General features: G+C 42.5%; 9 protein-coding genes and 1 pseudogene across 21 annotated transcripts in view; 5 read left to right on the forward strand and 5 right to left on the reverse strand.

The window, feature by feature from the left end:
• Positions 1-268: 268 nt before the first annotated feature.
• Positions 269-3,199, forward strand: LOC146968028 (C-reactive protein-like). The gene is made up of 3 exons (XM_085761484.1): positions 269-377; positions 499-562; positions 1,468-3,199. Exons 1-3 carry the CDS (start codon positions 375-377, stop codon positions 2,076-2,078), a joined length of 678 nt encoding a protein of 225 aa, XP_085617610.1. The 5' UTR covers positions 269-374; the 3' UTR covers positions 2,079-3,199.
• Positions 3,200-25,633: 22,434 nt separating this feature from the next.
• On the forward strand, positions 25,634-31,450 carry prr35 (proline rich 35). The gene is made up of 4 exons (XM_085761706.1): positions 25,634-25,790; positions 26,404-26,449; positions 28,422-29,985; positions 30,133-31,450. Exons 3-4 carry the CDS (start codon positions 28,592-28,594, stop codon positions 30,950-30,952), a joined length of 2,214 nt encoding a protein of 737 aa, XP_085617832.1. The 5' UTR covers positions 25,634-25,790; positions 26,404-26,449; positions 28,422-28,591; the 3' UTR covers positions 30,953-31,450.
• A 3,477-nt stretch (positions 31,451-34,927) lies between these two features.
• On the forward strand, positions 34,928-37,628 carry LOC146968030 (uncharacterized; annotated as a pseudogene). Its single transcript, XR_015034433.1, has 5 exons — positions 34,928-35,759; positions 35,835-35,982; positions 36,106-36,476; positions 37,176-37,269; positions 37,359-37,628. The product of XR_015034433.1 is annotated as an uncharacterized LOC146968030 (transcript).
• A 1,287-nt stretch (positions 37,629-38,915) lies between these two features.
• On the reverse strand, positions 38,916-88,277 carry mpripa (myosin phosphatase Rho interacting protein a). 7 transcript variants are annotated; one of them, XM_085760620.1, is made up of 27 exons: positions 87,344-88,233; positions 84,855-84,932; positions 83,068-83,133; positions 66,398-66,549; positions 64,657-64,741; positions 61,945-61,998; positions 60,694-60,919; positions 59,045-59,621; positions 57,582-57,723; positions 57,317-57,433; positions 55,691-55,747; positions 55,502-55,570; positions 55,318-55,407; positions 53,011-53,120; positions 52,816-52,854; positions 50,398-51,181; positions 50,204-50,320; positions 45,536-49,255; positions 44,296-44,443; positions 44,100-44,205; positions 42,986-43,145; positions 42,795-42,902; positions 42,627-42,713; positions 42,366-42,528; positions 42,168-42,253; positions 41,842-41,921; positions 38,916-40,314 (listed from the first exon to the last, which is right to left on the reverse strand). In XM_085760620.1, exons 1-26 carry the CDS (start codon positions 87,461-87,463, stop codon positions 41,892-41,894), a joined length of 7,491 nt encoding a protein of 2,496 aa, XP_085616746.1. In that variant the 5' UTR covers positions 87,464-88,233; the 3' UTR covers positions 38,916-40,314; positions 41,842-41,891. The 7 variants fall into 7 exon arrangements, with proteins under 7 accessions (XP_085616746.1, XP_085616748.1, XP_085616743.1 ...); XM_085760622.1 differs by lacking the exon at positions 41,842-41,921 and having other exon boundaries at positions 59,441-59,621; XM_085760617.1 differs by lacking the exon at positions 41,842-41,921.
• A 1,642-nt stretch (positions 88,278-89,919) lies between these two features.
• Positions 89,920-106,486, reverse strand: LOC146968032 (actin-binding LIM protein 1-like). Of its 4 annotated transcripts, XM_085761070.1 has the most exons (20): positions 106,085-106,484; positions 101,776-101,919; positions 99,845-100,028; positions 99,627-99,736; positions 98,167-98,293; positions 97,904-97,997; positions 97,664-97,751; positions 97,438-97,496; positions 96,213-96,290; positions 95,199-95,369; positions 94,685-94,714; positions 94,424-94,553; positions 94,174-94,263; positions 93,330-93,377; positions 92,732-92,796; positions 92,569-92,614; positions 92,440-92,447; positions 92,013-92,087; positions 91,434-91,514; positions 89,920-91,263 (listed from the first exon to the last, which is right to left on the reverse strand). In XM_085761070.1, exons 1-20 carry the CDS (start codon positions 106,398-106,400, stop codon positions 91,150-91,152), a joined length of 2,058 nt encoding a protein of 685 aa, XP_085617196.1. In that variant the 5' UTR covers positions 106,401-106,484; the 3' UTR covers positions 89,920-91,149. The 4 variants fall into 4 exon arrangements, with proteins under 4 accessions (XP_085617196.1, XP_085617194.1, XP_085617193.1 ...); XM_085761068.1 differs by lacking the exons at positions 89,920-91,263; positions 91,434-91,514; positions 92,440-92,447 and adding an exon at positions 97,220-97,273 and having other exon boundaries at positions 92,028-92,087; positions 106,085-106,485; XM_085761067.1 differs by lacking the exons at positions 89,920-91,263; positions 91,434-91,514; positions 92,013-92,087 and adding an exon at positions 97,220-97,273 and having other exon boundaries at positions 92,162-92,447; positions 106,085-106,486.
• Positions 106,487-112,265: 5,779 nt separating this feature from the next.
• On the reverse strand, positions 112,266-117,775 carry mfsd1l (major facilitator superfamily domain containing 1-like). Its single transcript, XM_085762381.1, has 13 exons — positions 117,563-117,775; positions 116,869-116,969; positions 116,630-116,739; positions 116,486-116,541; positions 116,253-116,396; positions 115,982-116,140; positions 115,781-115,896; positions 115,564-115,664; positions 115,291-115,402; positions 115,048-115,185; positions 114,689-114,828; positions 112,821-112,932; positions 112,266-112,708 (listed from the first exon to the last, which is right to left on the reverse strand). Exons 1-13 carry the CDS (start codon positions 117,582-117,584, stop codon positions 112,568-112,570), a joined length of 1,452 nt encoding a protein of 483 aa, XP_085618507.1. The 5' UTR covers positions 117,585-117,775; the 3' UTR covers positions 112,266-112,567.
• A 704-nt stretch (positions 117,776-118,479) lies between these two features.
• On the forward strand, positions 118,480-125,209 carry eme2 (essential meiotic structure-specific endonuclease subunit 2). 3 transcript variants are annotated; one of them, XM_085762382.1, is made up of 8 exons: positions 118,480-119,040; positions 119,561-119,682; positions 119,851-119,946; positions 120,036-120,160; positions 120,277-120,340; positions 120,451-120,566; positions 124,472-124,661; positions 124,768-125,209. In XM_085762382.1, the coding sequence occupies exons 1-8, from the start codon at positions 118,584-118,586 to the stop codon at positions 124,921-124,923; spliced, it is 1,326 nt and encodes a 441-aa protein (XP_085618508.1). In that variant the 5' UTR covers positions 118,480-118,583; the 3' UTR covers positions 124,924-125,209. The 3 variants fall into 3 exon arrangements, with proteins under 3 accessions (XP_085618508.1, XP_085618510.1, XP_085618509.1); XM_085762384.1 differs by having other exon boundaries at positions 120,298-120,340; XM_085762383.1 differs by having other exon boundaries at positions 119,854-119,946.
• Positions 125,210-125,339: 130 nt separating this feature from the next.
• Positions 125,340-134,427, reverse strand: spsb3b (splA/ryanodine receptor domain and SOCS box containing 3b). Its single transcript, XM_085762380.1, has 8 exons — positions 134,382-134,427; positions 133,243-133,410; positions 131,114-131,249; positions 129,956-130,136; positions 128,243-128,430; positions 127,960-128,062; positions 127,703-127,828; positions 125,340-126,992 (listed from the first exon to the last, which is right to left on the reverse strand). The coding sequence occupies exons 2-8, from the start codon at positions 133,368-133,370 to the stop codon at positions 126,394-126,396; spliced, it is 1,461 nt and encodes a 486-aa protein (XP_085618506.1). The 5' UTR covers positions 133,371-133,410; positions 134,382-134,427; the 3' UTR covers positions 125,340-126,393.
• Positions 133,992-137,377, forward strand: nubp2 (nucleotide binding protein 2 (MinD homolog, E. coli)). Its single transcript, XM_085762385.1, has 7 exons — positions 133,992-134,061; positions 134,579-134,694; positions 134,874-135,072; positions 135,231-135,385; positions 135,621-135,731; positions 136,401-136,470; positions 137,070-137,377. Exons 1-7 carry the CDS (start codon positions 134,046-134,048, stop codon positions 137,207-137,209), a joined length of 807 nt encoding a protein of 268 aa, XP_085618511.1. The 5' UTR covers positions 133,992-134,045; the 3' UTR covers positions 137,210-137,377.
• A 788-nt stretch (positions 137,378-138,165) lies between these two features.
• Positions 138,166-142,275, reverse strand: part of atp6v0cb (ATPase H+ transporting V0 subunit cb) — a 7,126-nt gene continuing 3,016 nt past the window's right edge. Inside the window, exons 2-3 of the mRNA XM_085760625.1 lie at positions 139,984-140,167; positions 138,166-139,201 (exon numbers count right to left, since the gene is read on the reverse strand). Of these exons, the coding sequence (XP_085616751.1) occupies positions 138,997-139,201; positions 139,984-140,167 (389 nt within the window). The 3' untranslated portion in view covers positions 138,166-138,996. The remainder of the gene's footprint in view (positions 139,202-139,983; positions 140,168-142,275) is intronic.

Consider the following 142,275-nt stretch of genomic DNA (forward strand, 5'->3'; position numbering starts at 1 on the left):
GTTGCTGCTGCTGAGTGTTAACCAAGCTGTAACCTGCAGAAATCAACATCTCCATTTCTACTGGGCTCAGTGGGCTGGGGGGATGTCTCCATTAACAACGTCTGAAATTGTTGCACACTGATCAGATACTTAATATAAACGTCTCACAACTGACACAGTCACACATACTGTAGGTGACACAGTGTGTGTCTGCATCAGTCACATGCACAGCACAGCGTCACTCAGCCCTCACACACCAAGCCTATTGTGAGAGCCTCCAGTGAAGAGCTGAAGTCATGCCCTGTGCAAGGAGGGAAGAGGACCGGGCACGGGCACGGGCTCATTACCAAGTAGGACTGAGTTAGCAACACTGACAACAACAACACAACATCAAAATGGTAAGCAAAGTTTTTTTTTTCACTTAATTTGATCTTTGATGTGACTGAAGTGTTCAATAATTATATCACTTGTTAACACTTGTTGTCAGGTGGTGCCTGATCATATGTTGTGTGTTTGCAGAGGTTTTCAGTGGTTCTGCTCAGCGTGTTTGGATTTTCGTTGGTTCTCACCCAAGGAACACAAGGTAAGAGGACAAAATGTGATGGGAGAAAATGTTAGCCTATATGCAGGTTTTATTTTCATAATTCGTTAAGTGCTGAAAGTTGATGGCAACTGGACTTCTTGGAGGTTCTTGAAGACGTTTTGCTTCTCATCCAAAAGGCTTCTTCAGTTCTACAGCCCAGTGTGTAGGCCTGTTCAACCCTGGGAGGGGGCAGACACTTTTTCTTACCATGTTGATGTTAAATACCTGAGTTCCCACAGTGGTCTTTAGATCTGAAGAAGCCTTTTGGATGAGAGGCAAAACATCCTCAAGAACGGGAGTGTACCTATGTGTATGTCCTATGTTCCCCGATCGGGGAATATAGGACCCTCTTTTTGAAAAAGGGTCCTATGTTCCCCGTTTTCCCCAAAAAGGGTATGTTCCCCGGTCGCAATACATACTGGGGAACATAGGACCCTTTTTCTGAAAAAGGGACCTATGTTCCCCACTGTTACCGGAGAACATATGGTCCCTGCTGTTGCTGGTCGATGGACTTTATCTATCTGGCCTGTATAGCTTCAAATCAGCTCCTTTCTTCGTTGCCTAAACCCAACAATTACACTTCTCACTCAGACAGAAATAGGCATAAATATGCCAAGTCACTCACAACTCCACTTCAACACAAAAATTGCATGTTCCCTGGGTCCTTTTGGGGAAAAGTGGGGAACATAGGACCCTTTTTCTAAAAAAGGGTTCTATGTTCCCTGGTCCGCACACAGCAGGGAACATAGGACCCGGGGAACATAGGGATGATCCCCTCAAGAACCTTCAAGAAGTACAGTTTCCTTCAACTTTCAACACTTATGATGACTGAGAACCTCCACGGACATAGGAAGTGTGTGTGTTTTTTTGTCCACACAATGATCTTTCTCATCTTGTGTCACCAGTGGGTCTCAGTGAGAAGGTCCTGATCTTCCCCTATGAGACAGACTTCAGCTTCGTGGCCCTGGTCCCCCTGAAGGAGATGGGTCTGAAGGCCTTCACCCTGTGCATGCGCGTGGCCACCGAGCTGCCGGAGGACAGACAGATCATCCTGTTCGCCTACCGCACCGCAGACTACGACGAGCTCAACGTGTGGCGCGAGAAGGACGGCCGCATCTCCTTCTACCTGAGCGGCGACGGGGTCTTCTTCCAGCTGCCCCCCCTCACCACCTTCCGCACCAGCCTCTGCCTCACCTGGGAGTCCCGCACCGGCCTGGCCGCTTTCTGGGTGGAGGGCAAGCGCAGCACCTACCAGGTCTACAAACCCGGCCACACCATCCGCCCCAAAGGCAGCGTCATCCTGGGCCAGGACCCCGACAAGCACCTGGGGGGTCTGGAGGCAGCGCAGAGCTTCGTGGGGGAGGTGGCAGACCTCAACATGTGGGACTTTGTGCTGTCCAGGAGCATGATCCAGGCCTGGCACTACGGACACAAGGTCCCCAAGGGAAACATCTTTGACTGGGCCACTATCGAGTATGAGGTGACCGGGAACGTGATGGTGGTGGACGACGACTGACTCGGCGTGGAGCCGTCTGCAGAGAGGGATGGAGCTCTGGAGGTCTGTGTTGGACTGATACTCATATGTGTGTTTGTCCTTTTTAGATTCAGTGTTGTTTTATGTTAGGACCCTACAGCTGTTATTCCTAGAAGGCCAACAGAGTGTTTGTGACATTCATCATCTCCTGTTAACAGTATAGAAACCTATAACTTATGTCATAAATGCACAGAAATCAGCTGTCAATCGTTCAGCATCATAATGCATCCACTCAGATATTTTTGCTGCATCATAACTCTCGGTTATTCCTTTAATTTTTGTATTTTATATTTTTAAAAAGTCCTATCATCTTTGTACCTCAAAGCTTCATCCTGTGTAAATTGTCAGAGAAGGCTGTTAAAGATCAAGCACAAACTGTTGATGTGCCAGAAGTATCCATAGGGTGGCAGTCTGCACTAGTTCACCTTTAAAAAAAGAAAAAAACTCAAACTGAAACAGGGCTTCATCACACATGTATCCACTGATGTGATGTGACAGTTTTACTCTTATTAACTGAGGCTGTGAATAACAGATTAAAATGCTGAAAAACAAGATTTGATTGCTACCATTCAAATTTGCAGAGGTTTAAGATTTTGCAGCAGTCAAATGAAACAGTTGAAAATCTCAAACTAATATCGGCTCACATTACCAGTCACTCTATAGTGCTATAGTTCAAAGACTTGAGATAATACATTTAAAATGTGATACATTTAAAATAATGAAACTATCACTTTAGAAAAAAACAAAATAACAAATAAAAACCACTTACCGGTATTTCAAAAACCTGTTATTACACATTTCTTTTTGCCCAGCAATATTGATGATAAAAAAAACATGAATGAGATATTAAAACAGCAAACTGGGGGGTTGGGGGGGTGCATAATTCCTAGAGTAGACATAATGATTTAACTGCACTGAGAGACAAATAGCAATTATCATGTTTAAAATCCATTGCCATAATGTTTGCCGTCGGTTACCGTAGCCACTCATGAATTTTCCATGTTTCAGCTGATGTAAGAACGCTTTTGGGTCTGAAATATAATCTCCATGCCATGTGCATAACTAATAATGTTTGTAATTAAAGAGAACATTTTATCTTTGAACTCTGCCAGCTTCCTTTTCATAATCATCTTTTTGTGACACATTTTAAAGCAGTAATAACGTGTCTTCAACAGGGAAGCAATTAGATTTATTTTATAGTTTCTTTTATTTTAATTGTTGAATTTTTCTTTTATGAATCTCACTCATCTGGTAGGAAGGAGTGTCTATCCATTTTAAATCACTTTTTTTTTTTTTTACTAAGAAAGCACAAATTAATTTTGATTTATTGAGCTGTTTATTTGAAGCTCGTTGTAATATTCACTGCTCTTATTTGAACTGGAGTGAATGAGAGTCTATCACGTAAAGCCTCTGCACTCCATCCCCATGGGTCTTTGTCATGGGTCTATTATCCCATGTGTCCACAGAAACATAATGAGATGGATATGTTACATGTTACTTGCAGAATCAAGTCATATGGACTTGCTCCTCTAACAAAGGCCCCTCAGAACAAGCCCAAGGTCAGATCTTCTCCATCCAAGTGTAACACAGTAACCCTAAGTTCCTGTGTGCCGTCTCCGTTCGTCTCCATGGCTGCGTGCACTCATCCTGCCTTTGCACCACCACTCTGACCTCCTTGCAGAGACGAGGGAGGAAGTTTCCAGTGCACAGCCCGTGCAGGCTCCCTTGAGGGTGGGAAAGTGCTGCGTTTTCCGAGTGTGTGTGTTTATTCCGACCAAATCACCCGTCGGCTCTCTCGCAGCAGCTAAATAAGGAGAAGGCAGGGCCAATGAGTTCTGACTGCGGGTCAGCAGCCAAATGTTCCACCTTCTTGGATGTTGCAATGCATCAATCGCGGTGCCCACTCACTGTGCGGTAACACCTTTGTGGACCATCTGCCCAAGCCTGGCTTCTCAGCCCTCTGGTACACACACACACACACACACACACACACACACACACATGGTCTGTTATTCCTTCTTTTTGCATCTCTACCCAAAAGGGGTAATTCTTCATGCATACATATACATGAAAAAAAAAATCTACATATAAAGTTTTTACTCTAGTTTGTGTTTTAGTGAAGAATAATGAGTTGTACATTATTTAATCACATAACACCTTGCAGAAAGAGACAGGAAGTAAATAAAATACACTGATAAACATTTCAAGTCAGTTGACTCTTTTGCAGACAGGTTGTATTCTGGGGCCACACTCGTCTGCTTCTGCCCAAAAGAAGGACAGAACATCCTCAACAGAAGGACACAATCAGTGTCCTCTTCACAGAGTGGATAATTATTCCCTCTGTGTCCCTGTATTGCATGTTTTATCCAACTGAGCAAACAACTGGCTCCTCGTCCTGCTCGCGGACAGGGCCGCCAGTGTGGGCCTGTGAGATCTGCATATTGGCCCATGGTGGTTTGAAGCAGTCTGAGGTAGGGGCGCTTGCCACTGACTGTATGTCCATGCGTGTGGAGCTGGTGAAAATGTTTTCCACGCGAGAGGAGATAGACGGCAAGAGGGAGCCCCGCGTGAGCCGGCGAGGGGGAGACAGAAGGAGGGCCGTTCTGGATTCCTTCGAGCAACTCCAAATAGATTTCCAGGCAAAACATATTTGCATACGCAAGACAGTGCTACGAGCTATCTGACTGAGCTGTGGCATGTGTGCATTGAACAGATGGATAATTTTTTTTAGAGCTCTCTTGCAGAAATTTCAGCCCATTAAATTGAGATCTTGGGCATTTTTCAGCCTGCTTTTGTTCACGAGGCTCACAAAGGATCATCAGGATCAAGCTGCTCTTCTTTATGAAATCTAGTAGAAAGGTGGATGATCAGAGATGACGGGAAAAAATGTAGGAAATCTGTGTAATTTTAAAATAGAGCCAGGAGTGAGACAGTTTTGGGAAACTAGGGGAATTGCAAAACATTTTCTATAACAGTTCACTGAACTTCAAATTTGCACTTTCAGAAGGATGTGATTCAGAACATCTTTCGGCCTTCACCTTTTTTCTAGTTTGGTTCAAATAATGTTTTCTTGGCAAATATTCACAGAAATCCTGATGGAGGCTGAAGCTACAACCTGAATGTGAAGTTCCTCTCTCTCACCCTACTGCTCTCTTTATTTCTCTCTCTCTCTCTGAGAGGTTGTAATCAGCCAGTATGGTCACTCGTCCTCCCCTCTGGGCTGTATGAAAAATTCACCAGGCCGTCCCATTACAGTCAGACCGAATCAGGGCACAGGCATTACAACGGCCACACGCCGCACTTTTATCACTCCACACTTAGGAACGCAAATGTTGTGTTTATAAAACACAAAAATCACAGCAGACGTCAAATTTTTTTGCTGCAGGTCAGGTCAAACACACGCTGTAAGTACTGTACACACACACACACACACAAATACATACACATACACATACACATACACATACACATACACACAAGCATCAGCAGTCCTGAACTGTTAAAAACAGATGGACTATACCCTTTTCAGTGCAGGCTTTTCACACTGATGGTGCGAGACCTGACCTTTACTGTGTGTGAGTGTGAGAGCAGTTGGCTGTGTCCGGTGTGATACCTCCAGGCAGGACGGTCTACCCCCAGACACACTGTCCTGCCTGTCCTGTGTCAGGACTGATACTGAAACACTGTGCAGCGACAGAAGAACAAAATAAACAAAACTGCCCTGTGATTAATTTTATCAACTTGTTCAGTTTGTAACTTCTGCTTTTGTTGAATTACATTTAGTGTTAAAATGAAGTTGATGATCTAGCTGATGGGGGATTAAAGGGATCCTACACAAATTTTACATTCTGATTCTGGAGCTTTCTCATGTTTGATAAATTTCTAATATTGAACTTGGCTGCTTCAAAGCCACAGTAAAGTGATAAAAAGGAAGTAAAAAGAAAGAGAGCACACAAAAGTAGGAATAGCAAAAATATTTAGATGAACAAATACAGGCACAAAAAAAGACATCTGCCGCTACTGTGGATTAACTCGCTCTTTTTTCTGAAGCAACTCTTTTTTGTTGCTATTTTTCATGGATCCCTGACATAAAATTTTATCTTAAAGTCTATATTCATATCAAAAGTCTATATTCATATCAATGCAAAAAGTATATTTCTTTATGATTTAACTCACACATTCTATTTGCCAACATCAGGATTAAAGCATGAACAAAACAAAAAAATAAGTGCAGTGGATCATTGTTTTACATTGAAATGAAAAGTAAATACATATATTTAATTAAATAATAATAATAATAATAATAATAATAATAATAATAAATGAATTGCAGCCAAAATTCCCAAATCTTCCATTCCAGCAATAATCAACGTTACTGTTTTCCTGCCTCCTCTCCCCAAAGGAACGCAGGATCAGAGCGTGAACCACAGGAAGAGGCTCTGTGGTTGAATGCATTGTGGCTTTTAGCAGTGAATTCCCTCCATCGCCTCTGGGCTGGCCTCTCCTCTGAACATATGAGCCGTGCCACAGCGTGTGGCGCTGGGAGACGGTCCAGGGCCTCCTGATTAAATATTACAGCCCCCTAAATGGATGGAGATTAGCCTCTGTGGGAATGTTAGTTAATTTACCCCCCGGCCAGATGTGTGTGTGTGTGTGTGTGTGTGTGCATGCCTGTGTAGATATGAAAGGAGAAGCGGGGAGGAGAGGGGAGGAGAGGGGTTGTCGTACATGTGGCCTAGTGTAAATGGATTGCACATTTCCAGCAGTAGGTCAGCGGAGGAGGTGCTGTGGTTTCATGAGAGGAAGACACTTCAGAGGCAGTTAATCTCAGCTCACCTCAGATATTCTCAGTTTTGTTTTTTTAATATTGAACATGACATTGACATGAATTATGAGATCATTTTTCATGTCATGTCACTTTTTATTCAAGTTTAGACGATCAAAGGAGAAGTGGCAGAATCTGATCAGTATCCTTTGCTGTTCAACTATTTCATCAAACAGGAGGAACATGATGTGGGGTTTATTATAAAGAATGAATTAGAGATTTATGAGGCAAGCGTGAACATGTTGTATTTCCACTCTGTGCCCGATATTCTCTCAGCTGAACAAAATGTTCCCTACATTTTTACTTGGTTCTCCACATCTCCACTTGAAAGCAGGACGAACGTCACATGTTTATAAGCCAGAACTGATGAGTCCAGGCTTTTTTAGTCCAGTTGTACCACAGAAGCTGAAACAGTCTGAAAGAAAAAATCACAAAGTTAATAATGAAAAATCTTGTTTAATTAGTTTGTATCATTTAAAATGGATATTACTGAACTATGCCCCATATTTTTGTTTGCACATTAAATACAATTACTACATAATTAAAATATGTAATAAAGACATTCACATAATTAGACCTCGCCTAAAAACAAAGGACAAAGTCATTTTAGATACTATACAAAGTACTCCTATATCATACAACATCACTGTCTTCACCAATTAGAGTGTAGCTGTGCAAAAACAAAACAGTGTGAAAATGATCCATTTAACAAAATGTTATATATTTAAAAAAAAAAAAAAAAAAAGCTAATTTGTTTTTGTTTTGTGGATTCATTTTGATGTGTATAACCATATTGTCTTCAGAACAATGAACCTGAGTGAATGATCTTTTCTGTTGATGGAACAGAACAGACGCACGCTGTATCTAATGTAAATATGTTGATGCATTTTTTTCATAGATCTCATTTAAAGTTGAGATCCGTGCGACTTGGATTCATCAGTTCCCTCCTCAGCACAAAACAACAAACACGACGACTGCTCTGCATCTCCAGCTTGTAGGTGTTGGTCGTAGTAAAGAAATCATTTCTTTCACACATACGACTGTCATTTTAATTGCAGGCTGTTTTCTATGTTCTGTTATGCCAGCTCGATTTTCGCCGTGAATTATTGATCAGTTGGTTTTGTAGTTCACCGCGTTCCAAATGCTTTTAAGAATGTGAGTGCGTGTTTTGAGGTCTTTGCATGAAAACCCTGAACTTTATTATTTATAAACACACATAACCTTTACGGAGAGGGGGATGTATTTAATCATCCACTCTTTTTCTGTGCGTTCAGTGACTTTGGCCTCGGCGTTGCAGTGCAGTCTGATAAACATATGTTTTTCTCAGTCTTCCTCAGCAGACGTGTGCATCAGATGTATCACTGCGAGGCCTTAATTCTCTGTTAATTTTCCTCTCATAATGGACAAACACATCCATCAAACACACACCACATATGTGTACAGCATCCACAGACAATGACTGTTACCATGAACACACACACACACACACACAGAAACGCACAGGGAAACACAATCGCACACATGCACAAACACACACACACGAGCACTCTGTGCCACTGGGCAGGGACTAGCCTGAAAGATTGAAAGCAATTAAAACTATCATCTGCAGTGGCTGTGGGCAGGCCTGTGGCTGTGAGGGGGGAGCTGCCACTGTGCATCAGCCTCTCAGTCTCAGCAACGCGCAGCGACATGAGAGGCAGAGTCGCAGCTCTTCCCCAAAACACACAGGCACTGCCACAGCTCCCGTCGCCATGCACGCACGCACACACGCACACACGCACACACATCCGTATGCTCGCGCAGGGCTTTGTCATACAACTGCCATAACACTCCTGCTGCTGATCTTTCACCTGCTCCTGTGTTTCAGCGTCTTTCTAACGAGGGCCCAGAAGATGAAGCCTTTCTTTCCCAACTCTCATGTGTGGAGAGCTGAGCTGAGCTGAGCTGAGCTGTTTTGTAGGGGTCATCCCTATGTTCCCACAGCCCTATGTTCCCTCAGCCCTATGTTCCCTCATTTCTAACTTTTGTCGTCACTGAAAATTAGGCCCTATGTTCCCTCAGCCCTATGTTCCCTCATTTCTAACTTTTGTTGTCACTGAAAATTAGGCCCTATTACCACAGCCCTTTGGTCCCACCATTGGTTGGGTTTAGGCAATGAAGAAAGGAGTTGGTTAAGTTTAGTATAAAGACCAGGTAGAGGCTAGACAGGCCAGATAGACAGAGTCCAGATAGGTAGAGAGAGTCCAGAGGGAACATAGGGCTGAGGGAACATAGGCACGCTCCCGTTTTGTAACACTAACACCGGTGTATGGCTTCATAATGGCCTGGCCTGAAGCACGAGGAGCCAATGTGTCTCCAGAGGTGAAGTAACACAAACAAATCAAGAGACAAAAAAAAAGTTTAAGTTCCGATGCAATGATACGAGGGGACTGTGAAAGACGCCTTCGGTGCCCGATGTTTTTTTCATGTGCATGTCTTGCCAGGACCGTTATGTAGGATGATAATTCTAGGGGCCCAGCGACCGGTAGGGCCCACAAAAACCCCAGTAGTCTAATCTTTGTATGACTGAATTATTCTGCATAAGACCCTGACTGATACTCATAGTAATGCTGCATTAGCATCAAAACAAAGTAAATAAAAAAAATATAATATATACATAGTCTAAGAAAAAAGTGGAAAAGTCAGGGGACAGGGGCCCACCTTAGTATTCTTTCAGGGGGACCAGAATTCCTAGTCACGGCCCTGTGTCTCGCATACACACACACACACAAAAACAAAAGGCAGCAGAGCCCTGGGTTCATGCTCTGGACAACAGATGATTATCGTTCCCGTAAAGACTTTAGTGGTTTGGGATGCTTCATATATGGAGACACACACCTGCACACCAGTCTGATCTCATTAAGTGGAGCTGCTGTAACTCCAAGCTGTTCAGGCCAAACTTGGAGCAGTTTAGCAGCGTTCAGATCCGTGGGACTGGTGGCTGTCTGGCTCTGTCTGGACTTGCCCTTAACAAGTCTCCTCAGGACAACCACACCACCATTATCAACCACTGTTACTCTTTCTCTCTCTCTCTTCCTCTCTCTCCGTCCGTTCAGCTCTCAACCTGTCACTCTCACTTAGCATCGACATTAGCACCGGTGCTCTCCTCATCCTGGTTCTCTTCACCCCTCCCCGCCACCAGCTCCCCTTGGTGCGTTTGAATACATATCTCCGATATTCAGCCCCTACTTAATTTGACAGGCCCCTGTTTTGTCAGTCTGACAGGCCCATAGCAGGACACTAATAGGCCACAGAGACCACCAGCAAAGGCACCAGCCAGGGAGGCCCCTGCGGTGCCAGTCCCCATCACCCTCCACGTCTCTCCGGGCGATGCAGGCAGGGGAGAGGGGGTCAGGGGTGGGCTGGTCAGGCGGCAGCGCTGTCACACCAGGCCACAGCAGACTGGACCAGGCCTCAGTACTGACACCCATCACAGTTCTTCTGTAACCCTCCCCACCACCACCACTCCACACACACACACACACATACACACACACACACACACAAAAGAGGGTAAAAAGAGCAGCCAGTGGGGGTATCCAGGGATCTAATGACTACGCCTGCCACTCACAGCCATGACTGCAGTCGTCACGGCGATGGCTGCTGAGAGAGAGAATTAACTCCACGCTGTTTGTTTGGTGATGGACCCACGGTGGAGCAGCTGCAGTGGAGTTGTGTGTGTAGCGATATATATGTGTGTTTGTGTGTGTGTGTTTCCCTTTAGGCCACCTGTCTGGCCGATTGCGACCTGCTAAACTCTGATCACAGCTAATTGGTGGCCGCTGGTGGTTAGGAGGAAGAACGAACTCCAAATTTGAGACGGCGGCTATTGTTCTTCTTTTGTTTGCTCCCCAGACAGGTGACAGGAGACCAGACCGTGACATTCAAGTTTTTACTTGCTCATGACCTCAATTTTTTTAATCTGCAGTTTTGAACAGAGTTTCCTGCTCCCTTCAGGGTCACATGTGCTCACATAAACTTGCATAAATGTTTTAGTCACTGTAGCGGTCTGGCTACAGGGGTTTAAAGTCCAGCTCTCAGGTTTTAGTTCATCACTTTCGTCCTAAAATACATCTGCAGCACCGCCATGGAACTTTGTTTGACACCAGTGTTTCCCAGATGAAGCCACTTGACTTTAGCGAACACCTGATTTTTTTTTTTTTTTGCACCACCATGAGGTTGACTTTTTTGTTTCATAGTGTCCACAGGTATTGGATGGATTATCATGAAATCAAGTTAGCTCTCAATAAGTCCAACATTTTGAGCTGTCATCAAATCACTGCAAAACTAATACATGACCTATCAGCCTCAGCTGTGTAACACAGATTAGCACATGTGAACATGCTAGCACAAACAAGAATGGGAAACATGCTAAGTTGGCATTGTCACTGTGAGCATGTTGACATTACTAATTTAGTTAAAGCGCCACTGTACCTCCTTACTACAGCCTGTGTAGCTGCAGACCTTGTTTAGTCATGCATGTGAGTGAGACTCCTTTTCCTTTAGCTCTCGTATCAAAACCTCATCCATTTTGATTGAAATTTAAAGACATTTTTGAGCACATTTGGAGAAAATGTCTGATTAAGCTATTTGAATACAGTGAATGTAAAACATAAAAAATATAACATATTCAAATCCTGGCCAATCACCATCGACTGAAAAATATTTATTTATTCATTTATATATATGTTTTTTTTTGTTTTGTTTTTTTAACTCCAGACCTTACGGCCTCTGCCCTCGAAAAAATCTCACAGAAAATGATTTCCGCTCCAACATCCCATTTTCTGTGAGACTTTTTCGGGTTCACCTTACGGCTGGAGCAGGGACCCACTAGGTACTATACTAGGTATATTTAAAAAATAAAAAAGTGTATTATATTAACCTGGGTCCAGCACAGTATAAACATAGCAGTGCCATGTCATGTGTAAACATACATTGTTTTTGTGCATTCAGTACTAAGGTATTCAAATAATACACAGGTTCATATATTCATGTTTCTTCTAAACGTGTAAAGGTACAGTGAGTAGGGGGGCATCCCTCTGACATTTATAAACAGCCTGTTAACCGGTACCAATGCCAATATCAACAATGTCTGTCAACTGCATGATTATCATGCAGACATTCAAACTGATGTTTTTATTTGAAACATAAAGGTGGAAACTAAAACCTATAAAACATTACCTACTCAATCAAAAATTCCAGGACCCCCCTGTTGAAGACCTCTGCTCTAGACAGCTAGGTGTTTATGGTGAGACTGTTTTCATTGCTAATGTCAGAGCTGATCTAGCCTCAGTTCTCATCGAGAGGCACAGTTCAATACACATCAGACTGATACAATTAATCCAATTTTGAAACATTAATCATTTCAAATGTCCTGTGTTTTCACACAGCTGCAGGGCCAAAAGGTTGAATTAAAAAAAGAAGACCCTTATGACATTGTCAGTCAGTTAAAATCATTGTGTATTCTTCTTGTCTTTGACTTTGACTGTTGACAGGCGCTGTGATACAGAGAGAGAGATCCAAAGGACGTCAGGGTTAGCGTTGGATGACGGATGAGAGCCAGAGACAGGGGGCCGGTTGGGGGACTCCCGGGTCTTTCGTGTGGTGAATTATTAAGGTTTACTAATACTTCATAAATCCCCTCTTTGTCCTGTCCATTACCGGCCTGTCACATCCTCTCGCCAGCGCAAGACTGACTCACTTGCTTCATCTAAATGACAGAAGTTAAACTGTGTTCCAGAGGAGATGGGGGGTGGGGTGGGCGGGTAGAGTTGGGGCTTGTGGGGAGGGGGAAACAGCACTCTGCAAGTAGGCCTCGGGGCTGGATGGCATGGTGAGGGTGCGCATCACTTCAGATTGTGTGCTTGTGCGATTCTGCTTGTGTTTGTGTGTCTCCTGTGTTTCTCTTTAAAATGGTGAAGTGCGTAAGAAAATCTAAGTGTGTGTGAACTTAAAGACTCTTGAGTGAGTGGATGAAAAGAGGAAGTCAGTGTGTATCATTTCTCAGACTCATGCTTCCTCATTAATCCCCCAGCATCTACACCACCAGTCCTCCACTTCCCCTCCACCCCCCTACCCCCCCCCCCCCCCCCTCCTCCCAAAACAGCAAACCTTGCCTCAGTGCGTGCCTGGCGGACTCTCTCCGCGGTCTCGACAGCCGAGCTGGTCGTTGCCCCGAGCGCTGAGGAGCTGTCGCCTCTCGTTAGTGTCGCTGTGGCGACCCAGAGTCCTGCCTGCCTGCTCCTTGATTAGAGAGTGAGGTGGATGGAGTGTGTGTGGATGCATGTACATCAATGTGTGTGTGTGTGTGTGTGTGTGTGTGTGTGTGTGTTTAGTGCTACTCAACCCCCCTCCTGCCCGCAGAGCTGCTTTTAAAGATCAGTGATTTGGTCAATTGGCCTGGCAACTCCAATCCCACGGAAGGTCATTGATGACTCAATGGACCAGTCAGTGTGGCAGGCTGTCATGTCACTATGCATGCATGTTTGTGTGTATGTATGTGTGTGTGTGTGTGTGTGTGTGTGTGTGTGTGTGTATGGGAGTTACCAAGCCCCTGACAAAATCAATGAGGACAAAATCTATAAAGCTGCGATCAGTGTGTCAAAATTCCACAAAATCACCAGGTTTGTTCTGCTCCTAAATTTTTTACTTGATCACTGCGCCATGACTCCAGGTGGACTTGGATTATAAAGTTGACCTATAAAACAGTGCGTGGTGGAGCTATTCCTAGCTTATCAACATCACAGTATAAAACATGTTCTGTTATTGCCTGTGAATATTCTCATTCATCCAGGTCATAGTTATCTCAAGGACATTTCAATCGAACGCAACTGGACTTGGTTATTTGTCTTAGAAGACGTTTCCCCTCTCATCCAAGAGGCTTCATCAGTTCATGCTCACATCTGACCAGGCTGGAACTGGTCCGATGAAGCCTCTTGGATGAGAGGTGAAACGTCTTCTAAGACAAATAACCAAGTCCAGTTGCATTCGATTGAAATGTCCTTGAGATGTTCTGTTATTGGTTGTATCTCTCCCTGTGTTGTTGAACTCTTCTGACTTTTTTCCTTTTACAGTTCATTCTGATGTGATGTTATAACACCCAGTGGAAGACCTGGAGCTACAGTATATTTAAAGGAATGCTGCCATACATTGGAAGTCCAGGTACATGGTTAGATATTGAGCAGGGATCTCTGTTGTATGTCGTCTAAACTCTCCAGTAAAGGCAAAAGTGTTAAAAATGGGATGATGCTAAATAAACTTTATCTATTCAGAGTCAAATGCACTTAGATACAGCCTAGATATTGAAAGTTAACAGGTGCAGCAGCTCTGTCAAACAAAACAATACTTTGCTTGCTAGCTTGTCTTGTAACCCTAAAACTGTGACGCATGGTGGCTGACCTTGTGAAAAACTTTGGACCGCCAACTGTCGGCATGTCTGCTGCAGGATGGCCAGGTCAGTGAGTCCCAAGACCCTGAGGGAGCCATAAATACTGTGTTATTTCACTTCCTATATGCCCTGCCCTGGGCACAGCTGTCCATCTCTGGACAATTTCTCTGCCCAAAGGGAGGACTGACTGACTCGGTGGACCTTGTACATGCGCTTGCCCATCTGTTTGGGACTGTCTTTCATTCACCCCATGGAAGGCATGCAGAACCAGGCAACTTGGTTCATTTTGAATTACAAACAGAGGCTGACCCATTGAGGTTTTGTAGCAACCAAAAACGTAATAACGGCCAATAACGTAGTAACAGCCAATAATGTAATAATTTTGGCCATTTTAAATGTAATAAAGCCAATAATGTAATAACGTGCCAATAATGTAATAAAACTTTTGAGCCAATAACGTAATAACTTTTTGCCAATAATGTAATAAGTTATTACATTATTGGCTGGTAATAACTGGTGTCGATAATGTAATAATACATAAATATGATTGCAGTTCTTGGAAATGAAAGTTTTTTTTTGCAGTTTTTGTGCAGTTTGCTAATCAAAAATAGGTAAGTGGATGACATAGTCGTCATATTTATTTATCCAAGAGATGTACTATCTTTCACCTCTCTCTCTCTCTCTCTCTCTCTCTCTCTCTCTCACACACTTCTACCATGCTTAAAATGTTTGCAAACGGAAGAAGTAAGCATTGTAGGCTATCAACAACCTCCAAAACATAACCAAACTTGTGTATTGAATGGTGTCTGCCAGCCAGTTTATGTTTCAGTCATGTATAACTTCCTGCCTCAGACAAACCATGTGAAATGTGATAATCCCAGCATGGCTCGGAGGAGCAATGGAGTTGATTTGGTTTTACCATTCTCTTTCTATTTGAATTTTTTTTTTCAACACGTTGAGCTTAAAGGTCCCGTGTTGGATAAAGCGACATTTTGATGTTTTTTTTGTTTTTTGCAGTGATAATAAAGCAACATAGGTTCTATATTTATACTGTGAAAGTATAAAGGTAGTTTTTTCATTCACAAATGTAAATAAAAAAAAAACTACCTTTATACTGTATGGAGCAATACAAACATCTATCTTTAGACTTTCACAGTATTAAAGCAGATAACAGCGGCACGGCCGTTTCGGCTAATGCTGTGTTCAAGGCAGGCTTTTGAAACCGTAAGTTACAGCTTCAAGTCACAACTACGACTTGGTAGCGTTCCAGGTAACCCGTAGCTCGTGTTTTTACCGTCCTGTTGTCTGTGAAAGTTCCCTATAACGGCCACTCGTAACTTCCGACCCGTGAACTCGTACCAGATCGAACTGGTATGACTTCACAGGAAGGAAAAACACAAAGTACGAGTTTCCTTGAACGCACCATGAGTTAGCAGCCCCCGCCCTTGTCAGGCATCAATTGGTCCTCGTGCTACGTCACCACATTCACGCGCATCCCTTGGCTGCACACACAGCCCTTCATGCCGTTCTCTCCCCTCATTGGATAACACTTGTATCCCACAAGGAAAATGTTCTCCTCGGGTTACAGCAGAGCAGAGTGACGGAGAGACTCGTGTTTAGGCTGAAATACTTCATGTAAGTGATTGCTGACGGAAAATAGGACTATTTAGGACTTATATTAACAAAAACATTCCACTGATATCTGCTTTAATATAGAACCTAAAGGTGCTTTATCATCACTGTATAAAAAACAAAAAACATTGAAATGTCACTTTATCCAAATGGGACCTTTAAGCTCAACGTTTTGATGTAGTTTTTAATTTTCAAACATGAAAATCAAAGTTAGACGTATGAAACCTGCAGAGATTTCATTTGACATCTCCAACAGCTGGTTTCAGTAGTGATCTATTTGTTGATTGGTGCTGTGAAAGAAAACATTTCTTTGAGAAAGAGATTTCTGAATGTGTACAATTGTGCTGCCACTTCATTTGGAACTTCATTTGGGTGTTCTGGAGATAACGCTAACCATCAAGTTGGACAAATGATGGCTAAATATGTTAATTTAAAAAAAAATCTACTTCATTCATTCAATCAACGCCTTTGCTCCTCCGAGCCATGCTGGGATTATCACATTTAACATGACCTATTCCCAATGGTTTGTCTGAGGCAGGAAGTTATACATGACTGAAACATAAACTGGCTGTCAGACACCATTCAATACACAAGTTTGGTTATGTTTTGGAGGTTGTTGATAGCCTACAATGCTTACTTCTTCCGTTTGCAAACATATCATTAAGCATGGTAGAAGTGAGAGAGAGAGAGGTGAAAGATAGTATATCTTGGATGAATAATGTCATCCACTATACCTATTTTTGATTAGCAAACTGCACAAAACTACCTTTTATTTCCAAGAACTGCAGTCATATCTATGTATTATTACATTATCGGCACCAGTTATTACATTGTCAAAGGTTTTTTTTAATACTAGGCCAATAACGTAATAACCAACCAATAATGTAATAACTTATTACATTATTGGCAACATGTTATTACGTTATTGGCTCAAAAGTTTTATTACATTATTGGCACATTATTACACTATTGGCTTTATTACATTTGAAATGGCCAAAATTATTACGTTATTGGCAGTTATTACGTTTTTGGTTGTAACAAGGTTTGATGTAACACTGAGAGCAATGTGTCCCTGATTACTGTAGCAATAGTTCACCCAAAAAAGCAAAGAATGTTACATTATGACACATCACATTTTAGAAGGTGTGGGCTGCTACAGCTGGGTTTAGCTGAAAATCTTTAGCCATACTAGCAACTTCTAGAGATGGCAATGTTGGTCTGTCGGTCGTTTTTGTTTTTTTGTTTTTGGGCATTTATGCCTTTATGGATAGTACAGTTGAGAGAGACAGGAAACGGGGAGGCAGAGAGAGGGGGGATGACATGCAGTAAATGGCGCCCGACGCGGGACTCGAACCGGGGCCGACTGCAGCGAGGACTGTGCCTCTATACATGGGGCGCCCGCTCTAACCACTACGCCATGCGACGCCACGCGACGCCCCCTGTGGGTCAGTTGATCCACCAGTTTGACCAGCTTAAAGCAGATATCAGTGGAATGTTTTTGTTAATATAAGTCCTAAATAGTCCTATTTTCCGTCAGCAATCACTTACATGAAGTATTTCAGCCTAAACACGAGTCTCTCCGTCACTCTGCTCTGCTGTAACCCGAGGAGAAAATTTTCCTTGTGGGATACAAGTGTTATCCAATGAGGAGAGAGAACAGCATGAAGGGCTGTGTGTGCAGCCAAGGGATGCGCGTGAATGTGGTGACGTAGCACGAGGACCAATTGATGCCTGACAAGGGCGGGGGCTGCTAACTCATGGTGCGTTCAAGGAAACTCGTACTTTGTGTTTTTCCTTCCTGTGAAGTCATACCAGTTCGATCTGGTACGAGTTCACGGGTCGGAAGTTACGAGTGGCCGTTATAGGGAACTTTCACAGACAACAGGACGGTAAAAACACGAGCTACGGGTTACCTGGAACGCTACCAAGTCGTAGTTGTGACTTGAAGCTGTAACTTACGGTTTCAAAAGCCTGCCTTGAACACAGCATTAGCCGAAACGGCCGTGCCGATGATATCTGCTTTAAATTCAATGTCGTGAAATGTGATATATTTGATAAATAGCCACAGTGGCCAGAGAATGAATGCTTACTACTTTGACTGATTCATCTAGCACCAAGAGCATGTTCTCTTTTAGTTTCGTAACCAAAAATGCTGCACTGCACTTTAAGGATGTAGCTATTTATGCTTTTATACTTGTAGTTATTGTATCTCTGTGTGCTCTTTTCTCTTGAACTACTTAGTGTCCTCTTAAATTGCCCGTTGGGCATAAATAAAGTTATTTGAATTGAACTGAATTGAAAAACCCAAACCCACAGCCTCAGCTGTATGTTGTATTTTTGTGCTACAGTAATTATCAAACGTTAGCTTGCTAACATCTTATACTTAGATGGTGATCGTGATAAACAGATTGTTAGCATCATCCCTGCATTAGTTTTTACAATTAGCATTTAGCTCCTGACACCAGATAATACCTGTAATGACTCTGATGCTCTTATTTTCTAACTGATCTCTATAAGTCAGTTATTTGTCCAAAATTATTTGTCAAACACTCAAAAATGTAAGGAAATAGAGACACTTGACAAAACCAGAGGAAGATATCACGCGTTCTCCATCATCCATCTACTGTGTATCACAACTACGAATCATGGGATGTGAGAGGAGAGAGTCTGCAAGCGGCAGTGAGAATACGCGAGAACGACAGCCAGTGAGAGGGAAACAAGACTTCCCTCTAGCTATGGCTTCCTGACTTGTTTATTTGCTAACTGGGTGGGGTGGGGGAGGGCGGGGTGGGGTGGGGGAGAGGGTGAACATATGGTTTGCTAAAACATGGACTTGTAGTTGGGAGGCCGAGGAACCCTAAGGGATGGAGCTGACGGGCTTTGGTCCCTGTCTCCCTCAATTCCTCCCGCTTGGGCAGCCAGAGCCGAACAGCCGTCCTCCAGGAGTTAGCAGCTCAGTGCAGCCTCTCTCTCCCTCTCTCTCTCCCTGCTGTTGCCTACCCCCCCACACCCATTCTGAGTCAAACCCAGAGATGGCGAAGAGGGGGAGGTGAGGGGGCCTCTGGCTTTGGGGTGTACATGAGGAGGAGGGGGGCTCTGGCTGCAGCTGGGGAAGCGATGACTGACACCATCCTCTAGTCCCTGCTCCCCAGAGTGTGGTACTGCTCTGAGCCCTGTTGCTGAGGGAATAAAAGCCCTGGTCCCGGCAAAAGGACATGCTGGTACTGTGCTCCCGACACATATGGACATTTGCTGTGCATTAGCGTTCGGATCTGGACACATTCGATGGGTAACGGATACTTTGCTCTTTGGGAATTGGTCAGAACTTGAAGATAGGAGAGTGCACAAGGTCAGGAGCTCTGGCTTTAGGTGTGGAGGGTCGTCAATGAGCTACCAGCTACTGCAGCTATCTTATACAGATCACTGCACTGAGATAGACAGATTCACAGACACACACTCATACACACACCCTCAAGGTCTATGTGTTTACAGACACACTCACTCACTGGGATCAAGGCGCTAATGTACACACATGGTCTCACACACCCTGCATTGATGAACAAACATATGCACACACTCACATGCACTCCCTGTGGGTCAGTGACTTAATATGCATAGTTATACACACACATACACTGGGTCAGTTGTTGATAGACTTACACATGCACACGCACGCACACACCCTGAAGGTCAGTGCCGTGATGGACAGCAGTCCTGATGTGCTCTGACAGAATCGGCTGCTTCCTTTCATTTCAACTTGCTTTTCTCCCCATCAGGTGACACCCACAGGTGCCCCGGCGAGAGAGACCCCGCCTCCTGCGGGTGTGTCTGGAGGCAGCTGGTGAAAACGGTGGGAGGGGGGGCAGAGACTGACACGATGAGCGAAAAAGCAGGGCGACCCAGGCACCAGCTGCTTCCCAACAGCGAACCCACAACACAGGCTTTGGTGTGAACTCCACCTCGCGTCACACTCGGATATATGAATGATAAGCAGTCAACGTCAGGCATCAGCTGCATGTCATTCCAACTGAATGCCTCTGACAGAGTTAGCAGCAACAAGCCCTTCTCACCTACTGATTCTGCCGCAAAGTTGCATCCACATTTGATGTTAAGACTCAGAGAAGGGCATAGATATCTGCAGAGAAAACCCCAGCGAGTCATACGTCCAGTCATGACTGAACGTTGACATCTGCCCTTTTCAGATATCAACCCAGCTCAATTTGAAGGCTGCATTTTCACCTTGGAGAAAAGCCAGTGTTTGTCTAGCCCGCATCTGTATAATTGTGTGTGTTCATTTAAGTGTGAAGCTGAAAATGTCTCACTGTGTGCTCCCAGCACTGTTCGCTGACATACTATGTGGGCAATTCACCTTCCAAAAAGGACACTTGACTATTTTGTCAGGACTTTTGGATGTAACTTTAAAGGCAATTATTACCATTCATAGGAATAAAGAAGAAATAATTACCAATTTCCAAAATACCAATTTCCTTATAAACCTGCTGAGCTAATCTGGTTCAGTCCAAAGGTGACAGCTTCTGCCTACCAATATCTAAAGAGCCAAGGGAATGAATATGGGTTATACGTGCAACATGCAGTAGTGAGGTCCCTTAGCCGTGTGTATTCCATGATTGTTTGGGATAATTGACATGGGGTTGTGTGAGGTAGTTACTGTATTTTTCACTGCAGTAGATTCAAATCAGTGCATTCTTATTTGGCAAAGCAGCAGGGAGTGATGTGCTGCTATGGAAAGGGCCATCTGCAAAAATGTTGTCACCACAGAATAATCAAATATAAATTGAAGTGTACAATTTTTTGAGCGTTTTCATAATTTTGTCTTGCTGCAGAAGAGCCCCATCCTTTGGACCTGCAGTTTAGTAACTGCTGAACTGCACACGAGTGCAACTGCTGCACATGTGGTATTATTATTATTTTTTAAGTATATTTGTTGGGGCCTTAAATGGATAGTACAGTTGAGAGAGACAGGTCATTAGGAGGCAGAGAGAGGCGGAATGACATGTAGTAAAGGGCCGCCCGATGTGGGATTCGAATACTAATGTATTTTCTATTTAAATGCTAATTGACATTGTGAATTTTAAAACTCAACATGAAGTAACTTGTGAGTAATTTGTGAGGCATGTATATGACTGGTCAAACCAGCTATAGGACCAAACAGAAGCAAGAAAACTACTTTTCACTGCAGCAACTGTACTGGGGTCCTGGAGCAAAGTATTGAAGCTGCTCCCCTTGCTCCAGGACTGTTGGAGTGTCTGGAAAGAAAAGTAAAACAGACTTTAAATTTTCCATATATGGTCCAACACTGTGAAAAAATGTACTGAAACTTAATAATACATGGAGCACCTTCAGTATATTTCTAAAGTATCTTATTGCAACAATGATGTAAGAGGGTTATTAGCATGTTAAAGAGTAAAAGATGGTAAGGATGATTTGAAGTCACAAAACACACTGGGTGCTTAAGAAAACCAAAGGAAGTCACCAAAGGCACGAGGTTGTTTTGTGTCTGTGTGTTGGTGGAGATGGGGATGGCTGTTGGAGTCGTTCTCCTTTGAAATCGAGGGGGAGAGAGGGGAGGGGGGTGGTGAATAATTGATAGTGGCTGAGAGCGATATGAGTTTAGTTAATGTGCCCAGCAGCGCCGGCTAAGAGAGGAGCTGTTAGCTATTCCACCTCAGGCCTCAAACTCAGGCGCTGGAAACAGACTCAGCCTGGCATAGAGGTCGCTATTTAGTCGTCCATCTTCCCATCCGTGCATATACAGTCCATTTTGTGGAATGGTGGGTGTTGAAGATTTCTCTTAATTTGCATAGGTTTGGCTGTGTGGCTTTGTGTGTGTGTGTGTGTGTGTGTCTCTTTGCAGGAATGTGCACAGCTGGATCTCCCTGGTAGCGGTGTTGTTGCAGCCCTCAGGTTCCTTTCTCTGAGTGGTAATAGAGTGCTCCTGTCAGCCTCCACAGATGCCGCTCCATAAGGACCCTCAACTCCATCAACTCGCCAGGAGAGTTTCTGCGCTCACACTGCAAGACTCAGCTCCTTCAAACTCCTTTTCCACTGTGAAGGTTAACGCGTCGCTACGGCTCCACATTAACAGAGGACTCAGAGTTTTGGGGAGAGTGGTGGTATGTCTACTTATCTGATCATTTAGCAACAAGCTGCAGCTAGCCTAGCCTGGTTTAAAACACAAACATAAAAGAAATGATTCATTTCTAATCTAATAATCAAACTTACATAAAATAAGTGATTAAGGCAATTAAGTGATAAATTAAATCTGGGAGATTCCAGGACAGTAAATAGTAACCCAGTCTTTTCAGCTCTACAAATACAGTAAATAGAATAACTAGAATGGAAACACGGGTTTAGGGCAGCAAAGGACTAAAACCTCTGAGGTAAAAGAAACTAACAGTAGACTGAAAAAAAAAATCTGTCAGACTCAAGAATCAATATAAAACATTAATTTGTAAGTGGAAGTGTGGTTCTCAGAAATAAAAGACAGCAGAGTGCATCAGATCCGTGTGCGTGTCGATTGTTTGCTCCACTGGTACAAATTTAGATGATGATATTGTGAGTGAAGTATTTATTTATTTATTTTTTTAGACTCAGAACATTAACAGTGACGGCAGCTTTTGAGATTAATTATACATTACCTCACATCACATCACACTGTGGCCAGCCTGGAATAAAACCTATGAACTATACGCACGCTTTTATCAAGAAAACCTCAGTGTATTCTCTATCTTGATCCCTATAACATTTATTTTTATAGCCTGTGTGCAAAAAGCAAAACGTATCTCTGTGAAAGTTTAATAAATATTGAAAACCAACCTGTCATGTTTCTGGAGATGTTTCACCGTCATCCACAATTAGCTCGGAGCAACTCCTCCGTCTCCTTGGTGCATTGCATTGTTTGCTGACTTTTCAGAGTTCACTTAGCTCTGTCACATTTCCACTGAGAACACACTACACACTCAAACCTGCCCTCGTGTTGACTGTGGCAAGCAATACATTAACAATGCAGCAGTTATTTAATGGCTATATTTGCCATTAAGTAATGACATTTCCTTTTTAGGTTTCACAGTTAATTAATAATTCAGAGGGAAACCTTAGATATCGCCATAGTTACACCTTTAAACACTGTCACATTTAATATATTAGCTCTGTCCCGGTTGCTGCCGTAGTGTCCTTGGGCAAGACACCTTACCCGCCTTGCTCCTGATGGGTCGTGGTTCGCGCCTTGCATGGCAGCTTCCGCCATCAGTGTGTGAATGTGTGTGTGAATGGGTGAATGTGATGTACTGTAAAGCGCTTTGGGTATCGTTCAGGTATAGTAAAGCGCTATATAAATACAAGACTATTTACCATTTTACCATATTTGCTTATTTTGGTGCTTCTGTATAGTAATATGTAAAACTAAAACACACTGCTCAGTCATTCTGAAAACTCCCGTGGTTCAGGACACATTGTATTTGACATTTTATTGATCCATTGTGGCATAACTGATATCTGATGGAAAGCACTAATGTTAGACTTTGAATGACATCTCTAATACAATACAATCTCTCCCCAACCCAGAACAGAAGTGGCAGCAGTGTCCTCACTTAACATACTTACACTCAACAGAGAAACTGACACCGTCTCCCCAGCGTCTCTGTAGTCTCAGAGAAACAGTTTTTTTATTCTCAGGGAAAGAAAAAAACTGACATCATCCCCCATGTGCTTTCAGGAGCAGAGGATCTTTCTGTCTTGCCTCTCCTCCTTCTCTACTTGCTCCTCCATGTCATAGTTCGCTCCTGTCGTTTCTCCTGATTTACCAGACATCCTCTTTCCCCTGCTGTCACATTTGGTACAGATGGTTAGGCTCTATAGAGTGGCCTGTCAGTCTCCATTCGGCCGCCTCGGTGTGACAGGGGGCCTGATGGCTTGTGAAGGGCCCCCGACTTTCCCGGCACATGGACACTGACATTTCTCAAAGGAGCTCGCATGCGCACTTCCCACCCGGCCAGAGGAGAGAAATGAAGAACCTGGAGTTGACCCAAAGCCCCGCCACAGGCTAAGAGAGAGCCAGGGATGGAGGGAAGAGAGGAGGAGGAAGAGGAGGAGAGGAGATGGAGAGGATGAGGATAGATTTAGGAGAAGAAAGAGGAAGAGAAGGAGACGAGGAAGGAGTGGGAGACAAAGGAGGGCCGGTGGAGTGAAAGAGGACAAAGGCAGAGGAAGAGTTAAGGAGAAGTGAGCCTGAACTGTCAGGAGAGACATATGTCAGTCATCGCCTGTGGATGTGATCTTGTAGCTCATGTCAGTAACTCATCCAGTGCCCTGTGCCACTGCACTAATCACTGCCTGGCCAACCCCCTCCCTCCCCACCGCTCCCTTCAGCACAGGACTGACTGCCCCTGTGTGTTGTGGGGGGAGGGGAGGGGAGGAGGGGGTAAGCAGGTGAAGTGAAGCAGAGAACACCCAGCAACCTGAAAACACACTTCCACCTGCAGCAGCTGAAACAAACCCACTCAGTCAGAGAGACCACACTGAGGGCTGCATGAGACTAAATCAACAAACTGGAAACAGAGAAATATTCTAATTAATTCATTTTGAATCAGAGATAATCTCAAGATTGTGTAAGTAAGATCACAAATTTTACCAACTGGACAGTTGATACCTAGCACCACAGACGCAACTCCGGTAGCAAAATTAATTGAATTGAAAATAAAATTAAAATACCACTGATCAGCCGTAGTGTGTATTGTTGTAATTTATTTGCATGATTCTCATATAAATCCATATTCCAATCCTAAAAATAGTATGCTCTATAAATATTTTCTAATTATATATATATATTGTATACAATATATAATATAGTTCTCTGCAAATCCCAAGATAGCTGACAGTCAAAATGATCTATTATTTTCTTTTTTATACAAAGTGTGTCCAAGCAAATTTCCATTTGTAGAATTTCATGATATATTTAACATAGGCTATAAGAATACAAAATATAACTGAATGTCCCCATCACTAAACACATGAATTATGTCAGTGGTAGGCTGAACGGTATGGGAATAAAGGTTGAATTTAATTTATACAAACTGTCACAACATTATTGTCTACTATTTATCATACTGATGGAAATGTGCTTGGACACACTTTATAATGAAACATAGTGAAAGACGTACAGTATCTTTACAAATGAGAGTTGGTTTGAAATAAATAATAAACATTGTTTTATTGATAACAAATTGTCTTTCAGGAGGTTTTTTCCCTCTGTTGTTCTCATTCAGAGTGAAACTGGACTTGAACAGCCATTACAATACAGCCGAGACTGTTTCTGCTCTGGAAATAAGTAGCTGATCTCCAGTCAGTTCACCACCTGGATGCTGCTGATAAACAGAGAGTGTAACAAATTTAACAACAACAACAAAAAATCATCTATTTTACATTATTTATTTATTTGAATAAAACATAGACGGAGCTGCCTCGTGATGAAGTGTCATCCTCGCCTCTCGTTATTACGACAAACAATCACCAACCAAAACCCTTTGCCAGTATTGTGTAAGTTGTTCTATTGCATCCTGGCTGCAAGGTAGAGACCACATTTGACAATCCGGAGAGATGAGGGGGGTGGGGGGGGTGAGAGAGGGAGCGGAGGGGGGGGGTTGGGGGGTTGCTGTATTGTAGCGCCTCCGGGCAATGCTCCCAGTCAATATATATCTGCACAGTCGCTCTGCGCTCCCATTTGAGCGGGACACGCTGCCCTCTCAGTGCCGCTGCAGAGGACTGACAGCCAGCCTCACCGGACGCTCTCTAGGTACGGATGAATACATTTCCCCTCCACTTCTATGTCTGTATCACGGCACGTAAGCAGGTTAGTTTGTTTAGATTAAGTTATATATTTTTTTCTTTAGAGAACTTAAGAGGGCCCTGCGTGGTGCTTTCACTTGCACTTTGGAAATATCAGGATTTTATTCGGTAGATTCTGAAGCATAAAACGCATAAAGTTACAATGTAAGGATTTAAAATGGTTATAAAGTAAATGTTATTGATTGCAGATTCATTTATTTATCACAGTTTTGATTTAAAATTGTCAATGAATGGTCAATTTTTTTTTAAAACTTTTGTTCTTTATGATGTATAGTTTTATGCCTATCACATTTACTTTAACTTAAATAAGGATCTATCTTGTGATAATATTAGAAGAAGCAGCATCGGGTGTTTTGCAGCAAAATTTTAATGCCAGTAAATAACTTTTCTAATTATATAGGCTTAGCAATAAAATTGAAGCTTGTGTTTCTAAAGCAGGTTTTTTATAAATGAAAAGAAGAAAAAATACTGATAATAAAAGATGAAAAGGCATCAAGCAATGAAGTGTGATGACTGACTTTACAATTGTAATTCATAAAATCTTCCTTTTTCTTTTGCAGGATCTTTTTTCAGAAGGAGACATCTATCAAATCATTCTGATCTTAGGTAAAGTATTACATTTAATTCCATGTATGTATTTATTGTTTTATTTTATTTAGGCCTAAACACCTCATGTGCCTTTACTTAACTGTACCAATAGTCTGTCCCATAGGCCGACGGTGGTGTGGTTGCTGTTGCATGTGATTTGTCAAAGCTTTTACTGTGGTAAACCTCCTTAATTGCAACAATAGATGTTCAAGCGGTGAAGCTTGTTTGATCATCAGCCCTAAAAGCTTAAAACAAGACCGCAGGGTTTGGATACGGGGCAGCGGGGGGGCCAAAGTGCACAGTCAGTGCAGAGTGGAGCGGATAGCAGTGGCCAGGAGAGGGAAAAATCTACTGTAAAAATGATTTTTATTGATTGGCTCATAGCTGCAGCTGTTAGGCTCCATTATGAGCTCAAAACCCAGGTCAGAGCCCCGGGGCGGACAAGTGAGCCAATGAAATGGTCGGCCACCAACGGGCCAAGTCTGGGGGTCCAGTTGGAGAGCAGTTGGCAACAGCCTGCCATGCTGTGTTAAGCTCACAGTGTCTTTCATCGTCAGCCTTTATGCTGTGAGTTTTATTGATGAGGTTGTCCACTGTCTCTCAGCATAACAGGCCATCCATCACCTGTGTTTGCTTCACTGGCCTTTATCTCTGTTGGGTTTTTTTCCCTCTTTCCTTTCTTTTTTGTCATGAGCAGTCAGTGTAAGATGGAAAAAGATCAGTTGCTGAAGTTTATTTTTGCCTCAGTTTGGACCCTGAGCGTCACACAGACTTTCATCTTTGAATGACCTGGGGAAAAAGACAAAATAAAAGCCTGAAAGCAGAGTGTTTTAAATTGAGGAGCACACTCTTTCTCACATCTTCATTCACCGCGGGGCTCTCCCACCGGCTTGGCTTGAAGAATAAAAAGATCACAAAGTTTCTGTGATTTAACTGATGAAAAAAAACATTGGGGGGTATTTAAATTCATTTTGAAGGAATAGAAGAGAGTGATATTAATTAAACTACAGGGGAAAAAATTCTAGGACAGAAAGTGTTATGAGTAAATGGAATTGAAAAAGCTCACATTAAAATGCTAAAGTGGAGGTGTTTGCCACTTGTTTCAAAAATGAAAGAAAGACAGAATAATAAAAAATAAATCAATTAAAATGTCCATTATAGAGATTCTTCTTATGAGACACAAGTTCTAAAAAAACCCATCTCAATAACAAAATTCTTTTTGTATACAATATGTTTCAATTATCACTTGGCAGTCCCAAGATTACAATGTCATCGCTCACAATCAGCGTTATTAACGCTTAATAACAAAGTCTGAGCTCTAACTGCAGAGAGTAAGACCAGACAGGAGAGCAGTTGAACTTATGCACCATGTCCTGACCCAGATCCCAGTCCTGGCACTAATCACGCCCCTTGGGCATGATGCCAGGCTCTCATTAAGAAACGGGCCTCAGACCTCCAACTCCTCTTCCTTCCACTCCCGCCTCGATGCGACCCTGAGCCCGGCTGCACACTGCCTGTAGCCGGCCTCCAAGGGTCCGACCCCTGAACTGGAGCAGGCCTGAGAGTGTTTGTTGTGAGGGCCCCCTGCACAGGTGCACAGTCCCCTGTAACGGCCCCCATTTGCCCCCCAGCCCTGGGCCTGGCTAGCGCCTTGTTCTGCACTGGAACTAATGAGTAGTGGCAGGTAGAGTGAGAAGTGAGCAGCGTGGGCCTCCCTGCAGTTAGGTTAGTGGCAACCCTCAGCTAAGGCAGAAAAAAATATGCTCTCATAATACACATATGTGCATAATGATATCTACCACCCTTCACTGCACACACAACTTTATCTGGGATGTTAAGAGCTTTTTTTGTGCAAGCTGTCTCTTTTCCACAGAGTCACAAAGAACAAATAAGCAAAGAATATGTAGGTGAAGGATAAACCATTGTCTGATTTTGATCTGTTGATATTTTGCAGTTTTATTCATGAAAAAATGTGTTATTCTTTTCACAGGTTGATCAAGAAGATGCTCTTTTTCGTCTCTATTCACCTTCAACACTGAGGAAAAACCTTCATCGAATGAAATGTACCCTGGCACAAAAGATAGAAAATCTAAAAATCTATTTTGAATCATCAAAATTTGAATACGATCACAAAGCCGTTAGAGAAACCAAGACTCAACCATGTCCAAGGACGACGCCTGCAAAGTGACGTCTGCCAGCAAACACAAGGAGCGAAAGCCGAAGAAGCCCCACTACATTCCCCGACCATGGGGCAAACCCTACAACTACAAATGTTTCCAGTGTCCCTTCACCTGCATGGAGAAGTCTCACCTGTACAACCACATGAAGTACAGCCTGTGTAAGAACTCCCTCTCTCTGCTCATAGAGTCAGACTGGCCCTACAAAAAGGGCAACATCCTGCACCCAGACCAGCTCCGACCCTTTCAGCAGGCGCACGGCCTCCACGCCTCTGGAAAGGATGAGCTGGAAGGGCTGACGCGGTCTGAGGAGAGGGAGAGGCAGAGGCAGCGGAGGAACACGGAGGACGAAGGAGAGGACAGGGAAAGCCAGGGACCAGAGGATGAAGAGGAGGGAGGACGGGGAGAGGGAGCTGAGATCGTGGGGATGACGAAGGAGAGCTCCAGTAACGCTACAGAGTATGTGGCCAAGAATACCAAACAGCCAGAGTCAGATCTCCTGATGGCCGACATGCTCTCCCTAGAAGACCAGCTTCTACGAGCGCGTTCGGTAGAAGTAGAGGCCCAGCTGAAACACTATAAGCTCTCCAAGACGTGTCTAACAGCTCCTGGGCTGCTGTCGGAGCAGTGGCGGCTGTTAACATCCAACCACACTAAGGCCAAATCAGAGGGGGCTCAGCCCAGAGTGAGTAGCTCCATTCCCTGTTACCCTCCTCCGCCAAACCTGGTGGACTACCAGGATCCCACTGGACTAAATCTGTCAGTGCTCGGGGTGGGCTATCCCATCAGCCCCAGCCTCTTCTCCTACATGAACTCAGCTCTTCCCACTGCTGCTACCGCACAGACTCACGCCCAGCTCGCCCAGCTCCCCTTCCTGGCGTCGGCCGCTCAGCTGATGCACCCGGCCTCCGGAGCGCACACGGACAGAGCTCTCATCCCCCCTCGTCTCTACTACCCCTTCCTGTGTGAGCACGCGTTCGGAGCGGCGGCGTCCGGTCAGGGCGATGTCAGCAAAACGCTCAAGACGTCTACAAACAGTCTAGAGGCAAATTCCCTGTCTGGCTTCCAGCCCAAAGTCAACCTGTGGAAGGTGCCGGCTTTGCGACCGGGGACCACAGCTGTGTCCCCTGTTGGCTGGGTGTCACCTCAGAGAGACTCCCCCGACCGGGGCTACAGGGTGGGGGATAAAGTGCAGCAGGCGACAGCCAAGGAAGGCAAAGCAAGCTGGGGGCTGAAGAGGACGGGGGCTCCACTGGGGAACCAGGAAGCACCAGTGGAGAAGAAGCCAGCCATGGGCTTCACCTGGGACCTCCTGAAGAACATTCAGACCGCATCGACTCTTAACATGGCAGCAGACAAGCTTCTCCTCCAGAACAGGTAAAGATTGTCTTAAATTTTATTTTTCTTATCTTAAAACAATTATTGTGACTTGCACAAAGAGTAATAGTAGAGGTAACACCGCCCTCAGTGTCTCTCAAAAAGAGGATTCCATTGATAACGTTTCTAATTTACTCCTGTTCACAGTTTACAGGATGCTCAGCTTCAGAGCCGGCCCACTGAACTGTGGTACAACGACTCTCTTACCAGTCCCAACAGTGAAACCTCCTCTCTATCAACATGTGGGGGGCCCAACAGCCAAGACTCGACCGCTGCTCGGACAATGGGGGAGGGAGCCTCGGAGTCGGTGGCTGCTCTCCTGAGCGACCTCTCCAAGGCCTTGCAGGAGTACCAAGAAGCCGAGCGCAAGATCTCCCACCTGGAGAAGGAGGACCTCCCCGCCCAGCGCCACCTCTGGGAACACCTCAGCAAAATCCGCAGCGAGCTCTCCCACATCCACCTGGCCCTGGAGCGGACCACTCGGCAGAGCGACGGGCCTCTGGACCTGTCCGTCAAGAGGGGCCCGACGGATCTGACCGGCGACCAGGGCCTGAGAGAGGACGGCAGCGTTAAGGACAACAGCACGGAGACGGAGGAGGAGGACGATGAGCTGGAGGAAAAAAAGGAGGAAGAGGAGGACGAGAGCGAGAGGAAGGCGATGAAGGCTTCGCTGGAGAGTCGTAAGCAGTCGTTGGACATGTTGATCAAGATGAGTCAGGCGTCGGTAGTGAACACAGAGGTTCTATCCCCGGGCGGCGGCGGCATCAGGCCCAGCCCGGCCGAGGCCCTGTGGCCCAGCAGAACCACCAAGTGTGAGGCGGACTCCAGCGTCCTGCTCTGCCCCGACGGCCGATCGGTGGTGTTCACCGACATCCCCGCCTCCGCCAAAACCTCGAAAAGACCCCCGTCCATACAGAGACTAGACGCTCAGTGTCCTCCGAGCCCTTTGACGGCTACTGACAACTGAAGCTCCGGTCCTCTGACTGTAATATAACTGATTCTACACCGTCCTCACGTGCAGTTGTCTTTGTTGTCGCTGGCATGGCTTCAGGTTTCACTGGCTGGAAGAGGTCTGTCACGCTTATTCTCAGTTTACCGTCACGAAAACCTCACACATTTTGCACCTTATGAGAAAAATGAATGATAATAAGTGAAGGATTTCTAATGCACTAAGAATATTGATTGTTACAATCCTCTTCAAATAATTTAAAAATGTAACATCAGCACTTAATATTTTCCATCAGGATAATTTAAACAATAAAGTCCGTTAAAAAAAGAATCATGCTAAGAGACAATCCTTTGAATGGCTCAATTGTAAATATTGTAATTACATTAAATGTAAGTAAAATGTTTAAAGGGCAAAATGGTTTTATATGGATGATGTCATGTTGGGCTGCATCATTTTACTAGATGAAAATGAAATGTATTATACACTCTGTATTTCTTTGAATAAACTTGTGAAAAACAGTGGTGCATTCTTTATGAAATTTGGAGAATTAAAAAGGGAAAATGAAACGAGAAACAGAAAGAGACATGGGAGGTAATAAAATAATAGATTTTGAATTAGAAAAAAACGGTGCTTGACTGTGCAGTAATTTTTTTTTTTTAACATAAAGTCCAAATGCTGTTCAGTCCCTTAAAGTCCCAATGTGAGGCTAAATGCTGTCATCACGGTCATTCAGCATCTAAATAAGGGACGCACAGATCTGCAGTGGCAGCGACACCTCACTTTTCTCTATCTGTCCTGACGTAGTTGGGTGGCGGTGCTAAAGGTGAAGTCGCTCCTTAAGCTAAATCACCTTCAGTTAGGTTACCTGTGCCTCTGCTCCTGAATCCAGGAGCCCCCCCGCAAAGGTCAGGGCCCCTGGAGCCAAACACCACGTTGATTTAAAGGAGGACTACTGTACCTGTCTGCCCCCAGGATGAGCACCCAGCGCTGGGCTGCTCTGTGTCCTCTGGCCCCTCCACTAACCTCACTCTCACTCTCAAGGCAGAGCAACAAAGGTCAGCTGCCACGACCAGAGGAGCCACTGGTGGACGTCCAGTCTAAAGCGGTCCACACGCCCATCTGATGCTTTAAATTTTATTTTTTCACAATTTAAATTTGACATTTGCTGAATATGTAAATATAGATAGTAAAAAGATTTTACTATGTTCCATAAATAAACAAGGTTATTTTTATACTACATGGTATGCACACTCATATACACATTGAATGGAAATATGAGAAATAATATAAGAAAAGCATCAGGTAGAACCATTGGATTTGTCTACCACAGCAAACATTTGTTTATTTAGTGGAACTGTAAAAATGAACTGCCATCATAAATGCAGATCATCTGATGCTTTTAAGAACAAGATTAGAAGTTGAAGTTTTGTGTGACCATCTTAAAAATCACAATCAAACCATATCTTAATCTTAATGTTTGCAAATTAGCACAGTGCTCCTGACCTTTTCTGTAGTGTCAGTGAAACAACGACCTGCTGATGGCTCCCTCATGTGGACAAAAGATGTAAAGCCATGTGAGTTTTTATAAAAGAATAGGGCTTTGTCTTTTACTGGGCACCTAATGTCCACACGGTGATTTATTTATTTATTTTAACATTGTGCACTGAAGATACAAACATATTTACTTGCAGGACTTTAGGAGTTCTGTAGGAACTGTCAACGCCCCCAGCTATATTTTCTCAGTTGTCTGACACAAAGACATTATCTCTAGTACATTATACAAAATATATAGACTTTATGCACAGCTCCACTACTTCCTGAACTGAAACAAGCTCCTTTATTTCCTGTCTAACATTATTGGACAAACTGATTAATTGTGTCGGATTAATCAGCTTGTCCAATAAGACAGGAAATAAAGGAGTTTGTTTAAATTCAGGAAGTAGTGGAGCATAGTAGTAGCCAGGGCCGTTGCTAGGAATTCTGGGCCCCCTGAAAGAATACTGAAGTGGGCCCCTACCCCCTGACATTTCCACTTTTTTTTTTTCTTAGGCTACTGTGAGTATGTGTATTATCATTTTTTATTTAGCCTACTTTGTTTTGATGCTAATGCAGCATTACTGTGAGTATTAGTCAGGGTCTTATGCAGAATAAATCAGTCATACAAAGATTAGACTACTGGGGCTTTTTGTGGGCCCTACTGGGCGCTGGGCCCCTAGAATTATCATCACCTTTCTCCCCTATACAACGGCCTTAAAGCCTATACAGTAAGTCAACATCCTTCCTGAGTGATTAATTTAGGGAACTACAGTACTGCTCTCAGAGAACTGCTGTCTTTAAAAAAGGAAGTGTAATTTAGTAAGCTCAAGCAGCATATGCAATAAAAAGGGTAAGTTTTAATATTTTATCTTTATTTATAGTGCTAAAGTGTTGCTGTTAAAAATACTAAATTAAATTAAATCAAAACACAATTGAAGATCATTTATATTTGGATTGAATATAAGATGTTTCGGAGTCAGCATGAGCAATGTAACAGCATGTGAGCATGTGAGAGGGTAAATCAGTTATTCAAAAAAAGTTGTCACATTAATTTGAATATTATATCTGATATTATGATATATGATGGTTTGAATTTTCCCCATGCATTTAGAGAAGGGGAGATCTCTCCTGTTGTTAGAGTGACAATTCATGGTAAATCTTTCTCCTCACATGACCATGTTACAACTGTATGTGTAAATTGTGTTTATTCCTGAAGAAGTGGGTGTAGTATTGTGTTAAATTGTACATAGTCCAATCAAATTGAGTTTGAAATGGGAAAAAAATTGCCATTGCCAGCACAGGCATGTTTGCTGGGATGTTGCAAGGTATTTGCAATATAGTGAGGAAATGCTTTAATAATCAAGCCATCACTGCCAATATTTTTTTTATAATAGCAATGTATCAAATAACAATGTTAAAGTGACACTTATTTCACTCTTGCTATTAGAGAAATTAAGCTTTAAAGTAAGTTTCAGCTTTTCTTCCCTTACAGTAATATCATTATTGTTGTTCACTATCAGTGTGATATTAAATACACTACTCACAAAAGGTTAGAGATTTTTGGCTTTTGGATTAAATTTCAGAATGCACCTAAAATGCACTAACCTTTACAGGTGAACTTAATTTAACCTTCTCTAAACTTTTGAATGCACCTGTCCAATTTTTCATTTCATCATATCATATTGAATAACATGCTGTTCTCTAACAAGGTGATTAATCACAAAAATCACTAAATGCTCTGGTTCAATGACAATTTGTATACGGTCCTCTTCTCTCTCCCTCTCCTCTCCACAATGTGCAAATTTTGACATCATGAGACCAAGACAACACTTTGATCAAATTGATCAAATTATTGAGACATTGGGATTTTTGTTGTGCTATAGCCACCACTGTTTGAGATAAAGAAATTACCATTGCATCATTCTACTTAAAAGACTTGCTTACATGATAGAATATCACTGTAGCATTAACTTTTTATAGGGATATTCTTGTCAAATATCTCTAACTTTTTGTTAGTGTATGTTTTATACCTGAGTGTTTGTTATGTGTATGGATGTTTGGTCTGTTATGTAAGTTGACAATTTTGATCTTTCTATTGTTCTTACTCACCTGCCCAGGGACTACAGATGGAAAGTAGCTAGTAAGCTAAATCTGGTACAAAGCATCTTTTCTCATCTCAAGACTAATGTTATTTTGTACATTGTCCCTGATACAAATGAACTTATTAAACTAAACTAAAAAACTAAACTCATACTTGGTGGAGATCAAAAACAGAACTAAAAGAGAGTGAATAAGTTGGACCAAAACATGACAATGAGCCAAAGGTGGTATATCCATGTTGTGGTCACCACTGGTCTCTGTCGCCCACAAAAGAAAATAATTTGTTGCAGGTTTAAGTGACTTGCTCATTGAATTTCTATCTGAAATTGCTTTTAGACTTCCTTGGTCTGGCCTCTGTGCACTGAGGGAAAAAGGTGGTGTTGAGTAAAGATGGTGCAAACCATCCTGTTCCTGCTCCTGCTCAACACCTTGCCCTGCTGGGGGTTTGGCTTTCGTGGCTGCACTCAGAACTACCCCGAAACCATGTGGTGCTACAACAAAGACATTGACAACCTCACTGAAGTCATTAGCATGATCCCTGCTAACACAACAGAAATCAACCTGTCCAAGAACAAGATCTCAGTGATCCCACCTGGATCATTCAGTCGGGTACTTGGATTGAAAAACCTGAACCTGAGCCAGAACCAGCTCGTCTCTCTAAAGGGAGGAGGGTTTAGCGGTCTGGGTATCCTGGAAAGTCTCAACCTTACCATGAATAACATCTCCAGCATCCACTCCAATGCTTTTGCAGGTCTCACCAGCCTTCAAACTCTTCTTCTGTCCTATAACATGCTTGCTATAATTTCACCAGGTGTCTCCAGCCTTCACCTTCTAGCAATTCAACTACTCGATTTGTCTTTCAACATACTCACGTCTTTCAACTGTACCGACACCGGAGGCTCCACGACCCTTAAGCATCTCGATCTTTTTGCAAACAACATCCAGAGGGTAAATGTGAGCTGTTTCCCTGCCCTTGAGTACATCAGGCTGTCCAATAACTCAAAGCTGGAGCTGCAGGCAGATGTTTTTGCCTCCAACCCCGGGCTGAAGAATCTACTTCTCCAGAGTGTTAAAGTAGAAGCACTGGTGGGACTTTCAGTAAGCTGCGGAGGTTAAAAAAGCTCAACCTCAGTTTGAACATTATTGACTTCATCGAACAAGGTTCCTTTGAAGGGTTGATAAGCCTCAGGTATTCATGCTTCTCTGGTTGTGTATTCATTGTTCCTCTCTGTCCGTTTAATTAACACAACCTTTAATCCCATAGGTACTTGGACTTAAGTGGAAACCGCATCAAGAGATTGACGCAATCTATTTTGTCTGGACTTGTAAATTTGAAGAACTTAGTTCTGTACAACAACCGCCTCCATTTTAGGTCTAATGAAGTTCCTTTCGCCAACCTTACTTCTCTGAAGGTAAAGCAGAATTCATTTCTTTGAGGCAGTTATATGCTCTTCTTGATCACTGAGGAAGAGGAATGCACCGTGTGAATACATCTGCTTTTCTGTTTCTGTTTATCTTCCGTGTCCATTCTGGAGTATCTGGAGATGAACTACCAGGGGCCTGGTGGTGACGGCATTGGGGAAATTGGGAAACATTTCTTCCAAGGTCAACTTCAACTTAACGCACTTCTAATGGGCCACAGCATCAAGCTCAACATCCATCCGGATGCCTTGGTACCTCTGGTGAACTTGGAGGAACTGTACATAGCTGGAGTGATAACGAAAACGACCACCTTGAGCGTGGTGCTCTCCCCTCTCAAAAAGATGACGAAGCTGACCGTTGTCAGAGCCGACCTCGAGGCCCTTCCTGCTCAACTGCTGCCTCCAGATAATGCACTGGAAGTTCTTTATGTCCAGTCAAACCACCTCCACACTGTGGACAAAATGATGCTGGATGGTCTCCCAAGGTAGATGATGGCTTGATTTGAGCTGTATTTTCATTGGTAGAACATAGTATATTGCTGTCTCACTATGTGGTGAGTTTCCCCCTTTTCAACATCTACTTTATTATTTTTAGAAGATGTCAATTTTCACACTGTAGTCACAGTGTATGGAGCAGTTGATTTAAAACAGGGAAATGGTCCTCGACATTATTCTACAGAATGTAGACACAACTTTTTAAAGAAGCTTCAGAAGTCGGCTACAACAGTAGCATTTCCTCTAATACTTAGGTGAAGAACTACCCTGCTTTTTAAAAAGAAAATAACACCTACAGTATGTTTGACTGAATTTCCTTCCCTATAGATAAAAGGGTGTGAAATTGACCCCATTTCCCTGTGCTGTTTTGACATGCTAAGTGGCTTTAGGATCTCAGAATCAACTGTATAAAATGCAGATAAGCACTATCTAGATATCTACCAACTAAACAGACTTAAAGAATGGCATCATTTCATTGTGCATTGATAATACTGTACCGTACCAAACCTCTATCTACCTAAGGTGATAGCGGGTAGTCAAGAATACGACTACATTTTGAATTTCATATCCTCTTCCTCACATCCACACAACATTAGACATGCTGTGTTATTTGTTGCGCTTGTAGAGACATACTTGCATGGCTTCTAACTGAATCAAACTGCCAACCTTGTATGCATGTGTGTTTCCAGGTTGCAGAGGTTGGATATTACAGATAATCCACTCACCTGTACCTGTGATAACGCCTGGTTCAAAAGCTGGGCCATTCACAACACTCATACGCAGGTACAAAAATTTAAAAATGTTACTGAAACTTCCTTTGGCAGTTCAAATGATTCAGTTTTCTTCTTTTTTTCTCGTTAACTTCCCTCCAGGTAAGATTCCTGTACAACATGCAGTGTGACAACGACCTGAGATCTCCCTACCTTTGGCAGTTCGATGTCAAGGCTTGCTCCTATGAAGAGGTTTCCTTAACCATCTTCATCACCTGCTCGGTGCTGGATGTGGTGTTTGTCTGTTTGTGTCTGGTGTGGCACATGCAGGGCCCTGCCATACGTTTCCTGCTGCTGATCCTCAAGACAAAACTACGCGGACGTCGAGGGGCAGCAGGCCCAAAATTTCAGTTTCATGACTTGATACTGTAGGGAGACTGGGGTAAGTTGAGCATAAGGGCAAATTGAGCCACCCCTTGTTTTTAGGAAACCATGAGAAAAATTGAGCATGTGACCAAATATTTAGGAGGAAGGCATCATTTCATGGAGTCTGTGAAGGTAAGAACCACATGAGTAAAGTGGTTTGACATTTATGTCCAAAAAAACATTTTTCACTCTATAAAGTGAATTCAGTCGATCATAAATTTCATAAGAATTGTGTTTAGACCAATACTTTTTTTTTTGTGGTATCTATGAGTTACAACATGAGGTAGTAAACCTAGCATGAAAGTGCACCATTTTAGCTGTGGGGACTAATAAAGTCAGTATGGCAGCTCTGGGGTAAGTTGAGCCACCTGCCCTATACATTTAAGTGTATTTTGTCTGTATAGCCTACAGTATGTCCAAATTATTAAATCAGGATTATGGATGTTTATGATTACAATAAGTAGCTACGTTCCTGAAAACATGCAAAGCTGTTTATGGTGAGCAAAGCTTTACTTTCAAAGAGAAAGATGAGAAATTCTTCCTAAGATGCGATGTAATCACAGGACTACAGATGGAAATGAGCGTTCTCACTAAATCTGGTGCAGCCATCTTTTTATTTCTTTGAATAATCAATGTCACTGCACGCTGATCCTGACTAACTAAACTAAACTAAACCCCCCATACTTCACTGAGTTAGTGGCTCAGCAGCAGGTCCCAGCTGTTTGTATTCACCTGCAACCTGGACAGGTGAACAGGGAGTAGGGATGCACATTCTGAAAAATTTGAGGATATATTAGTTAGCAACAAAACAATAATTGTCTTTATGTCATGATCCTGAATATTAACAGTGGCTCATCTTTCCCTACTCGCCCCTATGTGTGCATTGTGTCTGTCCGTCGGTCCAGAATGGGAGACTTTTTTTTTTTTTTTTTAAAGGAACTGGGTTGTGTGTTGTTGTGTTTTGGCTAATACCACTGCTGTAAAATAATTTAAAAAAAGAAAAGAAGAAAAAAGTACTTTTTGTAGGTACATCTTCATGGCCTGTAAAGTTAAATGTGTAGTTGTTGTTTTTTTATAATGAGGTGCGCTTGTTAATTGTAGTGTGCTTGTACTAATAAAATGTACACGTGTTCAGATCTGTGCAACATAATTCAGAGATGTGTTGTTAAAGACTTGCATTGAACTTTGTACTTACTGTAAGTACCAAAATTAAGTAAATGTCCCTTACTGGATTTTTGCAATATTTCCATTGTTTCTGCTCCACAGTTTGACTGTGAAAAACACAACTGCAACTTTTCCAAACACTTCATTTATTTGACGTTATACATTCAATTGAAAATAAAAAATATTCATATATATATATTTCATATAGAGCTAGTAAGCAAGGTACAAGTTTAAAACAAAACACAGAAGTCTTCCGTGTGGCATATATATACAAGGCGTAGTTTGAATACTATACAGTGTGTATCCATAGCTGCACAGGTTTCATGGATGTTTATATTCTTCACTCAGTTGAGGCACGACTAGATTTAAGTGAGAGGTCAGGGATTGGGCCAAGTGCTTCAAGACTGCCGCTTACAGTAAAACATATCAATGTCAACACCTAAACAGTAGGACTTGCAAAGCAAAGCTTATTAGTGTTAAGAGTTCCACACTAAAGCAGAAAGTAGGAAAATGAGGCAACGTGATCATTCTGCAAATCAAATTACTAATATACTGTACAGTCATGCAAAGTCCTAAATAGTTTCAGTTTTTATGAGATGATATTCTCACACCAAAGTCAAAACTGAGCAAACACAAGTTCAGGTTTTAAGAAACTTAAAAAAAAAGAAAAAGAAGAAAGAATCCAGTATCACTAATAAGTCACGGCTGTTCACTAAGTTTGACATAAGTCAGGATGTTTGGTTGCACTGCAATAATTGACTCGAAGTCACTACACCAATTTGAGACAAAAAAAAGCTTCCTCAAGTAGTCAAGTGATAAGTGCAATCCCCACCCCCCTTTTCCCCCTTCACACACAGACACTCCATTTTTATAAAACTCTCATACACAAGCAAGTTAAGCATCACATTGTTTTCTACTATCAATCAAACCATAGTTATAGTACAGCAGATGCCCCAACGATCAACAGCAAACCATACTCTTACATATATCCAGTAGTTATGTACAACAGAACTGGTGCAACATTAAAAATTATTAGATATAGAAACTGTAACAATAATAAAATACAGCAGATACTTAATTCATATTGGGAAATATATATTATTCATACTGTGTATTGCTGTCTGTTTTGGCATTTTGGAGGATCAATAAAAATGCTGTCATGTATCCCTCTCACAGCTTATTTGACACATCTCCAACTTGGACAGATTATACATCTATGTGTTTTTAAAGAAATCTAACACAGGATTGATTCAGTAAAACTTTCTACTATTTAAAAAAAAAATCAACAAATATATGACAACTTATCAGAGGCATGGAAGCAGCAGGTCCATGTTAAAATTTATAGAATTTTTTTTCCATTTCCTATGAGAGCCTTTAGCTGACGCAGGCACGACTGTAGCAACCAGACCAAAAACCACGGCCAAGGAAGAGAAAAGAAACTTCAGATTCTTGATATTCAAATCTTTTTGGAATCTTTTGCCTCAAAAAGCTTCATGCGCTCCTGCACAGTAAGTCCCTCTTTCAGGCTCTGTTAAAATCAAAGAAAAGTAAATTATTCTTAACATGAGAAGAGCACATGTGGGCTGAGAAAACAAAACACACACAGACGCCACCAAAACAGTAAGTGTCCATACCAGAGGTTTCTCTGCTCTGGAGGACACACTTAAATTCAGGTCAAAATAAAAAGACACACAGAACAAAGTGGTTATGCTTAATTGCAGTCATGCCACATGAAGGAACCCAGCAGTGCACACAGCACCCAGGTAAATTCAAACACTGATGACTCAAGGACTCACAGACACAAAAAACACACGTTTACACAAAGTGTTTTTTACATTAACGGAGCAAAACAACGTTAGAACATATGAGAAGTGTTGAATACAAAAGGACAGCTCAAATCCCTCCAATAAGATATGAAATAGTTCATTAGTCCGCTGACAAACGCTCACATTCACAGAATACGGCTACTTCTGCCTGTCAGATTACTGAACATTTTTTGTGTGAACAGGTAACTTTGTTAAATATTAAAGCAGAAGTAAGTGGTCCGGTCGTTTTCGCTAATGCTGCGTTCCAGGCAGGCTTTTGAAATCGTAAATTACAGCTTCAAGTCACAACTTACGACTTTGTAGCGTTTCAGGCAACCCACTCGTGTTTTTCCGACCTGTTTTACCGGTGAAAGTCACTATAACGGCCACTCGTAACTTCCGACCGGTGAACTCGTACCAGATCGAACTGGTACCACTTCACGGTCGGAAAAATACGAGTTTCCTTGAACGCACCATAACAGTCCTCGTCCCTACGTCGCCACATTCACGGCGTTCCTTGGCTGCACACACAGCCCTGCATGCCGTTCTCTCTCCTCATTGGATAAAAACTGTAGGATACGATAAATGTTTTCTCTTCGGCTCAGAGCAGAGCAGAGTGACTGACAGACCCGTGTTTCAGACCAAACACTCTATGTAAGTGATTGCTGTCGGAAGATATAACTATTTAAGACTTATATTAACACAAATATATCACTTACTTCTGCTTTAAATATAACTAAGCCGACACCATTTCATCAGAGTGTTAGGGTGCAACTGTTAAACAGTTTGGGAAATTCCCTCGTTTGCTGTCTTGCTGAGTCATTTGCATGCTAAATATGAAGCTACAGTGACAAGTTTAGACTGGAAACAGGAACAGACCTGTGGATTAAACAATCCAGATATGCTGGGTTACATGCTGCAGTAACTGGCTGCAGCTGTTTCCTCCCTTTCCAATCTTTATGCTAAACTAAACTAACTGAATGCAGACTGTAGCGTCATACTATATTTATGAATGGACGTGAGATAGGTATTGAATTTATCATCTAACTCTGCAATAATGTGTATATTTCCCAAAATGCTGAGCTGATATATTGGGTACTGCATGGGAGAGGAATGTGATCTGTTAATGCTCACAGCTGTGTTTCTATCTGAGGGGAGGTGCAGATTGGGGCAAAAAAGGAAGGGTGGGATAGGGGAGATCATGCAAGGGAGGTAAGGGCATGCTTTGCTCTACGTCATGCTATACCTACAGCACATCTTGGGGCAGGGGTTGGGGGGAAATCACCCCACAATGGGAGTGTCAGCTATCCCAGACCTGTTCAGTGACAGACTGATGGACAAAACAGACACATGACAAAACTTATGGGACAAGAGACTTTCAGTGACAATGTCCTGACCAGCCAACTCCGGGTTGCAACAGTCAACACTGATAAAGTCTGCACAACACGACCCTGAAACACCACTTCACACAGCAAACTGTAGCTTTCGAATGTGTGTGTCGGTATGTGTGTGTGTGTGTGTGGATCTGATATTAAATGTTGTTGATTTAAGAAAGAAAGAAAGGACTCACACTCACCTTTGACCTTATGCCTCTCAGTTGCTTAGAGGCTGTTAATCTTTCTTTTTTGATGAAATCTGGATTACTTTTTGATTTCATGATATCTGGAAACACAATGAGGAAATTGCATTATTATTTTAAATTAAGTATATGTCACATTTATTTTATCAAAGCCCATAATAGTAGGAATAGGAATAGTGAACTTGTTCTACGAACCGTATCCAGATGTTACTGTTCCATCGACCGTCCTCTCGCCTAAAGCCTCTGTGGCGATGAGCAGCTTCTCCTTCAGTTTGGTGATGTCACAGTCAGCCTTTGCTTTCACGATGCTCAGCTCTGTGTATATGTCCTTATATTTGTCTGTGGCATATTTCTTATCCTGGTAAAAATTAAAATCAGCCTCAGCTTTTGTTCTCATTTATCACGTCAAGTAGTACAACCTCATACCTCCAATAAATTCCCATTTGTTTTGCTTACCCTTAAAGCAGACTGCAGCTCATCTTTTAAAGAGTGGATTTCCTGTTTAAGGTACTGAATCTCTGACTCTTTAATTCTTAGCAATACCTACAAGAGGGAGACAGAAACTCATAAGTTTAGAGAGAACTGATATACAGTATGTGCGTGCATGTGTGTGTGTGTGTGTACCTCCAGTTCATACACATCTTTGCCCTGGGTAAGTGGTGACAATGCCGTTTCACCGCTGAAACAGGATCGCATCCGAATGATCTCCGCACTCAATCTGTTGTTTAATTCCTGCAGGACAGAATAAAGACGTGCTGTATTTCTGCAGACTGAAATGTATTTGTATGTATATATGCATGTATGCGCATTCAGACCTGGTTGTGAGCGTTTAGCTCCTGGTTTTCTCTCTGACACTGCCTGAGGGCCTGCCTCTCGGCCTCCAGCGCCTGGGCCAGGTGAGCGTTCTCCAGACACTTCTGAGAGTACTGCTCTGACAGCACCTCCAGTTCCCTCTGGATGGACTGCAGCTCCTCTCTAAACAGTCACATCATCATACCATTAACTGGAGCTCTCTTCTGATGATTAAATAAGTTGTGTTTGAGAGAGTGCATCTTTTCATCAGTAAACTCCTTCAGTTGTTTACATTTTTTAAAGAGATACACCACATTTTTTTTTCCGTGTCTTGCCTCACTCCCGAGTCCATGACCAGCAGATAGACACCATCCTTTCGACTGTGCGTGCAGTAACAAGGGAGATAGAGCCGTATCGCCCGTAATTAGCTTAGCTCAAACACTGGAAGTGTATAGGTAGTGTTAGCCTGCCTCCACCTAAAGTCATCAGAGAAACTCTTCAGCAACTCTAAACAGAAACCGGCGGGCCGATCTCCGTCTCAGAGCTGACAAAACTCTCCGGTAAGGCATCTTGAGCGGTCAAATGCCGGTAACGGGACCAGATCGGTCAAAACGGAGGGTTCAAGCAAAGACGGTTTATTTTGGTTCAAGCTAGCTACATCGAGGGTAGGTTAGCTTCCTATTTCAAAGTAAAAGCACAAATTCTATCGTCATGGTTTTCTTAGACAAATTAACGACACACTGCTGATCTAAACGGCTACTTTCTCGCCTAAAAATGTTTGAAATGTCGATAAAGTGATATATTTACAGAGTTTAGAGCTAAAATGAAATCAGTTTCTGACTGCTGATTTCAGCTCGGGTAGGAGGCAGGCTAACACTACCTATACACTTCCAGTGTTTGAGCTAAGCTAATTACGGGCGATACGGCTCTATCTCCCTTGTTACTGCACGCACAGTCGAAAGGATGGTGTCTATCTGCTGGTCATGGACTCAGTTTTTATGAGAAAAAAAATGTTGGCATATCCCTTTAAATAAATCAGAGGATAAATGACTATGCATGCTCTTTCCCAGCATGTGCTGTACTTCTCATTTGTTAAGTTTAAAACGTAGTTTGAATGTTCTTGTCAGAAACACATACTCATATTGTAAGCGAAGCTCATCAATGTCAGAGTTCAGTCCACTCAGTTGTGAGCGCTGGGTCTTCTCCAGGTCCTCCTTGTGCGCATTTTTCATAGCTTCGATAGCTACATTAAAGACAGATCACACACATATAGTATGACAAGTCTTGTTTATAATATAGCAGTTACAGGTGGTAGTAGAATCCACACCCTTACCAGCAATTGTTGCAGCAGTCTCCTCAGCCAAAAGCCTTTCTCGCTCTTCCATAAGTTTGGAAATCTCCCTCTGATGCTGCCTCTGGAGGTCTTCGATCACCTTTTGGTGGGTTTCTTCCATTGCAGCAAAGCCACGTTCACATGTGGCCTACAGAAAAAAAGGGTCAAAATTCTGTCATCACATCATTCATTGTGCGCTCGATTTACCACCTACATTTCAATTTGTGACTGTGGATTCAATGCAATATCTAATACTAGTTGACTACGTGGTCTGTCATGCAAAATCAGTGAGAGAAGCCATGCAAGATTTTTTTTTAAAGATCTCAAGCTCAGCTATGTTAGAAAGAGAGCAAATTAAAGCAGTGAAATTCTACTCCAGCAAGGCTGCATTGTTATTATTAATAAGACGTAATTCCTTGTATTACTGAATGTGGGAAATGGTGTCTATTGATGCCCATAAGAAGACACAATGTTGGAGGCCAATGAGACATTGCATCTGAACGTATTCAAGTGGTGTCAACCTGCAACAAAGTTTGCCTCATTATGTAAAACTGCTAGCGATGTCCCAAACTGTTCCATATGACTAGAGCTTCCTGCCACGACAGATCCACGCTGACAATCATGTCTCCACTGATAATACAGAAACACATTACCAAAAGGAAAAAAATAAATAAACACACTACAAAAAATATCACACAGACCCTACCAACCCTTAAACAGACTTTATATTCCTAATGTGTATTAACTGAATTTAATTGATTTAAATGTATGCTTTGCTTGGATTAAGGTTGCAATTTTCAACTATATACTGCAGAAATGGACAAATATAAAACAGACCTCTTGTCTAACCTTGCTAGCAGCCATATAGGCTTTTTAGTCTGGATCAAAGTGGTGTATAGACTGACTAACACTGTGATTCCTGGAACCAAACTGCTAAATTGGCTAAAAAGCTAGAGCGGCAAAAGGAATCAGATAGCAGGAAATATAACAACAAAATATAAAAAACGGAGTTTGGGACATCCCCAAAAGCATGTTACAATTTGTACACACACTGGTGTAGGTTTCAGTTTTTAAATGTACAACTATTGGCAAATCACACCATTTCCCACTTTCAAATCATCAGTTAAAATTAGTACACTGATAAATAAAAGCAAAAAGTTAGTTTTTTTCACTATTTGTCTACTAATCTGTCACTTATAAACAAATGAATTCACTAAGGTAATATTGAAAGAGCAAAAACCTTAAGACTTTCAAAGTCTCTCTGGTATTTCTCTCTCAGGCTGGCCACATCTCCTTCGAGGTGCTTGTTCTCCAGTTCGTCCCTCATGGTGTTCATCTGAGTCTCCAGCTCCTGGATCCGGTCCTTCAGAACCACCATGGAGTCCACCTCGGACATATTTTGCGCATCCTCCCCCTTCCCCTGCTCCTCCTCTTCCATTGGTACGATGGCTTCATCATACGACGCCATGTGTGAAACCTCCGGGCCTTTTTGGTCCAGCAGTTGCTCTTTGACGCATTTGATGTTTTCCTCGTACTCGGAATGTAACTTTTTAATCTCGTCTATGTGGATGTGCTGCAGCTCACAGATCCTCTGCTCAAACTGATCCTCCAGTTTCCTCACATAACTCTGGTGCCTCTCCTTCATGGCCTCCATGTCCACCAGCAGGACCTCTAACTTTCGTTGGCTGTCAGATATGGTCTCCATGAGGGCCAGCTCTGTGGAAGCGCGGCCTTGCTCTGCTTGGTTCAGCTCCATCTTGAGCCTCTCGTTCAGCTCCTGTGTGTCCTTCTGGTAATGCTCCTCTAAGAAGCTCAGTTGCTGCTGCTGCTGGGAGAGCTGGTTCACACGTTTGCTGATCTCGCTCTTCAACGTTTGGTTCTCAGTCTGGAGAGTGGCCACGGTCTGTGAGAAGCTCAGGCGCTCCTCCTGTAAGGATGCTTCGTATTTCTCTTGGATTGCGCTAACGTTGCGGGCATGCTGCTGTACGAGAGCATCCATGCTCTGACCCGTCTGTTTACACCAGCCCAAGTCTTGTTCATGCATGACCCGTAACCTACACGCCACATAAGCCACTTGGGCCTGGATAAGGGCTTCACGCATACAAAGAGATGTACTTGTGAGATGATGTGAGGTTTGCTGCCCAAACAGAGAATGGACCATTCTAGCCAGTCCAGGGTGGTTTCCACCACTTTCTATCTCTTGAGCATACTTATGGAGGATCTCTGCTTGTCTCTGAAGCTCATTGGCCAGGCTGTCATGTGCATTTTGTAGTGTTTCAACTGAGTCAACACCACAAGAGGGAATTTCTCCTGCCAAGTGTCTGTCTACAATTTCCTCAGCTAAGTCACGAGCCGAATCCATTTCAATCTGCTCCATGTACGGAGCAAGTTCAGGGGGTCGAATGTCGGCCAACTTCTGTGTACTATACCCAAAATTATTTTTTACTTCTTTTATTACATTTTTCAAATCAGGCCTTTTGGAAGCCTCAATAATTGCTTTCAGAGCCATTTCCCTTTGCTGTAGGTTATCATGAGCTTCAGTTAACTCCCTTTTTAGTATTTTGAATTTCTCCTCATAGCAAAGTTTAAGGTTTTGAACAGAGAAGGCAAGTTCTGCTTTAATAAAGGTGTTAAAGATCGTGACATCAACGTCAGCTTCAGCTGGCACACTGCCCTCTTGGCACTTAGAAACATCCGCTTCAGCTTTCTCTAACTCTTTCCAGAATGCACTCTCTAACATCAACTTCCTGGTCAAGACGTCGGCATAAACTATAGCCAAGCAATCTTTGTCGCTCCTTTTTATGTTCTCTATGTCCTCCCATACCTCTGCAAGAGCTTGTAGGATGTCAGATTTTGAGGTTTGTATTAACAAAGCCATCTTGTTCAAAACTACTGCCTCATAAGACAAGGTTTTAGCAAAGAGGTGCAAAGCTTCTTTATCCAGAGTCTCTGGAGTTTGATTCTGATGGACAACTGGTATTTGCTCTTCCAATGTCTTTTGTCCTTGTCGGATGTGCAGTGACGCATTGAACAAATCGCTCTCTATCTCTGACAATGAATGCAGCTGTGAACCAGTGGTATCATGAGTGCCACTGAGAATAGCTCTGACTTTCTCTCGACTATTTTCCACACATACCAGGGCCTTGGCATAATGCTTATTGGCAGCACTACTCTCTGTTCCACTACCACAACTCAACTCTTTCTCTGGGTATTGTTTATTTTCTGTCAAATTTAGATCAATCTTGGATATGTCTTGTGTTTGGGTGGATCGCTGCTCTTCTAGATTCTGTGTTAGGTTTCTTAGTTTATCCTCAGTGGCAAGCAGTTTGGTCTCTAGGGCATGTATGATGGAGATAAACTTCTCTGGGTCACTAGTATGTGGCAATGTGATATCAGGGGAGATATTTCCTTCTGTTGAATGGGTGTCTTCGTTTACATCTTCGTCAGGTTTTTGTCCTGTGACCAGGTTGTCTAAACTGATGTATTTTTGGCATTGAATACTGGAAAAACGTATCCTTGATCTCTTGGCTTGAGACTCCCTATCATCAGGGGAGTTCTCTGTCGTGGGTGTATTGTCAAAGGTAAGTGAAAGGTCTGTGTCTGGTGCTAAAGACATTGATGTTTTAACCCTTGCTTTCTTGCTCTTCTCTGGGATTTGCCGTCTTTCCATTCGTAAGTCTGCATAGCCCAGCTGCAGGGCATTGAGATGCTGCTCTAGTTCTGCAATGCGGTCCTCTGCGACCACAAGCTTGGCTTGCAGATCCTTTTCAGCAGTACAGGGTTCAACCTTATCCAGGAGGCTTTGACTCACTTGACAGAGAAGCTCCTCCTTAGCTTGTAGCTTCTGTTCTGTTTCCTCCAAGCTGTTGCCAAGTGCTGTCATTTTCACAAGTGCCTCTTTTAGATCCTCTTCTTTACGTTCCACCAGCCTCTCATACATCTCTTTAGTTTGCCGGATCTCCTCCTCTTTTTCTCTAAGGAACTGGCTCATTTTCTGAAACTCCTGGGTAGCCCTTTCATACGAGTGTTCCAGGGTGTAGTAATCAGCCTCTTCTGTTTCCAGACGGTTGCGAAGCTTATTCACTTCGCGGTCTGCTTCTGCAATCTGGTTAAGGAGCTCCTGGCAGCGGCAAGTGAGATGGCCTTTCTCTTCTTCTAGCCGACGCACACTCTCCCTCAGTGACTCAACCATGTCAATCTTCTGGGCCAGCTCCTCCTGCAACTTCAACATTTCCTCCCTGCATTCTTTTTCTCCTGAGGTCTGCCTCCCCCGTAGCAGAGCTTCTACCTGCTGCTCGGCCTCCAGCAGCCTGTCCTCCATCTCTTTCTGTGCCACTTCAGCCTCAGCTAGTTTCCTGCACAGAACCTGTCTTTCCCTCTCGTGACTTTCTTGCAGGCTCTGTTGTTCCTTCCTCAGGCGCTCCTCCTTCAGTGCCTGACCCTCTTCCGTAGCGCCTAGTCGAGCCGTCACCTCTTGCAGCCTCTCCTGCAACCTCTGCACCTCTCTCATGTGGTCTCGCTGCAGGGCCTGTTGGCGCTCCAGGTGCCTCAGGGCCTGGTTCCTCTCTAAGAGACTGGCCTCTACTTCACGGAGTCTGTCTTCGCTGTCCTTTAGCTGAGCTCGGAGGGTGGCCTCGCTTTGTCCAAATTCCACTTCTTGCTCCTTTGAACGCTCCTGCTCCAGCTTGAGCTCATTACGCATTCGGGCCACAGCCTGTTCACTAGCCAAGATTTCGGCCATTGCAGAAGCCAGTTTACCCTGCAGAGCCTGGATATCAGTCTCATGGCGGTCTACAGCATCTTGGGCTTCTGTGTAGCTTCTCTTTAGTGTCCGAATCTGCTGCTGAGCAAGGTCCTGCTTGCGCTTCGAGGACTCCAGTTCGCCCTGCAAATCTTGATTAAGCCTGTGTAAGCGCTGCCATGGCACTTTGTGCGGTGAGGTGGAAGGGGGTGTTGTACTCTTGAAAAAGATTGATGAGACAGTTTCATTAATGAAATCATGTTGCTTTCCCTACCATACACGGAGAGCCACATCTCGGGAGGTTACCAGGAAAACAAATTTCCCACTTTTCGTTCTATATCTCTTTTGATCAGTGGTTTTTCCCCCTGTGCTTCCACTGTGCTTTTTCAGAGGTCACTTGGAAATTTAAGGGGTAAAAGAATACCCCTCCAACAAACAAAAAAACTACCAAAAAAACAACAAAAGAACAAAAAAACACCTTCAGTGGGTGACTAATGAAGTGATTAAAAATAATATCCTACTTTTAGAAAGTAAATGGGACACAACAAAACGACGTGTTTATGTGATGATGTCACCGTTTAATTTATCTGTGTAAAATGTAAAAAAACAAAAAAAACAATTTGTTAATGTATGAAGTTCTGAAACACCACAACGCATGCAAATGTCAAGCTTGGAAGAGACACACAGACAAAAGCACATATGGACAGAGAGAAAAAGCACAGCGCAAGGCCCATTGATCAAGTTTCTTACCTTAAGCATATCAGATCAAATCAATTGTTTTCCCAGGAGATGTGAAACTCCATAAAAAACAGTTAGTGAAAACTCATGCCAAGAACACCGCAACCATGCGTAACAGTTTGAGAGAATAAGCACCCACACCTGTTAGTAGGATTTTATAAGTCACAGTTGCCACACATAAATCTTTCATGAGCCAGTAGACTGTGTGAGAATAATACAATCTATCAAGTTCTGTGCTACAGCTGAGAACGTTTACTCCACCACATGTTTCAACTGTACATGTACCCTGCAAGTTTTGCAATGCCATCCAACACATTTTAATGCTCACAATTTCTGTGTCAAAACTTGTGTTAAACTACTATTTGTAGAATTGGTGTCATTTATTTAAAAAAATACCAACTTAAGTGTGATGGATGGTGAGTGTGGTACCTGCAGTACGTAGCCCTCTCTGGCACTGTGTTCTCTCCCTAGTGCATCTTCCAGCTGCTCTTTCAAAAGGTTGTTCTGCTTCTGTAGCCGGTCCAGTTCCTTCTGCTTCTGGCCCAACTGAACAGAGAGAGTAAATACTATAAATAAAATGGCACCATAAACATAATGTATAGGAGCACCTTCAGTAAACACACCTCTTTGTCTAGCAGCGCAGCAAGCTCATCCGCAGGCAATCTGTCAGAGTTGGCAGAGTTTCCTAAAGCTGTAGTGATGGGCACTTGCTTCTCTTCTCTCAGCGGTGTCGTCTCTACTTGATGCCATCGCTGCTCAATCTCCTGATGGACGCCCGAGCTTCTGTTGTCCTTATCTTCACCAGCAGGATGCGTGGCTGCTGTGGCCGGGTGGTCCACCTCCATCTTACCTTGCTCTGGGCTCTCGGGCATCGACGGCTGTACCTGTGGCATAGTGTTTAACGTGGAAGTCATCGTGACAGTAACAGTATTTGGCATGTGGGTTGCACCGGTTGTGCTGTGTGGAGGGACATCTCTCCTGACGTTTTCCTTTTCCGCTTCTTCTGTTAGAGAAGGTGGGTGAGCACCCGATATTGAGGAGGTGAGGAGGGAGGAGGTAGAGACAGGAGACGACGCTAATGAGGAAGGCGAAGAGGAGGGAGAGCAATATGAGGAGGTTGTGGAGAAAGATGAGCTGAGGTCGACGGTGTCGGCTCGTTCCTTCACAGGCCTTTCTGTCTGTTCCATTTTGAACTCAGACCAATCGAAAGTCTTAGAGCGGCCCTCAGGTCTGCGCTCACGAACCCGGCTTTTCCGGTGCTCTGAGGGAGGGACAGAGGCGTTGTTGCCAGCTGGCTGTCTGTGGACGTCAGACCTGGGGGCCTCGGAAACGGGACTTGGCTCAGAGGTGACCTGTGGACACGGCTCCAACATCACTGGGGCTTTGATCTTCTCATCAGGGAGAGATCTGAATGGACAAAAACACGGCAAATAAAAACAATCACATATAGCCTGGTTTAAACACGACTTGATAATTTTATAGTTACATCCATTCAAACTATATAATACTAATACATAAAGCTTTGCTGGACAAAACAACAATGCAGACAGTTCTGGTAGCACAGCATTGATTAACAGTGTTTAACAGGGTTTCTGCAGGTTCAATTTCAGATCATGTTACTTTGAAATGGAATACAATTCATTACCGTCTTCATAAAAATAGTATGGTAACGTAGTGAGTGTAAAAAACCGACATGGATAAAAAGGCCTTTAATTATTTACTATAATACATTTTCACAGCTCAATACTGTACGGAATAATTTGTAATGTTTCTAATGATATAATTACATAAATGTGGACATGGATGAGCAGCATTAATGGATGAATTGATTAGCCAGTGGAAAATCATTTCTAAATGTAAGCCTTTGCTTACAGTAAGTTGACACTCGCCAATTGTGAGACGATGAGCTTCCCCGCTACTGTAAATAGCTCTAGTGGCAGTGTTTGCTGCAGGTCTCATGGTGCTCCGCAAAAAAAAAGGATCGAACAGCCTCCTGCACAAACAGTTCTGTGGCACCAGTCCCACATTCAGACTGCAAGTGAGTAATGTCTCAGAATTCCTGCCCATGGCAAGTTGAAGTGAGAGAGAAAAATGTTGGAAGACTTGTAATAATTTACAATAATTGTTATTTAATATCTTCTCAAGGATCTTTTAAAGAAATCTGACATAAAGATTTTTAAAATACTTTTCAAGACCTGCAGACACCCTGATTTACAAAACAGACAAAAAACTGTGAAATGTATCAAAGTTTTAAAATCAAAACATTTATAAAGGCACACTTTGCACCAGGCTTAAAGCAGCTTTACTGTTTTTACTGTTGCGATTGATGATAAGCTTAATGTCAGACACTGGTCTTATGCTACTATGTTGTTAACATGTATCTAACATATGATGGCTCAATGTGTTTGTAGTGAACTGTACACACACTGACACTTATAATGTAGAGGGCCGGGGCATTTTTAAAAGAGTGACCTGACGGAATGAGCTATTTTTACCTTGTTGTGTGGAGGTGTCAGGAGGTGTGAGTGAGGGGAAAATGAGAAGGGACAGAGCTCAAGAATGAGAAAGAGGTGTCTGTGCAGAAATGCCAAAAATATCACTCATTCTCCCCTTGGAGAGAGCAGCCAGAGAGACGCTGAGTTAAATGTGTGACTCAGTAAATGTGGGTCAGATCATATAGACATTATCAGACGTGATGAGTCGTCCAAAATATTTAAACAAGTGATCAGGAGGTTAGAAAATCCTTAGGTACAGTAAAGTGTTGTTTTGAAACAGTTCCAGGAAAAAAAAAAGTGTATATCCCAGCTCCTCTTTGTATAAACGTTTTCCTTGTCTTTGCTGTTGATCAATGCACGTTGGATTATTCTAGTATGCTGATGTGATTGCGGTGTGTGTCTCTACAGTGGCACAACTGACGAGGAGACGTTACTCAACAATCACATGACATAGGGCAGGACGACAGACACGCTGGGGCTGACATTGCTGAGCAATTACATCACTGTTTGAGGAGGGGGAGATATTCAACACATAAGCACTCCAACCTGGGCTTCAGAACGGATAGTTTCAGAGAGATGTTTTTCCTGGAAGCAGGTTGAAAATACCGGTTGAGGGAGGAAGAGAAAAAAAGGAGGAGATAGAGGGTGAAGAGGAGAGAGGGATTAAGATAAAAAAAAAATGAGAAAAGGAGGTTGTTTTATCTGCCAGTGGTTGATGTGTTAATCCTCTTTGGGTATTACCGGGTGACATCGGGGGCAATAGTGGGTCGCACATTCTTCATGATGGCCTGAATCCAGTTGCGACGGATTCCGGAGGTCATGGCAGACAGGGTGCATGCTCCCTCTTTACACTGAAAGCAGAAAGGCATGACGTTAACGCGCTGATTAAAATACCTTTTTGACACTTAGGGGAAGAAAAGTAAGCACATGTACGAGCTTCAGATAAAATTCAGCTATGTAGCTGTGGAATTGCAAACTTGTCTTTCACTATCTGTAGACAGAGGCGAGTAGAAAATACACATTTACTGATCTTCTTGTAACCTCTTTAAAGTAACTGTGTATTCTCTAAATGGAGTGAACGTAGTTCACTCTCCATTACCAGGTCGCAATATTAGCAGTCAGGCTGCTGTATTAGCAACATTTTATTAATGGGTGGAGAAAGCTGTGAAATGAGGAAACCAAATCTTGACTGCACTTTACTTTGCACTCACTCTCCTGTGACTTTAAACTAAACTGAGGACGACAAAGGACATGTCTGCATCATTTGCAATACATTCAAATTACAGTACCATCATATAATATACAATCAAATCTAAATGACAGCCCCAGAACCTCACTGGGCACAATGTGATGTGAGTTTTGAAAGTACAAGACGCAGAACATTTTATGCCATTTTAGGTGTGTGAAATGTGTTTCAATGGATCCAGAAAAGGCTATGTTAAGATGAATAATGAGTGTGATGCTGTTATTTGGTTTTTGGTAAAAAATAAATAAATAAAACAAAATGTGTAAAATTTGTAGCAGCAGCATCACTATTGATACAGTTTTCAGCTTTGAGATTGTTACTAATAACATTTAATGTGAATATGAATTTATTAATTGTAGCAGTTTCATGTATGTATACAAATATACAATTTACGGTAACACTTTATTTTAAGGGGTCCTTGTTCCTGTGTATCTACCTAATTAATTACAGTGTAATTACCTATGTAACCGTATGTAATAACATGTACTTAAATTGTAAATACATAGTGTATTTTGGTGTACTTACAGGTCCTTGTTACACTTGTAATAAGCAAGCAGTTTGCACAAGCATTTCTTATTACAAGTGTAACAAGGACCTGTAAGTACACCAAAATACACTATGTATTTACAATGTAAGTACATGTTATTACATACGGTTACATAGGTAATTACACTGTAATTAATTAGGTAGATACACAGGAACAAGGACCCCTTAAAATAAAGTGTTACCCAATTGACAATGCCTTTCTTTACAAGGAGGTATCCTACACTCACTTGTCTTATAACCAACTACACTGTGTGTGTAATAAATTTTACTTGATATACAGCGACCTCTAGTGGCACTCAAGTGATTTCTTAAGACCACAGTTACACACTGAAGCCTCTGAGGACACGGTAATGAGGTTTAGGAGACCAGGTACTTCCCTCCAGACATCAAGGTTCAACTCTACATGAGAAAACTCTAATGAGAAAACAAAAGCACCGTACAGCCTGAGAGCGTCGCAGTGAGAGCAGATATAAATACTGCAGTTATTAATTTCTGGACATCAAATCCATGTTGTTCTCAGCCAAAGGGTCAGCGATCCCCTCAACTAATCTATTTCTGACTTCCTTCACAAAATAGCCACGGAAGCTGCTTCAAGCAAATGTAAACAAAACAAATGACCTTGTAGCTACCATTCTCCTCAAGTAGGATTATTATGGGAAGTTTACATCTATAAGTGGCAGGAACAAAACCCCCACTGACAAGGAATTTATAATGACTGAACAGCAAGCCATTAGATAAGTCGGGGAATATTTTCAGCAACAAGTGCTAAAAATGTTTAGTGGCTAAAAGATTATATGAAGAGAGGTTCACAGCAAGAGAGATACTACTGCAGAGCTGTTGTGCCATTAGGGATCAGGGGTAACACTATCCTGTAGAAATGTTTTTTAAAACCTAAAAGCAACTGTGGGCTGGACCTTTGAATGCGAGAGGTTAGGTAAACATATTGTGAAGGATGAGGGGCACATGAGTTCAGAGAGACAAGCGGGGATGGCAACGGCTCAGGCAGATTTAGACCACCATGATGTCAGCCTTTCACAGAGAGATGACAAGTCAAGTGACATCCGTCATGACAGACAAAGAGTAGTTTCAAAAAGAGAAATGGTCAAACCTGATACCTAAACATGCGCCACATGGTCCCTATGGCTTTTTATAGAGTGTCAGGAGACAGCAGCACTAAACTGTACAGACAATGAGTTTCGTCTTTGCTGGAGATTAATGACGTAGGATGTCCGATGACATGAAGAATCAACACTCACTAGGATTTGGAAGCCGTAATTCCTCTGGACGGGGAACTCTTTGACATCATAACATGTGGAAAGGTCGATCTCACCATCCAGCTCTGAAGCCTAGGACAACAAAAGACAAGACACAACGTTAATGGCACATTGATTCATATGGATGATAAAAACATTATTCAGTCACTGTGAAGACTAGTCCTACCTCCTCAGCTATTGAGTCCTTATAGTACCTCAGACTCTGGTCTGTCAAGACAAACCAGTGTTTCTTCCACTATGGGGAAAGAGAACAGCATGAAGAAGATTTCATTACTACTTTATGTATATTGCAACATTACTTCAGTAGGACTGAGAAGCAGAGGACCATTTAATCCTGTTAATGATGATAAATTACCATTCCATCTTCATAGAGCTTGGTCATCCATCCTTTTTTGAAGTTCAGCAGATCTGGCTGCAGTGGACACAAACCAGAGGGATGTGATTAAAATTAACAATCAATAATGGGAAATCAGGAGAGTGTCTTTTAATTAAACATTAAGTGCATAAACACAGAGAAACCCAGGGTAGAAAAGCAGGGTTACATTTCTTTGAAACATTTTGTACAATTGGTCCCTATATTAGAAGTCATCATGAAGCGAGTATTCATCGTGATGTGATCAGAATGAATAAAAGACATCTCCCCTCCCTCATCACCGACGCATTTATATGTATTTGTTTACATTTAGGTCACCACCTCAGCTGAACTACATGTACTGATACATGGCTCAAGCTAAAGAGACCCACCGGTGGAGCGGGACTTGCCCTGTGAAACACAAACTGCTGCACGTTGAAACCAAGCTCAAGTCTGTTTTTAGACTCTAAATCATTATGTTAAAATCCAGCCCTCTGCTCACTTAACAATACCTTGTTTCTGTTGAGCTTCATCAGGTGTGGTGTGACCGTCTGGCAGAGTGTCATTCTGATGGCTAACTGCCTTCACTTCATATGTTAACAATCTGTTTCGTTCCTTCTGTCCCAGGGACATACACACGACTGCGGTCGCTTCTGTGCCGGCTATTTATAATCGTCAGTGGCAGCGGCGGCAGTGGTGTGTGTACATGAATGTGAGGGTGTGTGTGTGTGTGTGTTTGAGTGGGTGGGGGTTCTGGCAGCTGCGGCTCAGCCAGAGAGACCAACCACACGCCGACTGGATCAGCCCTGCAGCGCTCTCTAAACAGACGTCATATCAGTAGCAGTTTGTCAGACTGGTAGGAGTCAGACCTCGGGGGGATACTAGTGCAATCTTAAGCAACTAGTAGCCTGTTTTAATCTCAGCTGGAGACTAAAAGAAAACAAGAGCGGTAATGTTATATGAGTGTGGAGTCGCAGTAGTGGTGGGTGCATGCTTAACTGAAGTTAAATAATGAAAGTTGGTTTTATGACGGTCCATGTCGGTACTGTCACTCACTGCAGCAATGTGTTTTTGCAAAAGTGAATCAACAACTGAGTTTATATTTAGTTTATTTATCCCTTAGCAGACCAAATGTTTATTTTGTTGGATTTCTTTATTTTATTGGTTATTTGTTTCCATCAACATAACTTTATTTTACATGTGTGGTTTGAAAAAACTGTATACTAATGGAAAGTTATATATCATAAACATTAATTAGATGTCAGCATCATAGCTAGAGGACTTCTCACATACAATGCCACAATAATGGTTGCTGCATAAATCTACCACAGTCACATTAAACATATTGTCAATGATCCTACACTCTCCCTGAGATGCAGAAAGTCCCTACCAGATATTACTATAACTGTCTTTTATTATATGTATATAGACTTCAAATGTATTTTTTGAATGTTCCTCATGTCAAAATCCTTGAGGTTTTTAGCTGGTGCAGAGGTAAAAAAAAATATCAGCTAATATCATCAGTAATCAATCTCTTTAGCAATTGTTTCTAAATTGGCTGACATACTATTGAATGTGATCAGCTTTCATGTAACCTCTATGCGCTTTAGATTTACAGTTGGTACTCACAGTCATTGAAGACTCTGTGACTCTGCGGTCCAGTGACTTGGCTCTTCTTAAGTTGGCAAAATTGGAGCTAGACACGTCAGGGACTGAACGGTCTTTTCCTGCATCCAGAGACATCTCCTATAGATGCAAATTAAGTATAGGAAATTAGAAGTAATTACATGTTAATAAAGTAGGAAGATCATGGTTAGTACATCTTTAATTCAGTGGGCACATGTTATGCCTTTTCTTATTTATTTGCTCAGGATTAATAGGTAGAGCGACATACATGTTTGTTAGCAAGATAGCGTCTCTCGCTGCGGCCTTGTCTCTGGATAACCACGGTGTTGGCAGAGGGCTCATTGGAGCTCCTTGTGTCCATACGCTCCACATGCTGACCCTCCTCGAACCGACCGATGATTTGAGAACGCCTGAGAAACACAAAGTTTTTCTTTTCAAAAAGACGTACTTGATGATCGTTACATGTTTCACGTAAAAACATAAAAGTTTTATGTGAGTGCAAGCGGAATATTGAGCAAATTAAAAACACAGGGGTAAAATAAACAGGTTATTCTTAAAAAAAAACAACATAGTGCAGCAATTCAAACCTAAACATAATAATGCAGCATTTCATTCCTAAATGGTGGCAGAACCAGTTCGCATAAAAACAAGACAAAGCATAATATAAAAGCAGTATGCAAATCATTTCAGTTCATTGTGTGCAGAGTGCTGATATTACTGTGCAGTATTCACACACATGTTATTATGTTGGACATCATTTAAGACTCAAGTCTGTTTGACAGCCAATAATGTACAACATAAAGAATATTAACATCCCCAAAGTAAACAATCAATAGATGCACCAAGGAATAAAGAGTAGTGTTACATGATGAGAGACTGAACTTTAGAGGAAAGGGAAAATATCTAGGATGGCGGATTAAAATTGCGGAAGTAGCAGCAATGGCAACACGGTCGGTGTTACCTTAAGGCAGCAGCACATGTTAATGTGTATGTATCGGTGACTAAAGGGAGGAAGTAAGACTAACTTGTGTGTATAACCAACCAGTACCAGCCCTTAGTATGTCTGAGTATGCACAGTGTGTGAGCTCGACCCGGTATGTGTATGGAACAGTGTGTGTGTGTGTGTGTGTGTGTATGTGTGTGTGTGTGCTTCCAGGCAGAGATGAAATGATAGAAAGCAGGAATCAGCGGTGACCAGCAGGGAACAGCATTGGGACAGGAATGGAAGGGTTGACTGAGCGTTACTCTGAGAAGCTCTGTTCAGAAGCCCCTGGAAAAGATTGAAACGACAAAAGAAACTAGCAAAAGTAGCAAGATCAAAAGGCAGAGACCAATAGAGAAGAGAAAGTAACACATGCTTTTAAATCCCCAAGAATCATTAATGGCAAACCACTGGTAAGCTCAGGTAGGCAGCAAAAGCCAAAGATCCTACAGCAGTCACTGGGTGGTGCTAAAATACTGAAATGCTGTACATTTGGAGCAGTGCATGGGGTTTACATAATATATTACTTGGCATGTATACGTATTGGACTATGCCAAGGCCTACCAACCAGTGGCTCATTAATGATTATTAATCATATTTGCCATCATTATCACAAATCCATCTGCATTTGCATTTATGCTCAGTGGTACATGTTCAGCACTGATTTGTCCTATCAGAAAGCAGGTCCAACAAATGAAAAAAAAGTCTCTGCAGCGTGCCGAGCGTGACACTTATCCTTAACCTCTCACCTGCGCTCCTCCCCGAACAGCCGAGCCACCTCCTCTCTGCCGGGACTGCGAGTGCGTGCCCTCAGCTCTTGGCGCTTTTTCTCGGAGCGGAAGGCTTCTCGGTAGCTCAGCCGGCGAGCCCGCGGCGCGTCCGACAGCACCGCATACTCCCTGCCGGGCCGGCCTACTCGGCCTCCTCCTCCTCCTCCTCCTCCTCCTCCACTGACACTATTAGCGCTCCCTCCACCACCACTGCATCCCTCCCAGGTGGCCGTGCTGCCGCTGGGATCAGAGTCCAGCGAGCTCTGGGAGGAACTGATGGTGGAGTAGCTAGGGGAAACAAGTGCACCTGGAGAAGGAAGGGGGTCTTGGGAAGGTTGGTAAGGGGAGTTTTGGGGTTCTGACTCGGAGGTGTACCTGGGACTGGGAGCTCCTAAAGAGGAGGATGATGCTGAAGAGGATAGGGGCAGGTGCTGAGGTGGCTGGGGTGGCTGGGAGTGCTGTGCTGACTGTGGAGAAGGCTCCGACTTGGTCTTCTCCAGGGAAAAGTAACCGCTCTCCACTCGTACCTTACGTCCTGTACTCATGGTGCTACCATCTGAAACGAGGAGACAGTACCACTGATGTTAACAGTGTTGGGCATGTTACTTGTTTCATGTTTCCTGAAAAATAACTGAGTGACTTGATAAAAGTAATTAATTACAAGGAAAGTAACTATAGCGTTTAAATAAAATGCTCAAATATGTCAAATTACTTGACTTCCCTCCCTAACTCCCGTTCATCTAACTACTGCACTAACCAACTCACTCAGTACTCCTCCACACAGGCAACTCCTCGATCCGCTGTATCACTCCGCCTCTTCCACACAGGCTGACTTAAACAGCTGATAGGCGGAGTGATACAGTGCATCACGGACCCTGCCCGTGTGAAGGAGTTAAGCCTGGTTTATGCTTCTGCGTCGTGGCGACGGGTCGTACTGTAGCTACGACCCCTACGCGGACCCTACGCCGTAGCCTGACGCGTACCTCCAAAAAATCCCAAGTACGCGTCGACACGTCGCAACGCGAAACCGCAAAGACTGTGATTGGTCCGCTCAGAACGTCAGCGTGGTAAAACCACCCGTTCAGCCTCGACTGGTCGGACAGACCACCTCTGCAAACGTCTTCTTCATCACCTGCGCTTCAACATTTGCAATAAAAACATTTGTTTTTCAGTTGCCATTGTTTACTGTGACCGGAAGCAACGCGTTCCCTTGACACAAAACTTCGAATGGCTTTTTCTGACCAGTTGATGAGCTGAAAAAAATGTGCATATAACGTACTGCACTTAAACGAGTGTATTATTTTCTGATGGGACTTCTTGAGTTAAGTAACAGCGCATTTTATTGTCAGTAACGGTAACAGTGTTGTAACGGGGGAAACGGGGATCACTCGTTACTGAAAAAAGTAGCGCTGTTAGTTGATGACGCCATTATTTTATAACGCCGTTATTCCCATCACTGGATATGAAACACCCAAAAAGTGTTGATAGTATTCAATACATAACCCTAAAGTTCACATCTGGTGATTGATCAAAATAGATGGAGTGGTCACGACAACTTCAAAGAAAAACACAGGTTTTCCTACTAAGCAGTGAAACAAAGAATTCACATGCTTTTCCACAGTCCTCACCGTCTTGAGTGGTGACACTGGAATCCGGTTGGCTCTGGCTCAGCTGGCTGAGACAGGAGGCACTGCGGCTGCAGGGGATGGTGGCTCTGCTCCAGCGGCTCTCCTCCTGCCACAGGGTGGCACGGCTCATCGGGACGCGCTCGGCGCTGGCGATGCTGCTGGGCAGGCATGGTATGCTGCCTCCGCTGCTGCTGCTGGTCACCGTCACCTTGGCGGGGCCGGGCTCCTGGGGGGTAGGGGTTTGGGTTTGGGTTGGAAGGAGGGGATAAGAAGAGGAGAGGACAAAATGGGAGGTAAGGTCACACGGAGACTACAAAAAAAGGGACATGAGGGAAATAGATGTAAGAGAAATTAAACACTGAAAAGTATAACTCAAAGAATTCAATACATTTTTTATTTCCACTTCATTATACCTACTGTCCACAGCAGCAGTGTTAAATCATGTGCCTGTCACCCCACCAGCTGCTCCCTCTTTGTTTGAAACGGTGCCATTCAGTGAAATCAACCTCCTGCGCAGCACACTGATCTCTGTTGTTTGGAGAGGTAACGAGCAGACACTTGGTGTAGAGTGGCACATGATTTCACACTACTGCTCTGTGTGTTTGTTTGCCGTTTTTGATTTTTATGTGTCGGTGTCAGGTGAACCCAACATCAAAGTGGCAAAGCAAAAGAACATTTCTTTCATCAGTGGTAAAATGACAAATCCTGGGAAGAGAGGAGGAGGATGCGTGGGAAGGAGAAAAAGATGGACAGCTTTGACAAAGAACAAAGAGTTCATTCAGGACAAACACACCTGTACAGAGAACAAAAACCAGAACAAGGGCATTCTGTAGAGGTGGAATATATTGGATAGATTTTCTAGGATAAAAATTATATGGATCATTTCCACCTGATTATTGTACAGTACAAGTCAAATTAAACATTTGATGCTGCTGTGGTCAAAGTTTGATCTTCATATAGGAAAGTCTGAGTAATCAGCAGACCGGAGAGCAGAGAAAGATTTCCACAAGCAAAGCGACCCTTCAACAGCTCTACAGCCAGCCTACATGTACTTCAACCACCACAAACATGCATGTTGCGCTAAGAATCACTATCAGGATCAGAGAGAAGCAAAAGCCATGTCCTTCTTATTCACCCGTCACCTGGATCGATTGGGATGGGAATAAATACAGTTTATTAGGGCTGAGGTTTCAAGCCACTGAGGGTGAAGCAGGATAAAAAAATAAAAAAGTTTGGCTGAGCTGAACTCACTGGGTGTCCATTCATGTCTTCAGTGGAAAAACACCGGCTTGGAGTTAGTCCACCCTGCCAATCACAAAAAGCCTTTGATGTTAATGCTTGCTATGTAATGCGGATAATATTAAATACAGATAGACCAAAAAAAAAACCATCTCAGTGGTTTGATAGTTTCTGTATTATTTGAACTATGATGTCTAGTTGTGTTCTCTCCTGGGCCAAATTCAAGATATATAGCACTATTACATGGAGTTAAGTGCTTGTTAAAGAGCCAACACAAGAACCTGAAAGGACAAATTCATTCCAGACTCTTTCAGCAGTGTGAGACACACAAAGTTATCATGGTTTCCTGTCATGCAGATTTCTTTGTATTCAAGGTGAGGTGCTTCAATGGAACTGGAGCCACCCAGAAGGCAAACAAGTTACTACGCTCAAGTATTTACAACCATCCCTGAGCATATGGATCCAGTAACTTCAACACAAATGGGAGGGGAGGTCTACAGTGGAAATGTGAAGTGTGGAAAATTTGAGCTTTGACTCATTTAACTGGGGGAAAAAAAGATCTTTATCACATTCTTAACCAACAATAACTGGACAGCCCACATGAAAATGATGAGTAAGAGTTAGCAGTTATTTCAAGAATCATCTCAGACGAAGGCAACGACAAACAAGATGAACTCTAAATCTGTAGCTACTTGTTTCTCCTCTGAAGTTGTTGTTCAAAGTAGATTTCAGTAACTTCTAGAAATAATGAAGAGCTAATTCACAGAGCAGTACTCAGCTCAACCTTGCCCTCTGTGTGTCACTGTGCTGTCTGCAGTCAATGTGCAGCAGCTTAGCACAGATGTAAAGACAGAAGATGAAAGGAGAAACAGAAACAATGAAGACAGTATATAAAAGGGAAGCTGATCTACACAGAGAAGTATGGCTGGTGACCACAACAACAAAGAAAACCATGCATTAGTCATAGGGGTCACGAGGGTCAAAGTCAAGGTCACTGCTGTGTCACCACTGTTCCTCTGCAAATGAGTATGTTTGTGTGAGCTCAGCTCAGGTCACAGGCTGATTCAGGGCGCCGTCATTAGAGGAACCAGACAATGAACTTCAGACTCAGAGAGAATTTTTGTGTGGATTCACCACAACTTTGGCCTCTTATCAAAAAGAGGTAGAGAAAGGGGGATACTGCATTCCATGGTGGGTGGTCTCCTACAATATTATATGATAGGCCTATGTTCTATCTTGTCATTAAAACCATTATAATGGTAATAAAGCTTTACATACTTGTATTTCTACCTACTAGGAAGACTTCTGACAGCAGTATATTATGCAACATGCCTTTGTATTTTCTACAGGGCTCTGTATGTCAGACAGATGTCACCTGAGTGTCTTGAAAGACTGTGCTCAACTGAATCTGACTGTGTTTAAATGATCAGCTTTGTGTGACTATAACGTCGTCCATTTCTCTCATTCTTTCTAGTCATTGCTCTCCAAAGGGAAATTCACTAGCTAGCTAGTGGTGAATGGGAGGAGTGGTCAATACGCTATGTCACTGGGGACAGGGATAATGTCTGAAGTGGAGACAAAGAAACTCTTCAATGAGGGTATGATCTTTGGTTGCATCATTTTACATCCCATTTCAGATGACGTGATTTCACTTAGTAATGTCCCATTCCTCATTATACTCTCACATAGAGCACATAGGTGATATCATGGTCAGTGATACTTCAGTTTAAAGGGTTTATGGCTGTTTTTGGCCCACGACAGTGTCGAAAGCCTTAAATCTGATGTCTCTACTGTAACTCTAAGTGCGTCAATTCATACCATTACTATTAATTAATATTTTGCTCAGCTCATTAATGTTTGCTGCCATGGTAATACCACATATAAAGATGACAGCCTGTCCTGCATCTGTAACACCACAGCTACACTGTTAAAAACCCTGGAAAAATATCTGACAATATGTAAACTTACAATTCACCACACCCATAATATAATACAACCAAATCTTACTACCATGATTCTTTTATGACCACTGAAATTAATTTAGATGAGTAAGTGGCATGCCGTCTATTCATCTGTCAAGACTGCCACATCCTGTGACTCAAGAATGCAAATATGAATTGCAAAATCTGTTGAGCATGTTACAGACAGCGAAACAATACATCAACACAACTGACGGGAAAACAGCTGGTGATGTTTAAGTGGAGTGAAGTGAATCCATACTGCATACCTAGACGGCACATGTCGTCCTTACACACATGCATATTATTCTTTCTTTGTTGTAGCAGTTGCCACATGTGGATCTTTTGTGACGTTCATCGCTACCACTGATGATAAAGTCACATCCGCCCACAGAGTGTGACAATGAAATCATACTGGGAGCCAAAAATGGCTCATTATCTGGCATTTGGAAATGATTCAGTTATTATGTGTATGATGTCAAATGAGCCCAGATACTCAGCAAGATCATCGCATCAAAATGTCATCTGGTACCAATTTGACCAATTATATTTGATCACCTCAACCAAATACATGTAATCTCAACATACAGCCTCTAGCATCATCTCCTACTTGTTAGTCCTCTGGTGCAAGTTTGCTACTACGATGCAGCATTCAAGAGCCTGTCCAACCATCACCCTTTATAACATGATCTTGATCTGTTGCTTACTGTTCAGTGTGAGTGGGATAAAAGCACTTCAGCATAGACAGTGTGAATAGGAGCATTACCTGGTGAGTGGGTGGATCAACCTTGCGTTTTTTCTTCTGGTTCTGCTTGTTGGTCCTGGGGTACACAGTCAGAGCCTCCTGCCACCTACAAATGGAGAAACAGTCAAAATATTGTTCTTGGGATGCTAAATGCAGACTAAACAAACCCTGCACCATTGACAGATCAATGTAGGACCGAGGCCGAAGTTCCAGTCCGCAAAAAAATAAACAATTGTAATTACCACGACTACCCTGGCTGTGTATGGCCAGCAACAAAAAGCTGAATCTGTGTTTCTCTCTACTCTGTGGCAGATAATCTTACATCACTGTTTATTCCACTAAGAGACAACACAAGACTCTGAGATGGGTTAGATTTCATTTTCCTTAACAATATATACTTTGATGATGATGATGATGATATGCTTTGAGAAGATTAACGACAGGTATTAGAAACAACAGAAGAACAGTTCATTATTTAATCAGCAGCCATGTTAAAGTGGATTTAATTAAACATTGTGCTTAAAGGGATACATTATGTTTTACACAGCACAGATTCAGAAGACTCACATTTAGCTTTTCTGCAGGAAAAATACCCTACTGTAACCACATTATTTAACTAACCCACATGGTAACATGATTTGACTAAAATGCTTGTTGTTTATCTTAGTCTAAAACTAGAATAAAAGACTGTTTTTGTTGCCTAAACCTCAACCAAACTGCTCCTTTACTTTAAACTCACAAGAGGCCAGTGTCTGGTTTCAGTGTGCTGACCAAAAATAAGGATGATGGTGACAAACTATGACTAAACTCACATGTAGTCATCTCAGTTCTAATTAAAAGAGTCTGGTCATGTAACTGCAAAATATAAACCAATATCCAATCCTTTTTATGGTTTGAATAATCAAGTCGGTGACTGTCGGACAGAACAGTCATGTATTATCAGATATGTTTTACTCCACCCACTTAGTAAAGAGTCTTTGGTGTCAGAGATACAGAAATGTGACGCAGTTCTAATGGAACGAGCTCAGCCTTAATGCTGTGGCACCATGAGTCAGAAGACATTTGTAAAGAGCTTAAAATAACCAGGAAAAATACAGATGCATATACAGTACTGTATATTGTTTAAAATCCTGGATGTTATTGTGCTGTCAGTTAGTGACAACTACTGCAATAATGGCCCTAGAACCAACACATGGGAGACAGATGATAGGAGAGTGGGAGGTGTACAGTGATGGAGCAGGTAGCATAATGGGAGAGTGGGTGCTGTGAGTCACAGCTCCCTAAGAATAGCCATAATATGTATGCTTGGGCCAGGGAGGGAGAGCAGTGCAGAAACGCAGGAGGAAAAAGGAGAAGAAGGGCGAAAGAAAACGACGTTGTGAGGCTTACAGGTCCTGTGTTGTGATCTGTGTCTAGGCATGCGAGGGTTTGTGAGCGCAGGAGGAAGGCTCGAGGGGCAGGGAAGAAGGAACAGTTCAAGAATGTGCACTGTCACTGCAGTGTGGATTACAACTCTCTGAAACGCACTGCCTGAAGCAGACAGCAGGGGGCAGAGCAGATTTGGCAGCCATAGCAGTTGCGCACAAGTATTCTCCCTTATCTGTGTCTCTGTCATCCCCATCACTTCAGTCCAAAAGAGAGAGAGCTATACAAACCTTCTCACTGTTATTTTACATCATATATGTTCAGATATGATGTTAAACTGTCCATGTGTAATCCCTTTTATAAACACATCACATTCCTGGTGCTCATCCTCCCTTACCCGTTGATGATTTCTTTACATTCGGCCCGTATGAAGTGCTCCTTCTCAGAGGTCAGGATGCACAGAGAGTTCTTCTGGCCCGTCCTCGACTCTCCATCGATGACGTCAGAGCACTGGTTCATATTGATGGTGCCCTGGGGTAGGGTGCTGGGCTGTGGGACGCAAACAGAGATGCACAGAGAAAGTGTTAAGTTGGGAAGTGAACAGACGTGCCCACTTATCCCTCCACATGGTCTTTTCTCTCTTCTCACACAGTCCACCCCGGCAGCAACTTCCCTGCCAAGTTTGAAGCACCACACACTGATACAACAGTCTGGGAACGGGCAAATGTTCTCGCCAGCGCTCACTGCGATATTTTTGTTTTCTTTAGATGTGTACTACAGCACTTACAAGACGATCATTGCTTTAATTGAATCATAAGCAGCTTTTTACCTCAGCAGTTCAGTAGCTAGAGTTTAGAGTGAATTTAGGAAGTGACATTGGGTTTTTATTCGCAAATTGTGATGGTTCAGCACACTAACACTATTGTACTTAGTTAATAGCTGCCACTCAATTCCGACTAAAGTCTATAATCATCACAGTAATAATGATGCATTTTATTGAAGTGGATTAAAAAGCAGGTTTACATTTGCAGGGAAATTAAAATTGACACTAGCTGACATTAAAACTGACATTTTAAAAAATCGCACCAATTGAAAATATTCATCAAATCAACTAAACTGCTTTGGTTCAAATTTTAAAACACATTGCATTCATTCCAGTGTGGAAACAGCCAGTGTATATCACAATGTCAGTTGTTCAGCCCCGATCTACACAGCCATTATATACAGTAGGCTATATTGTGCCAGAAGAAAGAGCCTGAACCGACCTGTGAAAAGGACTGTCTGCTCCATTTATACACCCTGCAAGCTCATGGGTTCACCGCGCGGTGTGGAGTTTAATCTGTCTGATGCCGCCTAGCTGTGAGGTAGAAACTCAACTATGCACACCGACATGGACGCCATCTGTCAGCCGTAAATAACCTTATACCACAGGACTTCAAGAATAATACTGCTTTGTGTACAGTGACTTAAGGTCGGACATGCTGGTTTATATAAGCACACAATAGCTTTGTATGTAGGCACGGCTCATTGACAATCAATGGGGGCATTCTCGCTCTACATGGAAACAGATAAGATAATCTATTTATAGCTCTTTGCGTTGCGTTACTTTGGAGTGAACCTGTTGTGGTAGTCGGAGTGTTTGTAGAATGACGCTTTTTCTGGTCCGTTAATTAGTAAAACACTGTGCAGATGCATTCCTGGAAAGAGAGTACACACACAAGGCAAATATTTGAACGCACTTTACAATAACAAATATACTAGTTTAGAAAACAGACTTTTGCCTGCTTTGACCTCCAAACGACTCCCAACAAGAAGCTTTGGTAGTCTTATGTTGACTGAGGGACTTGGATTTGTTCAGGTAACTGAGGTAAATGAACTCTGTGTTACTGACCACACTGGGCATGGAAACCTGTTTGAACAACCTTTGGGTCCTACTGTACCTTCACCGCGCTAAACATACAGGCAGAATTATAGACATGAAAGAAACCACTGTGGTTCTAGGCTATAAGTATCAGTTAGCCACAGATAATAAATTACAGCCCTCAGCGAATCGGAATATATTAGGAGATAGAGCTGGAGACAAAATTAAAAGGTATCACGTTCAAGTTAGCAGAGTGACCAAATAAATCTAACTCAAGGACTCAATTTATGCAACAACATAACTATAGCCTGTCAGCGACTGCAATTTCAGCCTATGGATTGGCCTCTGATGTGGACAGAGAAGTCAATAGTTAACAGTTTGTGGTAATCCCACCCTGAGGGAAGATGAGAGGCCATGTTTACTTCCTCACTGTGAAATGTCACTTTCATTCTCAACTCTCTTACCAGTGTTTATATTGTAAAAGGAGAGCAGGAGTGGCAAAGTTTGGCACAACATGACGGAACAAGGTTTGCCTAACTCGGCTAAGAGCGAGAAAGCAAAGACGTGAACATCTGACAGCTTGGTACGACAGCTGGGATGACGACTTCTCTCATACTACGGTGCTACCGAGTGCCACGGAGGCAGGGATTCAAGTTGGCCATTATGTTTTGGTTCAGCGTCTTATCCCTGTGGCTTTAAAATGGTCAATCACCCAAGGGCTCTTGACGGCGAGGTGAGAGGCCAGGGCAACAGCCGGGCTTGACAGACAAGACGGACAAACAGACCCTGGGGCAGCTGGGGCGAGGGCCTGGGTCTGCTTCAGACTGGACAGAGAGACCGCCGTCAGCTTGACCTGAGAGCCCTGTCACTCTCAGACACGCAGAGAGGAAGGTGATTTGGAGACAGAAAGGGAAGGAAGGAAGTCTCCAACTGGTGCTCAAGGGGGCCAGTGGGGCAGCAGGAAAAAAAAAAAGGAGGGGGTTGTTTTGGACTGTGACTTTGGACTGTACGGCCATCTGTCTGTGTAAACAAATCGAGAGTACACCACACATGTGGGTTTGTCCTTGAGCTGGAGTCAGAAGAGGATAAACAGCTAAATATTTCAAATTCTGGGAACAGTTGTACAAGCAGCTTAAGCCCCCAGTTTTATAATCACAGCATCAGATTCTCTAGGACACGAAAAAATAAATCAGACTGACAGCAGCTCTGATTAAAAACCTATTTCCATAAAGCTGCTCACCTCTGAGAGAGATTTGAGTGTTTATATGAAGTAGGTGGCTGTGTGGGAGTACAGTACAGTACAGTATATGGTTGTTGTTTTTTTGCGCTGGAGCCGTGTGTGGCGAGCAGCACGGGACTGCTGTCACACGTGCGCACCCTCCCTGAACCCGCCGCCGTTGTCAGCTGAGCGCCAGTACACGCCCCCTCCTTCGGACCCGCCATCCGCTGCTGCTCAAGCCCCCCAGACCCAGGCCCCCTCGAACCCACACCTCTCTGTCACCTAGCCCCAGACCCAGTCCCCTTCTCCGCGGGCCGCCACTCTCCACAATGGGCCCTTTGTGAAGCAGCACCAGTTCAACACAATGTGGGATTGTCAGCCGCCACAGTCCGCAGAGCCACTCCTCCCCTTAACCCTCAACAAGGAAATGACTGAGAGACAAGAGGCCCAAACAAGTGTCCTTTTGTGATCGGAGCATGGAAATTATGAAGCCAGCATAAACTTATTCTTGTCTCTGAAGTTGTTCAGACAATAGTATGAATGCTGTCTCGATGGGAGTCATTGAGCACCCAGTTTCAAGGGGAGACCGGACAAATCTGAAAATCATTTGATTTCTACAAAGCAGTCTGTGATGACTGGAGCATTTTGGAGGACGGACACATTTTGCATCAGTGCCAATATTTATTCATATTATGTATATTTGTCATTGTAATATTTGTTCAAGCTAAACTTTTACATCAACTTACATTTTGCAATGTTTTGTTTGTTATTTAATTCTGTTCATGAATTGTTCCATTATTTTTTTTTGTTGTTTGTTTTTTTTACATTCAGGTTCCACATATCTGAATAAGGTAAATGGGTTAATACCAAATAACATTTCTATGAGTTCTTTGAAATTGAAAATGAGCAAAAGGAGTGTTATGTGGAGACTCTATTTCCCAGTGCTCCCAGTTAGGAGACCAGAAGTGATGAAGACCATTCACAACATCATGGCCAAGATGCTTTCAGATAAAAGGTTCCTTTCAAATCCAACACTGCATTACTATGTAGCTACAGTATGAACTCTGCATAGTTTAGGTCTTTCTCTCCCTGCGTACAGCATATAGTATTCATATGCCTTGTGATCTCGGTCCAGATGTTGTGTAGCATTACAACAGTGCTCATTAGGAACCAACTCTCTGTTTAGAAAATGGTAATTAGTAAGCTCCGTGCATGCATGCATGCCTTTGCGCCCTTGGCTTCCTTCACTCTTGGCCACTCCGCAGCTTAGCAAAACATCCCATTCTCCCTTATGACACAGTGGGAGAAATATTTGCTTCTTTTGGCAGCTGGTTGATGGTCTACTTTCATTTTTGGTTGGGAAGCAAATTCTCTTCCTCTGCCATCAACATTTTTGGGTTTGACAAGACTTATTTCTAGTCATGGAAAGCAAGAGTGCAGTTGAACTGACTCACTTATGAGGCGCGTGAGGGAATGAAATGGTATTTAACAAATGCGACTGAGTAATATACAGTATTGCAACATCTTTTTAAGTACATTTAATTTCTTGCTCATTTTCTACGAGTGTGAAGACACAGAAAACAATTCCCATAGGCCAAGTTAGTTAGGAACACCTGTAGGTTGATTAAAAACATCTGGTTCTTGTATTAGGTGCCAGTTTGTCTGCCAACTTGTGTGGTGACAAACTCACATGCCATGACTTCACTCGCTAACTTACATGACTTTTCTTTTAGGCATGTACCAGCAGGATCTTTGAGCATCGTCTCCAGGTTCTTCACCGTGGATCCAGGTCATTAAAGACACTGGAGCCCAAAGGAAAACTGATGAACTGGCACCGCTTCACCCTGACTCATGAACGTGGCCTCGACTCAGGTCTTCTCAGGGTCCAACATCCTCTGCTCATTCCCGATAACAACAATTATGCAATAAATCTTTCCATAGCAACTTAGGACAACAGAGGTAAACACATTTTTTTGATACCAGTGAGTTATGCCAACAACCAGCTGCGGGGAAATATCCTCAGGTGCCAGACGGATGGAGTCACCTCTGGTTTTGGTACGGGGGAATATCAAACACACGGTCTGTCTTTCTCTCTGTCTGTCCCTCTGAAGTCCACAATAATCATATAAACACAGATATACGTAGCAATCAGGCCATGACAGATTGGTTGTGCCCAAGATTACAATCATCACTGTCCCAGCGGCCTCACGCACCTGTAGTTTAACCCCAATATCAAGACAGCTTCAAGTCAGTGCAATCACATATGCTATTTACTTTAGCCTTAGCTATAATACCATCCTTAACCCCTGCCTGTACTTTAGACAAACATATAGCTCTATAAAAATCTGACTAAGCCATGTGGTGGATATCTGACATCTCTGTTTCAGGGCCAAGTACAGTCCTGCAGGCATTTTCAAATACACCTCACCTCACTGGTATGCATACAAAGTATAGGCATCTGCTCTTAGCCCGGTTAGTTACACAGCTACAAAACTACAGTGAAAGATAAGCTGGATCGTCGTATTAACACAAAATTGTTTTTAAAAAATGACGAGGAAAGAGAAAAAAAAACACATTTCACACATATTTGTATGAGGTATTTCAGAGAGCAGAACTGTGGGTGGTAGCAGCAGTGCTCTTCTTATGGAGAAGAGGGAGAGGATGTGGGTGGTTAAATGCTGTGTTAGGAGGCAGGCAGCCGACAAATGCAGAGGAGGAGGAAGAGGAGGGAGAGTTGGAGGATGAAGATCATTTTCTCTGCTTAGGATGGCAGGATTCTTCTCAGATGGAGGATAGGATCAATTGATTGATCAATCGCATGCTGCCTTACAGACTTTTGGCTGTTGCAGGCCGCACTTATTAAATCCATGTGTGCAGGTAACAAACTAAATGACAGCAAATCATTTTATCCGTCTCATACATACAGCGTTGTTATTGACAGGCTTTCAAAGTGGCCTTTATGTAACGTCTGTAATAACAATGACATCATAATGAATTGTGAGAAAAGAGACTATGAGAAATCAGTGGGTCTGTCTGGGTGGTGACTGAGTAGATGGGCCGGCTGCAGAAACAGGTGCTACGGTCGAGTTGTGTCATGTTGCACTGGCTGTGTGTGTTCAGACTCACACTGTCTCAGCAGAGTTATTGTGAGTGTGTGTGGTTTTCCCAGGCTGGGAACTTTTTTTTCTTTCTTGGCACTCCAACTCCCTCTAATATTCATCAAAGCTGCTTCTTTCTTCCCTGCACACTTGTCAATGCCTAATAATATCGAGTACACGCAGTAATTGAACTGTGGACAAACGTGTAGGCTTCTTTCTTCCACTTCTTATTTTCTTCACTCTTCTCTGTGTTGAATGAGATCTCCGTCATGTCGACTTGCTCTGCTTATCACTTCAGTCTTTACACTCCAGACTGTCGGTGCCGGTGCAGAGTGAGGCGAGCGTAACTGTTGATATCTCCTCCTGAGTAACTATCACCTTAATAAGGTGACATGGGAAACATCAAAGTCACCTAAGATAAGAGTGTGAAGTGAGGTGACAAACTAAATATGAGGGCAGAGCTATCACTCCCCTTGGAGTAGGATAGTGGACTTTGGAGATAGGGAGGTATGGCTTATCTGAATCCTTAGGTGGTTTGGCATTCACAGCACAACTGCATGTCGCGCTGACACCACAAATAGCCCTTAAATAAAGCTTGCCATTAAAAGCATGCACCAAAGAAACTAACTGACCTATGGCTAAGCCATGCCCCCCAAACGCGATGAGCCAATCACAGTGCGCATAGCAAGCCCATACACTCGGACATTCTCTGCTTCCACGTCCATTGAAATGCATTGCAGTTAGTCAGTTTTCATTCGTTTTTATATGTTTTTTTCTTGACATTTTAAGTTTAAAATGGTCAAACGGTGTGCATGGGGTACATGCAACTCCGACACTAGGTATCCCGAGAGGCTGGGCGACGGGGTGGATTTTTTTACCTTTTCCCAAGCCACATCTCAACCGAGAGAAGTGTCTGCTCTGGATAAAGTTATGCGGTAGACCACAACAAACTAAACGTGGAGATGTAGATGTCTACATCTGTTCTAAGTTAAGTCAACAACGTATTTGAGGCAACATATTGTCAGAGATGTTTAGATGTTAGCCAGTATCACAACTAAGCATAAAGTCCGCTAGCTTAATGCTAACGTATAATGTAAAACTCAATAGACAGGCTAACAGAAATTAGCCCGTCGCTATCGGCGTTTCGCGGCAACCGACAGCCATAGCAGTAAAGCTAAGTGAAGTTTTGGTGACTTCGAGATGATATTTAATCTTTCTGTCTCCAAAAATCATCAATTGTCTCATGTGAAATGTCTCCTACTGTGACAGCTGCCATAGCAACTGTCACCGAATGTTGACTGTTTGTCTGAGTGAGTGGAGGGGGCGGGGCTTAGCCATAGGTCAATTGCAACTGCTACTCTTGCAACACCATGATTAACCAGTATTGTTTATCCAATGCTAATGTTCTCTCACTGACTTGTAGAGCAGTGAAGTGGCAGCTCTTTCTGTTTCAAACTACCAAAAAAAATAACAACAACAAAAAAACAGTTGGTCTAAGATCACAAGCTGGCCCACAACAGCAGTGTCTGGATTACTGCAGCGTCCCATACAGTGCTCTGACACAGCACTTTGGAAAGTAGGCCAAGGTGAACAGGCACCCATTATAAGCTGCTATTGTAAAGTCACAGGGTCCCCATGAAAACTAGTCCAGTCAGACAAGAGGCACATAAATATCATTCACTCCCACCACACAATTAACAAGAAGCTTGTTTCTCTCACTCTGTCCGCACTTTGTAAAGAAATTACATAAGGCCTGCAGTCAGGCTTCAAACACTTCTTTGATAATGACTGCAAATCTGCCAAAGCCTCGCTAAGTCAACGCAAATTAGCCCATCAGGCAGAAAGGGAAGGGAAAATGGGGGAGGGGTAGGAAAATGTTCCTTTGGGACGTCGGCTCATATTTGAGTTTTGAAGCTAACTGTTGTTTTCCATAGGATTGAAAAGTGGCGTCCAACAGGCCGACGTCTGCTGGTCGTCAGCTGTTCAAAAGAGAGAGATCAGCAGATTCAACAGGAAGCAAAACCTCTGCACCGAGATCTTTTATTATCTTGATGTGTACAAGGAGTAGTCAACATTTAAAATGTAAAAACCAAGACCAATACAATACTTGCACCCAAATAAAACTCTGTTATGATTCTTAAGTTGGTTGAGCATGCATTTATTTTATCAGTAAAAAAAAAAGAAAAAAAGAAACTATACATCTTGAAGGTATAATATGCTGTTTTAAGTAACACAAACACTAAACAAAGACTTTTCTAGATATGATCTGTTTTTTGATCAACAAAATTAAGGTTAAAACATATAAAATCTTATCAAACACAAATTAAACAACACCATGAATATGACTACTCACTGGTAGATGAGAATTTAAGGACCAGTTCTACATATATTTGGTCAAGGTAAACACCAAGTTGGTTACAGTATGTCTGTGGAAAACTGTAGGACATAAACCATCACTTGCATGTATTCTGGATCGTAATATTCAACATAATCTGCTTGTCAAACATGTGTTAGCATTTGTTGAACACAACACTGTTGCTGTGTGGAATAACAGCTCAAAGCCACCTGACAGCCTGTCAAGTGGCTTTTTTTCTTTTTGTTTGATGGTATCTGCAAAGACTGCCTGACATCCTGCACATTTCATCATTGCTGTGTTCAATGATGAGATTATGAGTAATGGATATTTTATTGCAGTGCTTTGTTTTCCACTTTATTACATTTCAGAAGTCTGTTTTTTATTTTGTTTTTATTCAGTAGTTTATTTTTTCAAAGAGCAGTTTTTTATTTAGGTTGAGGGGATGTTTTCGCTGTTTTCCTTTAAAGCTGAAAAAGCACAGAGGAGGACTACTAAGCTGATTAGGTGCTGAAGCTGGAGGTAGGCCAGTGCACGGCTGCTGGAAATGGGAATTTTGGGCCCGTTCCTGATGAAGCTGGAGAGGGTTATTAAAGGGCAAGAGGCTCACCCAAAACAATCACCAACAAGCAACATACTAACGTTACAGCTGGTGTGGATTTTAGAAGCGAGACCTACCCAGAAATGTTAACAAGAGCTGCGACTGCGTCATATCATCACATATCAACAATATATTTCTTTACGTGAAATAATTAGATCCATTTCAAAAGGCAGTACTCTCGTTCATACTAAAAATATCTCGGCTGCAGAACCGTGACCTTAACAGGTGTTGGACTGGCAGGTCGCCAAGCTTGAGGTGAAAGGTTGAAGGTCACCCAATACACCTGCACCTGTCGCGGCTCTGAAAGACATTCGACTGCAGCTGTGGCTCCTGCAGCCCATCACAAGGCAGGAGCCTAATAGACACCCAGTCTTGGGCCAGGCTACTACTGGCCTCCGTCCAAGTGAGACGTCTTACTGCAGTGATGTAACTAATCAACGCTGCCACCCGTCCCCGCAAACCTAAAAAAAAAATCACACAGAGCTACAGCAGAGTCCTGATGCTTTAAATGAAACCTTTTGTCAGTGTCCTGGTCTAGTGTTCAGAACAAACTGAGTGAGCAGTCTGTCAGGCCGTGTTTGGCTTTATAGACAAGGGGGGGTTTGGGGGAGAGAAGTTACACAATACCGCTGGCTGCTCTCTCCAACACAAATGATTTATTGGCCAGAGAGAGCCGCAATGAAAGACAGAGATACGAGAGTGGCAGAGTGAGAGAAAGTGAGGAGGTAAAAGGGAAGGGGAAAGTGAATCGGACTGAGTAATGGGAAAGTAAAAAGTGAGGGCCATGCAAGTGAGAGTGGACACTGGTTCAGCCAAAGCCTCCTGGAGCCAGCCTTTCTCTGGATAATGAATGGCTGGAAATCATTAAAAAGAACAAGAAAATGAAGGAGGGCACAAAGAGAAGGATGGTAAAAAGACATCCTGAAAAAAAAAGAGAAAGGGCCCTTTTACGGCCTTTTCACCACGGCGCAACTGTGGACCGCCATCAAGAATTCAGCTCAACCCCCACATGGCAATCATATTCACTCAGAGAAATTTGAAAGGCAGAACAAGTTCACCATCAGCTGGGACCCCACATTAGTAGAAAACTGATACCTTTCAAGAAACCATTATGCCTTTACTATGAGCAATATAGTACTATTTTACTGAAGGTGCTGATAGACCTAGTGCCCTGTGTTAAATGATCCTGTCCACAGCCTCATGCAGCAGTGAACACATTATAATAATAGACCGGGGGCTTGAACTGGAGGACTGTCTTCACTTGCTTGGCAGTACAACCAGAGACTGGCCTGTAAAAGGCCACAAAAGTTATAAAATGCATGCTTATTGGGATGAGATGTTTGCAATAAAGACTTGCACCAATTTGTCAGTGTATTTCCAGATCAGTGCATTTCAATGCGTCTAATCCCCTTTTTAACATGTGTTTTATTAACCTGGCTGACCTACATAGACAACTCCTCTGATCAACAGCTTTGTCACTTTTTTCTTGTGTGTTTGACTGTGCATACTTGAGGACAATGCTGTTTTATCCACTGTAATTGGAATTTGGTAACTATAATTTGAAAGCCATTATTTATAGCCTCATTAAGCTTTTTTGGCTATTGGACACACAGAGACACAATAAATGGCAAATTGGGGTTGGACGAGGGGGAGGGAGGAGGCCAGAGAGGAAACATATTGTGTGCTGCTGTCTTTCACTTTTGATCTGTAAAAGTTTACAAGAAGAAAACCATAATTAAGTTCAGTGACTGGATCATGTAAATGGCAGCCAGGAGTTTAATGTTTAGACAGTAAACTTGGTCCTGAGCCAGAGGTGGTTCCTGTAATTCTGACTAAAGAAATTGAAGTATTCAAACAGTGGGCAAATAGAGGAGATAAGATCTGTACCACAACCACATCCGGGATGGTGTGGTGACTAAAGCAACGGCAAAAAAAAAACTAAAGAGCGCAGATAAGAGCACAGTGGAAAGACCGACCAAAAGGGCAGCAGAGCCAGATTGGCCATTTATCAAGGGAAAATACGACCTAGCTCGTCTTCCATGAGACCTTCCATTGTATCCAGCTTGCACAAAGCACGGCCCTCGGTTGGAAAATGGGCTGGCATATTGTGTCACCTGGAAGATGGTACAGTCCCTGGTTAGTATTAAAAAGGAGAAGTGGTGAATAAGAACCTTCACTCTCCAAAGTACAGAACTGCTCCTTGTCTGATCTTTCTAGGAGCTATAGCCAAGTTGTCAGGTCAATCATCGGTCAGGGGATCAAGCTGAGAGAAAGGCGGACTCTTTGGCTTAGATCTCACTGGAAGACTGAGGCTGACGTCCACGGTGCTTGGTTTGAGTGGACAGGACCTTGCCAAGTACCTTTGACATACAGAAAGAAAAACTAAATCTAGCCCCGTCTTACATCATCAATGATAAAACCACTGTGTCTCTGGTGATGTTTTAACGACACCTCACAACACAATGCTGTTGTCCCGATAAAACTTTCATTTCAACAGGAAGGCAGTGGGTGGGGTGCAGAATTTTTAGAAAACCTGTGCTCTCACCTTTTGACACCAGGTCTTACGGTCATGAGACAGAAGGTGGGCCCAGACAACAATCCGAAAAGAGTCATATTTATAATGTTTCCATCATTTTACCCTACAGGAGCAGGTTGAATACCCTGCACAAAGCAATCCTCATCAAATTGTTTGTCCGTGCAGGATGTTCGGTGTACACCACAGACATTAGAACAAGACTTTAGTGTTTTGGAACCAAAACATCAAAATGAATTTGGAACCGTAGCGTCTGTGTCTGTGGGTGGGATCGCTCCAGAGCGCTCTCATCTTTTCTTGCCGCAATTTCAATTCCCACTTACTGGTCACAACATCTGCACAGCGGTTGCTAAGACTTGAGAGGGTAACAAAATGGCATATTGTGTTGCACCCTCCCACTGAGACCGTCGTGGTCAGCCTCCCCCGACTGACAGCAGAGATGGCCACGACAAGACCTACAAACCATAGGGAACTGGAACTTCCAAACTGAGAGAAAACAGAGCAAAAAACAAAGGGAATGCTCTTTAAATACTTCACTGGGCTTTGGGTGGGATGTGCAGTTGCCATTAGGTTGAGTGGCAGTTACAGTGTTGTAGACCCTGATGATTACAAGCTGTATGAATGGCTGTTCCCATGGTTTTGTGGCTTTGTGCAATGGGAACAGTGACCCCACTGTAATCCATGGCTGTTTACATTCCAGCAGATCAGTTCCTACTGGAACCATTGGGAAGGAAGGGCAGGGGTTAAAGAAGACTCTCACGCAGCATATCTCTGTTAAACCAACACTCACCTCGCCCAAGACCCCACGCTAAGTAAACAGTTGACAACGATGCAATATGGAAGGCTCTCACCATCTTATCAACATGGCCTGTGACCAGCATCTCATCCACTCTTAACCCTCTCTCCTCTAAATAACCTGCTCCTTTGCTGTTTTCACCTTCAAAACCCAAATTGCCCATATTTCCTTGTCTTGTACACAAACTTTTATGTACAAGAAAGTTTTACCCTTTCTCCATTTTGTTTCTCACAGCTCGCCCTGAGTGGAAGACTGGAGCTCCCCTATAAGTATCCCTAATTTAATGGGGTGGGGTGGTCGGCCTCCAGTCATTCTCTGCATGGAGTGCCTGGAGGCAACAACACAGCTTAGAGGCCCTGCCCACTCATCCATCCCCTACAAAGCACTCCTCGTTCCCAAACCAACACAGGACAAAAGCTCCACAAAACTGGTTAAAAAATAGCCCTTAATTTCATGTTTCTCTGGGCTAGAACGTGGTGGAGAGGGTTTGTGCATGTTTCAGCCTGTCAAAAGGTCTGACAAGTGTGAGGGCAAACACAGGCTGAGGTTGAGATTCAGGGGAGGCAGCAGAATAGCGTGGCTTCGAGTTTAAATAATGCCCAAATGTGTGGGAAATGGAATAAAGTTGGTCAACCCTCTCAGTCCTTGGACAGTGCTATGGGGCAGGGGTCCACTGTTTGAATTCCACTAAAGACAGGAAATTGTTTGAGCTGAGATGAAATGAGAATGACTTCAGCAGCTGAAACGTCATCATGAGAACATCATGTTCTTGTAGGAATAACAGGGATTATGGCTGTGATGCAGACAGTCAAGTGTGGTCAAAATGGTCTAAAATGCAATTCAAGTGTCCCTGAATGGGCCTTTTGTGTACTGCAACTCAATAGGTAGCCTCATTTTATTTGCAGGTACACTGTGCTCCTGCACCCTGGACTTTACTACATTAACTGACCAATTCGAGAACACAAACTACACAGTCTTTCCCCAAGCCCCTGCAAACTAAATGAGGAAATACTGCAAACAATCCACAGACCAAAGTAATAAAAGTGTGTCACTGCAAAAGTCTTTGTAATCTAAGGATGTAAAAGAAAGTTATGATTCAGTATGAGATCAGAGACAAGGGAGACACTGTAAAGAAACGGCCTCGGTTGCATGATGCATGCGTGTGTGTCAATAAGAAGAGGTTATAATTAGGTCAAAGTATGGTTAATAGGAGCTAGGTGTTGTATGGGGTATTTACGAGTGCATTGCGAAGCAGTTATTAGAGTGTGGGTGTGATCATTTTAACTCACACTGATGTCATCAAAGTGGCTTTACGGAGCTGGAGAGTTCTTTGCACACCCACATACCTGCCCTCACCACAAGGTGATAATGGGTTTTGTGTGTGTATGCGTGTTTCTCACATCACTTAAACAACTTGAGCACAGCTGTGTAAAGCTGACCCGTTTTCATATTGTTCATATTCCTCTATATGATTCTAGGACCGGTATTAACTAAGAAGGCCAAACGTTAAGATCATTTTGAAACTGGGGTCTCTGCTTGCAAACACCTGTTCCTGACATGACCTCTGCCGTCAAGCACCCTTAGTCCCAGGTGCATTCGCTCACACTCACACAAAAACACACACACAGAAACATGTGCAGCTCAGCACATACTGTAACTCTGTAGAATCCAGCCTTGCGCATTTGTTTCGATGCTGTGTCTGATGTTTTTTTTCCCCTCCCTCTTTCTCTCTCTCTCTCTCTACAGCTACTGTACAGGCTGGCTCAACGTATGACTGAGCCTAGAGACAACCTCAGCCCACACACTTGTGCTCTGCTTCCAGAGCGTTCTGTCCTATATGCCTACAGTCAGGACAGAGACAGCCAGAGCGCTCCACAAAACAGAGAATAACTGTCCCATGTTATACATGCCATGGTCAACTGTTGCTGGACAAAAGGGACAAAAACATGTTGTTCTGGCAACGCTCCCGTGAAATTACCGTGATGGGTTGCTCCTGGAAAATACAGCTCTTACTTTTCAGCAAACACTGGAGACTGAACTGGCGGTGGATTTTGTAGCAGTGATCTTCTTTCCATATTTACAGCTAGCAAATAATACCGTGCTAAAACTCTGTGAACTTGTTTAGACACATTTAAACTCCCTTCCTAAGGCCGATGCCAAGAACAATCCACTAAAGCTGCACTAACACATTAGCTTTGCATGGCAGCACATGTTCTATGCAGGCCAACATTTTCAGCTATTTGCCCTCCCCATCCTTCCAATCACAACACATTTACTTAGTCTTGCTCATGCTGCAGCTACGTTGTTTTCTTTTAACCACTTGCCTCTTGCACATAGCGGTGATGGCTGCGGTGTGTGTGTCGTGCTGGGTGTTCGCTGTAGGTGTGCAACCCTAAACCCAGCGCTCCGGGAACCCTGATCTCTCCCAGACCTTTGCTAACCCGTTCCTTTCCTCCCCACAGGGCAGCGCCACATCCTGCAGGTTGGGACCACAGTCCATCAAGGTGCGGTCAGAGCCGAGTCACAAGAGCCATAAAACTGGGCTGAGAGGAAAACAGAGGGGCACCTCCTCATCTGCAGTCCCCACCAGTGGTCCCCGATGTGGGGCTGTGATGTGGTCTGCAGCTACGGTGAACTGGTAAAAACCCTAATGTTATTCCCAATTAAGTTGGTCTAAATCCTGGTACGTTCTGCACGCTACTTCTCAACAGCGTGTAATGTGCATACTGATTCATGTAAAACACGCTGATACTATTGGCAGATACATGTGCCAATTAGCCAACTTTGTGCAGCTGCTTCTTCAACAAACATCAATTATTCTAATGTGCCTTGTGCGGCAAGTGAGCGTCCATATTTAGGATCACTTGATAATTCCAGCTCCAGACCCCGCTACCCCCCCCATCTCCCTTTGATCCTCCATTCAGAAGGGAGATGAAAAGATGAAGAGTGACATCCAGAGAGAACAATGAATGGAAGGAGGACATCCGCCTCTCTCCCTTGTCTCTTCCTGTAAACACATCATCCATCCTTCTTCTTCTTCATGCCTCCCAAATGCAATTCATTGGCTGCAGTTGGAGGAGGTCATTAAGCACGGCGCAGTAGTTCGTGCCATGTTTTGTATAATAAGATCTTCCCTGCTCTTGGATACACTTAGCAAACAGTAGCCAAGGCCATTCAGCGTGCAGCAGATTCTGTAGGCTGAATGCGATGACCCTGAAGGGCACAGAAGAGGGAAAAAATAAAACATCTAAAAAAGCATCCCGCCTTCTGCTGCTTCCATTACATAAAAGGCGTCTCAGCATCTTTTTCCTCTGCCAGTGAATGCCACATGGAGTACGAAGGGGTCAAAAGCAACATAACAGCTACTTCTGTTTCCATCTCATTTCAAAACCACATCGCACGCTCGGAAAAAAAACAGCTCTAGAGCACTGCTTTGGGTCAATCAATATACAGTGTACACTACACACATGCTGCCCTGCATATGGAATTGAAAAAACATATCACACTGACCTACAAAAACATGAACTCAAAGCGATCAATCAGTCTGCATACTAATCCTTGGATTATTGTGTTGACATTCGATTAGTTGCACAAATGAAGATCATTCAAAACATCAATCTAGTGGCTTCAAGTGGTTCTTCCAGTTCTGGAACAGGAAGTTGCCAGGGGGCTCTTGCACAATGTGTTAGCCACTTAAACAAACACACACACACAGCTCAGCACATGACTTTTAGTATCAACACCATGTGGTGTCACTTCATTCCTTTTGACACTACTGCGCTAGTTAGCTTAGTGTTTAGCACATTCACTAAATACCCTGTTGCAGGCAAGAAAGCTCTGGTGTTAACAGTGTGACGGCTGCCTGTTCTCTTGGCGGCGAGCCTCTCCATGTATACCTCAGACAAAAAAAAAGACTGTTGACAAAATAAATGCACCAACAATACCATCAACTAAGTAAAAGGATTGTTCTTCTTTGATTTTGTGCAACACCTACGGATAAAAAACTCTCACAGATGCTCTCACAGAACATGTTGAAAAGGAACAAGCACAAAAAAGTGAAAATTACTCTACAAGTCAAGTTCTACGATGCATATCTCAATCAACAGTTAAACCCTCTATAACTTGTGATACACAGACCCAGTCCTTTATTTGAGATGGGTTATCTACAGTATGAAACGGGTTGCTATTTGTTCCTCACCACTTCCTGCACCGGTTTCACATAAAAACACTTCAGTCCTCTCCCTTCACGGACCAACATGTCCTGAGTTTCATTAAAGAGCCAGATACAAGAGAAACAAACACAGAAACTCAAAAGAAAGACGTGGGTTTAGTGGGAGGTATGATCTGGCTGTTTAGCCAATGTGCAAAATAAAGACTGTGCAAAGTTAATAGATAGCACATGATGCTGAATCTATCATGTAATCCATTACAGTGCAGATGCTGTATATGTCAACTTCATTTGTTCAAACAGACCACACCGATGCTTAGTACTTGATACCAGGCTACTACTTCAACATCAGCTTTTATCTTAGGATTTATTGTATTTAGACATTTTCATTCAGAGACTCAGAAATCAGCAGCTTGCATGCAGAAAGTCTTAACTTACCATTTCGTCCAGAGCATAGCGAAGTAAGCCATGCTCGTAGAGGATGAAGAACCTCCTTTGCCATTTCTATAGGAAAATAAGGAGAAATTCTTGAATTACTGACATGGTCACATGTTGGATATCAATATCAGACCCAGCAGAAAAGCTCCTCTGCATTTTATACAGAATAAAGCAACATGAGAGAAAGAACATATCTGTAGATGAAGCTGTACTTTACAATTAAAATCTTGGATGTCGTATATTAATTACCCTGGGGTTAAAAGACTTGGTTGGTGGTAGGTACACACATATCCACACATGCAAGATCAAGGACACTTTGAGAAACAGTTGGGGGTCCAGCTGATTGTGGGTACAATGACGACTAACCTGCTAAGCGGGTAAATCCTTCCACATCGGTAGCTAAGGCTGCACTTTTGATAGTCTTAACCGCCACTAGATCCTCTTACAGGATGCACATGTTAAATGCTACAACTGTGAACCGATATCTGATGATATCAAGTGACCCTGCCCATTAATGGACCCCAGCCAACAAAAGAGCGGAAGCTTCCCGTTGATATTTGTGGAAATGACACAGTAACGGGCTCCTTTCATCTTCTTCATCATTATCATTGGCTCCATCAGCTCTCCACTGCCTCTTCTCTTATATCCTAAGGCACCGTTTTGTCTCAGGGTTAAATTTCCTGGGCTCCGATTCCAACACAGCCAGATCCATGAAATATTGAGAGGTGCTTTGTCACCTAAAAGGCAGGGGAAGCTCTCAACAGGGATGTCAATAACCCTTGCCGGTGATGTTAAAATGGTCTCTGCGGCCATATCCACAGATTTCATTAAAAAAAAGTGAGATATATGTGGTTTATCAACTGTAGTGTGTCACAGACCTGCAACCTGTCACTGACGTGGTCCTAAAACATGACTCATGCGGCACATCAGCACTTTTTCCCCTGTTTTTTTTTTTTGTTTGTTAGTTGGTCTGTCAAAAAAACCTGAGCAACACTGCTCACCTCAGCACTATACGTACAGACCACCAATTATACCCCCACAGTGAAAGGCTGACTGTAAGAATAGGCAGAACACAGAGTGATGATGTCAAAGCAGCAGCAGAGTGTTGACAGTAGTTGAGCTGAAGGATCCAGAGGTGCTTTTTTCCAAAAACCCATATGGAAGCCATCAGTGTGGCTGTGAGAACTGGGACTTTTCCTTCTCCTCCCCCACATTCTCCCTACCCCTCGTTGGGATGCACCACCACAGTATAATCCTGGAGCTGATAAAAAAGAAGTGGTGCGACAGAGCTAGTAGGGCTCCCATTACATGATGCTAGGGGAGCAGGAACTAAAGTCAATATTAGACTCATTATTGCCTGAATATGAGGCTTCTTCTGACAGAGGGCCAATCCTCCCACGGGAAGCTGCTGAGTCTGTGAAACGGCCACAGAAGCAGCAACACAGACCTCCTGTTTGTCAGATGTCAAGTCTGTGCCAGAATGGATAACAGAATCAAAGGAAGGACTAGTCAAGCCAATTGCCTTTTTTAACTTACCTTAGAGACTCTGAGCTGCTCTGATATACTAAACTTTATCCATCTCGCACTAAAAGCTGCTACACTAAATCCTAAGATCTGCACCTCGGCACACGAGCCAATAAAGTCGCTCGCTTTTCAAGGACACCATTGTGTATTTGTGAGTTTTGTGAAGCCCAACCAAATGCCCCTTCATTAAAATGTTGTCAAAAACAAAAGCGCCCTTCTGAATCTATTTATTTTCAACTCTAGCAATTTCTCAAAGTGCTTACCCGAGATCTGTGTAAGGGATTGTCAAAATTTGTTCCCTCCGGCGCCAACAGCAACCAGCCTCCATATATAGGTTTTGCCTGGTGAGGGTGGGAAAAAAAAAACAATTACAGACCTGAAAGCAAACACCATAACAAGGACATTAACAGTTCGATTAACAGTTCAATTACACACATATTCATTCACTGTGGATACATCCATAAGCTAGTCCCTGGGCTACACATTGTGGCCCATTATCAAAGAGCACTAACGCACACACAGGGTTTAACAGTGTGTATGTGTGTGGTAGGTGTGTATTAGTCACTAGCTGCCTTGAATTGACTGCAGGCAAAATTCTCCAGCTGGCTGTATTCCAGTGCACCATGCTGCCCTGGAAAAAAAGAAAAAAAAGAAAAAAGGGAAGGCTAACACACATGATTTTCCCTCTGATCCTCTAAGTGGGTGGACTGGTGGGTGGAGGGGGCAGCAAGAGGCAGAAGTTAGCAAGAAAAACAGTGGATGAGAAACAGAAGAGAAAAGTGGTACAGAGCCTGGGAGCTTTTGTGGCTGCAGATTTGCAATTCAAACTTGTCCCAAAGAAATGCAAGTTGGCCTGGCAGTCCTTCTTAAATACTTCTGGTACATACTTGAACTGTAGCCACACTAGTAGTCAGCAATTGTTTGCCGAGCTAAAAAAGCTCTACACAACCACTGCGGGGCTGTGTGTAGAGGAGCGCAACTTTAACTAAATGTTTGCACACAAATCTTACCTACACCTAAACAGCTTAACAAATTAAGTCCCTTGCGTAATTCGACTGTGCTTCCAATTCTATGGAACGGGCAGCAGCCTACAAATAAAAGTCGAGGAGCTCTGACATTTACAGCCGCCTGGCAACTCCGTGCTCTGCTATTGGTGGTTTTGATTACAGTCATAATTTCATCCCATGTAAAGCCATGAATAATCCACCATAAAATCCTCTTTCGCTTTGATTACGGGAGGTACAGCACGTTTCTCAGCTGAGTCACTCTGTAAACAAAGTGACATAACAGGACTTTTCAATTAGAAATCCCAAGTTACCATAACAGAAGTCAAGAGTTGGAGCAGACCAGCAGGAGAAACTACAGTACATCCCACTTTTAAATGGACATTTGAAAACCCTGAGAGGCCAAAGGCACGCGGGACTAGCACCTTAGAGATGAGGCTACCAGTAAGTTATTTGATAATGTGACTACTTGAAAGGGCAGTAAGAGTTGGGAGGTAATCAAATTGATACTCGGACACTAACTACATACATTCCTGAGGAACATTAGTCTAAAGCCCATGGAGAAATGCTGTAGACTCAGCACGGCTTAGAAAAATGTCCCATCTCTCCTCACATGACCTGACAGCAGCCCGAATGGCAAAGCCTCCCGAGACAGAGGAAAAAAGACGAGATGAATCTAGGTCATTTTTTACCCTTCAATGGTTCAGTGTTTAAACTGAGTAACTTGAGTGTGTTCGTGTGAGTGTTCATTTTTGCAACGGCCCCCCAACCTCTTATTCCCTCCCATCATAAATGACTATGTAACACTGCACCGACAGTGTGGGCCTTTTGAGTGGTGAGGTGGGGGAGCCAAAGGGAATGACAAAAGTTCTGGCTCAAAATATGCACAAAATGAGATCCACAGGACTTCTGGATCGTCCTGTAGTAGGTCTTTTTAACAATAAGCAACAAGATGTGCTTGTATTTTTGCCTTTAGTCTCTGATAACAAGACAAGAAGATCAGAAATTCCAGTTGGAGGGATGAAAACCATCAAGACTATCTCCATCCCAACTGGGAAGCCTCTGGTCATGATGGAGGATATGAACACTGCAGGAAAAGGTGTAAAATATATTACCAGGTCACATCCAGCTGAACTGTAAACCTGGACACAGGTGACTCTTCACCTGTCCTGTTAAACATTACCAAAAGGAATGACCATGACATAAGTAAACAGAGTCCAGTGTGATCTGACGCCACAATTCATACCCTGCCAATTTAAACAACACAGGCCAGCAGGGAGTGCTGAATATCTTCATTTGAGGATCATGTATTAAAGAAAAACAATTATGGAGTTCCTCCAAGCTTCCCAGTCTCCATTGGTTAACACCAGAATAAGAATATGGTATTTTCCCTATAGGACTAAAGTTTTTAAAAAGATCTCAGAACAATTGTGTAACCCAAATAAAAGCAACTGACAGCGGGCTACTGTGCTGGAAGGCATGGAGCTGGGTGGAGGCCTATATCTGCATGAATTAAGGTCAATATGCGCCCTTGGGCTGGAAACTAATTATGTCCAATTAACCTAACCTTTGCACTTCATGGTCTGTTGACATGACTCAGTCTTTGAAATGTGCACATCAAACGGAAAGATACTAAAGGGGGATTCCTTTTTTCATTACTCTGGGTCACACAGACAGACAATCTCGAAGGAATAAAATTAAATAGTTTTTTAAAAAAGAAAAAAGAAACAAAATATACATTTATTCACCTGACTTAAGTCTTCGTCGTTCAGCAAATGGGATTCTCTGGGCTTAAAGCAGTTCTGGCATTTACTTTTGTTGAAAATGTTGGCTTGAAATTTCCGACAGGGGTTGTCTTTGAATGACATGGCTGATGAAAAATGTGACACTTGATGAGAAAGAAAAAAAAAAATCCAACAACTCCTTGTTTGAGAGACGGGAAAAAACTGCTCCAATTTCTCGCAGGCAGGTGGGTTTGGTGTCAACTTGCGGATAAGTGTAATATAAAGTAGAAAGCGTAAATAAAAAAAAAGTCCGTTAAATAGTGCGTCTTTCACCTGTCCGGGGTCACCTGAGGCGGTGGGGAACCTCTCGTTAAGTGATATCTATGACGGTCATCTTGAGGAGGTCGCAGCTAACGTTGACCAGCTAACTTTTTACTGTTGCACAGCAGCTTTCTAACAAGTTAATAAGTTGTGGAAAGCGACGGGGTGGTGGTGGACGACGTGGAGGTGTTCGCGGTGTTTCCCTCAGTCACGTCCTCCGCCGAGGTGCGGACGCTTCACAGGTGACACAGACGGGCCTCCTCGAGCTCACTGCACCGGTCCCGTCTGCCTCCATCGGGCGGAACGGCTGCACCGAGGGGAGGGGAGGGAGTCCACTAGCCCCCCTCTCTGTTTCTCCCTCTCTCCCTCTCTCTTCTCTCTCTCTCTCTCTCTGCGTGTGTGTCTATCTAACAAGTGATACCGTAGCCATTGCCGTTAAATCTACTCCACGCTTCTAACGTCTCCGTTTAAGGCCAAACACCGTTGTCCAACTTTTAGTAACGCCATGGACGCGGCTTGTCATGCCGATGGATCAGTAGCGTCGGGTTCAGTCCGTCCGTCGTAGCAGGCAGCCTCCCTCCCTCGCTGGCTCTGGTAACGCAGTCTGTGGTCGCTGTTTACGTGAAAATCCTCGCCTCGGCCCCGGACAGCCAGTCGGCGGAGGGATAGGGAGGTGCTCCGAGGAGAGTGGAGCGGTGATTGACAGCAGCCGCGACCAATCGGATGCACGGACACGCCCACAACCCGAGCCGCGTCCAATAGAAAGCCGCAGAATTCTCCAATACTTTCTCTCAGGCTATGTGGGCTTTAAAGAGCCCATCACAACAAAAACTTTAAACCATGGTGTTGTTAATGATAATAACTAACATTGTTAATTTCTGTTTGAAAGGACTGACTGTGATCTACATTTATTCAGGCTACTCTCACTGTTAGTAGAGATGGGGTTTTTTTCTTGCTGATTGTTCTTTTGGTGTGCTAGCTTCAAAATCCACAAAAATCAAATAAATAATTGGTAGTAAAACAAATTAAACTGATTGATTGAATGGTGCACAGTTAAAACACACACCCTGATTTCTCACTGAGTGTACACAGGAGTTTAAAGTTATAGTTACACAAAACACTACACAGAAGTATGACCTTATAATGCAGTGACAAAGTTAGAGAATGATAACAAAAGACAATTACAGGAATTGAACCTTATCAAGTGTTACAGATCTCATACTCATCACTCTATGAGTAACATAACAGGAAATCATTATCTTTTTTACATGAGTAGCCTAAATAACAGAGGCAAGGCATGTACAGTGTGTCATCCTATTTTTGGCTATTTTTTTTTTTCAGGCTATTTTTGCACTACTACTATCACTACTGATCCACCATAAAAGATATATGCAAAGTCAAAGATGTTTCAAATTCACTGCTCTACACAGCTCACATACAAGCTCAAACAGGCTGGCAGGTGTTCATTTTAAACATGGAAAGTAATCCTGGTGTGGTGTCGTGATTCCAGGCTCCAGAGCACCATCTGTTGGTTTTAGATTTCCAGTGGTGGGGTTGAAGGGGAAAAAAACATGAAAATATGTCAGGGAAAAATCAAATGGGAATGTGTGAATGATGGATAGCAGGTGGAGTTCAGTCAGTGTATTTTTGCAATTCATCAAACATGCAGCTGGTTTTAAATGCCAAAATATGAAGTGTTGTGCAATACTGTTATGAAATGGGGAATGCAATGTGTTGGTAGGCTACCCTGTCTTCATTCTTTCCGTAACAATTGGTTGTTTATCTTATTACGCAAGCACAAAATTGATATGGAATGTTAGTTAGATGTTGTTAAAAGTCCAAGAGGAGTTTTGAAGCAGCTGTAGCAGGTGAGTGTGGAAAAAGTGATGATGTTTGGTTTTCCGTTGCTTTCATTCTCCACAGTTCGGCCCACTGTCTCTTGATTATGACTGGAGGGCAGGAAACGGCCCAACATTAAATTCCTGGCTGAAATTTGCATGTTGCACAGAGAGAGTACTAACCATGAGGTTATTTCTGCACAGTACAGATAATCAGATCAAGGATCTGTTGTCATGTGCAGGTTCTTTGAAAATCCACATGAAAGTGAACCGCTATCCTTTTTCACATTTCAAGCTGATGATCCAGATGGTGAGATTCTCCTGGGATCTGCACCAAGAAGTTGAAATAGTGCAGAATAAATATCGGCTCCAAACACTTAAACAACCACGAAAACAGCTAAATGAAACACAAATGAAAAGCCACTTACTTACTCAATTTTTAACAAGTGCAAGGTTTTATTTCGAGCGCTTGAGGAGGTGTGCGCAAACAGTAACATATACAGTTTACTGCAGGGTATCACAGGGTGAAACATACAAGAAAAATAAGCATTAAATCACCATAATAATTAATTTAATAGTCAAACAAAGCGTTTTTTTCAGTGATAATCTAGTGATAGAAATAATAATAAACTCACATATTTCCTCTATTCAGTTTTGTGCTTAAACATGTTGAATGTGTAATCAGGAAACAACAACAGATAAGGTAACAAAAATATGACATCAGTAACAATGACAACATGGGTGAAATGCATTCACTTCTTGAGGGAGTAATTCACTATGTTTTTATCAGAATCACATTATGATGACACGACACGTTATATCCACCCAAACACCACACTGTGACTCAGACATCAGGAACTGTTATTCACACAGCACCGACGATCAACAAAGGCTTTAGATTGAATAAACTTTTAAACCGGCTTAAAAACATTTTACACATGCATGTGACTGACCTTAAACACCATAAGCACCTTAAACACACTCAAACCCTGTGCTCTAAAGTCAGACATTCAATATTTTTTCAGCAGGAAAACAGAAAAGTACATCAAAACCTTGCACCGTCCTGTAGTTGCCATTTGTGGATTTTTTTTTTTTAGGATTAATTAAGATTAAGTTAGTTGTCCTCATACACTTTCCCGTTTAACTCAATCCAAATATTTTTTGCACAATTACTCCTAATGTACTAACACTCATCAGTGCAGTGGAAATATACAGTGCTTTATGTGAGTTAGTTTACAGATTGCCAGTGTAACACAGTATGCAGAGAATCCATTCTTTCTGCTAAACTACATAAACACAACACTACCCGCTCCATTAATGATGAATGGGCATAAATTATATTCAGCTGAATCGTCCAATATGAACGTAATTCCTGGGGAGACAGGGCTGACATAAGAAAGACAAATAACGGTGATTACTGAAGCCAAGAACCACTGAGTTCTCATGTTCATATCTGCATTGAGGTATTGCAGCTTTAATAAGCTTTCTTCATTACAATGGCCTACAGAGACTAAGTGGGGAACAGAGGGTCGTGACTCTGTAAAGTTGTGACTTGTGCTGTTTGTAGGCAAAAGATTTCTAACTTCTGTGTCCAATTTATACATAAACATAACATTGTTTTTTATCAGAAGTTGACATTTACTGCATATGAACTATGAAAATGCCAGTATTTTAGAAGAGGTTTGCCTTCTTCTTCATGTCATTACGTTTCCACAGAGGAAGTCTGTCAAACTCTTGGATCTGCATGCCAAAGATCTCAAAGAATGAATCTGGGGACAGGTGGCGCTGTAAAGGAGAGAGGAGAGAATGAAACAACGACACCATCATGGAGAAGCTGCCTTGTAGTGTGGGTGGTTTCAAGCCTGCATGTGGGTGGTATTATTTATGCTATAATAAAACATACTACTTCCTTAAAAAAGAAATGTGTGTTGGATTGCAGGAATGCTTTTTCTCACCTCAAGTCTTGTTCTATCGACATCCTTCGGAAGCTTCACTCGTCCTCTGTTAGTAACTGTGAGCAATTCATATGGGTAGATCTTGACAGAACAAAGACAATCACATATATATCATCACAAAAGACAATTTTTTGTACACTTGAGATCTTACAGTTAGAACATCATGTACCATGCAAATATGCATGTGTTGCAAAACCACTGCTCTGTTAGCATGGATATCTGAAGTCTATAATACCAGAGCTACAGTCAGAAAACAGAGTCAAGGCCCTGCATATAAAAGCCTTTGTCAAAAGACCGTAGTTTGACATATTCTGCTGTTAAGGGAGGTGATGATGATGAAATCGTCCTTGAAACCTCAGCGCACTCAGCACTATCCTACGGCTATTAATCTAGCAAGCTTGTGTTTGAAATCTATCCAAAGCACTCCACTCGACTGTACTGAAGTATTATTTGTATTTATTATCATAGCTCTTACATGCAGACTTAAAATGTTTATCGCCCAGCACATATTTGCAGTGCAACCTCTGCCCTTGTTTGGCGGAGGATTAAAAAGAACATGAATATACAAATAATACTTGCTTTTGGTTCCAACAAATTAGGCATAGACACTCCTCTGTCCAGTCTGGCTAATGGATGTTGACCATCATGGAGGAGCTTCAGAATGAGACACATGCAATAGGAGAAATGTCATGGCAGGATTAATCACTTCAGAGCTAAGAGCCAAAAGGCCAGATTACTGTCAGTAAAGCATATTTAAAAGTGTGAGTGTGAAGCAAAAAAAAAGTGCAGTTAAAGAGTCAGTTATGTAATAGGTGCGTCTCATAAATCAGGGAATATATATGTCTATATCAGAGCACAACTATGGACTGAAGCCGAGGTAACTGCACATGTCGTTAAGCACACAGACAGCGAGATGAGGTCAGTCGTTTGGAAATGCAGCAAACTAAACAGGAAGTGGAAGCATAAGCAGGGACTGAAGAACGCATAAACCTCCATCAGCACATACCTGGAAATCTGAAAAGGCAAGAGAAGAGGAAAATGCAACAGCAGCACACAATTAGTCTTTATTCAATTATTTAATATTTAAGTGATTGACAACACCAATGATAAACAACAGAGATGTTTGTATTCTTACCTCTGAATCTGTCACCGTTGTAGTGCGAGAAATCGGTTGATTTAGGCTGAATGAGAAGCAAATACATTAAAAGACTTGGATGTAGAGTATGTAGAGTGTAGTTAGCTGGCTACCATATCTTTGATGATGTATAAAACTTCAAAACGAGGGTTGTTGCTCCTACCGGATGGAGGTTGTTGCGTCCGTATCCAGGCAAAGAGGATGTTGGTGATGTGCAGGAATTTGTATCTGTGTTATGAAAGTGAAACAGCAGTTAGATTACCTCACAGAGTCTCAACACTTAGCCCAAATGAGATCAGACTCCCAGAGTAAACGCAGACGAACCAGGTAAGCACATTGCCAGGTTCTTTTCTTAGCCGTTTGCTAAGTGTTCTGCGAAACTGACTTCTCAGGACTGATCTATTTTTAGATTTACCTTTTCCATAAAACACTTGTTGTTTCACATTTACAGCCAATTGTTGAAGTGACCTCATAGGTTACCTTCAAGACTGTTGTTTGCCGTTGACTTACAGTAAATGAATTATACCGCGACTTAGAGTATTAAACCCTGTTCTGGGATCCAAACAGTCTCTGGCTGCTCTACTGTTTGGTCAACACATTTGATTGAATTAGCAACAATTGAAGCACAACATGGATGTTTGTTTTATCTCTTCAGATTTATCATATTTTTTGCTTTTTAAACTTTAATGTATTCTTTAGTACAAGTATCATTTGTATGAAATTTTAAAATGTGACCGAAAGATGAAAAAGTCAAACTATACCTTGCTGTTTGTAAATCGGAGGCCTCCTGTACATGTGGAAGCCTTGATCTGAAGATAGAGAAGAAAACAGGGTCAGCAGATAATTCATTCATGAATGTTACACAAAGGAAACCAAAATACTACTCAAAATAGTTTGTTTTTTTCCTTTTTAGTGTTTTAAACAAATATTCTTTAGGAAAAATATTATCTAATAACTTACTTGGTTTTCTAATAATAATGCAAAATAAAAAAGATCCACACAGTGTAAATACAAAACAGAGAATTAACTGATTCAGTAAACTCTTACTAAATTCAATTCAGTCACAACACAATCAGCCCTATTGGTTGTAAATGTGAAGTCTTTGTTTTCCACCACAAAAAACATACCAGTGATTTCTATTCATAGCTTTTCATGTCACATTCACAGACATGACAAAACAGCCTTTGTAAAATGCTATAAATAGACATGGCTGTAGGGTGATGTCTGAAGTCTTAGCACAGGAACAGGCACAGGAGTATTTATTATTAATATGTAATCAATCAAACCAGAGAAAAGAAAGAGGATAAATATGCAAAATAGGAACAGAGGTAGAAAGGAAGAGACTTGGTTGCTGATGTGTTTTTCTCTCTGAGGCGAAAGGTGTGGAGCTGTCTGCTTGAGTAAAGCTGAGATGTGATGCGACTGACACTCTGTGTGAACCTTGACCACTAGATGGCTCAGTGTTTCTGAGAAAATCATCTGGCACATCCTCCTCTGCATATATCTGTTATAAATTCCAATGTTGCATAAAGGAATGAGATATAATACAAAGATGGAAAGTGGAGGAGAAGGGTTCAGGGATCGGTGGTGGGGTGGAGGTCTTACCTTGGGTGTTAGGGAGAGAGTAGTGACTTAAAGGAGAAGTGCAGCGGGTGTCATTGGTGCCAGAGAATAAAGAAGGAGAAAGCATCACCCCTGCTTGTTATTCCAGTGAAAGAAGCAGGAGGAGTGTTGAGGAGAGGAGTTGAGGAGACGGAGGAGATAAAGGTGGTGTAACGGAGAAAAAAAAAGGTGAATAGAGGAGGATTCATGCCTCTACAGACTGAGATGGTTTGTGTCTGTGTGCTCCTCTCACCTGGCCTGTGGAAGTGCTGTGGTGATCTGGGCAGCGTTGGGGTGTAGCTGCGGCGATTGTACATAGTGTGAACTCCGAAAGATCCGTGACTTGTGGATTTTGGTACGCGGTTTCTGATTTCAAAACCCTCCTTGAAAACAGACACAAAAAAGATCTTTGTACAATGCACCACAAACAAAAATTCATTAAATGCATATGATGTTAAATAAGTAGGTCACTACATGTGACCATAACTGAATAATTTTGATTAAAGACATTTACCTCTGTGGTTTCAGATTCATTTCCTGTTGACTGAACCAGAAAAATAGAAGAAGAGGAAGTCATTCATTCATGAACATACATATAAGATCATAGATGCTTTTTTTTTCAATTATAATTATTTTGTTTATGTGTGAAATATTCTGAATTATGTAATGTAACAACAAATCTGGAAAAATCAAGGTTGGAGTTATGAGGTTTCTACATGAGGACAGACATATGAAAGGTAAAAAACAAAAGGATTTGATTGTTGAGGGTAGTTTGGACTAACTATCCCATAATTTCTACTGGCCTGATCATAAATGCAAACTCACTCACACTCAGTTTGTAGCATCAACTAATCAATTATTGTTTTAACAAATTTGTGCAGTGATTTGTGTTGTTTTGAACACTGCTATGTATAGGAAATGACTTGGTTTGACACATTAGTCAAACCAAGACAAAGAAAACCCACCAACAGAATATCACACAATTAAACATGTCAGTGGATAAGATCTGGAGCATTGGATGAAGTTACCTCTGCTGGGTTTTGCCTGTCCTGTGTGTTGCCTTTGTTGTCCATAGCAGAGGAGTTGTCGTTCACAGACTTATAGGATATCATATCAGGATGCTCTATATCATATATAGCCTTGACTCTGGGAATTGCCGCTAAGTCTCGGTAATCAATGATCTCATTATCTACTTTTGCCTGGGACCAGGAGAGGGAGTAGAGGGAGAAGACACAGAATATGGGAGACAGAGGGATCAGCCAGCACAGGTCAGGTCAGGTCAAAGGACAAAGGTTGCTTATTACATCATTTCAGGGAGGAATGAAACTTTAATCCCACAACATGTTGATCTGACTTTGGCAAGTGAAGTGAACAGATTGCATCGTTGTGTAAAATGATAGTCTAATAATGTAGTTATTTCTCAGGCTGTCAAATATAAATAAATAGTCATAGGCTCATATTTTGAGGTGACTTGTTGGGGGTAAAGTTTACTCCGTACAATAAAAACCAGCAGGGTGTGGATCATAGGAGACTGGGTAAAGGAAACAAAAGGATACTGAGGTGTTTTTCTTCTATTTGATGTCAATCTGAATTGCCAGCGCATTCAAATTGATTGAGCAAATAAATCTAAACTCCTGTTCAATATGTGGTTGACTTACACAGTATGTTTTTACGAAGTAACTAATAAAAGTGAAACAGCCTGAGGCTTTTCAGCATTCAACCACAATTGAAATCACATTTTCTCTTACAAGCAAGATGAAAATAGTTCCGATCAGTCAAGGTAAAGTAGAAAAATATGTTCACAGAGAAATAAAATGGCTTTTAAGTTCTTCAAATGTTCAGGGTTTTTTTCTTTTTCTTATCCCACATTGGCTTTTTGCCTGGATGTGTTCAATTACAGTCAAAAAGAATTATCTTGCAAGAGAGACACTCTGTCCATGCGACTGTCCTGTGTAAATAAAGGGATAAATGAAACGTAAATCAGCCCACGGTGAACTGTCCACCATGGAAGATGCTGAGCAGATGTTGTCATTGGGACTTACACAAATGGTTCTTCCAGGACTTCCTGGAGTGCACGAGCCCGGTCTGGAACTGGAGCTTTCAGATGAGGATCTGGTGGGCTACGGATCCAAAAAAACAAACAAACAACTGTGTTAGTTTGATTCTTGAGATATTTTGATAGAGAAGCTGCACTTTCTGCTAGATGTTGCAATGCAGTCATCTTGTGGCATCTTCTCTCAACATGCACACACAACTCGGTGCTTGCAAAATATCTGGTCCAGTTTTTCTTTCACACATGTGCAGGCCTCGCACAGTAGAGCATATGCACTGTTTTCTATTGTAATGAATGAAACAGCACATTAAGTATTAAAGGGATAGTTCAACATTTTGGCAAATTGGCCCATTGCCATAATCCCTATAGTCATAGCAGTAGGTTTGTTACCTTTAATTGTCAGTGCAAGCTGTTTTTAGAACGGCGGAGCAGAGCCGCGAGCTGCTCAGAGCTATGCTACGGAGGCTAATGGGATTTCTTGGTTTTCCTCATCAAACTCATGAAATACGCAATTCAACAACTTCAAAACGCTCTCGTGGACAAGTTGTGACCTGCACATTCATCACGCTATGAGATAATAACAGAACGTTACCAGACAGAGTTGTTTTCAAGGCAAATGCAGAGACTGCTTGCGAAAAACTGCCCCTGACGGAAACGCGCATAAGCTGTTTTGCATGAATTTACCTGGAAAACAACTCAATTGCAAGGCCAGCACTGAACACAGCGTGCGAGCATGCAGCACTGTCAATGATGAAGCTTTATGATCCCACTTCTATTTAGCATGTTAATTATTGCACATATAGCGTATCTGTGCTATGCCAGTGGAAAGCTCCTCTAGCTAATCATTATAGGTGCGAAAAAGCAAAGTGTCCACGTTGCATGTGGAACAAGCTGTGTGTGGTTAATCTCAAACCCTGAGATTACAGCCTCTGGTAAAAAAAAACAAACAAAAAAAACCCATCAGTGCAAACAGCAGAGCAGCTTCACAATATTAACCTTCAGTTTATGTGCGGGGAAAAAGAACTCAAGAGGTGTTTTTGGTCTGCCGACCTGGGAGAGAGGAGCATGTGTAAACGCGGGACATTGCAAAGACTTACACGGATGTCACACCCCTGATTGTCATCATCAACAGCTGTCACAACATCTGGTTATAAACAGCTTATTTTCATGGAGATTGTCACACTGCGTCCAACATGTGAATAAAGTTTGCTCACCCTGTAACCATCCTCCGCTCTGCTGCTGTCCCTGCAGTCTGGGTGCCACACTGTTGATCCTGTGAAAATATAGAAATGAGCTACTGCAACCATTGTGGCAAAAATGCACAAACATTTTTTTGTTCTTAGCTTACAAGGTTTTGAATTTGTGTATTTATAGAAGATCAAATCCATCGTATTATCACTGTGTGTGCACTGTATATTCACAGATTGGCTATAAACTGACCTTGCAGATACATTTCTTCTCCTTCTGTGAACATTTTGTCACATCGGCTGCATCTTGCACAACTTGGGTGATAATGTTTGTCCCCTGCCTGGAAAAGATAATGAGAGAGACACACACACAAAATTGCACAAATTGTGGGCGGCAGGGAGGGTTTTTTTTTCACCCAGTGACAGAAAGTTGTTTGTGCAGGATTTCAAAGTACGGAGCATGACTCTTCCCCAAAGTGTCAGCCTGTCTTACCTCGAGAACCTTCCCTGTTATAAACTTCTGACATGCTTCACACTGTATCCCAAACTGAATCTGGTAGTCTCTCTCACAGTATGGAACACCATCTCTGAAAGAGAAAGCATTAAATGTTAAAAATTGTTTAAATTAAATTATTAGCTTTTTTCTATAGCTGAAGCCTTACAAAAATACATCCCTGACATTGTGCATAAGAAAAAAAACAGGTAGAGGGAGGATCATGTATAAGAAAAGGTGAGAATGAAGGGCTTTGTATTTACTTGCTGATGTATTCTCCGATCAGCACTTTCCTGCAGGCTCTGCACTTGAAGCAGCCGAGGTGCCACTGACCACCGAGGGCTAACAGAGCCTGGCCGTTCTTGATGTCTCTACCACAGCCACTGCAGCCTGAAAACACACACACACACACACACACACACACACACACATTAATTGAGTGTAAACACTGCATGCTTTTGTAGTTGTTGTTTTTTTATTAATATTACACCAAATGCATTTGGCTCAGTTGTTATTACGGGGATGGATGCTGTATTATTAGGTCATTTCCTCATGAGATTTAAAAGTTAAAGTCCGTCTGATGTCAGAGCTCTGTGCACTCACTCTTTGAGATTTTTTTTTTCTGCGCAGAGAGATTCCCTTAATCCGGGGGCTTTGTGAGACTGGATCCTCTATTGATCCCTGCTGCTGTATCTATAGCTGGTAGGTGGATGAGGTCAAGTCGACATGGAGAGAAAGGTTCTACAATATCTCTTGGTCCGTTCTGAGTCACTGTGCTGGCAGGATCCCAGGAGAATGAGCAGATTTGTGAGGTAATATCTGCTCAGTGCTGTGGCAAACATGTCATTCTAACAGCAGGAGGTCACAGAGGCATTAGTTTGGTCTACATTCTCAACAGTGTGCGGACTTTCAGGGCTGCACCAGTAATCTCCTGAGTGAAAGCTGAACGTCACGGCTCTAAGGTCCTGCACAGTCATGATTTTCACATTTTCACACAGTTTTTGCATTAATGACATGCAAATCTCTCATGGATGACCTTTAACAGCCTCCTGCCTAGTTTTTAAAAAACACTAGAGCTTAGCCTCAAAACATAAGGAGAAAGGTAATATATGACTTGAATGGCCCTATATCCAACTGTTGCTGTATGTCACACGTGTCATATGTCACTTGGGTTGTATTATTATCACATATACACATCCTAGAGATAATTTTGATATAGCCATCATGTCCACAAAATGTTTTTTTTTATAGTCCATTATATGTTGTAGTCATATACAAGTATGTAAATATAATATTTAATCTATATATCCATATACATTGTGACTATGAAACTGTTCCAATTACTGATATGTTTTATGTTTTATTATTATGTATATGACAAACAGATTTCTTTTACTTTATATACATGTATTATACATATATAGAAAATTCAGTGTATGAACATATATTACACTTGACTGTGGGAGTACACACACTGGAATATAATCCTGTGTTACTTGCAAAAAATGTGTTAATATTTGATGCTATGATGAAGAGGGGTAACATGTAGCACAGACCTTGAATGACCTTTTGTCACAGGGTGAAGTAAATAAACAGGCAGCTGGTGCAGGAGCCAGAGCTGGACAGTGTCCACATGTGTTCATGTGACTCCAGGGGATCAATGCCTCTAATCTAAGTTTCTATTTTCTATTTTATTAATGATATAAAGACAGAATGAACTCACTGCTGGAGTTGCTGATGTCATTAGGAGTAGGAGACACAGGGCGAATACAGCGCTGACACAGGCAGTCTTTGCCATTGAAGGTGACACAATCCCCAGCAGGAAAGGGCTGCCTGAGAAGCCAGAGAAACCAACACTGGTAGATACCCACACTGTTACTTTCTGTCTCCAAAATGTGTTAGTTTGCATAATTATAACTCATAAATGGTTTCTTCAGTTACTTGCAAATGGTGCACGCAAAGCATGCTGGGTGATAAGTCTTCCCAAGGACTGTGACCACTTCTCCCTCCACAAATTCCCCGCAGTTGTTGCAGAGCGTGCCGTGAAGCCTCTGGAAGTCCACCGGACACAGGTACTCGCCATTCCTCATGAAGAAGCCGCTCTGACCCAAGTCACAGCCACACACTGCAAACACACACATACACATGTTCATATGGGGCCCATGAAAAACTGTAATTTGTAACCACACTTATAATGAGTTATAATGCAGTTATAGCATAGTAATGTGTTATAATTGGCTTATAGATGTGTATAACTATCATTATAAACTCCTATAAATGACCATAAGGCTTTATAACAATAAGCATAACATATCAGAACATTTTATAATGGCTTATAAGGTCAAGTATTATATCATTCAAGTATTATAGTTATAATTGCTCTATGATGCATTATGCTATTTGTTATAAAGCCTTATGGTAATTTATGAGTGTTTATAATGATGGTTATACATGTCTATAAGCCAATTATAACTATATTTATAATGCATTAACGATGTGGGCATTGTCAGAGAGTTACTAACATTTATAACGTATTACAATACCTGACCTTATAAGTCATGATAAAATGATTTATAGTGTGTTATGATTATTGTTATAAAGCATTATGATAATTTATGAGTGTTTATAACTATAGTTATACACTGCTATAACTGCATTATAACTCATTGTAAGTATGGTTACAATGCATTATAGAGATAGGCGTCAAGTAAAGTGTTACCGAAAAGTTCAATCAAATAAGCAAATTGATACTAGAATATATGAATTTGCATCTATCATCTATTAATGCATTGTGAATATTAGTTACCTCGGCTTTATTTTGAAATCCACAAACGTTTGACGTTATACGAGCTGGAGAAGGTGTTTTTGTATTGTATTATGTTGTATACCTGATTTATAACAATAGATTATTTTTTACTGAGGGTCAGGAAGTGTGAATTTACAGTTTGCATCATCGCCTGTTCACACACGGATAACAACAGCTACATAATCCATCAAATGGATGAGTTATGTGCTATTTAGGCTGTCTGACCTTGTGATTGTGCCAGGTTTGTTGAAGACTTGTTGTGTTGTCTGTCTGTATGTTTGTATGTGTGTGCGTGTGTCTCCCTCAGCTTGTTTGGAGTCATTCGATATGACCAAAATCTTTTCCGACACTGTGCCCCCGGAACCTGCCACAGCAGAACGCACGGAGATGCCAAGGACAGATTTATTCTGCTCTATTCCTGTCCTGCTGTGTGTCACTCACAATGGACATGTGTTTTATTTTAAAAACTCTATTTCTAGGTCTAAATAAAAGCAGCGCCATCATGCTTCGAGTTGAGACTGATTCTAGTTTGACTTACGCTAATAAACCCGAGTGAATTCTGAGTCTGTGCATCCTCAGGTCTTCCCAGTGTTAAAATACTGAATGTCTCTCTGCTCTGAAAGTCTCTTTGTCTTCTCTGCTCTGTAAACACCACCACAATGCCATGAAAGGACGACAACACGAGAAGCTTGTCAGTGTCGATTAGTGGAGACAATAGCCTATTGGGGAAATATGTTTTCCATGAGGCATCCAGGAGATTCTCACAACAGCCCATTGTAGGTGGAGAACGTTTTGTAATGAACTGAATCTGATGGCAAAAACGCGCACTGACTGACAAAGGAAAAGGAAAATCAGCTCAACTTAAAACTAACAGGCTGAAAATAAGCTGTTTTGGTGGAATCTAGAGGTCAAATGTTGCAGCTAAAGTCAGAATTAATCCATCTCGAGGCTTCAGATGTTATTCATCTTACAGAGCAGCACTTTTCTTGCAGGATTTTGCTCACATGTTGCTCTCGCTTGTTTCCTAATTTTTCAAATAGACGTGTGAGTCCAACCCTATACTCACCTTTGCAGGTAAAACACTTAATGTGGAAGTGATTGCTCTGAACTCGCAGCACCTCTCCTTTGCATTGCTCCCCACACCTGAAGCACTGGATCACCCGCTTCCCCGTGGAAGGACACGGGTGGTGGCCATCCGGAGGGAGCAGCACTGCAGCAGGAGAAGGAATACATTCATCAGATGTGTCTTCTTGACCAATAAAAACTACAAATGTCAACCCCATGGTGGTGCTGCAGTGAAAGTCAGAGGATCACAGCATTTTGGGGGTTGATGTTTTAATCTGGATCTCTGTCCACAGTAGGTTTGTCCTTTTTCTGGCTGAGCAGTTCATTACAATACACTAATCTCTGAGGATTGTCCATTACATAACCAGCCACAATGTACAGACATGCTTTGTTTTTGGCCAAATAAAACAAATACATAAATACACAAGACCACAGTTTAATCCCAGTGATCACTGCTGCTTCACAAAAACTGCACAAATAAACTACCGTTATTTCTCCGCAGAGAGGTAAAAACACTTTCAGCGTGGGTGTTTGGTCCTGTGTGTGCCAAGCCATGTGTCGTAGCCTATCATGTGGCTCTGGAGACAAAAGCTCAGCCTCATTCCTTCTCCTTTCTGTCTCTTTCATGTCTATGTGGCAGCAGAAGCGGTGGATGCCTCTCCAATCTAATCACAGGCCACTCCAAAGGTCCTGAATGTGATTAGCAGAGGAGAGAGAGGAAGGAATGTGGCACGCTGAGAGTGTGTGGACGCCCAGCGTACAGATGGATGGACACTAACTTCAATTCACACATGTGGTAGGTAGGCCTATGTAACACATTCAAATATAGGCTATCGAACCTAAACAGAAATCACTCTCTTAACTCTTGAAAGTGGACATGTTTTCTGGACTGGGCTTGTTACCTAACACGACCTCGTGAACACTAAGAAAATTGAGTCAAGCACCACTGGTATGTGGCTCCAAGTCTGCCCCACTACAGGAGAGATTTGTTGCTATGGCAACACACATGTAGTAACAAACAAGATTAGGAGACCATGCCTCCCAAAGGTTAACGTAAACTTGACTGTAAAGCCAGCACGTACATGTATGCAGTGTTGTGGCAGCGATAACCGAATAAGCACAAAGTGCCATGTAGCTGCAGTGTAGTAGAGTGTGTTAGAGATGAGAGAGTAAAGTAATCCACAGCCTAACAGCTACAGCTGCTGAGATCTTACAAAGGATTGTGGGTAAATCTCCAAAAGCAGAGCAATGACAAAAATCTTACTGTAACTTCTTGGCTAAGCAACGAGCATCTTTGGTGATATTGACAGAAATATTGTTTGCCTCAAGACAGCAGACATTAGAGAACAGTGTGTAGTTCAAATTCTGATATCATATCCACCAGGAGAAGAACAGCTCTGCTACAAGCTACGAGGTCAAATTCACACACAAGATCAACTTTACCCACTCACATAATGTCAAATCTTGTGAAAATGAAAGTTATCTGTGCCGAACCTAAACAAAAACCTTCTGGGAACGCAACACGTCCTTCTGGTCAAGGGCTCCAATATTTACTGACCTTTGTCCTGAAACAGGACAGGATATTTGTTAACGACAGAGCTGTGATGCCAACACAAATTCTTGTGATCCTTTCATCATGGTGGACCTGTACTGAGTTACTGCAGCGCTTCACAAGTGTTAACATATTTGACTGATGGAGAAGGACAGGCTGGGGTTTGTCAGAGCTGTTATCCTCTAGATATAAATGAAAAACCTTTGTGTGATTTTAGAACCAAGTCGCCGCGGGGAAAGTCCAAAATGTCTTCCAGTCTTTCTTGATCTGTCCCAGAATGTGAAGCTGATATGGTGTCAAGTATTAGCAAATGGTAGATTTAGAAAGACGGCAAATGGAGAGAAACCTGAGACGGACAACTAATCACACAACCACTATCTCCAGCTATGAAAATCTGTGTGTGTGTGTGTGTGAGGGAGGGAGTATCAACATTAAGTTTCTAGATTTTTAAGCATTGATGCTATGTTTAGGTAAGTACACAGCAATGTAATGTGAACTATGCATTGCACCATACTATTATTATAGTATTATATTTTTAACCATCCAGTGTGTTCATACAACGGAACTATTTTTGTCCCAGTGACTCTAGTGTGTGTGTTACGTGGGCTATTAGCAGCATTTGCTCACTCACTCGTTATAGCAATAATAATTATACACTAATAATAATCACAGTGTGAGATTATAATGCACCTGTGTATGAGTAACACCCAGCAGAGGCAGGTTCAAGGCGGAACATCTCTAACAATCCTCCCACACAGACTTACACTCCTTGCCTGGAAAAATCTTGATTTTATTCGAAGCTGTTTTGGAAAAGCATGTGCTTTGAGTCAGAATGACAGATACTATCACCGCAGAACAAAAGTCAGTGACTCCCTTTTGGCTCCTATCTGAACAGCCCTCAGTCTAGTGAAATGACTGACAGCATTTTATCCACAATGTTATGTCACATTACAAGATCAGTTTGTTCCCTGCGACTGCAAAATTGAATAATCAAGGCAAACTACTTAATTCAGAGGTATTGCTAAGATCACATGCTCTATGATAAGCTGTAACAGCTGCGTTTGCACTTTTCCCCTCTTGGCAGCCACAACCTGCTTTGTTTTTTTTAGTTTTTTAAAAATCTTTTATGATTTTTTGAACTCTCTGTAGTTTCTATAGTTGGGAATATTTGTTTTAGAGTCTCAACAAGTTAGAATGATAAAAAAAAGTGGAGCATAAAATAAAGTTGTTGTCCTCAGAATTCATAGACAAGAGCCTCAGTCAAATGTCAGCCGTACAGTATCAAATGAAAACAGTTTAAACAGGATCTATAATAGCATTGCATAGTATAACACAAAGTATAATATAAGACTATTATAGCTCAGTTTGATTAATTAAAGACAAAGTCATAAGCCATATCACACTTGTCTCATTTAAATGGTGGCATCACATGGGGAGAAAAACACAAGCAGCACCAACAACATACAAACTGAAACGATGAAGCGATGAAGTTAGAAAAAGAATGTGTCACATTTTAAAGAATTACTTTGTCATTAAGATGTAACCATGCATCAAGTGGCAAGACTTTTTGATTCAACAAAAACCTGTTCGCTTCATAAAAAAGTGGCTGAACAATCAGTACAAAGACCATCATAAAGCAACGTTCATAAACAGACACGCTGGGAAATAAAACATCTACCTTTCTCTTTCATGACAGTTGGTTTCTGCACTTTGTTTCTCAGGGCAGCGGATCAGAGTGAGGAGAGGAGCTAACTGGAGTGCTGGTCCAGAGGGAAAGGGGGAGGTCCAAAACACAGAGGACAGGACTGATTGTGTGTGTGAGAGAGAGGAGAGAGAGAGAGTGTGTGTGCGCTCTCAAAGAGACAGGAATGGCACTGTGACATGCTCTCATTTATACACTGCAAAAAATCAAATATCTTACCAAGAATATTTATCTTATTTTTAGTCAAAATGTCATTTCTAGTCAAAACAAATCTCATTATACTTAAAATAAGACTCATCACATTCAAAAGCAGCTTGTTTTTAGACACTTTTTCCTTCTTTCAAGCTGATTTTCACTTAAAATAATCTGATAGTGGAGCAAGTTTTTTTTCCTTATTACAAGCACAAAAAACTTGCTTTCACTGGCAGATTTTTCTGCTTATTTCAAGTGAAAATGTGTTTGAAACAAGTGAAAATGATCTAAAAACAAGTTAATTTTTAGGTGATGAGTCTTATTTTAAGTGGAAAGGGATTGTTTTGACTAGAAATGAGACATTTTGACAAGAAATAAGACAAATATTCTTGGAAAGATTTTGAGTTTTTGCAGTGTAGATATATGCAATTTGGACTTTATCACAAATATTGCTATTTGTTTGAAAAAATGTTTGACTTTTGAGAGAAATCTAACCAAAAAGCTCAACAAGAGTAGTTTTATTTTTCTTCATCTTCTTGTAGTGATCACACTTAGACAATAATACTAATAATATATAATATACTAATTATATTTATAGTGACACTTAACATGTGGATAAGTGACGTATTTAGTCACAGTATCTGTGAATTGAACACAAAGTTTTCTTGTTTGTGTAAAGGTGCAGGGGTAAGATGGATCAGGAGGATTGAATACGTCCTGGTGGGTTTGTTTTATCTTGGTGATCAATCTAATCAATATGCAATAAGTTATCTGTTAAAAATCACAATCACAACCACAAAAGACATCACAAAAAACACATCTAATCAAAAATAACCATCCATCAAAGTAGGAAACTGTTGTTACCTGACATCTCTGCAGGTATACTGGCCAGCTTCTCACACAGGATGTAGTCGTTGGGGTTGAGAAAAGGCAGCTGTTCCATCATGGACTGTTTAGGAATGAGGTAGAGCACTTCTGCGAGTTCCCCATCTTCAATTATCGACATTCTCCTGACAGAGTTCTTTCTCTTAACCCGGTCCAAAACAACCATTTCATTGCTGTGACTGGAGCCGCAGATCCTGCCCAGGCTGTTGAGGTTGAGGAGGTTCGACATGCTCACGCTGTCCAGACCGGCAGCCAAACACTGGAGGCTGCAGATTGACTCCAAGTGAGAAACCATACAACAAAAAACCTCAAGATGTCCAAGCCTCCTGTTGAATGTCAGGTATTAAGTTGCTCTCTAAGACTGTGTGACTGACTCAGCGTGTGTGTGTATGTGTGTGCGTGGAGCATGTGTGTGTGTGTGTGTGTGTGTGTTTGTGTTGTGCATCAGGCAGTCCAAGACTAACTCCTACCACACGCCCCTTAAGAAGATTAAGTGAGGTATATTTTTAGGGTTTATCTTCACCGTAAAAAGAGGATCTGAGCTCTAGGAAGTCTCTGTCTCCATTCCTGTGACTTTGACGTATGCCATCAGATGAGATGGTCTTCCTCCAGTGGGGAACACTTCAATGGCTATTACTGTACCTCTGTATTGTATCACTGATTTCTGCATGCATTACAAAATGTTTCAAAGGAGGTTAAATCGAAAGCAACTGGACTTAGTTATTTGTCTAGGAAGACGTTTCACCTCTCATCCAAGAGGCTTCATCAGTTCATGTACGCATCTGACCAGGCTGGGACTGGTCCAACTATCTGGTGTGGAGACTCACTATTTAACCTCTTGTGTGGGCGTTCACAAGGGTGATGATGTCACTGGTTCCCATTTGTGCTCCAAGTGCCAACGACAGTCGTTTAAATGACTGCCTTTGATGGAAGGTTGGTTTCGACTTCGTTAGTGCCCTATTGTGTTATAACGACAGTCGTTGGAGCCACTTGCCACTTGTGAACAGTGGTTGTTCTTTGAGGCTAGATTGTTGAATCTCCTGGGAAGGGATGAAAGGGCAGCATTGTAAATTGGAGATAGGTGGTGTCTCAGGCCACCTCCCCTGTTGAGGGATGGTTTCTCTACTTTTACAAAAATAGCTTCTTTGACTCCTCTTTCAAACCATCTGTCCTCTCTGTCTAGGATTTGGACATTGCTGTCCTCAAAGGAGTGGGCTTTCTCCTTGAGATGTAAATGGACAGCAGAGTCCAGTCCTGAGGAGTTTGCTCTCCTGTGTTGGGCCATGCGTTTATGCAGTGGTTGTTTTGTTTCTCCAATGTAGAGGTCTTTGCATTCCTCGTTGCATTGGACTGCATACACCAGATTGCTTTTGTGGGTGTGTGGTGTTCTGTCCTTGGGATGTACCAATCTCTGTCTGAGTGTGTTGCTGGGTTTGAAATACACAGGGATACGGTGTTTGTTAAAGATCCTCCTGAGTTTTTCTGATACTCCAGACACATATGGAATGACTATGTTGTTTCTCTTGTTTTGTCTTTCTTTCTCAACCACTTTGCTGGTTTTCTTTCTGGAAGCAGCTGCAGTTTTCACAAAGGTCCAGCTAGGGTAACCACAAGTTGTGAGGGCGCCTCTCAGGTGCTTGTGTTCTGCCCCTTGGGCCTGTGAGCTGGTGGGCACGTTATCAGCTCTGTGTTGTAAAGTTCTGATAACCCCAAGCTTATGTTCCAGAGGGTGGTGAGAGTCGAAAAGTAGATATTGGTCTGTATGTGTGGGTTTTCTGTATACCCCAATGTGGAGGCTCCTGTCCTTTTTCATATGGACGTCACAATCTAAGAAAGGCAGACTATTGTCCTTGACATCCTCTCTGGTGAACTTGATGTTTTTGTCCACTGAGTTAATGTGTTCGGTAAAAGCTTGCACCTCTTTGGTTTTGATTTTAACCCATGTGTCGTCCACATACCTGAACCAGTGGCTCGGTGTTGTTCCTTCAAAGGAGTTTAGAGCCTTTTTCTCTACCTCCTCCATGTACAGGTTTGCCACAATAGGGGATACTGGTGAACCCATGGCACAGCCGTGTTTTTGCCTGTAAAATTTTCCGTTGAACTGGAAGTATGTGGTGTTCAGGCACAAATCCAGAAGCTGGCAAATATGTTCGGGTTTGAGTTTTGTTCGGTTTTGCAGGGAGTTGTCTTGTGTGAGTCGTTCTCTTACTGTGGCCGAAGCCTCCATAGTTGGGATACAGGTAAAAAGAGAAGTCACGTCATAGGATACCATAGTGTCATCTGGTTCCATTTTTATGTCCCGGACTTTATCCACAAAGTCTATAGAGTTTTGGATGTGGTGTGGGGTGTTTCCCACCAAAGGAGCCAAGATATTAGCAACGTGTTTGGCTATGTTGTAAGTGACCGAGTTTATGCTGCTGACAATGGGCCTGAGCGGGGACCCTTCTTTATGGATTTTGGGGAGTCCATATAGGCATGGGGTTGAGTCCTGGGGGTAAAGCCGGTAGTATTGTGTTTTGTCAATGACCCCTTCTTTTTGTAATTGTTGTAGACATTCTATCACCTTCTTTTTATAGCCACTGGTCGGGTCTCGTTTCAGAGTTTCATAAGTGTTAGAGTCGCTGAGTAGTGTAGATATCTTAGCCTGGTAGTCAGTTGTATTGAGCACAACTGTGCACAGTTGTGCTCAATACAACTGACTACCAGGCTAAGATATCTACACTACTCAGCGACTCTAACACTTATGAAACTCTGAAACGAGACCCGACCAGTGGCTATAAAAAGAAGGTGATAGAATGTCTACAACAATTACAAAAAGAAGGGGTCATTGACAAAACACAATACTACCGGCTTTACCCCCAGGACTCAACCCCATGCCTATATGGACTCCCCAAAATCCATAAAGAAGGGTCCCCGCTCAGGCCCATTGTCAGCAGCATAAACTCGGTCACTTACAACATAGCCAAACACGTTGCTAATATCTTGGCTCCTTTGGTGGGAAACACCCCACACCACATCCAAAACTCTATAGACTTTGTGGATAAAGTCCGGGACATAAAAATGGAACCAGATGACACTATGGTATCCTATGACGTGACTTCTCTTTTTACCTGTATCCCAACTATGGAGGCTTCGGCCACAGTAAGAGAACGACTCACACAAGACAACTCCCTGCAAAACCGAACAAAACTCAAACCCGAACATATTTGCCAGCTTCTGGATTTGTGCCTGAACACCACATACTTCCAGTTCAACGGAAAATTTTACAGGCAAAAACACGGCTGTGCCATGGGTTCACCAGTATCCCCTATTGTGGCAAACCTGTACATGGAGGAGGTAGAGAAAAAGGCTCTAAACTCCTTTGAAGGAACAACACCGAGCCACTGGTTCAGGTATGTGGACGACACATGGGTTAAAATCAAAACCAAAGAGGTGCAAGCTTTTACCGAACACATTAACTCAGTGGACAAAAACATCAAGTTCACCAGAGAGGATGTCAAGGACAATAGTCTGCCTTTCTTAGATTGTGACGTCCATATGAAAAAGGACAGGAGCCTCCACATTGGGGTATACAGAAAACCCACACATACAGACCAATATCTACTTTTCGACTCTCACCACCCTCTGGAACATAAGCTTGGGGTTATCAGAACTTTACAACACAGAGCTGATAACGTGCCCACCAGCTCACAGGCCCAAGGGGCAGAACACAAGCACCTGAGAGGCGCCCTCACAACTTGTGGTTACCCTAGCTGGACCTTTGTGAAAACTGCAGCTGCTTCCAGAAAGAAAACCAGCAAAGTGGTTGAGAAAGAAAGACAAAACAAGAGAAACAACATAGTCATTCCATATGTGTCTGGAGTATCAGAAAAACTCAGGAGGATCTTTAACAAACACCGTATCCCTGTGTATTTCAAACCCAGCAACACACTCAGACAGAGATTGGTACATCCCAAGGACAGAACACCACACACCCACAAAAGCAATCTGGTGTATGCAGTCCAATGCAACGAGGAATGCAAAGACCTCTACATTGGAGAAACAAAACAACCACTGCATAAACGCATGGCCCAACACAGGAGAGCAAACTCCTCAGGACTGGACTCTGCTGTCCATTTACATCTCAAGGAGAAAGCCCACTCCTTTGAGGACAGCAATGTCCAAATCCTAGACAGAGAGGACAGATGGTTTGAAAGAGGAGTCAAAGAAGCTATTTTTGTAAAAGTAGAGAAACCATCCCTCAACAGGGGAGGTGGCCTGAGACACCACCTATCTCCAATTTACAATGCTGCCCTTTCATCCCTTCCCAGGAGATTCAACAATCTAGCCTCAAAGAACAACCACTGTTCACAAGTGGCAAGTGGCTCCAACGACTGTCGTTATAACACAATAGGGCACTAACGAAGTCGAAACCAACCTTCCATCAAAGGCAGTCATTTAAACGACTGTCGTTGGCACTTGGAGCACAAATGGGAACCAGTGACATCATCACCCTTGTGAACGCCCACACAAGAGGTTAAATAGTGAGTCTCCACACCAGATAGTTGGACCAGTCCCAGCCTGGTCAGATGCGTACATGAACTGATGAAGCCTCTTGGATGAGAGGTGAAACGTCTTCCTAGACAAATAACTAAGTCCAGTTGCTTTCGATTTAACCTCCTTTGAAATACTATGACCTGGGCAAATGAGAATATGCACCGGCTCATTACAAAATGTTCTTATCTGAAGCCTCAGGTCAGGCATTTCCAGTCTGATCTTTGGTTGGATTATGGCCGAGCACAAGCGCCAGATGGACATAAAATAATGAAATCTTCAAAAACCTTTGATTAAGCATTTTAGTAATCTACCATGTTACTTAGCATTGGAGGCAGTCTCTTGGATGCTCAGCTTTAGATCCAGCGAACTCTCCACTTTTAACCTGGCAGGCAGTCAAGGACAGGAGGTTGGCACTCTGGGCCTGGATCATTAGAGACTGGTTGTACTGAAGCATTTGAGGACCGCAGTATTATTCAAGACTGGACCGCTATGTTCAATTTATGTGGAAAATGGAATGAACTGATCAAAAGCACAAGCTTAAAATTCGACTTGGAAACATTTTCAATCACAAACTAAGCTGAAGACCTCCTTTCAGCCTTCTCACACAGTAAAATATACAGTAGGCTACATCAGTTTACATAGTTTCTATCTTCAGGAAGAGATAAAAGTTAAGCTAAGATAAGATAAAAAGCCTGTATGTGCTTCTGCAAAGTGGTTGATGTATTTTAACACCATAAATGAGATAAACAGTGCTAGTAAAATGACCAAAATAGCAATAAACACTGGCACAAATGGTGCAAAAGCAAGGGCTGTGATGTTTATATGTTTGGACTGATTTTAAGTCAACAGTGTGAAACTTAAATACCCAATGGAAAAAGCTTGAAGTTATGAGTGGAAAATGTCCATATCTAACCCATGTCCTGCTGCCATATTTATCTGTAGGTATTTTAATGAAAGCTACAGTACACTCTTGTAGTTGTGGACAGGATGATGGATGTACTATAACGAACTGTAACTATGACTACAGGTCACAAGTATTCACAGTAAGTCTGAGAAGGGTTTATGTTGACATCCATTAATCTAGGAAATAAAGACATTGTTGACTACTGGGAAAAAAGCTCCTGCAAAGCCGAAGTACAGCCGTGGAGACTTACTGACTATTATATCACAAGGACTTCACAAGTGTGTGATGAGCTCCACCTGCTGACGACAATGTGCTTTACATGTTCTGGGGAAATTACACTATTGTATTGTATTGTAAGATGATGCTCTATATATCTATAATATGAGTAGTAGAATTTGTGTTTGTTCTTTTTTTGAAAATGGTCCTATAATTGATTAAAGAGGATGTTCGTTTTTTTAATGTTTTTTTTCCTTGTTGCAGTTATTTCATTGTCAAGCTTAGTTTTTGTGACATTGAAGATCACACTATTAAAAACGGACAACAGCTTTTTATTTTTTGAGGTTTTATGTAAAATAGATCAAATTCCCTTCTTCCATTAAACAGATATTTTATGAAAAAGAAAAATCAAAAAGACTGACATTTCTTTCATGACATGCATTTTTAGACAACATCAAACATCCAATGTGTGAGATGAAAGGTAATAATAAGATTCATCAAATAAAAGGAAATCCAAAAGGATTTGAGGGATAACTAGATTTTTTTTGGTGAGGTTTTAATTTTCTCACTAACCCATGTTTTATAACCTAAAACATTAAAATGCAGATTTAATATGACATGTAGACACTGTTTGAGTAGAAATACTGTTTAAAAGGCTTTTTTCCTGTTAGTTCTGTAAACCATCCTCTGTAGTACCCAGAGACACTATGGAGAATCAGTGAGGTTTCAATGGGGTCAACTCAATCCAGTCTGAAAACTGGTACTGGTAACAAAAATTAAAAGAAAAGAAAGAAAGAAAGAAATGTTCACGAGTTGATTGAACGAGATCGCACAGGGTCGTCATCCTCGTCGTCATCTTGCTCTTCCTCTTCCTGGTTGAGTGGCTCTCTGTCCGAGTCCTGCACAGCCTGCGCTGACCTCTTAGTCGTCTTGTTCAGGGTCCCGCCCTGTAGCAAAAACAAATATTAACTCAACACACTGTATGGTCAGCTGACAAATGACACACAGAATACACTGTGTATTAAAAAAAGTGTACAGGAAGTCTGCGAGATGTCTGACCTGTCTGTGGTCAACAATGTTGAGCAGCACTGAGGTGACGATGCAGCTGATGGTGTTGGCCAACATGAAGATCATCATCCTCTGCCAACGCCATAAAGGTATCTTTGTTTCACTGCAAACAAGATGAAAAACATGATAGATCAACTAGAAAATTTCCTCTCGGGAAATTTTGAATGGGCCACGGGAGCTACTGCGGGTTGTGCCATCTCTGTCAACATGGGAATCAAACCCACGATCTTAAGGTCAAGACAGAGCTGATCAGACAGACACATGATCATCTTTCTATAAGCACTGATATGGAGGAGCTGTAACCACATTAGGTTAACTGTGTGTGTGTGTGTGTGTGTGTGTGTGTGTGTGTGTGTGTGTGGGTGTGTGTGTGTGTGTGTAACTGTAATCACATGAAGCTGGCTCTAGAGTCTGTGTGTGTGTGTGTGTGACTGACTTGACACATAAGCTGGGTTTCCATCCAAGTCGTATCGAATTTAAAAGCGGATTTTGTGAAAATGCGCAAAAAGCAAAGCGAATTTATGCCCGTTTCCATTCATTAGTGTTTTGCGATTAGGAGGAGTGCACCGTGAGATTACGTCATAAGAGAGCGTGACTGTATCCAACAGTTGACACTCAGCTGACACTCAACATCATGGACAATTTACGTACTTTCCGGACTATAGACGCACCTGTATAATCCGCACCAGCTACATTTTAAAAGAAAATACATATAGCCTATAGGCCGCACTTGAATATAAACTGCAGGTTTTCATGTTGTAACATGAGATATTTACACAGAAAGACAGTAGGAACTGTGACAGTCCGCTCGCTTTTCCGCTGTTTTGGTTATGCTCCTCTCCTCCATGTGCATCTGTTTACATACGAAGCCGGTGAAAAATCAATAAGTTACATAACGATGTTACGGCGTGTGTTTGTGTAGTCTTAACCGTCATAAACAAAAGATTATGGGTTACGGAGCGCGTTTGTGTTGCAGTGCAGAGACGAGAGCTGGGAGACCGGGGCGTCGCTGGGTGAAGTCCAGCAGCTTCACCCACAAACTCTGCCTCAATTCGCATAATCTGTTTCCATCACAAAAACTCGCATTTCCTTTATTCGATACGCTGACAAATCCCCCCCCTCCAAGCGTATAAACTTTTATGCGCATTTACTGCCTTTATTCAAATTTCTGGCGTTTCCATTCAAGTATTTATGCGCATTTTCACAAAATGCGCATAAGAAAAGGTGGATGGAAACCCAACTATAGTTAGTTAGTAGCTGCATCCTGTGTCAGTCTGATTTAGCTGTGTCTGTGTTTATAAACATTTAAACGAGCGCCAGGTGGATTGTTTATGAAGTTAACGAGCTCTGGCCTGAGGATCAAAGAGGTTACCACGGCGATAGGGGCCCCCGCAGGCTGAGACAGACAGAAACGTGGAGAAAAAGAGCCATTTTCTGCCTCTGCACCGGTCTCACATTTAGGCTTAGCATGACAAAACGGTAACTCCTATCAGAACAAAACACAGATTAACGTTGCTCTAAGGACTTACTGAAAATTTTGGTACGATTTGGTGTTTCTACAGTAAATATTTTGGCGACGCTGGCAGTTTTAAAACATCAGGCCGTTCTGCTTCTCTCAGAAAATATTTGTATTGGAGTTTGCCCGGGCACTGGTCTCAACAGCTATGAAATAGCTGTTGAGACCAGTGCCCGGTGCGATTGCCCGTGGCCCTAACTAGGAAAAAATCTACTGTTACTACTGTTATTGTGCTATTTCATAGCTGTTGGGACCAGTGCCCGGTGCGATTGCCCGTGGCCCTAATAAGGGTATATTACAGTAAATAAAACATGAACCATCAGTGCAGTGGAAGGATAACTACCTAGACTTGGTGCCTAAAATCTGTCCAACCACCAGATTGGACACCCCAATCCCGACCATCTGGATGGAGGTGGCCAGACCCATGGCCGTTCCCAGGGTGGCTTGAGGCACCACGAGGGGAATAGACGGCCACATGCTGGCCTGGGACACAGAACAGAAACATAAAAAGTCAAAGCCAACATACATAACGGTGAATAAAATGACATGGAAGGATTAGAAACTATAACATGCACTAGATACAACGTGTTATCATTGTTAGTTTAAACCATTACAGTAATAATTAGTGAAATATACAGCATTCCTGATCTACAAAAAGTGTAATATTAAAGTATTAGCTGTGTCTGTTTGAGCTGAACTCACAGCAGCGAAGGAGTAGGTGACTCCTAACCAGATGGTGGAGACCAGAGGAGGGACGAAGGTGAAGGCCAGGAGTCCAAACACAGGCAGCGTGAGGACGGCACAGAGCAAAGCGAAGACGCCCCGCAGACCGACATAATCCTAAAAACACACACACAACACAAGAATTCACATGTCTCTACTCATTTTACACCTACAAGAGGCTTTTTCACACTTTTGAAACAGTTTTAGGAAACAGATACTCACAATGAGAATGCCCACGCTGGCTGAGAGGACCAGAGAGCTGTCGTAAACGGCCCCGGCAATATAGGCCGCCTCCTTCTGACTGTAGCCACTGTACTTATCCTGAATGAATTTACTGGACAGGAAAAAATACACAACGAATGGGTCGGTGTCTATGTTAAAACAGACAGAGTAGCATCAATATATCTCTTTGCAGACCCAAAGTCTCTCTCTTTGTGGACAGAACTAGCTTTTCAGAAACACAATTCAAGTATATGCACATGCTGATAACTCTACCTGGCATCTGCAATGAACGGGAAGATGCCGTTATAGAAGAACATGATGGTGAGGACCAGGAGCCAGTATCTTAGCGACAGCAGCTTCACATCCTGAATCCTCTGCACACACACACAGAAACAAATGGATTAGTCCATACGATCACTTGACACACTGCAGTGCACACTATTACACAAACCAGGAAAAGGTCAGATAAAAGGTGTGATGTTCTTCGTACCACTTTACGAGATTGCTCTTGGATCGCTCCATCCAGACCCAGCTGCTTCATTCCGACTTTATCCAGGCCACTGACTATGACGGCAGATACAAAGCCCAGCACGCATAGCAGGGCACCTAGAAAACAAAGCATTCAGTTGTATATAATATTGCAATAAAATACTTTTAAGTCATGCCATAAACCTTAGGGATTATCACATACCGCCCCAGAGCGTCCACTGCATGCCATATTTTTCTTCAAACCTCTGCGTGAGGAAGAAGTTCAGGACTGAACCCAGGCGTGAGAAAGCGAGGGTCAGACCGAAGGCCAAGGCCAGCTCCTTCCCTTTGAACCAGAAAGCTGTGATGCGGTTCTGAACAACTAAAAAAAAACAAAAAATGGGAGATGATGATGAGTACACGGTTCAGGAAGATTCCTCAGTGACAGTGGAGAGAGTTTTGTGTGTCTGTGTTTCGTAAGGTGGTGGACTTACTGGTCAGGGATCCATTGCCCGATCCAAACAGCAGTCGGCCTGTGAGCATCAGCGGCAGCAGATAGGGAGTTCCTTTGAAGTGGGAGCCCAGTGCAAACAGGGACGAGCCCAGCACGCACAGGAAAGAAAACAGAAACACCCCAACTGCACAGAGGACCACAAAGAAATTGACAACCGCTTTTAATCTTTCGCTTGATTAAGCAGACTTGCAAAAGATGTAAACATAAACTTACAGCGGTTTCCTAATTTGTCAATCAGGAATCCTGCAATAATCACCACTACTGCATTCCTGTTGATAGGAGAGCAAAAAGACAACTGAGGTGATACTCTGATAAGTATATGCACAGCTGAGTCAAAGTATATGTGTGTTTCCTTACGTCCAAGCATAAATGGCATAGAGAAGATTGTACTGCTGAGGGCTCATCCCCAGTCCCTCCACACAGTCCACTGTCCCATTGATCACCGTTGCATTGGGACATGTCAGATTCTGTCGGAGAAGACACAAATAATCACAGACTGACAGAGCTGGGAATCCTGACGTGTAACTACAGCTGTGCAATGTGGAGTGAATAAGATGAAATCATTTGATGCTGATGCTTTGGACTCTTCTACTTACCCCCTGGAACTGATCCTGCAGGACACTGGGGATGTCGAAGCAGAAGTAGGAGCCAAATGTCAGCAGGCAGTTGAAGAACAGCACCACAAAGCGGTAATATGCTGTTAAGAATAACACAGAATGGGAATAAAGAGAGTGTTGTGACTTGTTCTTCTGGCTGTTCTACATAGAGGTGGACAAGAAGGGACATGGATGGACAAGAGGATTTACTGACTGACACACACCTGAAATTCAACATAGCAATGACACAAAAATTATTGACATTTATTCTTGTCATTTTGCACAGTTTAAAGTTAAAAACTGTAGAAAGAAAATGATAAGAAAAAACATCTTGAGTAGAGGGGAGCTAGTTAATTTCCCTCCTTAACTTTTTTCCTTTTCCTTTTCAATGAAAGCCTTCGTGTTGACTTTACTGCAGAGTTATCTCAGACTCCGTCATTGTGTTTTGTCACACTTACACATTCCTAAGACAGAAAGTTACTACTAACCTCGAGTTTCTAGTTATTTCCCTATTTAGTCACATGAAACCAGTGTAAAATGCTGAGTCGGTCGTTCAGTGGCCCAGTTTTTCAGGGAAGTAGCCTAGGCTACATCGTAGGTTCACGAGACTGAGGTCTGGTTTTCTAGCTAAGCGGTTCTTCAGTAGCTAAAGTAGCGAACATGAGAGAAATAGCACCATGTCATTAACACGTACCTTTCTCTGCCGGCTGCGTCATATTGAGGAGAAAGAAGAAGAAGAACAGGAGGACGTTGCTATAAAATAAAACCTCCAAATCTCATCCTGTGTTGTTGTTTACAAACCAGACTAGAGCAGCAGCAGTGGTGTGTTTCTGCTCCTCTGGGCTGAGTCCAGTCCGCTCACCGCAGAGCTATAAACCACATGGATCGATCTGTTGTTGTGTAAGAGCGGGAGGCGACGGTTTGGAAATCTACGCACACAGACGCTCCTCTTTTTTTTCCCCTTGAAACTTTATTTATATATTTAAAAAATGTTTGCATTCATGAAATCGTACAAAATACAAATGAAAGTCAGACTACTATTTGAAATGAATGAACAACTATTAATCAATCGACATTTTTTGGAGTATACTACTGTTGTTTTTACGTTTTAATTTAAAACAAATCAAAAACGTTATATTATTGTCGAAAAAGTGGTCGAAAAGAGTGGTCAGGAGGACAGAATTGTAATCCCTCTTTTTTTGCAATGATTATGATGATGTGCAAAGGAGACTGTTGTACTGTCAGTTCTCTTTATAAGAAAATCTATATTTATTTTATGCCAGTAGAGTGTTCTTTTCTACATATTTTAGGACAGCATGGCTGAACACTTTATTCTCATCTGCAGCAGCAGCTTGATTAATGTGTATTAAACTATATTTCCATAAAACAACATATGTCCATCATCATTTCCCCATAGCAAATAAAATTGTGTGATTCATTTGAGATTATTTGTGATTAATTATGGACACTCGTATAATTAATGGCTGAATATGAATATTTTTAATTACCTGCAGCATAGCTACATACAGCATCTCGTAAAAGTTTCCTTCATAGTAAAGTGGTAATATATGAAGCGCGTATTAGGACACTTGTCCCTCGGCGGACACCGTACTGACTGGAGATATAAACAAAGGCTGGTTGCTCCCATTTAAAGATTGGCATGTGTTTCATAAACTGTGTATTCACGTTGCTGGACTATGTCTTGGACTTAGAAGATGTCTGTGTTGCGCAGAGCTAAAACATGGGACATATCTGAATCTGAGGAGGAAACTGACACCGAGATAAAGTCTGATTTAAACAATGATAAGTGCAATGAAGAAGCAGCTGTCAGCAAAGTCTCGGATGAGGATCTGAGCTCTCACCTCAAACGTAAAACCTCGTCTCCAACAAAAAGTGAGTCCAGTAGTCAAACTTGTTGTTTGCCTCCTCCGCGGCCGGAGGGCTCGGGCACACCGAGTCCTGCGAGGAAGCGCCGCAGCAAGGAGGAGATAGAGGCGGATAGAGAGAAAACCAGGGAGAAGAAGGAGGAGAGAGAGAAGCAGAGAGCAGCCAGAGCCCAGGAGAAGGAGGAGAGGAGGCAGGAGCAGCAGAGGAGGAGAGAGGCTGCGGAGAACCTCAAGAGTCTCAGGCCGGAGAACTGCCTCAAGTGTCTCACCGTCTGCATTGATCCAGGTGAGCAGGTTCACCGGTGCTGCCTTCAGGTGCCGTCGGAAACCTGACCATCGACTATATGGTCACTATGTCAAAACAAATTATGCTTGTCAGTGTTTATGATCCGCTTATGTCATCAATGTGAAATTGTTGCTCAAGTTGCTCATGTTTCTGATGCAGTGGCACTTTGTTACTCTGTTGCTCTGATGTTGCATGTTGTCTTGTTATGTGTATCTGCTTATGCGTATGGGAGCACTTACATATGTAGGTATGCGTGCATATACAGTATGTGTTTGTAATCCAACTTCCTGTGAGCCTGGGATAAGGTGGGTGGGGTTTGGGGGGCTGTTGAAGTCCGAGAGCAGTGTGCTTTGTGTCTGTTGTGTGTCATTGTAGTAGTATGTCCTTGTGTTATTTTTTTATGTGGGACCCCCTCGAAAACGAGATGCTGCATCTCAAGGGGCTATCCTAAATAAATTGAAATAAAATGGTTGATATACATGTATGTTTAGATGGTAAAAGCCAGTGTGGTTCTCTGCAGCTCTTCTGCAACAGGATGGCTCAGACATCTTGCTGGACACTCTGGCTGCATACGAGTGGAGGTTTAGCATTGAGAGTCAGCAGCTTCCTCACAGCATCACCTGGACCAGAGACTCACCCCAGGTAACACTGACACTAAAATTCACCTTCCCTCAAGGTTTTGTTGGGTGCAGGGCTAAGACCAATGCTCATATACTGTATGAATGTTTTCATTATGTTACATCTGTAAAGTGAATATGAGTATTAGATTTATTTATTTTTTTAGAAAATTGTCTGTTTGTTTGTCTTTAGCAGGGAGAGGGAGGGAGGGGCTCAGTGGAGGAGGAGCAGGTGGTGCTGCTGCTGGGTCTGACTGACTTCATGGACATGGTGATCTCTGTGAAGAAGGTAAGCAGCCTCTCAAGTTGTAATGAATGAACTCTGTGGACTCTGACTTGTTGTGTTGTGAACTGCATTGTTGTGCTTTCTTGCTGCAGATGCTGGACAGTGAAGGGGAGGAGACGGGGCCGGGGGCTTTTCTCAGCCCTCTTTTTGAGTTTCTCAACCGTCACGCCAAGAAGGTCGTCACTGTCTGGGTGACTGACTCTCAATCTGATTACAGGTCAGTGTATACTTAATTCATCATGTGCTTCTTTATTCTCAATGTGCTCATCTCTAGTGACGACACACCTCTTAGCTTTGATGTAATCAGTCTGACCTGTCCTGTTTGTCCTTTAGCCACAGGACAACTGCCTGTAGTCTGCAAACTGTGTTGGGGATGGAGAATCTTGATGTTGAGGAGGTTTGTTTACTTTGAATCTTCATCATCTTCACACCGTAACTGTCAGAATTTCCATCGTGTAATGGTGTTCACTGTCCACAGACCATTACATCATTTCTTTGTCTGTCCAGGTTCTTGTTTACCTCCAGCTCTGCAAGAACATCTCACTGGTCTTCCTGGACGGATGGGAGGAGGTCACCAACCACGTGTGTGCCGTCACAAAGGCCTTATCAAAACGCCCCTTCAAGTATGCACCTGCTCTAAAGCTTCACTGGCCTGTTAAAGGGATATTTCAACATTTTGGCAAATTGGCCCATTGCCATAATCGCTATAGTCATAGCAGTAGGTTCGTTACCTTTAATTGTCGGTGTAAGCTATTTTTAGAACGGCGGAGCAGAGCAGCAGGCTGCTCAGAGCTACGCTATGGAGGCTAAAGGAATTTCTTGGTTTCCCTCATCAAACTCATCAAATACAAAATCCCAAAACTCCAAAACGCTGTCGTGGACAAGTTGTGAGCTGCACATTCACCACGCTATGAGATAATAATGGAACAGAGTCGTTTTTGAGGTAAATGCAGGGTAAATACAGAGTCTGCTTGCTGAAAAACTGTCCCTGAACGCAACGTGCATCAGCGGTTTTGCATGAATTTACCCCGAATCTACCTTCGTTCCGTTATTGTCTCATAGCGTGGTGATTGTGCAGCTCACAACTTGTCCACGACAGCGTTTTGGAGTTGTTGGGTTGTGTATTTGATGAGTTTGATGAGGGAAACCAAGAAACTCCCTTAGCCTCCATAGCGTAGCTCTGAGCAGCATGCTGCTCTGCTCCGCTCCACTGTTCTAAAAATAGCTTACACCGACAATTAAAGGTAACAAACCTACTGCTATGACTATAGCGATTATGGCAATGGGCCAATTTGCCAAAATGTTGAACTATCCCTTTAATTATCGGTGCATGTTGTTTTGAGATCCACAGGGCAGAGATGCAAGCTGCTTAGCGAACACGATGGATGTGAACGGTTCAGGTCCCCTGTCCCTCAAAACTAATCAAATATCCAACAACTCCAAAACAATCTTGTGGAGGAGTTGTGACCTGCACATTCACCACGCTATGAAATAATAATAGTCCAGTCATTTTATGAGAAAAGGTTAAACAAATTGCAACAGAAGCAAACTCATCTGATTTTGTATCCTCAGCATGTCCTGAGTGAGGGAAAAAAAGCCCCGAAGAATCCCATTAGGGGAAAGTTTCGAAAAACACCCAAACATATCCCATTTATACGCATATAAAAAAAAAAATTCACGTGTATAGGGTAAAATTTTTAACCTTTAGATATCTCCATGAAAATTACTGAGTTGATTACTTACATTAAGACAAACAAAAAATGTATTACAAGTTTTTTGAAATTCTTTGTTAACATGAGCAAATTTGCATACATTTGCATAAATTCCACCGTTTTGACAGCACATGTATATATGAAGTTGCTGTGGTGGTACCGGCATGAAAATTGGAATGAGTTGACTCCATCGGTCAACCGACAAGTTGACCACTTTAAATTTCAAGATGACTGCAATTTTTCAAGACAGCCACATCCTTAGTAGAGCAGGTATGACATGCTCCGTCTCTATTAATGCTCATGGGTAGTCTTTGGTTCCATTCCTTAAGTTTTTTAACTGTAATATCATATTACAGTTAAAAAATGTCTTGTTCAATCTTGTTAACATATTATATGTTAACAAGATTGAACAAGACATTTTCACCTGCTCTACTCAATGTTTAGATCAGGTGTTGTATGTATGCAAATTAGTCATACGTAATTAGATTATGCACTGTTTGCTCATGTCATACCTGCTCTACTAAGGATGTGGCTGTCGTGAAAAATTGCAGTCATCTTGAAATTTGAAGTGGTCAACTTGTCGGTTGACCGATGGAGTCAACTCATTCCAATTTTCATGCCGGTACCACCACAGCAACTTCATATATACATGTGCCGTCAAAACGGTGGGATTTATGCAAATTTATGCAAATGTATGCAAATTTGCTCATGTTAACAAAGAATTTCAAAAAACTTGTAATACATTTTTTGTTTGTCTTAATGTAAGTAATCAACTCAGTAATTTTCATGGAGATATCTAAAGGTTAAAAATTTTACCCTATTCACGTGAAATTTTTTTTTTATATGCGTATAAATGGGATATGTTTGGGTGTTTTTCGAAACTTTCCCCTAATGGGATTCTTCGGGGCTTTTTTTCCCTCACTCAGGACATGCTGAGGATACAAAATCAGTTGAGTTTGCTTCTGTTGCAATTTGTTTAACGTTGACCCCTTTTTTGGCCTAAAATGACTGGACTATAATGTAACATTACAAAACAGAGTTGTTTTCGAGGCAAAGCAGCCGGAACTACATTCCAGACACGGCTGCTGTGCAAAGTGCAAGTAGTTCCGAGTATTTGCTTCAAATTATACCTAATTATTTCATAGCGTGGTGAATGTGCAGGTCACAACTTGTCCATGAGAATGTTTTGGAGTTGTTGGATTGTGTATTTGATGAGTTTGATGAGGGACAGGGGACCTGTACCATTAATCTCTATTGTATTCACTGAGCAGCTTGCGTCTCTGCCCTGTGGATCTCAAAACAACATGCACCGATAATTAAAGGTAATGAACCTATATAGTAGAGTAGAGTAGAGAATACTTTATTCATCCCGAAGAGGGAAATTCATATTAGTGTAGTAGCTCACATGACAATGACACAAAAAAGAAAGAAAGATGGAGCAGGGTCGCCGGATGGAGCAGGGCCGCCGGATAGAGCAGGAACCGCCGGGTGGAGCAGGAACCGCCGGGAACCGCCGGATGGAGCAGGAACCGCCGGGTGGAGCGGGAACCGCCGGGTGGAGCGGGAACCGCCGGGTGGAGCAGGAACCGCCGGGAACCGCCGGATGGAGCAGGAACCGCAGGGTGGAGCAGGGCCGCCGGGTGGAGCAGGACTGATGGTGAAGAGGCAGCTGGGTGGATCAGGATCATTGGTGGAGGGGCCAAATCATTTTGTTTATCTGCCCCACTACTATATTCCTCCATCTTGCAGCAAGGAGAGAGGAGCCGTCCACCACCGCTGCTTTCCTGGTCAGTGAAGGTGCCATGAAGTGGATGATCCAGGCCGTCCAGAATTGCCTCCTCCTTCTTCAGTGCTCTAGTGCCTCAGGATGTTTAGTCTGTATCCTAGCAACAACTTCATGGAGAACTTCAGATGGAACTTAAGCAGTTGCCATTAGGTGGGATGTACACAAGTGTTGTTATGATTCGAAAAAATAAAATAAATGTCTACTTTCTGAGTCTTCACCAATATCTCCAGCTCTTCATCACTCTTGTTGGGCAGAGAGTTGATATTTCCAATGATGACTGACCTCAGAAAGGACTGATAGGACATCTCCACCTCCAAGCCTTTAACTTTGCACCAGCAGCAGCACAACAACCACCACAAAAGCACCTCTTCAGATCATCTGAGGACAGGATGGTGGTGTCCTCCAGATCTGTCCATTTTCAATGAAAGAAGCTCATCTCTGAAGAATCTCTTCTCCCCAGAGAAGCATCCATCAGTAGATAAATGTTGAGTAAAAACTCAAAAACTCAGAGCTACCAGACTTTGCTGCTCCCAGTTGAAGCGCATGTTCCGGAAAGGGACCAGATTGAAATCCATCAAAATCGGCCCACTGGCGGTTTAAATCTGGTCACTACCGGTTTAGACAGCCATTTTGAATTTTGAAAATGTCAGAAATGGATTCAGCATCATCAATAACCCCTAAAACCACTCCAATATTGCCCAGATCAGCCAAGTCAATTTTGCGGAAATATTGCCCATATAGGAAACTATGGTAATTTATGCTAATTATGTAAATTGTGCTAATTGCCCAATATATATAAGTTAGCATCCGGCAGTTTCTGAATACTGGGGACCCATACTATATATTTCTAACATAAAACTTTGGGGTACTCAACATTTCCGGGTTCACAATGGGGCCCTATGGGCTGGCAAGTAGACTAATAGGGATTATGGCAATAGGCGAATTTGCCAAAATTCTAAACTATCCCTTCAAACCAAATATACTTGCTAACTTTAACACCACATGATACTGTTCTTGAATGTCTGTGCAGGCTCCTGACAGAGCGGTCAGAGCTTCCCTTCTGTGTGGACGGGTCGTGGGCGAGCGGGGCGCGGGTAGAGAGGGACGGCTCAGGACTCATCCAGGTCTGGAGCAAACAGATCCAACAGCTGAACAGAGTCAGTCCTGCTGTGGCCTCCACTGTGACTGCAGCCTATCCCTCTCCTCAGCTGCTGCTGCAGGTAGACCTCACTTCTCCTCAACACGGTCACGCACAGAATAGACTCAGAAAAATCACTTTTAAAAAAATCTTTTCTTGAAATTCCCATTGTTGTTGTACTTTTTAAGGCGTACCAGGGCTTGGAGGAAGAGGAGAAGAGGAAGGGGCTGCTGACCGGTCTCATAGTGAAGACCGGAGGTAAAGAGAGACGTATTGGACCAGAGATTTCAGCCAGAGTTTACCGCTGCTTCACGGCCCAGAACCCCCAGCTGGTCCTGGACTAATTTGTCCACTTGACAATGAGATGAATGTGATGTCAGCAAGGATCCATCCCGTCTCTAATGACACTGTGTCACCACTTGGCTGCTAACATATAAATGTTGATGTTTACAAGCTAAATATACGCCTCAGATATCATGTTCACCCACCAGTTAATAACTATTTATACTCATCTGAGCTTGTGCAGCTTAAAGACTAGAACATGTTTATAGAATATATTTTGTAAAAAATGAAGTAACTACACAATGTTGACTATTGTGTTCTGTAAGCTGCGCTCCATTGTATGTATGATATTATTTGTATATGTTTGAACTTGTATATTAAAATGAGCTGCAATGAAGGGTTTTTCTATTTTATTTTATAGAATCACCTGAGTAAGAAAATTCATAAACAAAGCATAAATGTACAAAGAAAAATGCTTAGTAACAAATACTCTTATATGCATGAACACAACCACTGTTGGTATTCAAACCAGACAGTGATTACAAAACACATTTACAAAAAAAAATCATTTCCAAAGTATCAAAAGCAACTCCTGTCCCCTTGAGTCTATCCCTGCGAATAACAAGGGTGTCTTTTTTTTCTCTTTTCCTTTTTTTTATGTGTCAGAGTCTTATTTGGCAAACATCAGGCCTTCCAAAGACAGTGACCGGCTTACCTTATAGATAATATTAAAAAGAATAACAGCAATACACAGTATATGGCTCTTATTAGCCTTATGAAATTGGCTATAATGAGAATGAATAACCTCTTTGTCACTCTAACGTGTGAACTGCATTTAATGTGTCACACACACTACAGACTCACTTAGGGATGTCACGATTACTTGTTTTTACAATTAATCGCGGTTTTAAATGCCACAATTAATTAATTGTAAAGATTCTTAAATACTGTCACTTTCCAAAAAAGATTATGTTGGAAACACAGAGGCAGATGTGCACAAAAGTTAAGGTAAACAAACAGACAAACAATTAAAATAAACTTAAACATTTGGTATACAGTAGATGACAATTAATTATTTGAATATTTAAAACACTTCCCCTGGTGGATTAATAATTGGTTATATATGAATAGTAGATACTTAAAATATATAGTGTAAAAATTTGTAATGTAATTATATTTTGACTGTATTTGATTTTACACATTCATATGTTGTGAAATTAATTAATGCATAATAATCATGATAATCGTAATACCGTGATTATTTCTCTGACAATAATCGCACAAAGAAAATCTATAATCGTGACATCCCCAGACTCACTCCCTGCTCCCCATTCACTGACAAAGATGTCTGAATGACATTGCTAGATTAAAAAAAAAAAAAAGTAGAAACAACAATCCACTTATATATCCACTCCATAATGGCTAAAAGATGAGATTGCTCTTTTTCTCCATGATTTCCAACAGGAGATGCTGATGGCAATAGTAGAATAGCTGTGTGCCAAATACTAAGAACTAACATTTTGACTAGTGTGTCATGTCCAGCGGCATCTTTTGCACTGGTACTCCTCGGGCTCAGAGCAGCAGCTTTCGTAGTCGCTGCTGGGAGGAGTTGGGGGGCAGCGGCAAGTGCAGGGTTGAGTTTGAGGCGATGTCTGACAGGGGCACTGGTGCGAGACTGGGTCGGGAAACGGACTGCTGCAGGGGCTCGGAGAGGCGCAGGCACTCAGGCTGGAGACCGGGCTCATGATGGGGCTGGGGCTGGGGCTGGGGCTGGGGCTGGGGCTGGGGCTGGGGCTGGGGCTGGGGCTGGGGCTGGGGCTGGAGGGGAGGCTGCTGTCCTCGTAGAAGCCCTCGGGCAGGTCGCTGTGCTGCTCTGAGGGTTCGGGGCTGCTGCTGAGGGTGAAGACCCAGCCCAGCTGTGCGTGCAGGAGGGTGCGCAGGCCCGGGGGCAACTCCAGAGTGTTAAGCACGTCTGGGCAGGAGGGCAACATCTGACGGAGCCGGGTGCAGCAGAGGTACTGCAGGGAGGTGGGTGTGTAGCAGGAACGGATCACCTTCATGCTGCTCTTGGCTGCCGTGGAGCACACCATGGGGTAGAACTTCTTGTTCTGCAGCCTCGTGGCAGCGACACCTGTTGTAGAAGAAGAGGAGACGAGGATGAAAACACTGTAATATTACAGTGCTGTTGTCTGTTTATGAAACTCAATGAAACCGCTTCAATGAGAGGGAAATACCATAGACTGTAAAAAGAATGGACATAGCACCCGTGACGTCACCCATTGGTTTGGGGGAGTCTGTTTTGTCTCCTACTACGGGGATTTTAACTGCGCCATCTTGGATTTTAGTGGGAGTCTACTTTCCATATTTGGAGAGGTGCGGCGGTTTGCCGGCCGAGAACCCGCCCACTGAACTCGAAGCAACCAATTAACGTCCGGTAACTGTCTGCGAACCTGTCACTCAACGTAACCACTGTGGTATATTGATGAGGTGGATAATACACTACACCACCCCCCCATTTATGTACAAATTTGAAGCCTACAACAGCAGGTGCGTTTACATGCAGTGTTTTCCTCAATCTGATTGTAAATAGGATTTTTGGACCCATGTAAACGCACCTAGTGTTCACGGAGGTGGAAACTATCGGAAGAGACCAAAAACATAAAATGTACCAGGCTGTAAATGCTTTTTTAAGCTGTAAAGTCGGCTATCTTAACATGGAGGTCAATGGAGAGTCGTTCACTTCCGGTCACAGCCCCCAGAGGCCAGAGAACTGCAGCTTTTTGAACGCAGAAGTGGTCTTCACTTGTAGAACCCACACCTCCCCCCTTGGGAAATACACACCTATGCAGTGGCGGTTCTTGTAGAAGGTCAGGGTGCCATGCCAGGTGTCCAGGTGCACTCCTATGATGGAGCCTTGCCCAAATCGAGAGGAAAACTTCACTTTGTCACCTTTGTGCTGGAGAAGACCTTAAACACACACACACACACAAATACATTTTATTGAATGTCTGATCGTTTTGGTTAAAATTATCCATCCAGTTTCACAGACTCCTCTGATAACTCAAGGTCTATTGTAATCCCTGTAGTCATGTTCTAACCTGTGTAGGAGAGCCCCCAGCTGTCTTCATCATGACCAAGCAGGCTGCCAAAGCTGTATTTGAACTTCTCCAGGTTGACCTCTGAAGTCCCGACGCCCACCATCTGAACCAATCAAACAGGAGAGAACAAAACCTCAGGAGAGAGCTACTGTGGTTCTGGCTCATCAGTAAGTTATAGATTATAATGACACTTACAGTTACACTCATTTTAAACAAGTGGTTGAGAGGCACGTTCACAAGTGTTTCAGTTCACTGGAGTAGGAGTCAAGAGACTGTTACTCACCATATCGGTTCCATAGACAGGAGAGGTCATCTTGACTTCCCAGAAGTGTTGGCCCTCTGCCAGCTCCTTGGTGCCGCGTATGGCAGCTGTGCCACAGCTGTAGTCGGAGTGGAAGCTCACCTTCCTGCTGTCGCAGCTGAGGAAGGCTCCGGAGGACTTGAAGTGCTCGTCCCATACCCAGTCAAAACCTGGAAACACAACAGACATGTGCAATGTGACAACGATTTATACTTTGTAATTCATAATAAACTACATCAATGATATCATTAGTCAGTCTTTGTTGATTAGTTGATTGGTCCAGCTCCTTGGTCCTGACTGAAACATCTCAACAACTACTGAACTAATGGGAAATTTGTCAAAGATCATCGTGGTCCCCAGAGGATGTACTGTACAGTGACGTGAAAAAGTATTGTTGATGTGTCTCAACAACTATTTTAATGGATTGCAATAACATTTGTACAATATTTGTACATGTCTCGCTCAAGATGAATTGTAGCATCTGTGGTGATCTCTGGAATTACTACAGAACAAATAACAGCCCTGGGTGCATTGCCTGTACTTTGTTTGGTGCTAAATGTTAGCATGCTAAACCTGCATGGTAAACATTAATATCCTTGTGAGCATGTTAGCCTGCTGACATCAGCATTTAAATTGCACGTGGGGCGATAGACACTTTCATCCTGTTTGTACCTGTTACTAGGATATCGTCACCTGACTTGACTAGGTTCAGGGTTAGGGTTAAGGTTAGTGGAACTGTGCCATAAGACAATCAACATGTTGATTTGGTCTGTTGTCGTTTACAGCAAAAGCTGTATTTTTTACGCAGACTGAGGGTGTTCGGGGTCAGTCAGAATATTATGTTTTTATTTTATCAGGCAGTAATAGAGAGCGTTATTAGGTACGGGATAACAGCGTGGTACGGCAGTCTCTCAGTATAGTCTAAACTCTAAAGTTGCAGCACATGGTCCTTCCTTGAGTCCATCTATGAGCAGTCTGTAGTCAGGCAGGCGCGAAGGGTTTTGTCAGACCCGTCCCACATCCTTCTAGAAAACTATGAGCTCTTGCCTTCTGGTAGAAGGTATAGATTCCCTAAATGCAGACTGAATCGTTTTAAATTCTCTTTTGTACCCACATCCATCAAACTTTTAAACAGCTCTGTAGGTGGTGTACGCTGAGGCCTGGGAGGTGTGCAATAATCCTTGTTTTATTCTCTCTGGGAAGTGTGCAATAACTGATGTTCTGTTTGTTTGTTTTTCTTTTTAATCTTTTACTGGGTGTGTCATGAGTGTGTGTGTACATGTACATCTCAAACTGTCATATGTATTTTAGGTATATTTATTGTCTAAGGCAGCCTTTACCATGCACTCGAGTCCACAACAAATTCCCCCTGTGGGACAATAAAGTTTATTCTATTCTATTCTATTCTATAAAAGATTTTGAAATTGATGGCATTATTTTAGCCTTAACTATAAAACTAAGAGACTTGGTCATCGATTGCTTATTGCTGAATAAATCTTCTTCTGTGATCTGCTTTATTCAAACTGATTGATCAGCATGTAGATATGCTTCCTAAAGCTACATATATTATGGATAATGTACTTTCACATTATTATCAAGGCCTTATATTGTTATTTTATCCTGTGCAACCTCAACACCACACTTACTCTGCTATCATCAAATGGTGTAATGCTGTATTCATTAGCTTTTGCTCACCTTGATCCTCTTCCCCACAGAGGCAGTCGCTGATAAGAGTGACTCCTGGGCTGAGCTCCTCCTGTCGGTCACACTGACAGAAAGACTCCCCTATCACCGGCACCGTGCAGGGCAAGGCCACCACCTCAGAGACAGCCTGGGAACTCGCCAGGTAATCCACGTCAGACTCCAAATCGCAGATCTGGTTGGCACACACAGTACAAACGGCATCTTGTAAGTCCATAGACGTAGCCATGGTCCAGATATCTTGGCTTGGCAGCGAGGAAAGGAATTAGATCCAGGATTATACAGTATCTGACGTTTTGTCGATTGCGCCGGCTGCTGTGATGCCTTTTTGTAATCAATAAACCGTATGGTGGCGAGACACAGAAAGACAAATAGGTTGCTGAGCCTGGACTACCTTAGAGTGTTGCGTGCTCCAGTTCAAAGAGCTAAACGAGAGGGGTCACCCAAATCTTATGTTTCAAAACCTTTACACCAAAAGCTGTTCTTGGTTCCTATTGGTGAGAGAGATCATGTGTGACACTCAGTAAAATTAGACCCCTTCCAAAAATACTGGGGCTCCTTCTGGAGACCTGACCATGACCTACACACGGCCACACAGTGGAAAACTACTGGTACCCAGGTAGAAATATGATAAGCAGGGCCGTTGCTAGGAATTCTGGGCCCCCTGAAAGTATACTAAAGTGGGCCCCTGCCCCCTCACTTTTCCACTTTTTTTCATAGACTACGTATGTATTATCATTTCTTATTTAGCCTACTTTGTTTTGATGCTAATGCAGCATTACTATGAGTATCAGTCAGGGTCTAAGCAGAATAATTCAGTCATACAAAGATTAGACTACTGGGGTTTTTGTGGGCCCTACTGGGCGCTGGGCCCCTAGAGTTATCATCACCTTTCTCCCCTTTACAACGGCCCTGATGATAAGTCATACATGCTTATTATGGCTCCTCCTTGATTTTCTCCCAATTTCTACAGAGACACTGGATATAGCTCTTTAATATTGCCTGACATCAAACAAGTGATGCATGCAAGTGAATTATTTTCCATTTATACCACAAATGCATTACATCTGAACACCATCTCCTTCCAAATAACCACTTTGTTTGACCTGTTTCCATCTCCTGTCCTGTGGCCTACAAACCCCAGAGCCTCACCTGTGTTGTCGTCTGGTCTTCCCACTCCTCTCTGTCCTGTGTCTGGATCACCGCCATGTCATCTGTCTCCTGCCGTATTTCGCTCCAGGCCACATGACGAACCCGCCCGTTCCTGCCTCTTCTCAGCATGGCAGCTCTGTGTGGACAGCAGACCCAACACCTTATGACCAGCTGTTGCCTGTACAGCAGGTCGTGTTCTTTTTTAAGCAGGGTCAGCTCCAGAAACTGCTGGTTCACTGCTTATCTATTCTTTGATTTGTATCTCGAGGTCAGATTCATTTGTGACACATTCCCAGGTATATAAAATGACACATTTTCCATACCTTGCAGGCTATTCAAAAAAATAGCCTTCTATTTCATATTGAATAGGGCATTCTGGGAATTCACATCACACCAAATCAACTGAAACTAAATTGGGTCTCAATGAAATAAAAAAATATCCAACACACCAGTGATGAGAATAGATATTTTTGAACTGTTTGCAATAATTCATTTACAAAGATGAGGTTTAACTGATAAATTCTAGGGTGCTATAAGAAATTTACAGATTCTCATCATGTTACTCAAATCTCACAAGCTGTTTAAAGCTGTAACCTGTTTGACAGTTAAAATACATCAGTATGAGTGTGAATAGGAAACGTTCAGTGATTTGTTTACTTCCCTGATCTGCTGAAACTGCAAAATGTCACTGTAAAGGAAAAATGTCTAGTCTCCTAAAGACTGATCTGCTGCAGCTTGCCTATTTCTATCTGTCCCATATGCCACAGTTGGCAAGAGGAAGTGTTTCCATGCGCTTGTCTAACCTTTAAACCCAGCCCTCTGCTCTGCCACAGTGGCAGCACGTTACCTAGCTTCATCAGCACACATACAGTGACAGATAAGGTAGCTGACCTACTGACTACACTGGCTACCAAGCATACATTTATACTGATCTTTTTTCCTTCCCTAATACAAAATATGACAGAAATATCTGACAGTTTAGTGGCGCAGGACGAGGAGGAATAATTAAAACACCTTCTTGTGTTTTGTCAAAGTTTTGTAAGCTGGTTCCATCATGACACAAAACAACAAACACAGACAACCAACAACTAAGCTGTCAGTGACGCTGGGGCATTTGGGGCAAGTCCACTGACAAAAACATTATGTGAAATCTGCCTCTCTATTGACACAGTATATAGTAAAACAAGTACAATTCATAGATATCTTTGTAATACACACACACACACACACACACACACACACACACACTGTTCTGGTTCTATGACCCAGAAAACAGGGCCAAAGCACTACTGACAAATATACTCACTGTAAAAAAGAAAAGATATGTTGTGTTGAACTATTTACCACCTTCACAGACAGTAATCATTACAATCAATTGCTTCAATTGCACTGTTTTGTTTTTCTAAGAGGTTCAAGACTCACTTGTACACCTAAAAGAGAACATATTCTGGATCAACTACTATTACTTTGTCATAACGATTGGTAGAGCTTTATTGTTTATTATCTATCCTATAACTGACACATCTATAGAAGAAGAGTCTGTATTTCCTCAACATGCTGCAGCTCAACCTGATAGCATGTCACAGTTAATGCCAGCACTGAACACAGCAGCTGGTAGATGCTTGGTAAGCAGGTGCAGGAGATAAATACCAATAATTTAGATTAGTTAGTCTGGAGCTAGTCTCACTTTAATTGGGCCTTACCCTACATACTGTAAATGCCTCATTTGGATAACCTAGTCAGAACAAATGATAGTATCTTTGTCAGCCAATGTTTTGGTGGCTATGATATGAATGCAGTCTGCAGCACACACACACGCGCAGCAGTATCACACTAAAATACTGTGAATGTTTCTGTTGTCAAATTTAAGCTGTGTCTCTGTCCTGCCTGTTTTCTATTCTCACATAACTAAATCTAATAATCTATTCATAAAGTCAGTGTAATGAAACTATCTACATTTCTGATTGTAAAGCATCCTAGATAATATTAGTGAGTGCCTAAATAACTCTATGCCAATCAAATGCTCCACTGCCCACAGTCTGTTGGTTTTTCTTTAACTTAAAATCTTTAAATCACCTCAGCTACAGTGCAGCAGGGATATTTAAATATCAGAGGCAGCATGCTCTTACCTTACAGAAGTCTTCCTGTAAACTGTCTTGCAGTGGCTCATTTGAAAGCTGATGTGACTCTGGACACGATCCTGTGACAGGTGCAGTTTGCACTCTGTCCCACTTCTCAGCGACCTAGACGTAAACATTACTTCTCCACGCCCTCGTCTTGTGCTTATTGGATGGGACCTGTGTGGAGGAGTGGTTTATGTTAATTTACTTAAGTTACCTTTACCTAAATGGGGTAACAATCTGTGGAATAGGTAGCCTATGGCCTTTGCGCACATGATGTGGTGTGAGCTATAACACAGAGAGGGAAATACCCACTGTATAACTTCTTAAAATCTTATATAACAGGCTATACAGAACTTGGCATTTGACCAGGTTAACATACTGTATATAATTCAAACAGTTAAGTTGTTATTGTTTCGCTATTAAAATACGTTTATCGAATAAGATACTGAAAAAATTTAGGCTATATTTGCGTACATATTAGGTCAACAGAATAATATTAGATGTGTCGATATAAATAACGTAAAAAATAAATATTTGGAGGCAGCAATTGGCAGATTCGGTTGTAATTGCCGTTTTAATGTCCAAAAACATAGACTAATCAGAGAATTTGGACTAATGCATTTCCATTATTAAAATCATGGACATGTGGTCTTTGAATGCACCACGGCGTGCCCCGATAGCCCATTGGTGGCGTCATAAAGGGGGCGGGACTTAGCTGCGATATGTCCTGTGTGATTGGATAGAAGGAACGTGACGATAGACGGAAGTGGTCCCCGTGCTGTGTCTCCCTGTCGTAGCAAGTCCAAAATATGGAACAGAATAATGGTAGGTGAAGTTTATCGTTTACCACAGATTTTAAAGATTGTAATGAGGTTTCAGTCCGTCCAGTTACATGTTTATGTTCAGACTAGAGGTGGCATCTGGCGTGTTCTGTAATAGCTTGTTTAAGTAGTTATCAGACGCTAATTAGACGTCTGCTGAACTGTTATGTAGCAGCCTATTAATATTGTTGAATGCTTAAACGTCATTAGCCGCTAGAGAGGTTTTCTAAATTATTCTTAACATTCTTAAATTGCTACTTGTAGGAAGAGATTGTTACAGAGACGTGTCGTCTGTTATCCACAAGAAACTTTAACCCACTTTACTGTGTTGAACTTGTGAACTCGGCTGACGAAACAGAGCCCCGGTCCCTAACTGCGCCATTTCTCTCTGACCCTTGTTTGACCTGACGATGACGGTGCAGATTGTCCTCTTTGTCTGTCACACACCGAGTAGAAATAACTCTTATATGAGGCTGCTTCGCTCATGTGGTACTGAATCTCATTTTCCCTCCTTTTCATAGAGGGAAGCCTGTCCCAGGTCCGGCACGTTGTGTTGGTCCTGTCTGGGAAGGGGGGTGTCGGCAAGAGCACAATCACCACAGAGTTAGCACTGGCTTTCAGGCATGCTGGGAAGAAGGTGAGCTCAAATAACAGCTACTATGTTGTTATATAGTCAATATATATATAATTCATGTACATTTGTCCATATATTGTAATCCACTAACCATTTGCAGTCAGTGTCAGTATTATCACTCTTGTTTCTTCATTTACACATCACCTGTATTGTGTTCACTGTAACAAACCCGTGTTCATCAGGTTGGTATCCTGGACGTTGATCTGTGTGGTCCCAGTATCCCGCGCATGCTGAGTGTGGGCAGGCCTGATGTGCATCAGTGTGACTCAGGCTGGGTGCCGGTCTACACAGATGCCCAGAAGACCCTCGCCCTCATGTCCATCGGGTTCCTACTGGAGGACCCGGATGAAGCAGTGGTGTGGAGGGGGCCTAAAAAAACAGGTGTGCTATTCTCTAGTTGGAAATCCCATAGCTGGTCTCTGTGGCACTATTTATTTGAAGGGTCTGCGTACCAGTTTATTTACACTGATGCTTGAAACTCCCTCTCACATCCCCTCTTGCTCAATGTCTGATCCATCTCTGAATGTCCTGTCCCGCAGCGATGATCAGCCAGTTTGTGTCAGATGTAGCGTGGGGGGAGCTGGATGTGCTGCTGGTGGACACGCCGCCAGGAACATCTGATGAGCATTTGGCTGTAGTAGAGAACCTGAAAAAACACAGAGTGGATGGAGCCGTTCTTGTCACCACACCACAGGTAAACTACTAGACTCATAGACCCAACCATAGACATATGGACCCAACTACACGTAGTATGAGCAAGGAGACTGAAATGAAGCATATAGGTGACATGGTAAGGTTTACATTTGTCACCATGTGTAAATACTGATACAAGAAAGCAACAAAAATCATTTGCTGCTTCTGCACACTCCCTCTATAGTCAAAAGTCATGGGTGACATGAGGTGAAGTTGCTCTCATGTGTTTGCCACAGGCCGTGTCTACAGGGGACGTGAGGAGAGAGATCACCTTCTGTAAAAAGACTGGCGTACGCATCCTGGGTATCGTAGAGAACATGAGCGGCTTCGCTTGTCCACACTGCTCTGTGAGTAAACCTTCATATTACTGTTTTGAAATTGTACTTAGAGTAATTCTATTCAGGTGTGAATGGATATAGAGCTGATCAACATGTTTGTTTAGATGAACTACTTTGCCATATATTGACTAAAATAAACACATTTTTGACAAAGTTCTGACATTATTCACTCACAACTGACTTTAATTATTATTATTAACATTAGTTTTACAGTTTTATTATTTTACTTACTCACTGTTTTATTATTACTTATTTAGTGTCTTATTAGTTTACTGATCTTGTCATTATCATTCTGCTTTAGCATGTTTTTATTTGATTTAGTTATGTATGTATTTATTTCTCCTACTCCTTTTATTTATCTTATTCCGTTTTCTGCCTACACTTTCTTGTATTTATGGTTTTACCTTCATTTGTCCCAGCTCTATTTATTCTCTATTACACCTCATTTAAAAAGATGCCAGTGTTTCCCCATAAGTTTTAACTGTGAAGATTGTTCAGTCCCTGCTTTTAAATATTCCATACCTTCATGCTGTACAGTATGTGGGTGTTGGGGTTAGTGGGTATAGGGTGTTTTTATTATGGAAAGTACCTTGTGTTGCAATTTAATGCATGATAAGTGCTATAGAAATAAAGTTTGATTGATTAATTGATTGATTATTCACTTTGATATTTTTTCAGGAGTGCAGCAATATATTCTCAAAGGGTGGTGGTGAAGAATTGGCCAAACTGACTGGATCGGTGTTCCTAGGTGAGATCAATGAGACTGAATTACATGTAATGTTAGTTTGCAGCCACAAGGTGTCACAACTCACTGCGACTGCACTTTACTCCTCAGCCACCATTCATGATTCAGGAGGCATCTTGCATCACTGCCATGCTGCCAAAATGGTCGATCTGGGATTTTCCCCAATGCAGCAGCAGCAGCTTTGAAATACATCAGCGGATAGTGATACATAATTCATCAATAATTCTTGGTCAAATGAATGGATCGTTTAACAGTTTCCCCCTGAATGGCTGTCGGTCTTTATGTGCAGATCAATCTCTTGAGTAATGATGCAGCTAATTCAGCTTTTACCCCGTGGCAGTCAGAGGGCAGCTGTATCTGATGGTGCTGCACAGGAAACCACAATGTGTCACAGTTGTCGTTGAGGCAGGGATTTACAGTATTTGATAAGCCAGTGTCTCTGAGCACTCACTAGATTTTAACTATTGATTATCAGAGACCAGGATGTGACTTGAGAGCACTGTGTAGCCTATCATTGTATCAGGATTGATACTGTGAAACAACTGCAGAGCTGTTAAATGGTTCAAGTGAGCAGTCATCAACTTTACATCTCTCTGTTTCAGGCGCCGTGCCCTTGGATCCTCTGCTCAGCAGCTGTATAGAGGAGGGTAAAGACTTCGCACAGGCATTTCCAGACAGCGCCACCTTCAGTGCTATCAACAATATTACACAGACTTTGCTAGAGGGTTTCCAAACAGCCTGAGCCATCATGACTTCAATCTGTTCATAATGCCTGTTATGTTCAGGTTTCAGCACACACAGGCTCTGTGAAAAGTACAATGTAATGCTGAACTAGCTGCAAGTTTGAATATGTAATGCTTCTTATGTTTTGTTCTGTATAGTTCAATATATATAAAACATTTTACTCATCTTATGTGCTTTATTAAAAAAAAACAAAAAAACATTGTCTGCCTCTTGTGTACAGTATCTGTTCAGCACTGTTCTCCAGCCCTGTGCGGCTATCTCAATGCTGCAGCTGCAGTTCTTGAAGCATAAACCGCACTGATGAAGCCTCAGACGTCACCACAGAGGGAAACAGGAAGAGACGAAAACTGCATCAGCAATTTAGATGTTTAACAGAAATTTTAGCGACATAGTTATGTAATAAACCTTTTTATTTTTAAGTTAGTGTACTTGAATGTGTGATGGTGATATATGCAGAACTGAAGACACTGGTTTGTGTTTGGAAGCCAGTCAAATCTAAGTTGGAATCTTCTTTAATTCGATTGTGAAAACATTCACATCGACACATCAGGATAACTTCAATACCAGTGGTAATACAGGATTGTAGATTGGCGCTTCAGTAAATGCATCAGCAGCAGTTCCACTTTCAGAAAACACACTCCAGATCAAATCGACCAGGCCAAACTCGCACACTTTGCAATCTCACAGATTTCTGCTGCATGCTACAAACATCAAGTCTTTGTGTCATTTAATATTTTTTTAAAGATGGAAATACACATGAAACCTTTTTTTGATCTGGATTAAATCTTCTGAAACTAGCCTGCTCTTCAGCTTCATATCCAACAGCAACAAAACACCGAAACCCATGCAGGATTTTAATGGCTGGAATGTGGAAGAGATGGAGTACAGCCACAGATGGGGAGGGAAGGAAGGAGGGAGGGAAGGGGGGGGTGAATAAGATGGAGAGGAGATGGATTTTGGAAATTACACTTGTGAGACCCAACATGGGGCACACACCTTTAATGCAAACAGCAGTACTACAGGAAAAACACTAAAGTTTGAGAATGTTTCTGTAATGATTAGAATACAGCTACACACAAAACTCCCACTCCACCAGCAACATACTAAAGGCAATCTTAATTATTAAACCAAGAATTACATCCAGAGGAATTCCAACCACTTATCACAATTAACCCACAGTGCATTGAATCTATCTATATAGATATTTATATGTCTGTATATATATATTTATATATATGTATATTATATCCTGGGGAATCAAAGACTTTTGCTGCATTAAACAGTTCAATGAACAATTTCTTATAAATAAAATCAGTGGAAAAAAATCTGAAGTCCATACACATTTCTCTTTACAAATAGATCCTCAAGATTAATGCAGAAATTGTGTCAACTCCCAGGTCGATATGGGAGGAGAAAAAGCTGTGTGGCCCTTTGGTCAGCTCTCTACGACCAGAGGCCAAGCTGCCTCAGCTGGCCTCAAGGCCTGAAATAAGTGGAGGGAAAAAAGGAATCTTCATCATACAGTTGTTTTAAAACACACACACACGCACACACAAGACAGACAAATCACTACATTGCGCATTTACAAGTTGACTATCAAATTGGGACGACTGTACACATTGTTGAGATAAGACCATATTTATGGAGCCATTTTAATTCATTTTTTCCCCGCCTTCGCTTCTTTCATCTTGTGTGGCAGAGATTTTTACAATTTTTTCCCCGTTTTACACTTTTTCTCCAGCAGCAACATAAAGGACAGATCTTGTAGTGGAGATGTTTGGGCGTTTATTTCGTGGAGAGGATGAGGGCGACGATGAGCCCGTAGAGACCCAAGACCTCAGCGAAAATCAAGATGAGGATCATGCCCACGAAAAGCCTCGGCTGCTGAGCTGTGCCTCTCACGCCCGCGTCGCCCACGATGCCGATTGCGAAGCCCGCCGCCAGCCCGCTGAGGCCCACGCTCAGCCCGGCTCCCAGATGAAGGAAGCTCCTGCAGACAGACGAGCGTTAGTCAGCGGAGGCCTGGTGATTACTCAGATCTGGATTCTCTTTGAGCAACTTAGGAACATTTAACCTAAACCTGACAGTCAGAGCGCCTCTGAAACTGGCAACTGATCAGAGCTTGTAATGCATCAACAGGGCAACTGATCCTCCATACACATGAGCTGTACTGTGAAACTAGTATCATGTTGTTTCATCACACTGATCATTCTGACTGTTGCTTGTTTAACCATTTCTGCCTTAGCTATACTCTAAACTGATCCAATGTATTGCAGATATGCTCATGTTCAATGCGTCTGATAAATACCAGTTAAACCGAAACATTAGAGTTGGTGTTATTATATTTTTACTGTATCACTGTGCTATAAAACTATTAAAAAAAGAAGAGTCATATGACTGCATTGAAACAATCAGCATGGTTGGTAAGTGTACTTCCTCAGGTAGTTCAAACTGCAGACCAGTAAACACGGGGACGTCCCAACCATGTGCAGTGATGTGATAAGACTGAAATTGCATTCGTTCAGTTGTTTAACAATAAGTGGCTGTGTTCACTGGTGAAGAAATGTGTCATCTTGTGAAATAGTTTATGATTAATGGAGCTGGCCATGGCAACGCAGCTGAAACTTTTAGGTGAGACAAACTGTTCAGGGGAATTTGTTGGAAATTGAAATGATGCTTTGGAAACATGCCTTTAAAATATGTGATGAAAATAGACCCGACATTAAATCACAGAAGAAGAGTACATTTAAGATTATAGTCAACTGAACTCACTTGTAGAGAGTGACCTTCTCTGAGATGTTGTTGGCAATCAGCACTGCTACTACCAGGCCGTAGATGGCTATGATACCCGCCATGACCACGGGGATGATTGACTTCATGATGAGCTCCGGCCTCATCACGGACATGGCGGCGATCCCTGTACCGCTCTTAGCTGTGCCATAGGCCGCTCCCAAGGCTGGAAGGGAGAACAGAGAGAGACAGAGAGACGACTTTAGTTAAATAAACAAGACAGAAACCTAGAGTACACACACACAAACACTGCAGTGCAGGTTACAACTGGTTAGAAGACTAAAAGGAGACCATAGGGCACAGATGGATAATGAGGCAGAAGTGAAAGAATTGAGCAAGAATACAACTGAGAGATTTCTGTTCCTCTTAAAAAAAAATCCAGCATGGCTCCAATTGGGGGATTTTTGCCTGTGTGAATGGAAAACACCGGATCATGCTCTTAACAACTGATGAAGATTACGACACGACCGAAATCTGCCTCGTCACAGTTTGTGGCCCTGCTGCAGCTCATGTCTTTTCTGAATTGAATCTGATGTGGGATTGTAATTCGCTCTCTGAACGGAAAGGCCTCATTAGGCCTCAGCACACTGGGAACTGCTGACATCACAACAGACGCAGGATGCCACATCTCCAGAGCCTGCATTAGTACAGAATAGGTGCTGCTGCTGGTGGCTGGGGGGGGGTGCAAGCAGTGCACCTTCAAACGACATCTGCTGTGTGCTATCTCTGGTAGTGGTGCCTGTTCGTCTCTGGCTCAGTCTCACTGTGGTGTGATGGGGTAGAGGGAGAACAAACGGCTTCATCAGCATGTCGGCCCCGTCGGCCCGTGATGCTGCAGAGGGAGCGTAGTACCACCTGCGTCACACACACACACTCTCCCCAACCAAGTCTGACGACAGCAGGACAGAAAATCAATAATCGCTCTCTCCAAGATTAGAAACTAAAACCAAATATAGAACAGAAACCAGCCACCGAAAACTGGTTAAACTTCTGCACAACAAGGAATCTAACAGCTCCCAGGTCCATTAAAGGGAAACGCTAGGGACGTTCGATCAGACACATGGCTGGTTTGACTCCACTTCCTCATGTCAGAGGGGGGTGTGTAGATGTGAACCGGTCTATTCCTTCTTTCACAGCAAGAGCAGGCTAAACATGAGCAACATAAAGCTCTGAGACGACATCTGCACAGCTTATCCTCTGATGTATTGTTCTATGCATGTCGCCTATACAACAGCATTTAATATTCTACAGCAGTTTACATTGTTTCCCTTTTTCAGATGCTACTATGATATCAAACGTAGCATCTGAATTTCAGGTTTTCCTTCTTTCACTGCAAAGTAAAATCTAAACGTTACAATGCAGGTTGTGAATTGATGTCAAAATGATGATGTTAGAAAATCTTGACTGAAACCTTGAAAATAAATAAACAACAACAAAAAAAGTGCAGAACAGTACGCTGATCTCATCATAGCACTGGTTAAAAAATAAGGACCTTGCAATATAGTTTTCTTGGCTCCTCGTGGCCGATATACTTATGATGATTAAATCTGAAAAGTCTCCTGAGATGTCATCTTGGAGGACCGCCTTGTGCATACAGCCTGAAGTGACTTGCCCCGTGTTTTCTAATTTCTTGGGACAATGTGTTGAGCAGGCCTGGGGATGGTTTTGGTTCAATTCAAGTCTAGCTGTGAGGCTTTCTGGCAAATGGATCTGGAGGCAGGAGAAGGGATGATTCAGGCCAATCTTTAAATGTGCACATGGTAGCCAGCCACGTCCCCCCGCCAACTACTTATATTGATTTATCGGCGGCCTGATGCCATCAGTACAAGGTTAAATCACTCCTGCCTATCTTGCAGAGATGTCTGAGTGTAACTGGGCTCAGTTTCTGCAAGCCCCTGACAAGCACACAAGAGAAATAGTCTCCGCTTTGTCTTTCGTGGGAGTGCCAACCTCACATCACATCTAGCAACTCTGACTTCACAAGCCTGCGGGGAAAAAAAGGACACACAACTGATCCAAGAAATTCAATATAAAAACTGACAAAGATGATAGATCCAAAAACAAACCTTGTAATTTAGCTTCACAAAGTTCAGGACAGCATTCTGGAGACACCTTAGCCCTGGACAGCTGTTTCTTTTAGCCATTCAGCCATCTATTCGTAATAAGTTACACTCTGTAACGTTATCCCCCGACTCCATTTTTCCTTGGTACGCTCGGCCTCACTGAGGTGTGACAGGTGATGGTTGACAGAGAAACACTGGTATCCTTAAACAT

The sequence above is a fragment of the Trachurus japonicus genome, chromosome 19 (genome assembly GCF_045865225.1).
Source record: "Trachurus japonicus isolate A0001 chromosome 19, Traja_1.0".
Lineage (NCBI taxonomy): Eukaryota > Metazoa > Chordata > Actinopteri > Carangiformes > Carangidae > Trachurus > Trachurus japonicus.

Excerpts from the sequence above, each read along its gene's own strand:
- eme2 (XM_085762382.1), top strand. The coding sequence starts at position 118,584 with ATGTCTGTGTTGCGCAGAGCTAAAACATGGGACATATCTGAATCTGAG. Across the intron at positions 119,683-119,850 it reads GGACCAGAGACTCACCCCAG|CAGGGAGAGGGAGGGAGGGG; the intron begins GTAACACTGACA and ends GTTTGTCTTTAG. Across the intron at positions 120,567-124,471 it reads TTATCAAAACGCCCCTTCAA|GCTCCTGACAGAGCGGTCAG; the intron begins GTATGCACCTGC and ends ATGTCTGTGCAG.
- prr35 (XM_085761706.1), top strand. The coding sequence starts at position 28,592 with ATGTCCAAGGACGACGCCTGCAAAGTGACGTCTGCCAGCAAACACAAG. Across the intron at positions 29,986-30,132 it reads AAGCTTCTCCTCCAGAACAG|TTTACAGGATGCTCAGCTTC; the intron begins GTAAAGATTGTC and ends TCCTGTTCACAG.
- spsb3b (XM_085762380.1), bottom strand. The coding sequence starts at position 133,370 with ATGTTTACGTCTAGGTCGCTGAGAAGTGGGACAGAGTGCAAACTGCAC. Across the intron at positions 130,137-131,113 it reads AAGACCAGACGACAACACAG|ATCTGCGATTTGGAGTCTGA; the intron begins GTGAGGCTCTGG and ends TGTGCCAACCAG. Across the intron at positions 128,431-129,955 it reads CTGTGGGGAAGAGGATCAAG|GTTTTGACTGGGTATGGGAC; the intron begins GTGAGCAAAAGC and ends TTGTGTTTCCAG.
- LOC146968032 (XM_085761070.1), bottom strand. The coding sequence starts at position 106,400 with ATGGTTTCTCACTTGGAGTCAATCTGCAGCCTCCAGTGTTTGGCTGCC. Across the intron at positions 100,029-101,775 it reads TAAGTGTTTTACCTGCAAAG|TGTGTGGCTGTGACTTGGGT; the intron begins GTGAGTATAGGG and ends GTGTGTTTGCAG. Across the intron at positions 97,998-98,166 it reads ATCGGAGAATACATCAGCAA|AGATGGTGTTCCATACTGTG; the intron begins GTAAATACAAAG and ends TTTCTCTTTCAG.
- nubp2 (XM_085762385.1), top strand. Across the intron at positions 134,695-134,873 it reads TCAGGCATGCTGGGAAGAAG|GTTGGTATCCTGGACGTTGA; the intron begins GTGAGCTCAAAT and ends CGTGTTCATCAG. Across the intron at positions 136,471-137,069 it reads GACTGGATCGGTGTTCCTAG|GCGCCGTGCCCTTGGATCCT; the intron begins GTGAGATCAATG and ends TCTCTGTTTCAG.
- mpripa (XM_085760617.1), bottom strand. The coding sequence starts at position 87,463 with ATGTCATTCAAAGACAACCCCTGTCGGAAATTTCAAGCCAACATTTTC. Across the intron at positions 51,182-52,815 it reads CTATCCGTTCTGAAGCCCAG|ATCTCTCCCTGATGAGAAGA; the intron begins GTTGGAGTGCTT and ends TTGTCCATTCAG. Across the intron at positions 50,321-50,397 it reads CTGCGCTGCTAGACAAAGAG|TTGGGCCAGAAGCAGAAGGA; the intron begins GTGTGTTTACTG and ends CTCTCTGTTCAG.
- LOC146968028 (XM_085761484.1), top strand. Across the intron at positions 563-1,467 it reads TCTCACCCAAGGAACACAAG|TGGGTCTCAGTGAGAAGGTC; the intron begins GTAAGAGGACAA and ends TTGTGTCACCAG.
- mfsd1l (XM_085762381.1), bottom strand. The coding sequence starts at position 117,584 with ATGACGCAGCCGGCAGAGAAAG. Across the intron at positions 114,829-115,047 it reads TCACCTACTCCTTCGCTGCT|GCCAGCATGTGGCCGTCTAT; the intron begins GTGAGTTCAGCT and ends TCTGTGTCCCAG. Across the intron at positions 112,933-114,688 it reads ATTTTAGGCACCAAGTCTAG|TGAAACAAAGATACCTTTAT; the intron begins GTAGTTATCCTT and ends TCTTGTTTGCAG.